Source organism: Nelumbo nucifera, chromosome 3 (assembly GCF_055504915.1).
Source record: "Nelumbo nucifera cultivar China Antique chromosome 3, China Antique-T2T, whole genome shotgun sequence".
Lineage (NCBI taxonomy): Eukaryota > Viridiplantae > Streptophyta > Magnoliopsida > Proteales > Nelumbonaceae > Nelumbo > Nelumbo nucifera.
The window spans coordinates 19,267,630-19,393,210 of NC_142651.1; the positions used below are offsets into that span (position 1 = coordinate 19,267,630).

At 39.4% G+C, this 125,581-nt stretch overlaps 10 protein-coding genes and 3 pseudogenes across 16 annotated transcripts in view; 11 read left to right on the forward strand and 2 right to left on the reverse strand.

Annotated features, from left to right (window-relative positions):
• The window catches only part of LOC104600165 (GDSL esterase/lipase 7-like), a 3,000-nt gene extending 168 nt beyond the window's left edge, over positions 1-2,832 (forward strand). The window contains exons 1-5 of the mRNA XM_010263008.2: positions 1-205; positions 312-433; positions 534-782; positions 2,076-2,328; positions 2,448-2,832. The exon at positions 1-205 is cut by the window's left edge and continues 168 nt beyond it. Of these exons, the coding sequence (XP_010261310.1) occupies positions 1-205; positions 312-433; positions 534-782; positions 2,076-2,328; positions 2,448-2,659 (1,041 nt within the window). The 3' untranslated portion in view covers positions 2,660-2,832. The remainder of the gene's footprint in view (positions 206-311; positions 434-533; positions 783-2,075; positions 2,329-2,447) is intronic.
• Positions 2,833-7,822: 4,990 nt separating this feature from the next.
• On the forward strand, positions 7,823-15,213 carry LOC104603224 (GDSL esterase/lipase 7-like). Its single transcript, XM_010267202.1, has 6 exons — positions 7,823-7,959; positions 11,555-11,742; positions 11,850-11,971; positions 12,072-12,320; positions 14,675-14,927; positions 15,080-15,213. Exons 1-6 carry the CDS (start codon positions 7,823-7,825, stop codon positions 15,211-15,213), a joined length of 1,083 nt encoding a protein of 360 aa, XP_010265504.1.
• Positions 15,214-25,007: 9,794 nt separating this feature from the next.
• On the forward strand, positions 25,008-27,310 carry LOC104600175 (flavonol 3-O-glucosyltransferase UGT89B1 pseudogene; annotated as a pseudogene). Its single transcript, XR_016084683.1, has one exon. The product of XR_016084683.1 is annotated as a flavonol 3-O-glucosyltransferase UGT89B1 pseudogene (transcript).
• Positions 27,311-36,937: 9,627 nt separating this feature from the next.
• On the forward strand, positions 36,938-39,363 carry LOC104603234 (GDSL esterase/lipase 7-like). The gene is made up of 5 exons (XM_010267213.2): positions 36,938-37,275; positions 37,401-37,522; positions 37,629-37,874; positions 38,654-38,906; positions 39,052-39,363. The coding sequence occupies exons 1-5, from the start codon at positions 37,023-37,025 to the stop codon at positions 39,261-39,263; spliced, it is 1,086 nt and encodes a 361-aa protein (XP_010265515.2). The 5' UTR covers positions 36,938-37,022; the 3' UTR covers positions 39,264-39,363.
• A 7,340-nt stretch (positions 39,364-46,703) lies between these two features.
• On the forward strand, positions 46,704-48,724 carry LOC104600185 (UDP-glycosyltransferase 89B2 pseudogene; annotated as a pseudogene). The gene has a single exon (XR_016084684.1). The product of XR_016084684.1 is annotated as a UDP-glycosyltransferase 89B2 pseudogene (transcript).
• Positions 48,725-51,154: 2,430 nt separating this feature from the next.
• Positions 51,155-53,056, forward strand: LOC104600188 (UDP-glycosyltransferase 89B2). The gene has a single exon (XM_010263022.3). It carries the CDS (start codon positions 51,340-51,342, stop codon positions 52,810-52,812), a length of 1,473 nt encoding a protein of 490 aa, XP_010261324.1. The 5' UTR covers positions 51,155-51,339; the 3' UTR covers positions 52,813-53,056.
• A 5,874-nt stretch (positions 53,057-58,930) lies between these two features.
• LOC104600197 (UDP-glycosyltransferase 89B2 pseudogene) lies at positions 58,931-62,069 on the forward strand (annotated as a pseudogene). Its single transcript, XR_016084686.1, has one exon. The product of XR_016084686.1 is annotated as a UDP-glycosyltransferase 89B2 pseudogene (transcript).
• A 1,844-nt stretch (positions 62,070-63,913) lies between these two features.
• On the reverse strand, positions 63,914-67,100 carry LOC104600208 (uncharacterized). The gene is made up of 5 exons (XM_010263044.2): positions 65,746-67,100; positions 65,566-65,639; positions 65,339-65,468; positions 64,709-64,776; positions 63,914-64,582 (listed from the first exon to the last, which is right to left on the reverse strand). Exons 1-5 carry the CDS (start codon positions 65,831-65,833, stop codon positions 64,244-64,246), a joined length of 699 nt encoding a protein of 232 aa, XP_010261346.1. The 5' UTR covers positions 65,834-67,100; the 3' UTR covers positions 63,914-64,243.
• Positions 67,101-74,135: 7,035 nt separating this feature from the next.
• Positions 74,136-81,953, forward strand: LOC104603243 (GDSL esterase/lipase 7-like). Its single transcript, XM_010267223.2, has 5 exons — positions 74,136-74,352; positions 75,177-75,304; positions 75,606-75,839; positions 81,390-81,642; positions 81,679-81,953. Exons 1-5 carry the CDS (start codon positions 74,136-74,138, stop codon positions 81,897-81,899), a joined length of 1,053 nt encoding a protein of 350 aa, XP_010265525.1. The 3' UTR covers positions 81,900-81,953.
• A 155-nt stretch (positions 81,954-82,108) lies between these two features.
• GLIP7 (GDSL-motif lipase 7) lies at positions 82,109-85,730 on the forward strand. Of its 2 annotated transcripts, none has more exons than XM_088902257.1 (5): positions 82,109-82,932; positions 83,125-83,252; positions 83,616-83,864; positions 84,246-84,498; positions 84,721-85,730. In XM_088902257.1, exons 1-5 carry the CDS (start codon positions 82,677-82,679, stop codon positions 84,939-84,941), a joined length of 1,107 nt encoding a protein of 368 aa, XP_088758383.1. In that variant the 5' UTR covers positions 82,109-82,676; the 3' UTR covers positions 84,942-85,730. The 2 variants fall into 2 exon arrangements, with proteins under 2 accessions (XP_088758383.1, XP_010261380.1); XM_010263078.2 differs by having other exon boundaries at positions 82,210-82,935.
• Positions 85,731-85,975: 245 nt separating this feature from the next.
• On the reverse strand, positions 85,976-88,998 carry LOC104600216 (Galactose oxidase/kelch repeat superfamily protein). Of its 3 annotated transcripts, none has more exons than XR_016084685.1 (2): positions 86,181-88,998; positions 85,976-86,022 (listed from the first exon to the last, which is right to left on the reverse strand). XR_016084685.1 is itself a non-coding variant. In XM_010263066.3 (2 exons), the coding sequence occupies exon 2, from the start codon at positions 87,986-87,988 to the stop codon at positions 86,669-86,671; it is 1,320 nt and encodes a 439-aa protein (XP_010261368.1). In that variant the 5' UTR covers positions 87,989-88,222; positions 88,344-88,998; the 3' UTR covers positions 85,976-86,668. The 3 variants fall into 3 exon arrangements, 2 of the variants coding, with proteins under 2 accessions (XP_010261368.1, XP_010261359.1); XM_010263066.3 differs by having other exon boundaries at positions 85,976-88,222; positions 88,344-88,998; XM_010263057.3 differs by having other exon boundaries at positions 85,976-88,222; positions 88,313-88,998.
• Positions 88,999-105,331: 16,333 nt separating this feature from the next.
• LOC104600233 (uncharacterized) lies at positions 105,332-109,839 on the forward strand. The gene is made up of 6 exons (XM_010263090.3): positions 105,332-106,024; positions 106,309-106,345; positions 106,454-106,690; positions 106,810-106,857; positions 108,780-109,225; positions 109,366-109,839. Exons 1-6 carry the CDS (start codon positions 105,723-105,725, stop codon positions 109,436-109,438), a joined length of 1,143 nt encoding a protein of 380 aa, XP_010261392.1. The 5' UTR covers positions 105,332-105,722; the 3' UTR covers positions 109,439-109,839.
• An 8,728-nt stretch (positions 109,840-118,567) lies between these two features.
• Positions 118,568-124,791, forward strand: LOC104600243 (heat shock protein 90-5, chloroplastic-like). The gene is made up of 19 exons (XM_010263100.3): positions 118,568-119,072; positions 119,507-119,580; positions 119,920-120,045; positions 120,123-120,216; positions 120,355-120,438; positions 120,570-120,713; positions 120,798-120,914; positions 121,007-121,051; positions 121,153-121,227; positions 121,389-121,493; positions 121,577-121,717; positions 121,840-121,932; positions 122,161-122,238; positions 122,321-122,575; positions 123,008-123,110; positions 123,242-123,416; positions 123,517-123,622; positions 124,193-124,282; positions 124,394-124,791. The coding sequence occupies exons 1-19, from the start codon at positions 118,803-118,805 to the stop codon at positions 124,598-124,600; spliced, it is 2,382 nt and encodes a 793-aa protein (XP_010261402.1). The 5' UTR covers positions 118,568-118,802; the 3' UTR covers positions 124,601-124,791.
• The last annotated feature ends 790 nt before the right edge of the window (positions 124,792-125,581 follow it).

Genomic DNA, 125,581 nt, shown 5'->3' on the forward strand with positions numbered 1-125,581 from the left:
ACTATTTTCTTTCATGCGTTGGTAGTTAAAGCAGAAAATCCTCTGGCACCAGCTTTGTACGTGTTCGGAGACTCTCTTCTCGACAGTGGCAACAATAATCTTCTACCAACGATTGCCAAAGCGAATTACCTGCCATATGGGATAGACTTCGCCAGTGGGGTCACGGGGAGATTCACCAATGGCAAAACAGTCGCAGATTACATTGGTGAGTCATGGTGTCAAATGTGAAACATTGAAATTAACCCAAAACTAATTTGTTTCTGGGTGCTGTGTATTCATCTCAATGCTACTTGTTATATATTCTTCCACAGCTGAACAACTTGGGCTACCATTTGCTCCTCCAGCCTTGAGCCAGTTCAAGTCTGATATCATAACTGGCCGGAATTATGCGTCTGGATCATGTGGCATTCTCCCGGAGACTGGAAGCCAATTTGTAAGGAATTGATAATGTCTACTGCTATTCATTAGATATTAATGGCTTCTTTCTCAGTTACTTTTGTTTTCTCCAGTTTGGACTAATGGGTTTTGTGCAGGGTAAGTGCCTCAACCTAGATGATCAGATCGACTTGTTCCAAAAGACTATAGAGATGGAGCTGCAACCACACTTGGGCAGTTCCAAGGAGCTGTCAGACTACCTTTCCAAGTCCATCTTTGTTATCGCTATTGGAAACAATGACTACATCTCCAACTACCTTGAACCTAATCTTTTTAATACCAGCGAAACGTACACTCCTCAAGCATTTGCTCAACTACTCGGAGGCAGATTTTCTCAAGGCATGGAGGTAAATATTCACCATTCACTCTTCAATGTCCGGCCAGTTTCCTAAAGCACATTGTTTTCTTTATATCTTCATACATCCCTCCTGCAATTTGAACTCTGAACCTGAGTAGTAATCATATCTAATACAACCAGAATACGTAGCATAAATCATATCTAATACACACGATGCAGAATTCTTAATTCCAGCCCCCTAGTTCTAGCCCTCTCCCCCCTATAAACCACATCCTGCCCGTGAATTTGACATCAATTCACAGTCAGGATGCATTTCCGCTGTACTTTGGGACTATAAAATTTTGATCTGGGCTGATTGGTCATTCTCCCTAAATCATTTTAACCATCTCAATATCAGCATGTTAAAACAATTAAGCTACAATATGTGCGCTCATTTTTTATTTTAACCGCTGATATATCGATCGAGACCGAATCTAATAGGCACATCAAAGTAAGCACGTTAAATGAGCACTTGATAAATATTTTGACAACTATCAAAATCGGATATTAATCTTTTTCAAGGGTGGGGTGAGAGTATTTTAAGCGACAGGTAGGCAAGCCTTTAATTGATGTATGTTAAATTGTTAATGACCCATCTTGATATTAGATGAAGTTACGTCTTGGTAGGATCAGAACAATAAATTTAGGCCCCGTTCCTTTTCATTTGGTGGATTTACAATGAAACCCTATGGGTCATGGATTTATTTCCATTCGAACTTGTGAAAGGTTTACTGGTTCCTGATTTTCATGGTCTGACCATCCAGCCGGTTCAATTTTGGGTCTTATTACACTGCAATCTGTGCAATGAAGGGGCGTTCTTTTTTGGGATTTTGAGAGGGGAGAAAGTTGGTCAATGGGATTTTGGTTCCTATTGACCACCAATCCCATGTTCCTTTTTCATATCTATGTGAGGATCAGGGAAAGTTTATTTTCTTGGGTATCACTTACTAAATAACTTTCACATTTTGGGGGGAAAGTTGCCAATACTTGAATGAGACAAAAAGACCCTTTTTAATAATGAATTTTTATGGCTAAAATGGTCATTGTCTTATTTACGTGGGAAATAAAAGAACATAGATAAAAACACTTACCTGGGTAAGTATTTCTCTGAAAATACTTACCCAAATAATTATATTTACCTGAATAAATAATTTACAGAAAAACGAACGGGGCCGAAAAGATAAATCAAATGAGTATCTTAGGATCATATTTATTTATGAATGTTAAATATTGGAATCTTAATGGCAATAACAACAACATATGGTACACTTATCCTTTGATTTATTGAGAAATAAATGGACAGAGGCTTTACAAATTGGGGGCCAGGAAGATTCTAGTGTTTGAGATTGGTACGATTGGGTGCATGCCAACATTTGCAAGGAAACAACAACACGAAGGACCATGTGTTGAAGAACTAAACCAGCTTGTATCACTTTTCAATGATGGGCTTCCTACAATGCTGAAACAATTGACAACTTCGCTTCAAGGCTCCACCTTTACAGTGGGACAAAGTTCGAAGCTTGGATATGAAATGATCACAAATCCTTCAAGATATGGTGAGCTAGCATTGATCAGAACTAATTCCACCCTGAATAATCCCTTCCAGGCCTCCTATATTTACAACAAATTTAAGGATTTACTTTACATTAATTGTGGATTATATTTTCTTCATCAGGGCTGACAGATGTAACAGACCCATGCTGCATTGCGGGGAGCGATGGAACTTGGCCCTGCGTTCCAGGTTTTGTTTCGTGCTTCGACGTGCGCAAACATGCCTTCTGGGATGCTTTTCACCTCACTGAAATTATATATTCAACAATCGGGACCCGTTGCTTTAATGATTCTTCTGTCTGTTCTCCAACCATCCAGCAGCTCGTGCAAGTTTGAAATGCAACAATTAAAGGAGGATTCCTCCTCTCTTTCTCTTCTATCTATCTTTCTATATATATATATATATTTGCTTTTAACTATTCTATTTATCTGATCTACCGGTGTTCTGATCGAAACCTGTGGAACCAACGTTGGCAAATTGATTATATATATATTGAGTCATTTTTTCACTTGCTGCTCTTATAGATCTAATGGTATGAAAGGACCATCTGTTCGCAAATTGCTATTTTATTGTTAGTTCACACCCTGCATAGTTTTGAAAATCGAAATGGACTGATTGATCTGGGAACTGGTTATGGTTCTGGGTTTGGTTTTGGACCCCAAAATTGTCTGATCGGGGTTTGAATCATTTGACTCGGGAATGTGTGGTCAAAGTGATTCTGTTTTTGATTGGTTTTTAAAACCATAGTTCATAAGTACAGAGAATGCTCATCTCTTTTTTGTTTGACTAGTAGCATGTATGTGCATTTGTATGTGACAGTATCTCTATGACAAAACTATTTATAATCCATGAGCAGTTTTTGAATGGTTATAAGTGGACAGTTTCTGAATAGTTATAAGTGGATAATTTCTGAAGTGAGAGTAAAGAACATATATGCCCTCTTTTATACCCATTGTATACTTAGACAAGGGGTAGAAAATGTCCAATAAAAATTTCAGAAAAAAAGGAGCGTTCTAATAGATTTGCTATGTGACTGGGCTACACAACTGGGGTTAGTGGTTAGCCCTCCCCTAAACCACCAACATCCCTAATACGGGTTCTCCCATTAGCTGATGAATCAAAAGGCCCAACCCACTAGCTCTACTACTTAGAGCCCAAGCGATCGTTGCATGAGGACCTTTATTTTCTTATTTTCTTTATGACAGTTATGAGGTATCCAATCATTGAGTGATGGCCAATGATTGCTAGTAGTGACATGGCAGTAGCCCACAGTGATTGTAACGGCAAGGATAGCCTATATATAAGCCTTGCATATGAGAATAATACACAAATATTTTGTCAATTTTCTCTAATAACTCTTGAGCCTTCTAGGGTTTCTCTTGAGAGGTTTTATCAAGCACCATAGCTTGGAGGCAGGAAGCACTCTTCTCATCACTAGGAAGAGTTAGATACCGGATTGGTATAATAGCCTAGCGATCTAGGTGAGGAAAGATGGAGGACCTAGAATGTTGGGTTAGCAACATGGAGAGAAGTCACGAGTTTCTCTAGAAGACTCTGAATGAAATCATAAGCAGACTTGAGGCAAGGCTGACGTTGGAGGGAACTTGGCAGTGGCTAGGAGTAGGAGGGTTGCAGCAAAGGAGGGAGAACTCAACTCATGAAATTGGAGTTTAGATACAATCTCTATCCAGATTGAAGGTGGAATTACCAAAATTTGATGGAACTAATATGGATAGTTGGGTTGATGTTGTCAGCGCACAATTTTTGCTTGATTCCTTCACCATACCTCTTTGTACTCTACTCTTAGACCCCAAAACTTAGAAACACAATTAGATCAAATTAAGACTTTACAAAGCCAAAAATCCCTCTTTTGACACAATTCACAAGACAAATGAAAACCTCAAGATCAACATCGACGCCCAATCGAATATAATCTACAGACTTAGGAAACTATAAATTAGTCACACATTCACTAGTCATCATGCCAACTTCCTTTCTCATGGCCCAAATCCAATGCATCCATTGCCTCAAGATTATTAGGACACAATTAATTAGCGAATCCCACTAAAGTCTACAATGATCAACCTTGAAAGCCCTAAAATTCCATTATGAGGGCCCTGATTTAGAAAACCTATATTAACCTCTTTTAAATCAGAACCGTCTACTTGACTCCTCACATTAATCTGTGCCTATCCGCTAAATTTCATTCTAAAACTCCCCCGTTTAACACACCATCAAGCTTAGATCATATTTCAACAAATATCATCGATTAGAGCTTATCATCCACCATCCCAACTTCATTTAACCGGTCATACCTCACCACTGTGTTTAGAGACACAAAAAACCCCAGCACATCAAATTTCATAACTAAACTTCTCCATTTAACCGTTAAAAAATGAGATTCCATTTCAGACAATCTCGTTAACAAATAAATCATTGACCTAAACCAAACCTCTGATCAAAGATTCATCACTTCCATCAGATTTAGGATGTTAAAAAATGCTTACCCACCAAATTTCATCCCAAAATTCCCCCGTTTGACCCTTTATCAAATAAAGACTCTATTTCAGCAAAGCCTATTAATCTAAAGTTCTCAGCCATAGATCTCTATCATCATGACCCTATTTGGACAATCAAACCTCAGCATTGTTTTTAGAGACTCAAAAAACTGGCACATCAATTTCCACGTCCTAATTCACCTATTTGACCGTTAAACTAGGAATATGTCATTTCGACGTGCCAGATCGAATTGCCACCTCATCTGTCCAAACTTGAAACCTCAAAAGGGAGATAGCTGATGTCAAACCCATTCTTGACTTGTTCAAACACTTGGACCAATGAAATTGAGCCTAATAGACCCAAAAAGCCTAAAAACCTAAAGATACTCCCACTTAAAATTGAGAAAAGACAACATCATATTTAAAAGTTCATTAAATTTATATTTTCTGCCATGACAACCCCAAATACGAGACTGCCATGACAGGCACGCCCCAAGCTCCCATTAGACGCACAAAACCCATGAAAACCACTCCTAAATTGAAGAAAACCTTTCACCAAAGAGGAAGGCTTGATCGAACACCATTTTCTTTGAAAAATCTTTACCTATGTTACTATTTATGTAAAAAAATCTCTATCGAATCCCAAACACTATAGTTGAATGAGTTTCAAACCTCTTCCTCTCCCTTCATCTATAAATACAGACCCAACTCAAGCTATAGAGAGGGGAGAAAACTAGAGGGGAGGAGAGAACACTAGAAAGAGAGAGATCTAAAAGAGAAGAAGAGAAAAATGACAATTTTCCCAACCTCTGTAATGTCTCCATTTTACTTGAAATCCCAAAGTCCTTGAAGATCAAACTTCAAATCCGCCCATCTGTTTTCAACTGCAAAATTTGAAACCAAAAGTGCTCAATCCATCCCAATATATCATTCACACTTCTTTGAACTTGTTCCCACTGTTGGGAAACTCCCGTCAAGATTGTACACGAGAGGTAAGTCTCTCATTCCATCATTTTTTCTAAGTTTGAATTCGTAAATCTCTGTTTTTAGCTTAGTTCTAGGTTGCTTGAGGTCCAAAAACCATGGGAAACTTGCATCCCCGGTTTCATCCAGGTTGAGAAAAAGAAGAAGAGATGCGAGGGTCTTAGGTAAATCAGTACCTAAGACCCGATAACATCACCTCAAATCAATTATGGATAAGGTTGGAAGCATTTTTGCCTGATTTTTGGAGCTCTAAGCAACCATTTTTATTGGCGTTTTGTTAGATGTAGAGCCTATCCAACTCCCGTATTGGGCTGCTATAGCAACTTGGAGAAAAGGGTGCCTAACACTTTCCCTCTCCCAATCCTTAAGATCTAAAATCTCTCGGTTAGGTGCATTTCCTAGCAAAGAACAGAATCACTATCAAAGCAAGCAAATCGATTCAGATCTAAGAATGATGGCCCATTTTCTTTAAAAAATATGGATGGCGATTCCATTTCTTTGAGTTGACTATGAACTTTCTAGAACTTCTAAATGTTGATCCATTAGTACTTCGAGCTTCAAGAAGTACTGACAAAGCAGAGGTTGATGGTGGCGAGTGTGGAGTTTGAAGGAAGGGCAATGAAGTGGTTCTACTGGCTTAAGGATTACTGGCCAACACTGACATGGGACCAATTCGTAGAGGCAGTGGATAGTCGGTTCAACAGGCCCTAAGGAGGTAACCATACGGGAAGGCTGACAAAGCTAGTTTGAACCACAACAGTACAAGACTATTTGGATACTTTCCAACGCTCGTCGATCTGGGTGAAGGGGTGGTCAGAGGAGCATTTCGTGGCTAGCCTTAATCTAGAGCTGCGTGCAAGGGTAGGAAAGTTGGAACCTCCTATGGTGACCAGGGCCATTCGGTTAGCATTATTAGACGAAGATGAATGGAATGCCTAGAGGTAGCTGACTCGGCTAGACTTATAAGGAGCGCATGGCCAAGGGCTTGTGCTACAACTACGATGAGGTGTATCATCCCCAACATAAGTGCAAGATCCATTTTTTTTTTTTTTGAATTGTTGGACTTCCCACTGGAGGACAAAGATAATTAGTAGGAAGAAGAAACAACACTAGAGATCTCACTACAAGCGCTCTTGGGTACCACACCATCGCATGCTATGCGATTAGTTGGTAGAATTCTAAACCACCCCTTGGTTATATTAATTGACAATGGGTCTACTCATAATTTTTTGGACCCAAGAGTGGATGAGAAGACCCAAATATACCCAACTGAGAACACATCTTTTGAGGTTATGGTGGCTAGTGGAGAGAAGTTGTAGGGAACTAGTAAATGTACCAAGGTTCCCCTTTCCATTTGAGGGACCACGATCACCCCAGATTTCTATTTGCTACCCACACTTTGGGTCCAATAGTGTGGGACTTCTCCACCCTATGCCTTAAATATTCAAACCATAAGGGTGAATGTACTTTCAGGGGATTGAGAGACAGGGAGGCCAAAATAATAGACCCAACCAAGACCTTGAAGCCTTTGGGTAAAGTCTATCAAGCTTACTTGATCCAACTACTAAGTTGTACTGAGATTGTTCAAGACCAACCTGACCCAACAATTTAAGCCATTGTGGAGGAAATTAAGGGAGTGCCTGAGAAGCCCATTGCGCTGGCCCCATCCAAAATTATGGCCATGAAATTCCATTATTAGAGGAAGGCAGACTCATCAATGTCAGACCATATAGGTACCCACAATACCAAAAGAAGGAAATTAAAGTATTAGTGAAAAAGAAAGATGGGGGATGGATGATGTGTGTAGATAGTATGAGATAGATTTCTAATGCCTATTGTTTGATGAACTTCATGAAGCTTTCATTCTTCCTATGTTGGTCCTCAGGTCCAGTTTTCATCAGATCTAGATTAAAGCAAGGGATGAACACAAAATGGCATTTAGGACCCATAAGGCTCATTATGAATTCTTAGTTATGCAGTTTGGAGTGACAAACGCTCCCCCTTTTTTAGGCATTAATGAATGATATATTCAAGGAACATTTGTGTAAATACATATTGGTGTTCTTTGACGATATACTGGTATATAGCAATAACCTTGAAGAGCATGTGGATCATTTGAGAACATTTCTAAAGATACTAAGCTTCCATCAATTGTATGTGAAAAGGAGTAAATGCGAATTTTCCATGAAGGCTTAGTTTGGCAAGAGTATAAATACAAATATGTACGGTACAAATATATACAAAATACAAGGTTTTGCACTCTACATATTTGTATTTGTATTCTTTCCAAACTGAGCTGAAGTAGATTTAGTGCATGTTGAACTGTTTTTGGCCCAAAAACTATTAAAGGGCTGTGTGGGTTTCTGGGCCTAATAGGATATTATAGGAAGTTCATAAAGGGGTGTGGAGATATAGTACATCTTTTGACCCAATTATTGAAAAAAGGCAAGATGGAGTGGAATGAATTAGCAGAAACGACATTCAAATGACTCAAGAAGGCCATGACTACAACTCCAGTGCTTGCCTTCCCGGATTTCTCATAGCCATTTGTAGTGGAGATAGTACATGCATTGTGGCTGCCTTCTTCAAAGGTGGAAAGCCCATTGCTTACTTTAGAAAGGCCCTCCAAGGTAAGAACATACATTCTTCAACATATGATAAAAAATTGCTTGTTATCTTAGCTATACAAAAATGGCATCCATATCTTTAGGGGAGCAACTTCTAGATCAGAACTGACCACTGAAGCCTTGGATTCGTAGCAGAAGTTAGACACTTCTATCCAATAGAGACTTATGGGAAATTGGTGGGCTATGATTTCGAAATCTGCTATAGACGAGGAAGAGAGAATATCACTTCTGACTCTCTGTCCATAAAGGAACACATGGAGTTGTTGGTAATTATTAGACCTTTGAGTGAGAATTCTGAGGAGGATTTATATATAGAAGGAATTTTAAAACCAACAACTAATATCGTTGTTGGTAATAACATATTGGTGGATTCGAAAATGCATGGATACACCGATAATAATAATAATAAAAAAAAAAGCCTTTGGGGTTTTAAAACTTTGGAGGCTTATAAGGCTTTGTTTGGTTTGTGGGAATAAGGGTCTGCAATCGGAATTGGAATGAGTTATTCCGATTTCAATTATTTGGTTGAGTGGAATCAGAATCTTATTCCCCCATATGAGAGAATGGCCATTTCTTACCTATTCCTTGGGAATGAAATCTCATTTTTGTCTAAATCAAATAGACTATGAAAATAAACCATTTCAATTCCGATTCTGGCTATGAATTAAATGGACCCTAAATGGTTTTAAATCCAGCAAAATGCATATTTTTTAATACAACTTTTATAGCCTTCTCAACCTTGCAACATGATCGCATAAAAAAGGCTCATTGGATGTCACTCCGGATCTTCTACCCACAAAATCTTCCCACGTTCCTATCCACAAGATGCTATACCACCGTATATATATTGGGGACATTTCTCCGTGAATGACAAAGTGATATGTCCAATGCGAATTCACATCTGCGCCCCACAACATCCCACAGTACATTCCCGCCGTGCATTGGGAATATCTCTCGATGATAGTATCAGTCCTGATGATGTCATCATCGGGAGATGTTCCCAATACACAGCGGGGATGTGCTGTGGGACACTGTGGGGTGCAGATCTGAACTCGTCCAATGCATGCCTGTAATGTCCATTGATTGTGGGTAGGAGAGCCGAGTTCCATTGATTGTAAGTATGTCGTAACAGTTATATAAGTAATGATGATGATGACCGATTTCGAGCTGAGATGTCAAGGCAGAGTATGTGTAGGAGCGTTGCTGGAGTTGTGAACCATGATACAATTACTTAGGGGGTGTTTTACAACATGAACGTTTTTGCTTTCATTTATTTTTTGAATCACCACATCAATAAAAAATGAAAAATATATTCTTGAACTCTGTTTTTGTTTTCAAAGGAAAAAAACGGGTTGGTTTTGTTTTAAAAAACAATACATATTTTTTAAACCAACAAAACAATGGGTTTTTAAGCAAAAATAAATTTTTATATAATTCATGGAATATGATATTAAATAATCAAATGAAAATATGTTTTTAAAACCAAATTCATGAACATGTTTTTAGTTTCAGTTTTGAAAAAACACACACAATTAAGAACATGTTTTTGTATTTTTGTTTTAAGAAATAATCTATTTTCAAACTAAATGGTTTTAATTTCTTTTTAGAACCGGCAACAAGAAAAAATAATTCATGTTATAGAACGTCCCCTTAGTGGTAGAGTTAAAAGGTCATTCTGATCCAACTCATCATGGATTCTGGAAATTGTTAGCACCCGAATGGAGAATCTGGCTGGTTGGACCGGTGGATAAACCATGGACGTTGCTCAATGCAGGATGTCAAATGCAAGTACCGAGCTGGTGCCTGCCTGCCTGATGGGGAGAAAGTGACGGCCTCTGGCCTTACGCGCACTTATTAGCTACTGAGAGTCTGAGACAACAAAAGCATTTGGTTGGGCGCCAACAAATTAAATAATAAAGTTTGATAATTTATATTTAGTAAGATACATAAAAAGAAAGATATAGGTGCTGTTTGACAAGTGTTTTTAGGAAGATGTTTAAAGATGTAGGATCGCTTGATAAGTATCCTAATCTACCATCATCTATATATAGAGATGTTAAATAGAAAGACCATTTTGAGCGTTTTAGGATATAGGTCTATTATGGTTTCCTGTTATTTGTTGCCAAAAAGAGAAACAAAAAATTTTGATTTTCCGAGCTTTGAAAAGCCCAAAACCCTACCAGAAGAATTGCCAACACCTCCATATTCAACAGCAAATCTTGCAAAATGGCAACCGACAACAGAGGCTATCTAATGTTGGGTAACTGTATCCTTGTCCTTGTGCAATTGAAGGCGTTCACTTGAGTTTCTTTCCTTAGTAGGATCAAACAAGATCTTTGGTGAATCGCCCAATTCAATACTTGCCCAAACAGGAACAGGCAATGGTGAAATTTCCTTTCTTTACATGGGCGAGATTTGGTCAATCCATGCAGTATAAGCTGGGTTGACGATCTGATTATCACCTTATTCTGCTTCTGATCAGTTGAGGAATTTAATTAGATGGGCATGAGGTCTTGCAAGGCTGCTGGAACGAACTGAGCAGTCCAAAAGGATATAGTTATCCTTGGTCAGCTTTATTGATATCAGATCGATTAAACCGTTGATTTAAACCAAAGATGGAGCCGTGGTTGCGTTGCTGTTGCAGATGATTCATGTGTAGTCAAGCCTTGTGTCGTTGACGACGCCATTAATAAGGAAGGAGATGCCTTGAGAGATAAAGAGAGAAAAAACGGTAGCCTGAACTTGAAACATAAATGATTGGAGAATAATTCGGAGTCTGAATATCTCATGTCATTTGATGTGTTCGTGTGAGTATTTATATACAGATATTGTGTTTTGATTACAAAATTTGTAAACAACAAGACAAATCAGTTGTCTTGGTAGCCATAGCAGTGAAAACTGAATTCTATTGGTTGAGTTCATTCAATCGTCCAACTAAAATAGTTAATTACCCATAACCAGTGAAAACTGAATTCTCTTTGTTTGAATCAGAGAATATTGTTGATTCGTTCCTGTAACGCCCATCTTGTCCCAGGTCAGAGGTATTACAGTGGGGTGAACAGAAAATCTTTTAATTAAAACCCCCCAAAACTAAACTTCCTGCAACTAATTTACTTCACAGGCTGCAACTCCTGCTGGAAAGAATTCTGGCACCAGCATTGTACGTATTTGGAGACTCTCTGCTTGACAGTGGCAACAATAATCTTCTACCAACAATTGCCAAAGCCAATTATCTTCCATATGGGATAGACTTCGCCGGTGGGGTCACGGGGAGATTCACAAATGGCAAAACAATCTCAGATTACATTGGTAAGTCATGGTATCAAACGTAAAACATTGAAAATAGCCCACAACTATCAGAATATTTTCTTCTGCTGTATTCATCTCAATGCTACTTGTTATATATTCTTCCACAGCTGAACAACTTGGGCTATCATTTTCTCCTCCATCCTTGAGCCTGTTCAAGTCTGATACCATAACTGGCCGGAATTATGCGTCGGGATCATGTGGCATTCTCCCGGAGAGTGGAAGCCTATTCGTAAGGAATCATGTCTAGCTACTACTAGTCATTAGATATTAATGGCTTCTCTCTCAGTTACTTTTGTTTTCTCCAGTTTGGACAAATGGGTTTTGTGCAGGGTAAGTGCCTCAACCTAGATGATCAGATCGACTTGTTCCAAAAGACTATAGAGATGGAACTGCAACCACACTTGGGCAGCTCTGTAGAGCTTTCAGACCACCTTTCCAAGTCCATCTTTGTTATCTGTATTGGAAACAACGACTACATCTCCAACTACCTTGAACCTAATCTTTTGAATACCAGCAAAACGTACACTCCTCAAGCATTTGCTCAACTACTCGGAGGCAGATTTTCTCAAGGCATGGAGGTAAATATTCATCATTCACTGTTCAGTGTCCACATTCCTAAGTAGACACTTAGGGTCTTTTTGATTGTTGAGAAAGGAATGAGAAAAGGGAATATTCCCGAATTATTCTTCTTTTTTTGTGTTTGTTTACCGGTAAACAGTGTTTTGCGATGAGAAACAAGAGGGATACGGGATCCCAAAATTAAGTGAGCGGGGTCGCACCAGAACAATGCGACCCCGGTGAGAAAAGAAAACGCTAAGAAAATGCAAGCTGAGCAATCTAATACAAGGTGGGATGTGGTGTAAAATAGATTCCAATTGGACGAAGAAAAAAGGCATTCCCTCACTAAGGTGGTGTCCTTTGCCTTTAGGCGGCCGAGAAACATCAAAAGAGGAGGAAAAGGGGCGAAATCCAAGATCGGAACTCGAGAGTCCAAATTCCGAATAGAAGGAAGCGACAAGAAATGGAACAGAAGGGCGGTCGTCATCGTTTTTGATCAATCGATATTCGAGTAACGAGATGGTGGCGATCTCACTGTACAAAGGGAACCTGCACAGGGTTCCCGACGTCCCTCAGCGGTGGCTCATGCCAATCCCTCGCATTTCCCTCAAAGATTTCAGGATTCTCCTCCGCAAATGGGAGAAAGCTCTGTCTCGCATCTCCAGCACCACCGCCCCCACTAGCTCAAATCCCAACCCTAACCCTAATTTCAATCAAGAGGAAGGCGTTGGAGACAATGGCTGTTCCAAACAAAATGGGAGAAAGCTCTGTCTCGCTTCTGAGCCCCAATACCAGCCAACCATCGCCAGGAATTCTGAAGATGCGCCATCCCAGCATGGAACAGTTGAACACGCCAAAGATCATAGTGAAGCAGACTGCGGTCCTCGTGTTGAGCAATCTAAAGAACTCGGTGGCTCTATTGGCATTGAAAAACCATTTCAGGGGATACCCGACGCTGACGCCAACGACGAATCCGACGATCTCTACCTCATGACGGTTAATTTCATGTCTCAATGGTTGTCGGCTATCTCAGGACAGTTGAAATCTCTAGCAATTTCGGATTTCTGGATTCAATCTTGCTGGCGACGATCCGAAGTCCTGTCTCTGATTGTTGGCGACAATCAACTCAAAAAAAATTTCTCGCAAAACAAACACTAGAAAGTGGATTTTATCACAAAAATTTTCTCAGCAAACAAACATATTATAACTAACTGAGAAAATAAATTTTCCTTTTCTCATCCCATCCTTTCTCAGTCCAATTTTCTCAGCAATCAAACACATGCCCAGTATTCACATTGTTTTCTTTATATATATATATAACCTTCAATTTGAACTCTAAACCTGAGTAGTAATCCTAATACAACCAGAATACGTAGCATAAAAATCATTTTGACCATTTTTCTTTTCAAGTGTCACAAGGGAATTCTGAGCGGATGTAAACTCTTAAAGATGGGGTGGGAAATATAAGCCACTTTTGCTACGATAGCCCTGCTCTGGAGTCTGAAATAACAACATCAAAGCCTTTGATGTATGATCTTGAATTAGAAAAACTTATTAAGGCCATGATTCTCGGTTTTAACCCTTTATCAAGACACTATCGTAGCAACAGAAAACTCTTCTAGCAGGTAGCAGAGGAGTTGGAATTATAATCTACTTTACTCTGAATTACATTACGATATATCATACATCAGTTCCTCTGTTCCTGTACGTGTGGGGTCTATGTATCATCTGGTTGACGTGGTGTTTCATGATCCATGCACTTTTTTAGGGAAATTGGATTATTATATTATACGGCCTATCGTGGAGTTTATATTGGCTTTACCAGCTCAACCAAATAAGCACCTTTATTTCTCCATTATGGCACTAAAAGGATGTAATTATTTGAGTGGGTGGTTCAGACTTAAATTAAAACTCCAATGAGATCCATTTTTTTTATGCTGCTTCCAAAGACCCAGAAACTCTTTGCTTAATTAAGAATCGGGGTTTAAAAATAAGCCAGTTCTAAACCAAATTGAGAGGTTTGGTTAAGAGATATGGTTCAAGTTTTAACAGATTGTGGCACATCCATCTGGTTTTGATGGTTTTTTGTTGCAAGATGTGGATGGTTCATTCTCATAGGATTTTCAATGGAACAATATGGCCAGACTGAGAAATAGATCACTGGTTCCTAATATTCATGGTCCAACCGGCCGGACGGTTCGATTTGGGTTTTACTACACTGCAAACTGTGCAATGAAAAGATAAGTCGAATGGGTATCTTAAAATTAGGATCATATAATTGATTTATGAATGTTAAATATTGGAAACTTGACGGCAATAACAGCAATATGCATGGTACATTTATCCTTTGATTTATTGACAAATAAATGGACAGAGTCTTTACAAATTGGGGACCAGGAAGTTTCTAGTGTTTGAGATTGGTACGATTGGGTGCATGCCAATATTTACAAGGACACTACAACACGAAGGACCATGTGTTGAAGAACTAAATCAGCTTGTATCACTTTTCAACGATGGGCTTCCTGCAATGCTGAAACAACTGACAACTTCGCTCCAAGGCTCCACCTTTGCAGTGGGACATGGTTCGAAACTTGGATATGATATGATCACAAATCCTTCAAAATATGGTGAGCATTGATATCAGAACTAATTGTACCTTAAATTAATAATCCCTGCTATATATATATATATATATATATATATATATTCTCTGATATATACCTAGCTACTGCTCAACGAATATAAGGTTTTACTTGCATCTGTGGATTTTCTTCATCAGGGCTAACAGATGCAACAGACCCATGCTGCATTGCGGGGAACGGTGGAACTTTGAGCTGCATTCCAGGTTCAATTTCGTGCTTCGACGTGGACAAACATGCCTTCTGGTTCAACCATCGGGACCCGTTGCTTTAATGATTCTTCTGCTCACCAACCATCCAGCAGCTCGTGCAAGTTTGAAAAGCAACAATAAGGGACGATCCCCCCCCCATAGCTATATATATTGAGTCATTTTTTCACATGATGCTCTTATAGAGTGGTATGTGAAGACCATCTGTTGGCAATTTGGTATTTTACTGTGTGGGCTGGAAATGCATAAATATAATCTGAAATTCTTAACAATCTCGATATGCAGCCAAAGAATCCGAGTTGAGCAGTTTTGGATGCCGAAGGTATATGATGAGGGTGGATTTGGCCCTCTAGTGAAATTGTGACACCTGGCACCTCATGCAAACCAAGTGCAGCCTTTTGACGACTGGGCAGTTCGGGCAGCTCGGTACAGCTCAGGCAGCTCGGCACCTTACAGGTAGCTCGGCATAGGCAGCTGGCCACAGGCAGCTGGCCACTCCGTAGGTAGCCTGGAGTCTTACGAAGAGCTCGCCACTTAGGGGCAGCTCGGCGTATCGCAGGAAGATCTCCTGCCTGACAACTGTACCTGACTGATCCGGAGACCTGCGCCCACGTCTCTTGCTAGGCGGCGCCATGCCTGCCAATCCTGAGAGCTGTCCCTTGACTGGCAGAGCCGTACTCTGTAACAGCCGCTTGCACCTGCCACCTCAGCTCTGAGAGTAACGGCTGCGGCAGAGAGACAGAGGCAGTTACGCCTGATTTGACAGGACACCACTATATAAGGACTCCGACCCCCAAAGACAAGGGGGAGAGAATGAAGAAATGGAGGTAATCCTTGCTCTCTAGCTCTCTCATTTCTCTCCAAGCTCCCTACAATCAGAATGCTAACTTAGGCATCGGAGAGTCCCTACCGGGAAAATACCCCCGGGAGAGGATGAAGAAATGGAGGTAATCCTTGCTCTCTAGCTCTCTCATTTCTCTCCAAGCTCCCTACAATCAGAATGCTAACTTAGGCATCGGAGAGTCCCCGCCGGGAAAATACTCCCGGGAGAGGATGAAGAATTTGAGGTAATCCTTGCTCTCTAGCTCTCTCATTTCTCTCCAAGCTCCCTACAATCAAAATGCTAACTTAGGCATTAGAGAGTCCCCGCCGGGAAAATACCCCCGAGTCCTCTGATTCAGTTCTTGCAGGTCCCTCAGCTCCCGCCGCCTACAAAGGAGAGGAGATCACTTCATGCAGAGGGCAGTCGGGTTGCGCTACACCAGGGAGCTTCACCATCCCCTGAGTTACAGGCCGCCTAGGAGCAGGTCAGATGACGAGTCCACCAAGGTAGTTCACCATTAGGGAGCTCGTCACCAAGTAGCTCACCACCAGGGAGCTCGTCACCAAGTAGCTCTCCACCAAGGAGCTCGTCACCAGGTAGCTCTCCACCAGGGAGCTCATCACCAGGTAGCTCGCCACCAGGGAGTTCGCCACCAAGTAGCTCATCACCAGGCAGTTTGCCACTAGGGAGCTCCACCATCATCTGAGTCATAAGCCACCTGGAAGCAAGTCAAGTGACGAGGTACTTATCTAAAAAATTGATACATCTGAAAAAATTGGTACGTGATCAGAAACGGTTACATCAGTATAATAATAGGGTCCACAGTCCAGTCCACTAAATAAGATGGGGAACCAAATAGTCAAAACATAACACATTCTCTAAGTGGATTACAAGAGATAAAAAGTGTTGACATTGAAATTGGCCATGACGGAGGAGATTGGAAGTTGCTTGAGTAGGGTGTCATTTCAATTTAGAGTGTCACCTCCATTTGACACCTCGTATGCTAAGGGACACCTGCAACTAGAAGAGAACTCAGAAGCCTCGAGGTGATATCACCCCAAGGGTGTGGATTCTGACGATTAAGTCAATAATGATAAGGGAAGAGAAGGTGAGCTAGTGAGCTTGGTGAGATGATTTGGAGAGATCAATGAGAGACTTGAAGAGCTCCGTGGGAGAGATTAGATGTGAGACATATGCTGAGGTGTCTGGTGTGTCTTGTGCATAGTAGCGTAATGCCACGTTATGTTGTGTCCGAATGAATGAGGAGTTCACCTATTTATAAGAGAGGGGGCTTCATCTAAGAAATGACACATCTCTCAAACATGACTGGAGCTCGGTCCACTAGTCGCACCCTTGGTTGACATGTTACATGCATGTTGTATGCACGTGGTAGGCAGTAGGCTTACATGGAATATGTTAACGTTGATGTTCTGATTAGCTTGGCCACATGTTATGAGCTGGTGCCAGTCAGCTCAATAAGATTAGTCAGCTCCTCTAGGTTAGGTCAGTTTGGTCAATTAACAACTTCGCCCCTTGCATGTTGCCACTTGGCGGTTTCTGATTGCCCCCCTCCCCACTTTCAAGGATGAGGTAGCGTACAGATTGGTACGTCCGAAGGAAGTACCAGTTTGTCTACTTGTGTCTCCAAGCCGATAGGTTAGCTTTGTCTCGTGTTCGATTGAGTTAGCATGGTTTGGCCACTGCCACAAGTCACTTTTACCATATCTTTGGCTTAGCAAGGAAATTTACTAGTTGAGGTGATGAAATGTTCTTTTTGCTTAGGTTCCCATAGATGACACCATTTTATTGGCGTTGAAATTGGCTACGATGGTTGAGATGGAAAGTTGCTAAAGTAGGGTGTCATCTCAGTTCGGCACCTTGGTCGGTAAGGGAGATTTACAACCAAAAGAAACGTCAGAGGCCCCGATGAAATATCTCAATGGAGTGGACTCCGATGGTTAAATCAATAGTGCGAAGGGAAGAGAAGGTGAGATGGAGAGCTTAGTGAGATGAGGTGAGAGCTCGGTGAGAGAGTTGGAGAGATGAGATGTGAGACGTGTGCCTAGGTGTCCGACGTGTCTAGTGCACAATAGCGTAATGTCGTGTTATGTTGTGTCCAAATGAATGTTGGGCTCATCTATTTATAAGAGAGGAGCTTGACCACGTGTTGCTTGTACATATTATGAGCCAGTGCTAGGTCATCTTGGCCAAGTCAGCTTACCCTAGGTGAGCATGGTCAATTAACAATTTTGCCCCAAACATGTTGCCACTTGGCGGTTTCTGACTAGTGGTCGGTATTGGGTGTATCAAATTTCATCACATGAAATTGAGAACCAGATGAATTGTGGATTTCAACAGGTAATGTCTTGTAGAAAACACGCCTTATTTTATTTTTTCCATTTGCTTTTAATACTAAGAGGAATAACATGCGTGTAGAATGTTCTGAATTGTGGGATCCATTGACCACTAATATAAATTCTTTTTTTAACCCCAAAATTTACTTTGGGTGTAGGAAGGGAGAACATAGCCTATCTTTACCAGACCCATGGATAATTAACAAGATTTCTCACTATACCTCTCAAGGTAACCCCAATAAAAAATCAAGACAAAAAGAGTCATGCATTACATTGTGCTGCCCAAAACATTATGCCCAACAAGGAAATACAAGTCCCATTCATGAGGAGAGAAACCCAACATGGCTAGCTAAACCAACAAGGGACTTTACTAGCAAGCCAAATGGCACGTTCATATAGAAAATGTTAAGCTTGGCTAGGCTCTAAAGGTTCAAGTTTTGGGGGACGTGGAGAGAAAAATGGAGACAACGTTAACTCATTGTATCACAGCACTAAATCAAAATTGAATTGATTTAAGACAAAGAAAAAGGTATTCTTCTAAATAATATGATTAAAGTTATATGATACAATTTTATATCTAAGTATCGCGCATGCATATTGATTGTAATCTTTTTTTCCATATATATTATTAAAATATGTATTTTATATAAAATTTGTGACTATCTCAACCTTAATTTTATTGTGCTAAAATATTTGTAGGATTTATAGGAGTTTTTATAATGTATCTAAGTGTATTCATATCTTTGCACCCATCCATATATTTCTAAAGTGTACCTATATTTGTGTGGGTAAGATACTCCATATTAGATACCATTATTTTGAACTTTGCACTTGGTTTGGTGTGGAAGATCCATTTTATCACATGAAGGCATCAATTTATGAAAGGCTTGTGGACTTACAAGGATGCTATAAGCCTCTAAACCTTGCCTTTCCACCAACTGAGATTGATGGTGGCTTAGTTGGTGGGATCATTTGCTAGTTGTAGTGGTGATTCAGGATGAATTGGGATCTGCTCCTCATAGCCACATTATAAATACAAGTATGGGAGATGTTCCTAAAGTGTAGTTAGTACATGCTGTGAGGTCGGTGTGAGGAGTGCTCTTTGAGGAGTAGATCCAGACTTAAATTTTGTTACCACCAAGTTTGGGGGCTTATGGGTAGACTTGCTCATGGGCCAGGTCAAATCAAGTTCAAGTAGGGATGGATGTTCATCAAACTGATGAAACTACCCAATTCGACCCAGGTTGGTTGGTTTTCTAATTATTTTGGTCGGTTTCAGTTCAGTTCTTATGCTAACTTGAGAGGTTGGGTTGGTTTTAGTTTGGCCATTTGTAAACTAACCAAAACTGATCCGACCCAATCATAGATACATATTAATATTTTATGTTTTAAATTTATACTTTTTAATATGAAAAAGTGGGAAAATTCCCATATTTCCTAGTTTAAAGTATTTTATATTGTAGTTTTTTTAATTTCTGTTTTTAATAATACCATTACAATTGTTTAAATTTAAATTTAATTTTTAAATTTAAATATTTTAAAATGACCGACCAAACCAATACAACCAAAGTTGGCTAGTTTTCACCACTGGTTGGTCGATTTTGGATGACCAACTCTCTAACCTAACCAGGTCAGTTTGATTGGATAAACAGTTCGGAACCAAACTGGACCGACCTCTAAACACTCCTAAGTTTAGGTCAGGTTTTGACTTGACCATCGGTCCTAGGTCTTGGTTATAAATCTAACCATCATATAAAGCTTGAAGCTTGGCCTAGAAATTATTAGGGAAGAAGATTTTTTACTTAACAACACTAATTTAATTATGTTAAACAACCTCAAAACCCAAAAACACAAAAAGCTCTCACTATATATTGTTGGGAAATGAGAAGGGGAACAAAGAATTTATTATATAAAATATATATTTTTATCATATTATGTGGCCTAGCCGAAGCCCACAGGCCTAAAATCATGCCCAAACCCGACAAAGAATGGGCTGGGCTAGGCTGACCTATTGGGCTGCCCCACCCATGAACAGGTCTAGTTAAGGATGTGGGAGGTGGGCTACCCCGTTGTTTAACCTGCCTTTTTGAGAGCCTCTTTTCTACTCTACCAAAAAGGGTAAATTACAAATTACTTCCTACTTTGTACTTTGAGGGTAGAAATAATTACCTCCCTGAACTTTCATTTGCAACAAAGACCCTCTTGAACTTTCAGATTTTAACAAAGACCCCTCTCTATTCAGAGGTTGCTTGGGATCGGTGTGTTTCACGACTGTTCCGTTTTTGCTGATGTGTTTTTTAAGAAAATGTTTTTGTAATAATTAGCTTTGGGATTTGAGAAAGGAAGGGTTTCTTGAAATGCTAAATTTTCGTTTCTTGAATCGCCTTAGTGATCCTAAATCACCTTAGTGACATGGTGCATTGGAATTTGAAAAAGCTGATCACTTTTTGAGATGTCAAACATAGAGGTGTAAATCGTGCCATGCCACCCGTGGCCCAACACGACCTAGCCCGGCACGATGGTTTGGGCCGTGTCGCCCGCAACCCACTTGCCAGCACAGCCTAGCCCACGGCCTGGCCCAGCACGACTCATACATATTATTTATATATTTATATATTTATATATATAATATAAATTATAATTATATAATAATATATAGTATATAATATATTAATAAAATAAACAATTGTTTTCAATTTTATTATACTAATTTATTTAATTATTGTATATATAAGCAATTGTATACATCAAAATTCATATAAAATTAAACTTTTAATTTTTTTCATTTTTAAATAGGCAAAAATAGATTGGGCCCGGTCCATGGCCCGACTTGGCCCATGGACCAGCTTGGCCCGCTGTCACGGGGGTAGTTCTACAGCAGAAGAAACCCGTGCGGTGTCCTGGCCAAGGCAGGACAGGACAAGCCTTTATGCGCTTAGAGGCAAGGAGTTGCCCGATGGGATGGCTCCACCAAAGTCAGTAGCACTGGATCATGACCTCAAGTCCAATGGCCGGGGCACTCTCCTGGCTCAGACCGGTCCATGGGAGGCACCACTTACGTGCTAAAGGGGGACAACCATCATGGAAGGCGACCATGCGCCGAAGAGGTGACTTGGCACCGTTATGAAGGGTCTCCTGTATGCCGATGATGACAGGCACCTGTGTGCCAAGATGATAGGCAACCGCTTGGGCCGGAACACACCCGTGTGCTAAGGGCAACGGGATAGCTCAATCAACTTGGGCAAGGGGCTGGCGAAGTGAAGGGACATGCTTGAGCTAGGCCCGCACGCCAAGCCTCCCTTGAGTATCGGTAGCGCAGTGCCGGTCCAACACTGTCCCCATGAGCAAGTGTGCTCCCATGAGGAACCCTGGTAGCCATGCTAGCCGTTAACCAGGGCCGCCCCGCAAGGGGATGAAGGTCTAGGAGTGCCAAGGTTAGGCACCCAAGGAGGTCGACCACCCCTCCTCAAAGAGTACGTTAAGCTTTTGGTGGTCTGCCTGAAGATGACATCAGTTCTCCCAAAAATCTTACAGGCGAAAATGACGGGCATGTCCCTAACGTAAGCCTGCCAAGCGTAGGCAAGGCTAAGCCTGCTTTGAACCATAACAGGCTCCCCCACTCAATTCATTGTCGTCCTCGACAATGACTCCTTCCGTGAATGGGCGTTTGAGTCCCGTGCCATCCACTCTTCAGCCAGTTCGGGGCTCGCCTGGCCAACCCGGGTCTTGCCTGTATTGGTGTCCATTTATGGGGACGGAACCATTTCACCATGCCAGCCTGTCTGGACTTCACCCCCAGTGTCGAGGTTACTCAAACCGCGCAATGGCTATGCCGTTGAATGTGAAAAAAGGGCCCTCGAAGAAATGTGTGTGGTGCTTCGCGGAGGTCCGCCCCATGTATCATCTTACCTCAAGGCTCAACCGTCTTCTTGGTAGCTTTTCAGTGATGCTACCGAACACGTTGATAGGTCTACTCCTGCTGTTGGCGATGGATGCTGGGTGTACCCTTTCACCATGCTGGCCTGCGGTCTTCACCTTGCCCTGCGCGGGTTACTCAAACCTAGACATGGCTTATGCTCTCACGGCCCTCGAAACTACGCTTCACCTCGCTGGTTCGGGCTACATGTTTGCTCCGAGGGGGCCCCACGCTGCTGCCTCAAGGAGATCTGACCGCTTCAAACACGAGTGTGGCAACTTTTACCCATGAGTTGCCGAACATGCACTCGCCTTGTGATAAGCTTCTGCTACTGCAAGTGTTCAACCTGAAAACTGAGCATGTCCACCTGAAACTTTGCCGGTGTAGGGCCGCCATGCTCCAACGGCTAGCGTAACCGCTTTCCTAACAAGACCCACGCATCTGCCCCCGCATGAGTACAACAACCAATGCGTCTGCACCCGCAAGGGAAGCTGTTTTAGGGTCATTGGAATGGGAACGCGAACATTGAATGGCCTCTTGATAGGCCTGATAAACAATCTGCTCGGGCAGTGTACCCACATTCCTATCAAGGCTCACGCGTCTGCCACCGCATGAGGACAACGACCATCGCGTCTGCAACCGCGAGGGAAGCTGTTTTAATGTCATTGGAATGGGGACACGAACTATGAAATGGCCTCTTGCCAGGCCTGATCTGAATTCTGCTCGATCCTGGGTGGAGGTGACTAGGGACCGCACTCCACAAAATGCTGCTTGTCGAAATGACTGCTTCAACTGGCTCTGGGCTAATCTGCTGAAAACCAACTGCTGTTGCAATTAGCCAACTTGCTCTGATACCAACTGCCACGGGGGTAGTTCTACAGCGGAAGAAACCCGTGCGGCGTCTTGGCCAAGGCAGGACAGGACAAGCCTTTATGCGCTTAAAGGCAAGGAGTTGCCCGATGGGATGGCTCCACCAAAGTCAGTAGCACTGGATAATGACCTCAAGTCCAATGGCCGGGGCACTCTCCTGGCTCAGACCGGTCCATGAGAGGCACCACTTACGTGCTAAAGGGGGACAACCATCATGGAAGGCGACCATGCGCCGAAGAGGTGACTTGGCACCGTTGTGAAGGGTCTCCTGTATGCCGATGATGACAGGCACCTGTGTGCCAAGATGATAGGCAACCGCTTGGGCCAGAACACACCCGTGCGCTAAGGGCAACAGGATAGCTCAATCATCTTGGGCAAGGGGCTGGCGAAGTGAAGGGACATGCTTGAGCCAGGCCCGCATGCCAAGCCTCCCTTGAGTATCGGTAGCGCAGTGCCGGTCCAACACTGTCCCCATGAGCAAGTGTGCTCCCATGAGGAACCCTGGTAGCCATGCTAGCCGTTAACCAGGGCCGCCCCGCAAGGGGATGAAGGTCTAGGAGTGCCAAGGTTAGGCACCCAAGGAGGTCGACCACCCCTTCTCAAAGAGTACGTTAAGCTTTTGGTGGTTTGCCTGAAGATGACATCAGTTCTCCCAAAAATCTTACAGGCGAAAATGATGGGCATGTCCCTAACGTAAGCCTGCCAAGCGTAGGCAAGGCTAAGCCTGCTTTGAACCGTAACACCGCGGCACGACACGGGACCGCACGGGCTTGGGCCGTGTCGAGCTGACCCCCCCAAGTTATCCCAAGGGAGGGCAACACGACCTGTTTTACATAGTTCTCATTATAAATATATTATAATATTAAGCCAAATCACTTTAAATGTCTAGTCAGCTTATATCCCTTTTTTTTTGTATTTCTCAAAAAAAAACAAAAAACAAATGAAACGAATCACTTGTAAATCGGGACCCACTTATGAAAAAGAACGGTCGTGAAACACACCGGTCCCAAACGTCCTCTAAGTTAGTGATGAAAGAAGTTAATTTACCAAAATACCCATTCGAGAAACTTCTATAAAATTGAAATTGCAACAAGAAACAAGAAACAAGAAACTTATATAAAATCATGGAATTGCAACAAACACAATATGCAAATAATTTTATCAAGCAAATCAATAACAAATGAAAATTGAAAAATGCTAAAAAATCGATGAAAAAAGGGTAATTTGGAAAATTAGAATAGTTTAAACAATCACATGGAAAATTAATGGAATGCTAACATAGGAATCCTTAAAAGTTTAGGGGGTAATTGCCACTACAGTGTAATAATATGTGCTTTATCAAAAAACAAATGTAGGGATATTATCTAAAACTCATCATAAATCTTTTTAAATTTCTCCTAAATTTACCATGTTTTCAAAATATCCAAAGAGTCTCCTATAATTGAGTTTTATTGTCCAAAACTTACCTTTTGTTAAGATTTCCATTAAATCACCATTAGTGACCATTAATAGAATTTGTCCATGTAAGCATATAAGTATTTTACATGACCAAACTACCTTCGAATGACCAATCAAATTTATCAAATGATTTTGTGACAAAATTACCGCTGACCCGCACCCAGGTCCACACTAGGCCCACAAAATTTAGAGTTGGGCCTAGGCCTGAACTTCAAGTTGGGCCTAAGTCTCTTTTTTTGGTAGAAATGTTGGGCGTAGGCTTGAAGTAATTTTGTCATAAAAATATTTTATAAGGTTGACCAACCATTTTAGGGATAATTTGGTTATGTAAAATACCTAAATGCTTACATGGACATCATTGTTATATTGGTTTTGGGCCTTGTACATTTACAATTTTGTAATTTATTCGGATAAGTACACTTATTCATGTAAATGGTTTCTAAGTAACATTTTGGATAATTTCATTTATTCATGTTCTTTTTATTTTTAGATAAATAATACAATTTTTATAATTTTTTTCTATAAGATAAATAAAATTTTACCTAAATAAATAAAACTCTCTTTACCGTAGTGAATTTTAAATAATATATCCCAAAAAATTATAAGATTCCATTTCACATATTGTTTCTTTCTACACGTGAAACTTCTCGCACACATTCCCGATTCGGTTCTACGAGGATCAAATCCGAATTCCAATATATGTGGCCGAACCGCCGAAGTCGAATAAGATGACCCGCTAGGAGCTAGTCGATAAGTTTGTGAGGCTGTCAACATCTAGCACCTACCATAGCACGAGACGGGAGATGTTCCAAATGCATAGTAAAGGATGTGCAAGTAAGGCGCCAGATTTGAGAGCAGATCCGGTCTCCCATAGCACCATTTGCTTTGCGCTAAAAAAAATCGAGGCCTTTGATTTGAGCCCCGATTTATTGCTGTGGCCCCGTCAAGATGTCAATAAATCAAGGGCTACAGGACAAGGTGGAGGCGTGGAGCGGCTGAAGCCACACCAATAAATCAAAGGCTCTGATTTATTATGAGTCAATGCCCAAGTCCTACAGCCTACAGGACAACTGGACAATAATTATTTTCCCTCTTTCTGTTCTTTACGCCCCTCTCTTTCTCTCCACCGACAAGATGTCGACGAATCCCTCCGGGAGTGGAGCACACATATTAGTATTTCCTTTTCCTGCGCAGGGTCACATGCTACCGCTTTTGGATCTCACCCACCAGTTGGCCATTCGTAGCTTAACCATCACCATACTCGTCACACCCAACAACCTCCCCTTTCTACATCCTCTTCTCTCCAAACACCCATCCATCCAAACCCTCGTCTTCCCTTTCCCCCATCACCCATCTCTTCCCCCCGGCGTCGAGAACGTCAAGGACATCGGAAACCGCGGCAATACTCACATCATAAGCGCCCTTTCTGCACTTTCCGATCCCATCACCCAGTGGTTCAACACTCACCCTTCCCCACCCGTAGCCATCCTCTCTGATTTCTTCCTCGGTTGGACCCAGCACCTCGCTTGTCGCCTGGGTGTACCCCGGATTGCCTTCTACTCCTCCGGCGCATTTTTAGCCTCCATTCTCGACGTTCTCTGCCCGAAGCTCGGAACTATATATCCCTCCTCATCTCCCATCTCCTTCCCCAGCCTCCCACATTCCCCTTCCTTTCCTTACAACCACCTTCCCTCTATAATCCGTCTCTACAGGGAATCGGATCCCCACTGGCAGATCGTCAAGGATGGCATGATCGCAAATTCCTCGAGCTGGGGTTGCATTTTGAACACGTTCGATGCGCTGGAGGGCGTACATCTAGATCACCTGAAGAAGGCAATGGGTCACCACCGTGTTTGGGGTGTGGGCCCTCTGGTTATGATGGAGGGTGCTGGTGCTGGACCTGACGAACGAGGTGGGCCCAGTTCGGTGTCACTTGCTGATGTGCTGGAATGGCTCGACCGTTGCCCGAACGAGTCCGTGCTTTACGTTTGTTTTGGTAGTCAGGTGCTGCTGCCGAAACGACAGCTGGAGGTTTTGGGAGCCGGGTTAGAACGAAGTGGGGTCAGATTTATTTGGACCGTTAAGATGACGATGCCGGGGCAGGAAGCAGACGATCGCGAGGTTATCCTTAAGGAGATCGAAGATCGGGTGGCGGAGAGAGGTTTGATTATAAGGGGATGGGCCCCACAAGTCCCAATACTGAACCATCGAGCCATGGGCGGGTTCCTGACTCACTGCGGGTGGAACTCGGTGATGGAAGGGATTACGGCAGGGGTGCTGTTGCTAACCTGGCCGAGAGAAGCTGACCAGTTCGTGAATGCCAAGTTGATGGTTGAGGACATGGGTGCGGCAGTGAGGGTGGTCCATGAGGTGGGCATTGATGCCGTCCCTGACCCGGATCGACTCGCTAAAATCATATCCGATTCATTGAGCGTGAACCGGCCCGAGAGAGTCCGAGCTAGGGAGCTGTGCTCCGAGGCTTTTGCTGCAGTCAAGGAAGGTGGGAGCTCTTCAAGAGCGTTGGATGGGTTAATGGAGGAATTACGTCAACTTCAGCGGAGGACTACAGGCCTCAGCTAGTGCTTCTGGTATTAATATCAGAGAGGTAGAAGGAATAAATTAGTTAGGAATTATTTTGGGTGGTGAACGACATGGTGTATGAGTGATCGTTTTCTGTTTTTTGCTGTATGACCATATATATGGTCTTTGTCTATCTAGAAAGGGAACCAGATTGATCGTTATTTCAGAAGTGGTAAGCATTATACCACACTGGTATAGTGGTATATTCAATAAAAATTCTCAGGCCGGCCCAACCCATGAGAAATTTTATTGAATGAAAGATAAAAATTGTGTGAGTTTCATTGTTCACTCAGGAGTCAGGCCGGAGGTATTCTTCCTTCGTTGTGTTGTGCGATGAGACAACCTACGCCTTCATGGTTTGATGCAATGTATAGTAGGAATTCTCTTAGGGCCTGTTTTATCTGTTCGAAGGCCTTTTTATGGTTGATAGTTTAAATTAAAGAAACAACAAGAAGAATAGAGAAAATAGATATGAGGGGAGTCGACTTCAGTGTATTGGAGCACTGAAGTTAATGGTATTTATAAGCTTCAATGAAGTGTACAAGATAACAATATTGTGGATGAGCAGCAAGGTAGGTAACACCAAGATTGTCACACCATATTGTGGGCTTGGAGACTGGAAACCCTAGATTGGTCAAAAGAGACTGAATCCACAAGACTTCAGTTACAGTATTGGCGAGATACCAAAATTCAGATTTTGTACTGGAGAGAGCCACAGTATGTAGCTTCTTAGAGCTCCAACTTATGAGGTGGCAACCCAAATAGATTGCAAAGCCACCCATAAACCGGCGATCATCTGGACAGCTTGCCCAGTCAACATCCGTGAAGGCATTCAGCAGAAGGGAAGTAGAGGATGAAGCAAAATGCATGCTACGATCTAGAGTTCCCTTAAAATAATGCAAGATGCATTTGACAGCAAACCAATGTTCATCAGTCGGGGTTTGAAGAAACTGACAGACCTTGTTAACTGAGAAGGAGATATCCGACCTAGTGAGGGTGATGTACTGCAGTGCACCAACTATACTCTGGTACTCAGATGGATTTAAGAGAGGTGTGCCAGACGTCCTGCTTAGCCGAGTAGATGCTGCCAGTGGAGAGCTACAGGGTTTTGCTCCGTCAAGTTTGGTACGATGCAACAAATCTAGAATGTACTGTTTCTACGAGAGATCAAGACAATTAGAGGTCCATTGCGCCTCGATCCCAAGAAAATAATGCAATGTGCCAAGGTCCTTGACAGGAAACACTACAAAGATCTGCTGAAGTAGAGAGAAAATAACAAACGGAGAATTGCCAGTAACAATGATATCATTGACATACACCAAGGTGTACACAATAATAGACTTATTCTTGTAAACAAATAAGGAAGGTCAGCCATAGAATTGTGAAAACCCAATTGAAGAAGAGTGGAAGTCAGACTAGAGTACCAAGCACGAGGGGCCTACTTGAGCCCATACAAGGCCTTCTTCAATTTGTAGACATAATCTGGGTAGTTAGGGTGTTCGAACCCCTTGGGTTGTCGAACATAGATGTCCTCTGCTATAAGACCATGGAGAAAGGTATTGTTGATGTCTAGTTACCGAACATATCACCGATGAGTAGTAGCAAGAGCTAAAATGGTATGAACTGTGACGAGTTTGACTACCGGATTAAAGGTATCAATGAAATAGACACCAGGTACTTGATGAAAACCTTGGGCAACAAGTCTGGCCTTGTACCACTCCAGAGAACCATCTGATTTCCTCTTACTTTTATATACCCATTTAGTACTAACTACGTTCATGGAATGATGATAAGGCACAAGATCCCATGTTTGATTCCTCAAAAGAGCATCAAACTCTAGTTGCATAGTCGATCTCCATTGGGGAGATTTGGCTGCTTCTTTATAGGAGTGGGGCTTGTCGAAAGAGATTGAGTTGAGTAAAGCGTCTGAATTGGGATATCGTGTGGTTAGATGAGATCGAGCAGGTAGAGTGCCATCTATAGAATGTGTAGTCATGGAATGTTGTCGGGTGGGTGGTGGTACAGCTGGTGTGTGAACCAACAAGTCCTCCATCGTACGAAAGTGGGGCTGCCTATGGACAGAAGCTTGGATGGGAGAAGAGTTCTCAACTAAATTGGAAGTGGTGTTTTCAGGTAATGGTGCTGCAGTTGGTGGCGGAACTGAAGGAGGAGATACCTGTTGGGGAGATGTCGGAATATGTGAAGGTACATGTAGATAGAATCCCGGTTGATCTGTACTAGTGGATGATGGAGCTGGAGGAATTCTAGGAAATAATCCTTCATCGAATACCACATGGCGGGCAATGAATTCTCGACCCGTCGATGGGTGAAGGCATTTGTACCCTTTATGAGAGTGACTATAGCCAAGAAAGATGTACTACAAAGAGCGATACTGAAATTTGTGGGCATTGTATGGTTGTAGGAGAGGATAACAAGCGCATCCGAAACACCGTAGCATAGAATAGTCAAGGTTTTTCTAAAACAACATCTGAAAAGGAGATGAATCTTGCAAAGTGGGAGACGGAAGCCGATTAATCAAGTATACGACTGTCTCAGCTGCATCAGCCTAGAAGCAGAAGGGGAGCTTGGAGGTAGCCAGTAGAGCGAGAGTGGATTCAATTATGCGGTGATGCTTTCTCTCAACTATGCCATTTTGCTCATGTGTGTGCGGACAGGACACCCAATGAGAGATACCCTGTGAATCAAGATAGAAGAGAGCTTACGATACTCCCCTCCCCAATCAGATTGAAAAACAAGAATTTTGCTATTGAAAAACAATTCAACATGTCGCTTGAATTTTAAAAAGACCTAAAAAACACAAGATTTTTGTGCTAAGGGATATATCCAAGAGAATTTGGAATAATCATAAAAAATAACACATAATAAGAATACCCTTTATTAGACTTAATTGGGGAAGGACCCCACACATCAGAAAAAATTAATTCCAATGGACTCTGAGACCTAAACGAAGACAAAGGCAAAGACAATCGACGACTCTTACCCATTTGACAAGATTCACAAACAAACAAACTAGAATTTTGACCAGTATACGGTAGACCATACTAAGAGATGACTTGTTGGATGGTATGAAGTGTTGCATGACCAAGACGCTGATGCCAACCTTGAAGGTTTGTCCATTCACCAACAAGAGCAGACGGTGCAATTGTCGAGTTGTGTGAAATGGTTGTTGTTGATGGGAAGCAATACAACCCTCCTCTTCTGACTCCTTGAAGTAAGATTTTCCTCGTATAATCCTTCACAAAACAACAGTCATGGTAAAACTTAAAAAATATATTGTTGTCCTTTGTAAACTTGCTAACAGACAATAAATTTTTGTAGATTGCAAGAATGTGACATATATCGTTCAATGTGAAAGCATGTTGGTTACAAAGAAGAGATGAAGAACCAGTGTGTTTTATTTCCAAACCTTGTCCGCTACCCATTTGACCTGATCTGAAACCCAGATATTCTGACCGATTTTGGATGTTATCGACACCGAATGTTATATGATGTGTTGCGCCATAATCCGGATACCATGTTGGATCAAATGAAGAGTTACCATTGTTGTAGGAAGGCGCAGTAAGATTATTGTAGGCAGCGGGTTCATAATTTTGATCATTGTTATTGGCGAAATTATATTTTGCCTTCCTGCAGGTGAATGCACCATGTCCTGGTTTGTTGCAGACCTGACAGATAATCGGAGGTGCCTTACCTCGTCCACCATTAAAGAGTTGATTCTGGTTGTGATTATGTTGTGGATTAAAGTTTTGAAAATTTTGTTGTTGACCTCTCCCTCGACCTTTACCGTGGCCGTACATATTTTGAGATTGTTTTTTCTAATTTTGGAAACTTGTATTATTTTCCGGTTTCACTCCAGCTACATTAGCAGCCGATGAAGTACCCAAGTCGGACAAGATGAGTCATTGCTCTTCGACCCAACTCTCATGGTTCAGAAGAGAGCTAATAATATCATGCACACCAAGGGTATGCTCATCTAGCCTATGGGTTATAGTAGTCACAATAGATTCATATTCATTCCCTAACCCAGCTAGATTATACAAAACCAAATCAGATTTACGAACAGGTTTAGCAACAATAGACAAACTGTCTGCTATGGATTTTGCTTTTTGAATGTAAGCAGAAATAGATAGATACCCCTTCTTTAAACTGTGCAACTGCTTCCTAAGTTGTAGAATACAAGATCTAGCATGGGTTGAATAAGAAGTAGCAAGAGAGCACCATGTCTTTGTCGAAGTCGAAAATTCTACAACTTGGGCCATGACGCCCTCAGTAAGAGAAGAGATTAACCACCTCAGACCAAGTTGATCAGTATCATACCATTTGACATATTTTGGATTCAATATACACCCTTTGCTTGTTGGATCAGGTATCATCTCTAGTGGAGGTTGCTTTTTCCCTTCAACAAGATCCATCAGATGGTGATGTCAAAGTATAGGAAGAAACTGCATACGCCACAATAGGTAGTTGTCATTGCCTAGCTTGATGGGGAGATAGTGCATCACATTCTAAAGAGAGGGAATCAAAGATGTCGATTCTGAAATATTCGAACCAGCATCCACATTGGTTCGGCTGCCATTACTTCCTTGAGAGAAATCCTTTGGTTCTGATACCAAGTTTAAACTAAAGAAACAACAAGAAGAATAGAGAAAATAGATATGAGGGGAATCGACTTTAGTGTGTTGGAGCATTGAAGTTAATGGTATTTATGAACTTCAATGAAGAGTTTGGATCATACAGTGACGTACAAGATAACAATAGAAAACTAGATAGAGTACAAGATGGATCATCTTGATCCTAAGTTATAGTCCTTATCCTTATCTTTCTCAAAGTCCATATTGGTTTGGAGTTTTGTATCTGTTAGGATAATCTCCAAGATGATTATCTCCAATATTGATGATTGTTCGAATCGCATGACTAGGGTACTTGGTTGCTCATCTAATTTCACTTTTTTGAGCAAAGATTCATGATCAAGATCATCTTGCTTTTATTGCATTCAAAAGGAGGTGGTGGGGGTGAAGATGGATCATCTATCACGCATGCATGCACTAATTTCCAAGTCTAGTGTAAGCGCCCCTCTTGGGCTCGTGGTAGGTGTGTTGCCTTCTATCTACTCCATATGCTTCCTACCACGACTTCTGCTATTGCGGGGAAGGTTTGTGTTGTTGAGAGGTTAGAGCTGCGACAATTCTCGTTTTCCTTTCCGCACACCTCCATAGCTGGTCGAAGTTGGCTAGCTTAACGTTATCTATCCTGATTCAGTAGGCAGGTTGCACCCCTCAGATATATTATTCCACGAAGTCTTTCTCCATGGTGTGTTCGTCGAACATGATGAACCATTTGGTCATGGTGAGACGTCACACTAGTGTGAGCCATTTGGACAAATGTTTCTTGGCCAGCTCCTCCCACGAGTCTAGAATTTGGCATCAGACTCACAAATCAAGAGTGCGTTGGCCTAGTCAGGGACTGAGAGTTCTTGGACATTAAGGTTCTAAGAGAGGATGAAGGGACCCAGAGAATCTTCAAACATGCTCTTGAGGGCTCCTTTTTTGCCCATTGTATAGGGGCCATTGCTGGGGTCTTGCTCTGGCTAGCCTCTATCAAGGTTTGGACATATTCATGGAGCTCAGTCTTGCTCATAGGTGCTTTAGGAGTGTGGTACCTCCCATTTTCCATGACTATTAGGGCTAGCATGGAAAAGTGGGAGGTCTAGCCCGTATTCCTCATCGAGAAGGCAGAATTATGGATATTGTAGGCCTAGGGTTTGGGTACAATGGCTTGAAGATGGACGACGGGTCGGGTGGATTAGCCAACTTGGGTGAATGGTGCGATTTCCGATGCTACTTAGGGGTGATCATGGGTTGGGCCGGGCTTTGCACTTATGATAAGGGCTATAGCTTAGGCCCGGGCCTGGCTCGACCTGGGGTTTCGGGCCTGAAACATAAGCCCTAGCCCTAGTCTATATGGGTTTGGGCCGGGTCGGGCCTGATTTCGGGCCAATGTCTCTCATATATAAAACATTAAAGATCTATATATTAAATGACATAACATGCATATAAATTTATTTTATACATTACATAATATAAAATATTACATATAATATAAATTATACATGTCATGTTATAATATTTATATATAAAATAACATGTATACATATGTATACATTATACACAAAATGTGCAAGTTTAAATATATGTGGGCCGGGCTTGAAGTATTAAGACCAAGCCCGGCTCTAAAATTGCGAGCCTGATGTGGGCCCGGTCCTGGGCTGTGCCTAAACACAAAACCCAAGCCCAAGCTCGGAATTTCCAGGCCGGGCTGAAATGATCACCCCTAGTGCTACTGTTTGTGGTTGAGACATTGGAGTTGTAGCATCTCCTTCATCTTTGCTTGCTCCAATTGGTCAATGCAATCGAACTTTTGGAGAGGCACCTACATTGACATTAGATTAATTAGGGCAAAATACAAAAGCTTCCCTTGTGGTTTCTAACAATTATAACCTCCACAATAATTTCATTGTAATAAATATCTTCTCTCAACTTTTAAGAAATTCGACAAAAACCTTACTTTCGTCATTGACCTAGATAGAAAGTGTTAGTTGATGCATAACTTTTTAAAATACTGATTTTACCCTTTTATTACTATCCCAAATGGAAAATGTCACTAACCACCCGTGCGACAAAAGCATTAGCGCCACCACTTCTGCCAAGATCAAGGTAGGTCTTTGCCTTTTTCCTTCTCATTGGCTTGGCCAGGCTTTACTCAGACCTAGATATGTTTCTTCCTCGCCGGACCAGCAGGAAAACCCAAACACTTCCTCGTTGGCTTGTCTCAGCCCAAAAAGAAAAAACTTGCCTGTCGTCTCTCGGCCATTATAAATGCCATCAATGTCTGCAAGCTTCCTCTAGAACTCCTTTGCCGAGAGAACAAATCTACATCCTCATTTCCTCTGTCTCGTCCATACTATCCTATTTCTCTTTGCATTTACTTTATTCTCCTGGGTTGAGTAAATACGGGTAACAAATCATCAGGGTTTGCGATGAAGTGAGAAAAGCTCAGCACAGGAAGGAGTTTTCGATGAGGTTGCAATAGAAGAAAACAAACTTGTCAAATGTACTTCTTTGTTTCCATAAATTAAATACAAGAAAGTTTTAGATATCTATAAGTGACGGAGAGGCAGGTTAGTTGCAATCTTAAATCGTGTACAACTGTCTTGCCAGGTCTGCATATTTTAGTTTTAATTGTCTAACCGCCGTATGTCCTTGCTAACAATGGGAACTGATGTCTCACCCAACGGCTAACTAGTTGAATCCGTACTCACCCACACTTGATTACAACAACACTGAGAAGGAGAGAAATATGTGGAACACGGACTCTGCAAGTTCCTCTATATGCGTCTACCTGAGGTCATGCCCACCATAAATAGTTTCTTCTCTTCTACAGACTAAATAGGCTAAAGCAGTAAAGCACAAACACAATTTGAGAGTTCATATCAATCAATTTCCATTTTTATTGACTTAAAAGTAATAGCCATGTATTATTATTACTTTTCCAACTCTAAAAGATAATGGAGTAACTTAGTTCCATATTTCAATTTTTAAACATATGCCATGATCCTTTGTTCTCCTCGCTCTCTCTCTCTACAAATAACTCTTGCCTATCTATTAGATGTGTAATATTCATATTTAGAACTCTCTTTTATGTGATAACTTAGAAGAAAGAAATAAGAGGTTGCACTAGCGTCACTTGGCAAAACTAACATGATAAATTCGTTGTTTGAAATCCAAAAGCGCTTCAATTTTTCCTATATTATCAACGTTTCAGAACCACACTGCTACAACCTCAAAGGCCAAAAGAGCATTGGTGAAGGGAAGCACATTTCTATGATCAAAGTACCCAAACTTCAATTCCATATTGCCATGATTAGCTCTGATGAAGCTTTAGTATATATTTGGCATTGATGCTGCAGATTGCTGCTGATGTGTGGGTTGGAAGTACCGTTTTCTCAGAAAATGGTGTCTTTTTTTTTGTTTGAAAATGTTGCTGCTAGGTAGGACATTTCCTAGAGCAACAACGACACCTTCTATTTGGTACCAGTGCTTCATATTTGTTTTCAGCATTGATACTTATTATAGGAAGTCCACATCACTGCCACATCATGTCCTCGTTGGCAACAATGAGTTCCAATATGAGAAAACGTCAAATTCGGCGTTGCTCTAAACCACGCCTTTTTGATTTCCAAGGCATGTCTTGGAGCACCGTTTTTATGGAAAACGGTTCCAAACATATTGACGTTTCCTAAAGCACCATTTTTTTTGTTACATGGCGCTGATGTATTCCCGTTTTCTGGAGCAACAACATCAATGCCAAACAAACGCTTAGTTAAGGAAGACGCTAAAACTGCAACTATGCCTTCAAAGTCCAAACCATATAATTCTTTCTTAGCCACTATCTCAATTCCTCTGAACACTAAAGAGAATTTTGAATGGCAACACCTAGATAAGCAATTTCCTAGGATCCAAACAGTTTATGCAACTACATCAGAATCATTGTTTGGTAAGTATCGGCCTCTTTGTTTCTCATACAAGTTTTAGGTTTGAAGTCAAGAATAAAGACAATGCTTTTGTTATAACTTTGCCATGTGATCTCTAATAAGAGACAGAGAGCCATCTTCTAGTTTGGTATTGATTACAATGACTAACTGGCCAATTCCCGTTGACTTTATCAATTACCATCAGAGCCCTAATCGCCTTTTTTAAGTTCCAAATAAAATACGAAGCAAAATTACTGATTAGCAGTTAGCCCTGAAGAAAGCACTCGCTAACAGATTAAACGGAGGTGATGCCAAATGGATTGAAGATTCTGAAATTCTAAAAGTGCAGATGTGTGGCATCAATGATAAAAGTATTCCAATACACCTTTTGGATGGCAGTTGTTTGGGCTCAAGTGGGAGAAAGAATTCGTTCAAATGAAAATGAACAAATTCAGTTGAGGATCCCCTCTTATGAGAGTGGTTTGATGGCCATAGTTGTAGCTAGACCTATTCATGGGCTGGACTTCAGGCATGACTTTACACTCTGTCGGGTTCGGGCTTCGGGTTGGGCCCATTCAAATTTTGGCAAAAGCCCAGCGAGAGACCGGCCCATGAACAGGTCTAATTGTAACTAGCTAGTGCTTATTCGTTAGCAGAAATGAGGGAAATTGGGAAATGTTGGTCAGAGCAAATATGGTATTTTATGATTTCTTTAAATGATGTCCTAGGGTAATTTTGTAAATATATATGTTTTCCGTCTACGTCAATAACGGAAGGGAGGTTTTTCTTCACAAAAATTCAAGGGATGTATTTATTTCGACGAAACTATAGGGCAGGTTGTTATGATTGTCGAAACTTTAGGGGAGGTTTATGAAGAAGGAGATATACCTTGAGAAACCAAGAGATAAGAAAATAACGGTGGCCTGACTTGATACTATAAATGATTGGAGAATAATTCGGAGTCGGAAAATCTCATGTCAGTTGATGTGTTGGTGTGAGTATTTATATACAGATTGTGTTTTGATTACAAAATTTGAAAACAAGACCAAAACAGTTATCAGTCTTGACTTGATTTGTAACTGCTGGATCTTCCATTGGTTGAGTTCGTTTGATGGTCCAACTAAAACAGTTAATTACCATAACCAGTGAAAACTAAATTCTATTTGTCTGAATCTGAGAGTATTGATTCGTACCTGTAACGTCCAACTTGACCCAGGTCAGAGGAGTTAGTGTGGAGTGAACAGAAAATCTTTTAAAATATAAACTTCCTGCAAATCATTTGTCATTTCCTTCACAGTCTGCAACTCCTGCTGGAAAGAATTATGAGCAGAATGAGAAGGTCTCCAAATTCCCTCGTTTTCATTTGTTTCACTATTTTCTCCCATGCCTTGGTAGCCAGAGCAGACAATCCTCTGGCACCAGCATTGTACGTGTTTGGAGACTCTCTACTTGACAGTGGCAACAATAATTTTCTACCAACAATTGCCAAAGCGAATTACCTGCCATATGGGGTAGACTTCGCCGGTGGGGTCACGGGGAGATTCACCAATGGCAAAACAGTCGCAGATTACATTGGTGAGTCATGGTGTCAATATGTAAAACATTGAAATTAACCCAAAACAAATTTGTTTCTGGGTTGCAGAATTTTCTTCTGCTGTATTAATTAATCTCAATCCTACTTGTTGTATATTCTTCCACAGCTGAACAACTTGGGCTACCATACGCTCCTCCATCCATGAGCCTGTTAAAGTCTGGTACTATAACTGGCCGGAATTATGCGTCTGGATCATGTGGCATTCTCCCATTGACTGGAAGCGAATTCGTAAGGAATCATATCTACTACTAGTCATTAGATATATACATTAAGTGCTTCTCGATCTCTCGGTTTCTTTTGTTTTCTCCAGTTTGGACTAATGGGTTTTGTGCAGGGTAAGTGCCTCAACCTAGATGATCAGATCAACTTGTTCCAAAAGACTATAGAGATGGAGCTGCAACCACACTTGGGCAGCTCCAAAGACCTTTCAGACTACCTTTCCAATTCCATCTTTGTTATCAATATTGGAAACAATGACTACGGCGGCTACCTTGTATCTTATGTTTCTAAAACCAATTTAATGTACACTCCTCAAGCATTTGCTCAACTACTCAAAGACGGACTTTCTCAACGCTTGGAGGTAAATATTCACCATTCACTGTTCAGTGTCCACTTTCCTAAAGCACACTGTTTTCTTTTTATCTGTATATATATATATATCCAACCTTCAATTTGAACTCTGAACCTGAGTAGTAACTAATCCTATATAGTACAGCCAGAATACGTAGCATAAGTCATTTTAACCATTTTTAATTTCTGTTGAGGTGTCACAAGGGAATCCTGAACGGATTGGATGCATGCAAACTCTTGGCGGTGGGGGTGGGCAAGAGCCACGCCTTTTGCTACGATAGCCCTGCTCTCTGAAATAACAACATCAAAGCCTTTGATGCATAAGATGACCCCATCTTGAATTAGCCAAACTTAAGGCCATGACCAGGACACTGTGGAAGCAAGGGATATGGTTCAAGTTTGAACAGATCGTGGCCCGCCCATGTCTGGTTTTCACTTTTTTTTTGGTTGCAAGATGTGGATGGTTCATGGTTGATTTCTCATAGGATGGCTCGCCCAAATGGGTCATGGTTTTTATTGCCATTCAGTTCAAACTCGTGAAAGGTTACTGGTTCCTGATTTCATGGTCTGACCACCCGGCCGGTTCGATTTTGGGTCTTACTACACAGTTTACAGTGCAATCTGTGCAATGAAAAGATAATTCAAATGGGTATCTTAATTAGGATCATATTGATTTATGAATGTTAAATATTGGAATCTTGATGGCAATAACAAGTAGAGCAATAATAGCATATATATATGCATGGTACATTTATCCTTTGACTTATTGAGAAATATATAAATGGACAGACTCTTTACAAGTTGGGGGCCAGGAAGTTTCTAGTGTTCGAGATTGCTCCGATTGGGTGCATGCCAATATTTACAAGAATAGTACCACACGAAGGACCGTGTGTTGAAGAACTAAATCAGGTTGTATCAGTTTTCAATGATGGGCTTCCTGCAATGCTGAAACAATTGACTACTTCGCTCCAAGGCTCCACCTTTGCAGTGGGATATGGTTCGAAGCTTGGACATGATATGATCACAAATCCTTCAAAATATGGTGAGCATTGATATCAGAACTAATTCTTCAATTCGTACCCTTGAATAATCCGATCCCTACTATAAATATATATATATCTCTGCTAACTAACTACTGCTCAACAAATTTAAGGATTTACTTAACATCTGCGGATTTTCTTTATCAGGGCTAGGAGATACAACAGACCCATGCTGCATTGCGGCGAACAATGGAGCTTGGACCTGCATTCCAGGTTTCGTTTCGTGCTCCGACAGTGGCAAACATGCCTTCTGGGATGGTATGCACCTCACTGAAGCTATATATTCAACCACCGGCACCCGTTGCTTTAATGATTCTTCTGTCTGCTCTCCAACCATCCAGCAGCTCGTACAAGTTTGAAAAGCAACAATGAAGGACTCTCTCTCTCTCTCTCTCTCTCTTCTGTTTTTCTGTTTTGGTTTTAAATTTTTCCATCTATCTGATCGAAACCTGTGGAACCGACGTTGGCAAATTGCTATATATTGAGCCATTTTTTCACATGATGCTCTGTTTTGGTTTTAAATTGCAAGGACCATCTGTTGGCAAATTGCTTTTTTTTTTTTTTTTGAGTGAGGCTGGAAATGCATAAAAATAATCTTAAACTCTTACCAATCTCGATATGCAGCCAAAGCACCCGAGTGGAGCAGTTTTGGATGTCAATGGTATAACAATAGGGCCCACAGTCCACCAAATAAGATGGAGAATCAAATAGTCAAAACATAAGAAAATTAAACGAAGACATTCTCTATGGTATTAATAAGTTGATTACAAGAGATAAATAAAGACATATCATCACGTAAAATTGAAAACCAAAGATGAATTGTGGATTGATGATGCTCACCAACTCAATAGGTGAAGTCTTGTAGAAAACACCTTATTTTCTTTTTCTTTTTTCCCTTACTCTTTCTACTAAGAGGAAATAGTGAAAGAAGATAAAAGAAATAGTGAAGTGTGGGATCCACTGGCCACTAATATAAATTCTTTATCAACCCCAAAATTTACTCTGGGTGGAGGAGGGGAGGACGAGTCATGCATTAGATTGGGCTGCCCAAAACATTTCATGCCCAACAAGGAAATACATGTCCCATTAATGGAGGAGAGAAGCCCAACATGGCTAAAGCGACGAGAGACTTTACTCGCAAGCCAAATGGCACATTCATACCGAAAATGCTAAGCTTGGCTTGGCTAAGGTTCCAAATATTCAAGTTTTGGAGTATGTGGAGACGAAAATGGAGACAACCTGATTCCTCATTGTATCATAACACTAAATCAAAATTGAATTGATTTAAGACAAAAAAAAAAAACGGTGGTCTTCTACAAATAATGTTGTATGATACAATTTTATATAATGTGTCTTGAGTCTTAATTGATGCATTAGCAATAAAGTTGTATGATATCTAAGTATCCCGTCACATTGACTATAATGTATCTTTCTATATATATTATTAAAATATGCATTTTCAACATTGACTATAATTTTATTGTGTTAAGATATATGTAGGATTTGTAGGAGTTTTCAAAATGTATCTAGCTATGTAAATATCTTTTCACCTCATCCATACATTTTCAAAGTGTACCTATTATATCTGTATGGGTAAGATACTCGATATTGTGTACCTTTATTTTGAACTTTACCACACGAAGGCATTGATCAAGAATTTTACCTTCAAACATATGATGAAAGAAGCCAACAACCTAGCTGACTTGTTGGGTGAGGTTGGAGGACTTAGAAGGATGCTCTAAGCCTTTAACCCTTGCGTTTCCACCAACATAGACTGATGGTAGAGTAGTTGTTGGGATCTTTGACTAGTTGTAGTGGAGATCCGGGATCAAATTTTGTTGCCACCAAGGCTGGGGGTTATGGGTAGGCTTCTTCATGGGTCAGGCCAAATCAAGTTTAGGTCAGGCTTTGCCTCTATATTAATAGAATATGTTCAGACTTGGGCCTCAGCTTGGCCCGGCCATTGGGCATATAACTTAATCCTAAGCTCAACCATCTTATAAAGCCTGAAGCCTGATGTAGAAATTGGGCAAAAGAAGATTTTTATTTATGTTTTTACTTAACAACATTGATTTAATTATATTAAACCACCTGAAAACCCAAAAATACTGAAAGATCTTACTATTGCTTGGGAAAAGAGAAGAAGAACAAGATTTATTATATATAATATATATTTTTATCATATTATGGGGACTAGCCTATGCTCATGGGCCTAAAACCATGTCTAAGCCCAACAAAGAATGGATTAAGCTAGTCTGACCCATTGGGCTACTTAGCCCATAACCATGTCTAGTTATGGATGTGGGAGATGGGCTACCACTCTTATTTAACCTACCTTTTTGAGATCCTCTTTTATACTCTAGAAAAAAGGTAAATTATATATTACTTACTAGTTGTAGGGCCCTATGCGAAGCACGGGAAACGCTGCTATCCAATACGATGATAGAGGGATTAAAATTGAAGCAAAAGAGCAATGTAAGTATCGTTTTTGTTAGGAGAAATTGAAGCAAAAGGAGTCTTGTGACATTTCCAATTGGGTTGTTCTGGTTCAAGTCCAATTCAATTATTATTTTTGGGATATATGAGCTTTGTTAATTGTAATTAATTATTAATAAAGTTAAAGATTTTATTAATATTTTAAAACTTCTTAAATTTTAAGATTTGAATTTATATTTATTAACTAATTAAATTTATATTTTATTAATGTAATTATTTATAATAAAATTTATTTTAAATTATTAAAAGTAATTTATTTTTACCCAAATTATAATTTTTTAGAATATTATAATTTTATTAAGTGGATTTTGTTACTGTAAAGTTTTATTACTTAATTTTGAATTTTACTAATGAATTTGTAAATTACTAATTATAATAAAATTATTTGAAACCTACAAAGGATACAGTTTATCTCACAGCTCATTGTATAGACTCATGAAGCAAAAAAAAAAAAAAGAAAGAAATAGAAAAAAAAACAAAAACTGAAACTTGCAGCCATATACCAAATGGATAATTGAGTATTGTACAATAAATGAAGTTACATTTAAATTAATTAAGTTATTATGTAATTTTTCTTTGCTTAATTTAAAATTTGTCTTCCAAGTGTTTATTGAGTTTAATACTTCTATATATAACTACAACAAACAAAAAGAAGATATTGCTTGACAAAGGACTCATCTATTCCCTTCACCACCACCATGCTTTGGACCTTTTGAGTCTTCGCCACCAACTTATCCTTCTTCTCATCTTTAATTTGTCTACTTCACATGATGCAAACATATAAAAACGATAATATTTGGCATTCATAATCAATAAAAACATATGTTACATGATAAAAAATATAAATTAAAAAAAAAAAGAGTTTCAATGACTTACTTGACAATGATGGCACAAAGCTTAAGGTAGACAAAAAAAACTATATGGAAAAAAAATCATTTAAATAATATATTTAATATTCATTAATGTGTATAAAATGCATGTTATGCATATTAATTTGTTGACAATTTTGTGTATTATCGTATATTTTATTACAAGTATATGCATTTTCTTCAAAATATCTATAATATTCAAAAGATTCTATATTTGATTGGAAATTTATGCATTTTTGACAAATTCTATCCAAATGTTTATGATATCATTAACCTTAAGTAAATATCAATAATTTTCATTAATTATTAACTCTAAATTATTTTTATGAGCATCCACTAATAATTATTCTTCTAATTATCATTAATGATAAGTAAATAAACAATTAATGATAATTATTTGAGTAATAATTTGCATAGATAAGAAACAAATCACGTTCAAAGAAGCTTCAAAGAAAAGAACCAAAGCCGAAATAAACAGGAAGAACAAAACTCTTCACTTAATACTTAAGAAAAAAATCTACAAAACACCCCTAGTTTCGCCCTAGCTACTCTAGACTTTTTTGCACCCTTATGCCTCATACAAGGAAATTTCCTAATATAACAAAACACTCTTTGTTATAATCCTACTAAATCTCTTCGAAAAAAGAATTATAATTGAATATAAAATTAGAAATCTCACTGTAACGCTAACTTGGTAAATACAAACTAAGATAGGAATTGGAGCTAACTTGGTAAAAAAAAAAAAACTAAAATAAAAATTGGAACTTACTTGGTAAACATGAACTAAGATAGAAATTCCACGATGATGTTATTTCATTAAATATTTATTAAGTTGGGTTGGTGGCATCATGTTTGCTTCTTACATGTCTTATAGTGATTTCCAACTCTCGTAGAACTTATTAGCCTCCTTTTGTACTGCATCAATAATTTTATTAATGTTTGGGAAGCTTCCACCTTTGTTATGGTAGTGAATTGAAAGGTAGGGTGATGTGTCTATAGGTTAAGAGCCCGATGATGTGGCAAAATGAGGAGCCTAGCCTGGGTAGTGTGAAGGCAAACCTATATTGAACTAGATTTCTTGTGTTTATTTTTTATTATTTTAAAATTAAATTTAAATTCAGTATAATATAAGTGTAATTAATTTTAACAATTATTATTGTTAAAATAAAAAATTAGTAACTTATTTTGAATTTTCCATTATGTTAATCATTTTAAAATTGAAATTAAATTTTATCACTTTATAATTATAAATTTATTATAATTAATTATTAAATTTTATAATAACAACATGGAAATATTATTGATGAATTATAATAATATTTTTAATTAATAACTATATTTTATTACTTATTTTTTCTTATTTTCTTATTTATTTTTTCTCTTTTTTGTATTTTAGATATTTTTTACTCATCTTATTTCAATGTTTAAGTTTTTTAAGTTAAACTATTTTGAAAAAAAATGACTTAAACATTAATATTTTAATACATTGATGAAAAACTAAATGTATGTATTTAGAAGGTAGAGAAAGATAGAGATAGGAATATATAGAGAGACATATATAGGGGATGGGAAAAAGGTTTTACAATGGGATGCTTTGTTGTGAGATAGATTAGGAAATGTTTTAGGAGGGGGAGGTAGCTTAGGAGAAATTTTAGGAGAGGAGATTATTTAAGTTATCAAGAATGTCTGCGGAAGAGAAAGTCCCTCATTGGTTGTTCAAAAAATGACATTGAATAAAAAACTAAAAATCCAAAAAATATGAAAATTCCTAGACTTTCTTCTTTTAGTATATATATATATATATATATATATATATATATCGAGATCAAGAGAGAGATGGGAGATGGGAGATGGGCTACCACCATTGTGTAGCCCTATGAAACAAAAAAAAAAAAGTAGAGAAGGGTAATTGCTAATATAGAATAAAAATCTATACTTTATCAACAAACAAAAAAAAGTAAGATTCTATTTCACTAATTATTATAATTCTTAATTTTTTAAATATCAAATAAAAAATATTTTTTACATATAATTTTTTTTTTACAAAACATTTTTCTCAAGTCGAGCTCGAGCTTATGAGATTTTGACTCAAGCTCGAGGCTCGTACTACCTTGGCGAACCAAGCTCAAATAGCTCTCGGCTTGAATCCACCCCTAAAATGGGTCACGTAAACCCCACTTACCATCCTGATATCCTCTCAAAAGCATTGGAGGTCAATCTATGCCAAATGAATCAGACTAATTAGAAAGGGGAATTGAATGTATGTCAAATTTTGCACTGCTAGTATGATTTTGTAACCACCGTCTACTACCGTTCGCACTTATCCAACCTTTGGGATATGACAAATGGGTCATATAAACCACACTTATCATCCCGATATCTTTTCGGAAGCATTAGAGGTGAATCAATGATAGAGGAATCAGATTAAGTGGAACAGAGAATTAGATGTACATCAAAATTTTGCACGACTAATATGATTTTGTGGGCATCATCCGCCAATGTCCGTGCATATCCCCTCGTGAGGTTGTGACAAAAGATTCACGTAAACCCTGCATACCATCTCGATATACTCTTGGAAGCATTGGAGGTGTAGCAATGGTAGAAGGATCTGGTTAAGTGGATAGGGGAATTGGGTATATTATGTTGCACCATTGATCTAATTTTATGAGCATTTTTCGCCACCATCCACACGTATCCCACCATGGGGTTGTAATGGTCATGTAAATCCCACCTACCATCCCGACATTTTCTCAGAAGCATTGGAGGTGAATTCATGTTAGATGAATTATATTAAATGGAAAGAGGAACTGGATGTATGTCGAGTTTTGCATCACTAGTTTGATACCATCCGTTGTCGTCCACAATTATCTTACTAGTTTGATACCATCTTGATATCATATTAGAAGCACTAGAGGTGAATCCATGGTAGAACTAGATTAAGTTAAAAGGGGAACTAGATATATATCCAAAATTTGCACCGCTAATATGATTTTAAGAGTGTCGTGTGCATTATCCAATTGTGGGATTGTGACAAACAAGTCACATAAATACCACTTACCATCTGGATATTCTTTGGGAAGCATTGAAGGTGAATCCATAGTAGAGGAATTTGATTAAGTGGAAAAGGAATTAGATGTACGCCAAAATTTGCACTACTAATTTAATTTTGTATGCATTGTCTGCCGCCATCCGTGTATTCCGCTATGAGGTTGCATTGCTAGTTTGATTTTGCACTGCTAGATGCATGTAAAGTTTTATACGGGAATCTGATTATGTAAAACAAAGATATATTAAGAATATACAATGGGCGAACACCACTTGGTTGAATAACCAAATTCATTTCATTGATGACTAAATGCACAATCCACGCCAAATTTCAAATACTTCGATTCCAAGTTACAACAGCTCATACTTATATGCTTGTTGTCCATTTAGGCCCGATGCAGAAGACACATCAAAGGAAGGAAGGGATATTTCTCTGCTTTCGTCAGTTTGTGCTGGTGAAGAGGGTCAAAGGCGCTACATTGTAGGTTTTCTAGCAAAGACGTTCAGGTTGTTGGACGGAGGTGAAAAACGAAGGTGGGAGTGAATGGGGGAAGAGGAAAGGGAAATTAACGCTCGTTTGTGAAATGGTCATTTTGTGTATTTCAGAATATGGGTGAGGTGGCATTTCAAAATATGGATGACATGACATTTCTATATGTAGTGGAATGGGGATATTTCAAGTCTTGTACACTACTTTCGACGATAAATATTTATTTTTATGGGTGCCTAATGCGTAAATTTGCCTGGATTCTGTAATGGATCGTTGTCTACAACGAGGTTTCAGTACTATGATGGACAAAAGAACAAACAAGATGTTCCATGTGCGTTGGCTTTATCTGAAAGGCTAGGTTGCTGTGTTATATATAGCTTCTTCTGATTCAAATATTTACTCTTTTAAGCTATTCCTAACATTTAATATTGGTGTAAAACCATGCTGCCAATGTTTACGATGATTACTTTAGATAGGTTGTTAGAACCTGGGGCTCAAAAATTTGTTCCCAAAACCTCTTAATTCAAAGCTGCAGAGCCCAAAGCCATCCATAGAAAGACAATTCATCCGCAAACATGTAGTTGGGTTTGTGGATTTCGTAGAGTAAGCACAATTTAAGGAAGTAGATGATGAATAGAATGATAATTTTGACATTTTCAAAAATTTATAATCACACAAGATGCCACAGGATATACGGCTGGTTAATGGTTAATACCAAATTGACACATTTGGAAGTTTAACTACTGGATTTAGCATGTATTGAAGTTTGGGGACCAAAGTTTGATTAATCCCAAAATAGAGGGTATTAATCTGCAATTTTCTTTTTTTTTTCGAGAGCATATAGATTGTATCGTAACGGGTAACAAGTGGATGAATCCATAAAATCAAAATGAGAGGGGGTAAAGATAGTATAATTTGGAATTCTTTATTTTAAGGGCCTATCTCTTTTGCATTTAAAAATAGCGTGTTCCATACAGTATTTTCAGAGATAAGTCTGAATGCCAAATGCAAACTAACAAGACCAATACAGTAAATGTTTATGAGAGGTCATTGTCGAATAAACGTGGACGACTCTGGATCCCCTGCCCACCTCTACCCTAAACAATTGGGGTAAACGTGGGCAGAGTTTGTGTGGGCAGGAAATCCGGACTCGAACTTGTTATCCGCCTCCCAATTTCAGCGATTTACAATTTGCTTTCTTATTAATAGTTACTACAGTCGCATTTGGGAGGGTTGTTGCGATTGTTGGTAGCAGATCAACAGCCAACAGATCCGGTGTAGTTTATAACAGAGTTCGAATCTGCTTCCACGGCGCTCAGCCGACATGTCAAACTCCGGCAACAGTGGTGGTAATGGCAATAGTGTACACGTACTGGTCTTCCCTTTCCCAGCGCAGGGTCACATGTTGCCGCTGCTCGATCTCACCCACCAACTTGCCCTCCACAGCAGCTTAGCCATCACCATACTCGTAACGCCCAAAAACAAAACCCTACTAACACCTCTTCTCTCTAAACACCCTTCCATCCAGACCCTCATCTTGCCTTTCCCCAATCACCCCTCAATACCCCTTGGTGTGGAGAATGTCAAGGACCTTTCAGCCCAAGCTTTCGTTCCTATGATTTGCGCTTTGGGCCAACTTTATGACCCTCTTCTTCGCTGGTTTCAGTCTCATCCCTCACCCCCTGCTGCCATCATTTCCGATTTCTTTCTGGGCTGGACCAACCACCTCGCCTGCCATATCGGCATCCCTCGTATCGTCTTTTCTCCTTCCGGCCTGGCGACTTTGTCACTCTCGAATTCCATGTGGCGAGACCTTCCCAAGATAGACGATCCCAACGACCCCAATTTCCCCATTTCCTTTCCCAAAGTTCCCAACTCTCCCACATTTCTCTGGTGGCAGGTCTCCACTGTCTATCGCAGGTATGTTGAGGGACACCCAGATTCGGAATTCATAAGAGATAACTTTCTTGCCAATATTGCCAGTTGGGGAATAGTTTTCAACTCCTTCTTCGAGTTAGAGAGCGTGTACTTTACTCACATGAGGAAGGATTTAGGACACCACCGGGTTTGGGCTGTAGGGCCTCTGCTTCCTCCAGGTGATGATCCAACAACCGAGAGGGGTGGGTCCAGCTCCGTGGCTGCCGGCGACGTGATCTCTTGGTTGGACAGGTGTAGAGATAATTCGGTGGTCTATATTTGCTTTGGAAGTCAGGCGGTGTTGACAAACAAGCAGATGGAGGCGGTGGCGGCCGGTCTTGAGCAAAGTGGGTCTGAGTTCGTTTGGTGTATCAAGGAGGCTACCACGATGCAGGCGGCGGGAGAATATGGGGTTATTCCGTCAGGGTTTGAAGAACGTGTGGGAGGGAGGGGACTTGTGATAAGAGGTTGGGCTCCTCAGGTGTTGATACTGAGGCACCGGGCCGTCGGCGCATTCTTGACTCACTGTGGGTGGAACTCGGTGCTGGAGGCACTCGTCGCGGGTGTGCCGATGCTTGCCTGGCCGATGGGAGCAGACCAATTTATAAATGCAAGGCTGTTGGTGGAGGAAATTGGGGTGGCCGTGAAGGTCTGCGAGGGTCCTGAGACGGTTCCAAATCCGACAGAGTTGGCTAAATCCATTAACGAATCGGTGGGCGAAGAACGGGCCGAGAGGGTGCAAGCGAGAGCGACGGAGCTGCGTAAGGCAGCGCTAGAAGCAACCAAGGGAGGTGGAACTTCATCCAACGACTTGGAAGGATTGGTGAATTATTTATGTGCACTTCAATTTTAACACGATTAGAATATTCTATAATAGACTGCTGGATTCCATTGAGTGTGGTAGACGACAGAGAACAGGACGTGTGAATTTAAGTTTTTTATTGTTTTCCGAGAGATTGTAAATGGTGAATGAGTACTCATTTTGGACAACTAGAATTTAGCACTTTGTTCTGGGTCAACTGGTTACCTACTCGCCTACTCCTACGGGAATTATACAACGGCCATTTTTGACGCCAGTATTGCAATACAACGTGGGGTTGGTGATTATTAGTTGGGATCTGCTGTTTATAAGGAGTAGATCCAAACTCGGTGATTAGTACATTCGGACCACATATTTAGAGTTATTAGGGTATTATCGTTATTGTTTTTATCGTGTGCGAACAACAACTCGATTAAGGACCAACGGCACCACATCAATGCTATCGTAGGAAAAAAATGGTGTTTTAGGAAACTGCTATATGTTTGGAATCATTTTTTTCATAAAAAAAATGGTGTTTTATGTCACGCCTTGAAAGTCGGAAAAACATGACTTAGAGTTAACACCAAATTAAGCATTTTTTAGAGTTACAATGACAACAGGGTAATGATATGACATTGGATAATGGGTAGAAGTGCAGAAAATGTTTTTTGAAGCATTAGTACCAAACAAAAAAATTGTTATTGCTCTCAGAAACGTCCTACTTGACAGCAATGATTCCAAACAAAAAAAAAGACAGAAAACAGTACTTCTAACCCACACATCAGCAGCACCGTTTTCTCATAAAACAGTGCTGCAACTACAACATCAATGCCAAACAAATACATAATCAACCCAAAACCCAAAACCTTAGGGGCAGAAACAACAATCATTCCAAACACAACCTAAATACAAATTATTAATGGATTGAACGTGATCGGTGAAATAAAGAACTGGCCCGCTCAGTTGCTCGTTGTAACTCTTGTTCTCTCTAGCTCTAAAGCTCTTCAGCTTGCTTGGCTACAACTAGCGTTGGAATGCTCCTCCTCTTTCACAGTTTCACCTACTGATTTAGGCATTGGAACGCTCCTCTTAGGGAATCACCTCAAGGCCTCTAATTGTTGTGCTTGCATGTCATTAAATCCACATCATAGTCCAACTCATCAAGACATTATTTGTTACTCGTCCACTTCACTTTGGACACCATTATTACCCTACTTCTAGGGGGTGTTCATGATTCGGTTAATCGAATTATGGCATTTTTTTGTAAATCGAACCGGTGGTACCGTTTTTTCCAATTCTCTAAACCAAAACTGAACTGGTACCACCGTTTAATCGGTCTACCGGTTTTGGTTTTTGCTCGTTTCAGTTCTTTGATTTTTTTGTTTTCTATATTTATAATATATATTATACAAATATATGTATAATATTATATAATAAATAATAAATGACATATAATATATTATAAATATTTGAAAAATATATAATATATTTATAAATAGATCATTATAAATATAATATAAGTATATATTTATATATAATACATAAAAAATATGTGACATATTAAAAATAGATATAAAAATATATATACCAGTCGGTTTGGTTAACCGTTGGGTTTTTTGTAGGTTAACCGAAAACCGAACTGATCCTTCGATTTTTCAAAAAACTCGATCCGAAACCAAACCGATGGATTTGATTCAGTTTTTCGGGTTTTTATAGACACCCCTACCTACTTCTTCTAAGAAATTTCTGAAACCTCCCTTGAACTTTTTAATATTGATGCAGCTACTCCTCCTTCACTACCTTGAGCTGATGGAAGCATGAATACCAAAATACCCCCAACTTTGATCATTTGAATGATAAGTTGGCTTTTAAATTTGTCCTTCCCTATTACACTCTCCATAAAATTCATAAAATTTATGTTTTTTTCTATAATTTTTGTTTAGTTTGCTAAACATATTTGAATCTTTTTATGAATTTATGATTTTTTTTTACATTTTTTACTTTTTATTGAAGTATGTATTTTGTTATATTTTTTTATCTTTTTCTTTGTTTTTGCAAATTTTGCAAAAATTTTATCATTTTATGTATTTTTTGCAATTCTAATTTTCTATTTGATTGATCCGATGCATCAATGACCACGAAACTCTGTAGAATATTTATTTTTTTTTTTTTCAAACACCCTAACACGTCTGAAGAGAACATTGTACCATCGTTTCGACTGAAGAGAAAACTATCGCTGCTATCTACTGTTCTCCAGTTCGTTGATGCCAATAAGACGGCTATCAACCCTAAGACCCTCTATATTTCCGTTTTCTTTTGGTAAGCTAGTTCATATTGACATTTTTTTTTTTTATATTTTTGCATATCCATTACTTCTTCCTGCAAGTCTCCCCTGTTCATAAACCATCTATTGTCTTCTTCCTGCCATTGACCCTAAGACGGATCTACTTGTTCTCCCGTCTATTGGACCATTAGATACCAAATCATCCATAACGCCCTTCAAAACAGCAAAAGACGAGGAAACGTTTATCTTTGTGAAATTAGAAAGTGATTTGGGCTATTTCGTAAAACACCAACATAAAGCCCAAACCAAACAACAATAAAAGAAAAAGTTTAGAATAGCATTTATCATAAAGGTTTTTTGTTTAGTGACGGTGCTATTAATATAAAGCATAAAGTTGGGTATGAACGATGTCAGTCAGAACTCAGAACTCAGAACTCAGGAGGTATAAGGGGGAGGTTCAGCAATTTACCCTAGCTAGTTTCTTCTGCTTTTCACAAGAGAATCACTTTCTGATCAAGGAAATCAATCTGAAGATATGTCGAACGCCGGCGTCGGCGTCGGCCGCGGCCGTACCCACATATTGGTATTCCCTTACCCTGCGCAGGGGCACTTGATACCTCTTCTCGATCTCACCGACCAGCTTGTCCGTCGGGATTTAACCGTCACCATATTGGTTACCCCAAAAAACGTCCCCATTTTGAACTCTCTTCTGTCCAGACATCCTTCTACTTCCATCCAAACTCTGGTCTTACCTTTCCCGTCTCATCCGTCTTTACCCCTTGGCGTAGAGAACATGAAGGACGCCCCAGAGGGCTCCTTCCGTCCTATGATGCTCACCTTGAATAAACTTTATCATCCTATCCTCCACTGGTTCCACTCTCATCCTTCACCCCCTGTTGCCATCATCTCCGATTTCTTTCTGGGGTGGACTCACCATCTAGCCTGTCAGCTCGGCATCCCTCGCATCGTCTTCTATACTTCCGGGGCTGTCAACTTATCAGTGACCAATTTCCTGTGGCGTGACCTACCCAAGAGAGATGACCCCAACGATCCCAATTTCCCCTTTTCATTCCCCAAAGTTCCAAACTCCCCGATATACCCCTGGTGGCAGCTTACCCCCATCTATCGCAGCTATGTTCAGGGCGACCCAGATTCAGAATTCATAAGAGATGGCTTTCTAGCCAACTTGGCCAGTTGGGGAATCGTTTTCAATTCGTTCAACGAGTTAGAGGGCGTCTACTTGAATCACATCAGAGAGGAGTTAGGCCACCATCGGATTTGGGCGGTGGGGCCTCTGCTCCCTCCCGATGACGATCCATCGAGCGAAAGGGGTGGATCCAACTCCGTTGGAGCCGGCGACGTGATGAGTTGGCTGGATAAATGTGAGGATCATACCGTGGTTTACGTGTGCTTTGGGAGTCAAGTGGTGTTGAGTAATGAGCAGATGGAGGCACTGGCCGCTGCGCTGGAGATAAGCAGGTGTCGGTTCGTGTGGTGTGTGAAGGAGGCAAGCGGCGGCAGCACGGCGTCCACGGGGGGAGCTTCCGGTGTTGTTCCGTCAGGGTTTGAGGAGCGTGTGGGAGGGAGGGGGTTGGTGATAAGGGGGTGGGCGCCACAGGTGTTGATACTGAGGCATCGGGCTGTAGGAGCGTTCTTGACTCACTGCGGGTGGAACTCGGTGCTTGAGGCACTGGTTGCGGGTGTGCCGATGCTTGCGTGGCCCATGGGCGCCGATCAATTTATTAACGCAAGGCTACTGGTGGAGGAAAAGGGGATGGCTGTGAAGCTCTGCGAGGGTAGGCAGGTCACCCCAAATTCTACGGAGTTGGCTAAAACCATTGCCGAGTCAGTGGGTGATCAGGCCAAGAGTATGCGAGTGAGAGCAATGGAGACTCGTCAGGCAGCGCTACATGCAATCAAGCAAGGGGGTACTTCGTTCAAGGATTTAGACGAATTGGTAAATGAATTGAATGGATTAAAATTTAATATAAAATCGAGAGCCAAGTGACAAGTTGAATTTTTACTGTTGTATTAGTCCGACGATTAGAATTTTATGCAAAATAATATTATGTTGTATCCCATACATTACATTACATATATGGCTTTGTCCCAGGCCTTGGGTCCTCCTGCTTGAGAGTTGAGACTAGGCCGGGTTGGGTTTAAACCCACCGAACCAAGTTAGCCCGTTGTAACAAATAAACCCCCCCAAACATAAGAAAGTAAGATATCCATATGCATTTCTCATCAACCAATTAAGGGGTGTTTGTAATGCTGTTAGCAGTTGACCGGTTATTAATTCAATTGTCTGACATCAGGATTTTCTGTTACATTGATAATGGAGACATAACGAAAGGGGTGTACTTGCAACGTTATAATAATGGTTTTAGACTACTGACCTGCCACTGGTCCGACGTTATAATAAGGGCTTTAGCCACTACAGTTATCTATTATTTATTTCAACAAATATTATATGCTCCAATAAGGTTGATAATAACAGGCAATTACCTCGTAAATTATAAATTAGAAAATTTTTACACCCCTATGCACTATGTGTTAGCAACTTTGAGCTGCAAATTGGTTTGAATGTGGTGTTTTTAAGTCATTGGTTCAAGTTTTTATTGATTTTAAAAATATTAATTGAAGTGATCATGATATATAATATTAAATGCATTATTGATTTATTTTGTTAACAATATATTATATTTTGATGATTTTTATTTCATTTATTATTTGAATCCCACATTTAGAATAACTAAGAAGCTTTTATGGAAGTGATATTTTTTTCCTGTTCTTATGCAATACGTATGTAATTGACCATAATACATAATACATTGATCTACTTCGTTGATTGCTCTTAGTTTTTGTATTTGAAGTGGGAATTCAATTTCTCGTTACTGGTGTAATGTAAGTTATGGCAATGCTCCTAGAATAGTAGCCCTACACACCTCCACTCCAAGACTTTCCATGACGAATCAAACATCTCATGGAAGAACTCTGCTCCAATCTCCTCCGTTGTAGCTCTGAATGAAGCTTCAATTGCATTCCCCTGAATTGCTCCAAGATGCAGCTTGTTACATACCCCAACAATCAAAACCTTAGTTGGGTTCTTGGGTTAAGCAGAGCAGATCAAAAGCTTCACTTTTGCACCTTTCTCCTATAGAGCATCTATCAAGAAATAACAGAATTTGGTCAAGGTTTGTGGATATCCCAACAGCTTTGTGTCGTCAGTAGCATCTTCAAGCTTCAACTACCTGAATTTTCTGCAACTCAATATGGAACCACTATTCACTATGGCAGCACTTCCTTGTCTTAGGATGGCTCTCTATATCATAATCACATCCTACATATTCATTCTTAGCTTATTAGAGTATATCCAACTGTTATATTCCTGTATATCTAGGACTCCATCCACAGGATAACAATTATCCTTCGGAGTTAAGATAATTGTTATCCTACTGAGATGACAACTGGTTTTATGTTGTCTCTTGAATGTTATCTAGAACTCTATCTATTTTGTACAGTTCCTCCATTATAAATACAATGCAAGGCCAATGGCCAATTCACTGCGCCCAAATATTTCTTGGTCTTTCTTTACTTTGAGTTAGTATTAGAGCCTTGCCGATCCCATGGCTTCCAACAACTTCAGTTCTGCCTCCCAGCAATCGTCAGGTGCGTTAGCCCCTAGGAATGTGGTAGGTTCAAATTCGGTTCCCCACAGTGGGATCCATTATCTCCCTATCAAGCTCACCAACGACAACTACTTGCTTTGGAAGGCACAGCTGCTGCCGGTTCTCTACATCAATTGTTTAATGGGGTCGTAGATGGTTTTATTGTTGCACCTCCTCAGTATATACCAGATCTAACAAACGGAGGTCAGATGATTCTCAATTCAGAAAACGTCGAATGGTTTGAGAATGATCAACTAGTTATGTCCTGGATCATTGCGTCGCTCACGGAGAACGTGTTTGCCCAAGTTGTAGGACATCGATCATCCTGTGGTGTATGGAACGCTCTAGCCAATTCTTTTGCAAACTATTCACGATCCAGGCTGATGCAATACATAAGGCAGCTTCAAAGTCTCAAAAAGGGAGGTATGCCTATTTCCGAATATGTCAGTAAAGCTAAATCCATAGCAGATAGTCTTGCAGTTGTAGTTGAACCAGTAAAAATGAGTGATTTAATTATGTATATATTAGTCGGATTAGGGTCCGAATATGAGTCTGTTGTTATTACCATTACTAACAGGTCCGACATAGAGGACCTCGATATTGATGATACTTTAGGCATTCTTCTTGGCCATGAAGGCTGGTTAGAACAGAATACTACCATGGTTGGTTCACCCCCTACGGCCAATATGGCCAATTTTAAAAATAAAAATCAGAATAATAATCAATACTCTTCTTCTGGGAATACCCGCAGGACAGGCAGGGGGCATGGTTCTTCAGATAACCGCCCAAAAAATGGTGGCAGAGGGTGTGGTAATACAATTGTTTGTCAACTATGCAATAAGCTCGGGCATGGTGTGATTAAATGTCGCCAGCGGTATGATCTCAATTACAAGAATGAAAAAGCAAAACTGGCAGCCTACAACAATAATATTGCTCCTCCGTCTCAGTTTTCCTTCGATCCAACCTGGTACCCGGATAGTGGCGCAACACATCACATGACGCCAGATGTCAACAATCTGCAAACTCGGTTTGAATATGGTGGGTCAGATCAAGTCAAAGTCGGTAACAGTTTAGGCTTGGAAGTTAAGAATGTTGGTTCTTCAATTTTACATATTGCTACTCGCCATTTTTCTTTAAATAATATTTTTCAATTTTACATATTGCTCGAGATAACAAATTGTTCTTTGAGTTTCATGGTGATTATTTTCTTGTGAAGGATTATACGGGGAACATCATGCTGCGATGAACCAGTAGAGATGGGTTGCATCGGTTTCCGAGCGAGGTGAATCATACAAGTCAACCTTCTGCATTGATCAGTGAGATTGCTTCTGTTGATGATTGGCACAAACGTCTTGGGCATCCAACAATGCGAGTAGTCAAGCAAGTTGTCACCCAGTTCGGTCTTCCTTATGAATGTCATTTTAGTATCAGCTCTAATTTATCTTGTGAGTCCTATCAAGTCAGTAAGAGTCATAGGTTACCTCTCCCCTCATCCTCTTTAGTTGTTTCTCGTCCTCTAGATTTAATTTTTTCAGATGTATGGGGACCAGCCCCAATTTTATCAAATGCAAGGTTTCGATACTATGTAATTTTCGTTGATGCTTTTAGTAGATTTTCATGGTTATTTCCATTGCACTGGAAATTAGATGTGTTTGATGCCTTTTTTATCTTTTAAGCGTCATGTTGAAAATTTATTTGAGACCAAAATCAAGGCTCTACAATCGGACTGCGGTGGAGAATATCACAAACTATCTTCTTACTTGGACTCTATTGGCATTACTCATTGACTCGCTTACCCTCATACACATGAATAGAACGGTTGTGCTGAACGGAAACATCGTCATGTCACTAAAGCAACCCTGTCTCTTCTGGCTTCCTTGTTGCTCCCCTTCTCCTTCTGGGCAGATGCTTCCCTTACAACAATTTATCTGATTAACCAGCTTCCCACTGCCACTCTGAAGCACAAATCCCCATATGAGGTTCTCTTTGGCTCTCCTCCAGATTACAGGTTCCTCAAAATTTTTGGACGTGCTTGTTATCCTCGGCTTCGGTCGTACAATCGCCACAAGTTTGATTTTTGTTCCCAACAATGCAATTTTCTTGGCTACAACAACAAAAATAAGGGGTATCACTATTTACACCTTGCGACTGGTAAGGAGTACATCTCCAGACATGTTCTCTTCGATGAGCAGAAGTTCCCAGGGTATTTTGTGATTGCTCCCACTGAATCCATCTCCCCTACTGGGGTATATCTACAACCGCCGCTGTCACCTCCAGCTCCTTCTCCGGAATCATAAGTTTCTGACTCACTGCTATAGAGAGATTCAGATCCACCATCTCATCAGTTTCCAACTCACTACCCATCCCATACAGGATATTCTTGTTGCATCAGTCCCTGTTGCTTCTCAGCCTTCTAGTCAGCACCCAATGGTGACTCATTCGATGGATGGGTCTCTCCCACCTCGTTCTCAGCTCAAAACCAGGTATCCTTTACCACAATCTTTGTAAGTTCATTCTGGTGATGACACTTCAGAACCCTCCAGGTATTCACAAGCAGTTAAATCTACTCATTGGCATGATGCCATGACTAAAGAGTTTAATGCATTGGTTTCTAATGGTACTTGGAGTCTTGTTCCCTATTCCTCTGACATGAATGTGGTTGGGAGCAAGTGGGTCTATAAAATCAAACGGAAGGCAGATGGTATCATTGACAGGTACAAGGTGCATTTGGTAGCACAGGGTTTTACTCAGATTCCTGGGGTTGATTTTACAACTACTTTCAGCCCGGTTGTCAAACCCGTAACCATTCGTACCATTCTCTCTCTTGCTGTAATGTATCGATGGTGTATACATCAGATTGACTTTGATAATGCTTTCTTCAATGGGGTACTTCGTGAGGATATCTACATTAGACAGCCTAAGGGTTTTGAAGATCCTACCAAACCAGCCCAGGTGTGCAAGCTGCACAAAGCTCTTTACAGCTTCTTTAGGCTCTGCGAGCTTGGTATGCCCATCTCACTCATCAGTTGGCACAGATGGGTTTTTGAACATCTATAGCTGACACTTCTCTGTTTGTGTTTTGCTCTAAACATGTTACTCTGTATCTCCTTATCTATGTGGATGATGTCTTATTGATTGGGAACTCCCAAAGTCCTATTCATAACTGCATTCAAGAGCTCTCTCGGCATTTCTCTCTTAAGGATCTGGGCCTTGCTGCTTTCTTTCTTGGGATTTAGCTTCTTTGGCATTCTAATGGGGTTCTTCTTAGTCAACGTCAGTCTATTACTGATCTGCTACATCGTTCTCACGTGGGTGCTGCTAAACCGATTTCCTCTCCTATGGTTGTTCATCCCAAGCTTACTCGTCATGATGACTCCCCTCTTCCTGATCCTACTAATGTTCATTGGGTAGCTGTGAAACGCATCTTGCGTTATCTCAAGGACACCATAATGCATGGTCTATACATCTCTCGGACGTCGTCTGCCTCTCTTACACTTCATGTGTTTTCAGATGCTGACTGAGCAGGCTGTCCGGATGACTGACGATCCACCGGCGGATTTGCTATTTATTTAGGGCCTAATCTTATTGCCTGGAGCTCCCGCAAACAGGCCACAGTAGCACGCTCCAGCACCGAGTTCGATTTTCGTGCTTGTGCTACATCTACTACTGAAGTGTTGTGGATTTCCTCTCTTCTTCGAGATCTTGGCATCACTCTCTCTGAAACACCTACTATTTGGTGTGATAACATCAGTGCCACTTACCTTGCTGCCAACCTTGTGTTTCGTGCTCGGACTCGGCATGTTGAGGTTGATTTTCACTTTCTCTGGGATCTTGTGCTTGCAAAACGGCTTACTGTGTGGTTCATCTCTTCCAAAGATCAGGTTGTTGACACTCTCACCAAGCCCCTTGCCGGTGATCAGTTTCACTTCTTACGGGACAAACTCCATGTTCATGATGAGCATGGAGTTTGAGGGGGCGTCATAGAGTATATCCAGTTGTTACACTCCTGTATATCTAGGACTCCATCCATAGGATAACAATTATCCTTCCTACTGAGATGAGAACTGGTTTTGTGTTATCTCTTGAATGTTATCTAGGAAGATAGAATCCTCTCTTTGTACAGTTCCTCCATTATAAATACAATGCAAGGCCAATGGTCAATTCACTCCGCCCAAATATTTCTTGGTCTTTCTTTACTTTGAGTTAGCTTGTCAAGATTACTCAAGGACAAAGCATCATAGGCTACACCAAACTGTTTAGAAGCATAGGAGCCATTAGATTTCCAAGGTTCGAATGCTGTTTTGAAATAAAGCTTCTGTTTCGTGCAGGATTCTCCTGTCTTCAACTATATAAACATCTTTTCATTAAACCAATTAAGTTTGTACACATTACTCACACATTCAACTACCTGCATTTTGCATCCATTCCATTTGTATTTACTTCACCGCGTATTAGTTCTAAGAAGGAACCAAGTTTATTGAGAAGGTAAAAACGAAAAAGTACTTCTGGATTTATGCAAATACATCAATCTAGAAGCTGCATCTGCATAGCCTATTCACTTCTAACCATGACATAACAAGCAATTTTCTCATTACAACGGATACCAAATGACCGCACAGTAGCTTTAGAGAAAACTGGAGTTTCACCATTGAGTTGCTCCAAATCCTTAGCTGCTCTAGTAAGGCAATCAGTACTCTCACCGACAGAAATGTTAAGAACAAGTTTTTACACCTTAATCTCTTGATCGGATTGAACAGCTTCTTTTTCGATGCCATCTTGCTTACTCTGGCCCTCTCCCCTGCGGGTGGTAGCATATCGTATCATCTGGTGTTGTGCTTTGTCAGATCTGATAAACACAGTTGGTGAGCATCAAGAATAAGAGAGGTGCACCGTTGCTGCAACTCCTCTATTCTCGTCGTAGAAGACGCTGAACAGAGGCCCTATGGCGGAGGAAGATGGAAGGGAAGAGGGGAGAAAGTAACAGATGGAGGCAGTGAGAGGACCGAGAGAAATCAAAAGAAGGGGTTCTTATCACCTATCGCTCTGCTCTTCGTCTCAAAGTTGAGGACTATGAAAAATTCACAAGAAAGGTATTTTAGAAATTTAAAAAAAAAATATTAATCACGTAATATCACATATAAAGGGAGTGCGACAGAAAGTTAAAAGATAGGGAAGATTTTCAACAATTATTGAAAAGATAGAAATACTTTAAAGATAAGAATACTTTAAGATAAATATATAAATAACTCAATTAGCTAAACGATAAGGATAATTTAAAAAATTTACCCTTAATTTTTCGATAAACAAAGCGCTGCATCCCACGGTTCCCGACTAATACGATTATTAACCAATCCGTTTGTCAGGTATTACTAATTTACATTTACAACTCGAGATTGTCAACGTGAACGAAGCTAGCACATGCGCGGCCTGGCCTGCGTATTAAATAGAGAATCAAACAGCAATTATGCATAAGCACACTAGCTACTTGGTACAGTCAAAGCGGCTCATGTCGATGTTTTGAATTCAAATTCTTTACGTGGCAGTGTTTTCATCCCCTACTTTCATGGAGGAACCAAAGTGTGACTTGTCTTCCTGTTTCACCATGAGATAAGAGGTCAATGTCAATCCACCCTGGAGGTCAGAAGGCTCAGGCTTGCCTTCCAAGAAAAACCAAACCCAAAAAAAAAAAAAAAAAAAAAAAAATTCAAAATTTGATCGATTGGAGCGAGTAATAATTCTCAAGATCAGCCCTCAACCATACATGCCAAGGCGGTGAACATTAATTCCTCCTGTCAGAACCCCTTTATATATCAAGGCGGGGAACAGAACCTCTGATCTGGAGGTGTTTTTTCTTTCTTTTTTTTTTGTCCCTGAAAAAGGAGAAACCTGAATACAGTCTGAAAGATAAATATGTTAGACTCCGCTGGTTGTGGTGGTGCTCACATACTGATCTTCCCTTACCCTGCGCAGGGACACATGTTACCGCTACTAGATTTTACGCATCAACTCGCAGCTCGGGGCTTAACCATCACCATACTGGTGACACCCAAGAACGTCCCCATACTAAGCCCTCTTCTTTCTAAATACCCTTCCATCCAAACCCTGGTCTTACCTCTTCCGCCTCATCCCTCTATACCCGCTGGCGTCGAGAACGTCAAGGACCTTCCATTCACCTCCTTCACTGCTCTGTACTGCGCTTTGGGGAAGCTTTACGATCCTATTCTCCACTGGTTCCGGTCTCAACCCTCACCCCCCGTCGCAATCATCTCCGATTTCTTTTTAGGGTGGACCCACCACCTTGCCTGCCAGCTCGGTATCCCTCGCATCGTCTTCTCTCCTTCCTCCGCTGCGGCCATCTCGCTGATGCATTTGCTCTGGCGCGACCTTCCTACGAGAGAAAATCCCAACGATCCTAATTTTCCCATAACGTTCTCAAAAGCTCCGAATTCCCCGACCTATCCCTGGTGGCAGCTCAGTCCTATCTTCCGCAGCTATGTTCAGGGAGAGCCGGAGATGGATTTTATAAGGGATTCTATTCTCGCCAACTTAGCGAGTTGGGGAATAGTTTTCAACTCGTTTAAAGATTTAGATGGCGTGTATCTGATGAACTACGTGAGGGAGGAGTTGGGACCCCACCGCGTTTGGGCGGTGGGGCCCCTGCTCCCTCCTGATGACAATCCATCGATCGAGAGGGGTGGATCCAACTCGGTTGCAGCCGGCGACGTGATGAGTTGGCTGGATAGATTTGAGGATCATACCGTGGTTTACGTGTGCTTTGGGAGTCAAGTCGTGTTGAGTAATGAGCAGATGGAGGCACTGGCCGCTGCGCTGGAGGTAAGCGGGTGTCGGTTCGTGTGGTGTGTGAAGGAGGCCAGCGGCGGCAGCACGGCGTTCACGGGAGGAGCTTCCGGTGTTGTTCCGTCAGGGTTTGAGGAGCGTGTGGGGGGAAGGGGGTTGGTGATTAGGGGGTGGGCGCCACAGGTGTTGATACTGAGGCATCGGGCTGTAGGCGCGTTCTTGACTCACTGCGGGTGGAACTCGGTGCTTGAGGCACTGGTTGCGGGTGTGCCGATGCTTGCGTGGCCCATGGGCGCCGATCAATTTATTAACGCAAGGCTACTGGTGGAGGAAAAGGGGATGGCTGTGAAGCTCTGCGAGGGTAGGCAGGTCACCCCAAATTCTACGGAGTTGGCTAAAGCCATTGCCGAGTCAGTGGGTGCTCATGGGCCCAAGACCAAGAGTGTGAGAGTGAGAGCAATGGAGACTCGTCAGGCAGCGCTACATGCAATCAATCCAGGGGGTACTTCGTTCAAGGATTTGGACCAGTTGGTAAATGATTTAAATGGGTTAAAATTGAGGGCAAAGTGACAATCAAGAAAAAATCGTGATCGTGGGCCGGGCCGGCCATATTTTCAGGGTCTCCATGTGAAACTTTCAGTTTACAACAATGTTGTTCGGTATTTGGAATCGGAAGCTTTTAAATGGTTACCGCTCACACTTATTTATTATGTTTCCTTTCATGTTAAGCTTGTATTTTACACTTTTTTTAGTTTTTTTTTTCACTCATAATAATAAGGGGTTAAATATTTAAATGCCCATTTACTTTTTGGTAAATTATTTATTGGGTAAACACACTTACCTAGGTAAGAGTTTTTTAAGAAAGACTTATTCGGATAAGTGCATTTGTTCATATTCTTTTATTTCTCCATATAAATAAGATAATAACAATCTTAATCATAAATATTTCATTATTAAAAGGGGCATTTTTATCTTATTTAGTATTGACAAATTTTCCTTAAATGAAAAAGTTAATTTAATTATCTAACAGATGAATATATAAATTTCATTGATTCTCATATAAATTTAAAAATTAAATATAGATTTTTTAATCAATTAGAATCAAAGTTACATTGATTAACTTTTTTCCTCTCAAAATCAAAAAAAAAAACCCAAGAAAGTATCTTAATGCTTAATAAAAAGCCCCCAAAAAGCATCTCTATGGTTAGTAAGGGACAAAAGACAAAACACCTATTGAGAGGCTTGTGCTCAAATCAGTCACAGTTTCACAAAAGACAAAAGAAGACAGGGATTGCGGTGTCAGTTTGAAGAGATTCTTGTACATAAGGAAGGAGAAGCCCTATTAGAATCTCTACCATCACACCCTTTGTTTATTTTAGGAGGTGATTTGACAAAAGAAAACATCGGTTGGGTTGTCGATTTGAACACACTTTTGTAAACAGAAACGCTTCGGGATATGGGTAGTTTCACTGAGTGAGAGAGTTAGAGACAAAGTTTTATTAAAATAATCTCACAAAACTATGCAGGTGCCCAAACAATGATGCAGCGCTTTTTTTCATTAAAATAATCTTACAAGAATTCTCTTCTGTTAGGTCGGGTTTTGGGCTTTTTATTAGGGCCGGGCTTGGGCCTAACAAAATCTTGTTTATGAAGAGTAAAAATCCGGCCCGGTCGGCCCATGAACCTGTCTAATGATAGGTATTAGTTGACATATTTTAAAAGTTCAGATGCTAAATTATGGCATTTTAAAGTTTAGAGACCAAAATAACACTATGCCCAAAGTATAAGATACTAATTGGGAATTTTTCCCATATTTTACTCTTTAATCGTTGATAAAGAAATCGAAAGAGCTAAATTAGTCTTTTTCTTATACACATTTCTTAGGGTAATTTATTGATTATTTTTTTTTTCTTTGTTTTGTTTCTCTAGGATTTGTGATTCTGGACTAATGTAGATGTGCTGTTTTTAGGCTGAAGGTAGTATGAACGCTGAAGCTTTGAAGAGGTTCGTTGAAAGAGAAGGAAAAATGTGTGGTGTTGAAGGTGGGAGAAGGAATGCTCATTGTATGGTCGTAATAGGGAGGCGTTGATGGAGTTGGACAACAAAGCTAATGAAAGGGCCAAGGAGGCTGAAATAAACGTCCTTGAAATGGAGGATTAATTGAGGAGAGTTGCAACGGAGTTACAATTATACAAACAAAATTAAATACGTTCTCCCGAGCTGATTGGAGAAAATCTTTAGAGGTTGAGGATACACTAGATTAATTCTAGTTTCTAGATACTAGCTAGAGAGATGGCAAGTGATTTTTAATCCGTAAGATCGACCACAGAAAAGATTATAAGTTATGTAACAACATTACATAACGTTACATGCGAATAGATTGTAATGGTAATATTAACAAGATAAGATGATATCCCCAAATTAAATGGTACAGCCAAAATGGGCATTTTCCTACCTACAAGTTTTGACCATTTTGACCAAATAAGATACTCTGTTGCAAGTAGTGCCACAACTTACTCTGATGACGATGATGTTAGGAATGGCAACATGACGGGTGGGGGGGACCATATTTTCCGAATTTGAAACAAACTCCCCTTCCTGATCCTATGTTACGCCTTTGCTTCATGAATATATCTCACAGTTGATAAAAGAATCATGCATAAATCAATCCTGCTTCTGTGACCATGCGTTGATCAAGAAACATTTTGATACATATCAAAGATGCCTGGGTAACAGATAGTAGAGTAGGAGCACAATACTTCCCATCTTTCACAGAAGTAACTAATTTCATTAAAACAAGGGTTACTAAAGGCATGTCAATTTACAGTTTTTCTACTATTTCCTTCCTACCCTACCCTATATGATGGATGTTTGGCTTCAAAAATTGGATCAAAAGGGAGGGCCTTCTCTCTTCCTAATTCCTTTAATTTTGGGGGAGGGGGGACAAAATTGTACTTAAACCTAAGCTACCAGCTATGGTTTCAAAGGCACATTGTTGTTGATTGGCGGCTTTCGACGAGGGCTTGCTCTGTAATCCTTATGCAGCAAATTCACCATCTCGTTAGTGGCCTCAAGAAGTTGTTGGTTTTCACTCTTCTCAAACGGATTATGGAATTCTAGAATGCCTAATAATCTTCTAGACCTTGATGAACATTTCAAGCTGTCACAAGTTGAAATAGCATCAGAGCCTTGGGGCCTCATGAATTGGCTGCAGGTAGCAGAGTATGGGAGCTTAATTGGTCCACTCCCTTGAATTTCCTTGCTGTCAGAATTCAATGCCTTTGGCTTTGGCTTTGGCATGCTTCTGTCATTCTGGAAATTTGAGATGAGAAAGCCATCCAGTGTCAGTTTGTGGGACAATGAACAATGGAACAATATAATATATATATATATATACGAAAAACTGTCTCAAATCCTTTAGAGAGAGAGAGAGAGGACCTTATCACTCATCTTCCTTGGCAGCAGTGTTCCAATGGACTTCTTTGAATAAACATTCTCATCTCCTCCTGCATCCAACCAAATCAAATATTCAAATTGAAACTCCTCCTCCCCCCCAAAACTTAATTATATCATACAACTCGATCGGTTGGATGAGTGTCTAAACAACCCCTCAGGCTACAAAATCAAAACTCAGTCATCTTATTTATGTCCAACGCAATTTTCGAAACAAAAGGAGATGGTATCCATTAAATTTAAAACATATATAGGAACTTTGGGCCACTTGGTATAATAAATTCTTTAAACATCAAAGTCTTATTACGTAAATACAACTATACAAGTATGAAGATGTTTTCCACTTGTTTTTCCCTAGAACATAGGTAGATACAAATTAAAGAAAGAAAGGCAAAACTGGAGCTACTTTAATTTGATGCGCTTCACTGCTATATGTTTCTCAGTTATTCTTAGGTGGGTGGGATTTGGGGAAACGATAATCAGCACTAAAAGCTATAAAATCAACTACTTTGACGTTGACACTTAGGAGACTTCTATCCTTCAATTTACATTCTACATTCAACAACTCTCCCTCCCCTTCATAGTCATCAAATTTTCCATGAGAACAGGCTGCACCTGAAATCTTTGGACTCTTTCCCTCTGAAGATTCCTTTCCCATCATCAGGACACTACCGGCTGCAACTTTTCTTCCTCCAAGCCTATTGCTTCTTGCGTTAGTCTCAGCAGGCACCCCATCAAAAAGTTCCTGTTAATATGTTTGATTTAGGGGGCAAAAACACTCTTAATGGGTAACAAAATGGTATAAGAAAACAACAATATTAATGGAATAAAAATTAAGCTACCCTGTCAACAGACACTTTACTCAATTCACTCTCTGCAAGCCCGTTTGCACCGACGACCACCTCTGTCCTCATAGCTACAAATTAAGGAAAGGCCAAGAGTTAGTCGCACCTTGATCATGTACAGAAATTAAAACTCAGTTTTCTACTGAAATCAATTAAGAAAGTCGTATGTATACCTACCTTGGTGGTTTTGTGCAACAGAGACCCTTTGGGCAAGAACAGTGAGGAGAAGCCCTACTACTGAGCGTGTAAACATTGTAAGCGCCATCCTTCTCTTCCTTGGTATGTTTGTTTAATTTCTTGTCAACAACAAAAGAGAAGAAAGAAGGAAGACAGAAGCTGGCTTTATAGAGAGGCCAAAGTCCAATCCCAAGTCAAAGCTAGCTAGGGTTGGAATATCTCTTTTATCTATCTTTTTCTTTCAAATAAAAAATAAAAAAGTTTCTCACTTTCTCCTGTCTACATATGTAGAAAACAACAGCGTTCAAAGCTTGAAAAGTTGAACGTGGTTTTCTGGGTTGGCTTCAGAGTTTGAGAAGGGAGGCGTAAGATAGCGTGGAATGGAAGATACGGGTGTTTTGCGCTTGTCTGCTGCCATGCATGCAGGAGGAGAGTGATTTACCACTCATTAAAACCTAGGGTTTCTATATTGGTGATTGAAGACTCTAGTCCCCAAATTTGGCGTTTTGTATAATTAGTATCATGAGCTGCGGAAAGCAAGTTTCAAGAGCAATGCCAGAACACAACTTTGTCTCCGGCACACATTCATATGGTAGTGCAGGCTACCTAACTCAGCTAATCTTAGCTTAACTTGTTCTAAGTAAGTATGAAGCTAAAATAACGATTTCGAACCAAGTCTAACTCATAAGGGGTTGTTTGAATTAACTCGGCTTCTTCCTTGACTACATTAAGTGCCTCTGTTCTCTGTTTAAAAGGGAATAATAAAAAAAGAACACAAGTTAAATTATGGTTTCAGTACATTGTTGAGATTAACATCACATCACATTAGCTTCTAATATCTAGAGAAGTCGAAAATTATATTGAGCTCAACTATGGACTCATTTCTTAATTTATATGGCATATTTAACTTGATTAGTAAATGAGGTTTCTCATTGAATGTTGATTAGAAAATATGGTCAAGTGTCGTCTTTTCTCAGTTTAGATGCAAGGGAGACTGAGTCAGAGATTCGACATACAGCTCAAATATGACAACAAAATAAAGAATGTGAAAAAACCAGCTACTCATCATCCCTTGGATACTCTTCAAACATGGTTCACAACTGCAGAATCTTTTTATTTTAAAATGAGTAAACAAGAGAGCTCAACACTCCACCCCCTCCCCCTTTCAAGAGACTGGTCCTCTTTCTAAGGACATCAAAGGTATATATAGGTGAACACCCATCATGTCCTTTCAAGCTTCTCACTAAAATATCTTGCAATATTTGTCATTTGTCTTTGGTAGTTTTATCAAGTCCTGATCAATCTCTCTTTGTTCTTTAATCCTTTTGGTAATAATCAGTCAACCTCTTGAAACACTGCTTGCATTTTCGACATTGAAAAGAACTCAAACAAATTTGCAGGTATTGTTTGGATAGAGTATATATATGAGATAGCTCCCCAAAAGAGTATAGGAGATAATCAACCTCTTTAATCTTTCCCTCACATTTCTATTTCTCTTTTATTTTCTAAACCAAACACAGCTTTATTGACTAAAGTGGAAAGATAAGCTCCCACTTAATCGAAAAAAGGAGCCTAGGTATTGTTTGGAAAGAGTATAGGAGAAAGCTCCCCAAAAGCATGAGTTCAGAAATATCCTACTTCCCAGTTCCCATCCCGAAGAACAAATTAACTTAGTAGATTAATGAGCCTATTATTTTATTGGTAATTTATAGCCGGTGAGTAGTCCCCAAGAAGGCATGAGCATCAAATTAAGAGTTGGAAGGAACATGGGCAAGTGGTTACTGCATAGAATTGCTAACCCATCATCATTAACAATAAATACACAGTAAAGAAAGGCTATATTTATGGGCGTGCCTTCCTGTGAAAAACATTAATTTCTATCTGAATAGAAAATTGTGCCATGTGGCAAGCAAAAGTAGGCAGCTAGTCACATGCATCATGTGCCACATGTTTTGCCACGTGTTACAACGTGTTATGTGGAGATTTGATCCACGTCTTGGAATGAGCAAACCACCGATTGTTGCCGTGTATTACGTGTCACAAACTGGTTGTAACATGTTGCCTCCACCCTGTAATGTTAAAGAGATCTATTCTCGGAACTCGGAATAGAGAGACAGTCCTGCAAATATTGGATTCGATTCCAATTGGATAAATCCTAAATCCAAATTAGTATTCAAATTTTCAAATGGGAAAAGAGCTAGATAGGATCATAGAACTTAAATATTATTTGTCATTAAAAAATTAAATCAACGATGATCAGAAAAAAAATATATTATTAATGAAAAGAGCTAGAAATGAATTTATTATTGTAAATTGTGAACTAAATAATTTTTAAAAGTAATTTATAAGAGATTCTGAACGCATGACTCTTGACTAAACAAAACATTCAAACCAACTTTACTGACATTAGTATATTAATTTTATGTATCAATGTATGTAAATGAGATCCTATCAGATAATACAAAGGTGCATATCTCTATTTCATCCGATCATAAAACAGATTAATTAAATCTGAGCACCTTAATTGAATCGAATTAGAATTGGAAGACAGTCAAACGGATAATAGAGATCTGGACTCACACATTGCATTTCACAGGTTCATGTAACGTTTTCTTATTGGGCCGGGTTGTTCAATTGGTGGAACATGGCTTTGTGCTTCGGTGATTTGGATGGCTTTGGTGGGTGGCGTTCCCAAAACCCAAGATATATAGCAAACAATAGGAGGATGGGGTTGAATATAGCTAGCTTGAGCTTGATCAGTTTGGAGTTTGGACTAGTGTAGATTAATCCATGTGACTAATGGAAAGCTTCCTTCCTTAATTGTGTATGGCTGACTGGCCTGCCACTCTAACCCCATCTCGACTTTAGGGCCGGGTTGGGCCAGGCCAGACATAGAGAATCCTTTGTGTACCTGCTCGGTCAACTTGGCATTTTCTAGGCTCTGATTGAATTGCAGGTTAAGTTGGATTTACTGGTTATTATTTATCCCAACATTATATACATAGCTTAAGGGTTACAGAGTTTTACAGGTCACATTGGATCAAGTTGCAGGCTCAGAAAGCAAAGGCAGCGCTTTGGGGTTCTTGTGAGAGCCAGTAAATCCGAAGGCCGTTCTTGGACCAAAATCTCACGCCTCTATCTCTCAGTTTTTAATTGAATTTGAATTTGATCCATTTTTTATTGGATCAAAGATGGATCCATCCACCCCCTAGTCATTGTACCTGTCTTCATTTACGAAATTGCATATAAATGCCTAAACAGGCTTTTTAAAAGTCATAAGGAGATTGCCACGTGGAATGTTCCTAAGTTGTTTATTAGACTTCCTATACCACTAAGACATGTTTGGAGGTGCTTTTTGTCCTAAACAGGCTTTTTAAAAGTCATTTTTTGAAATGGGCTTCTTTCGAAAAAGCACGTTTTTAGCATTTGACTGGCCATTATTTATTTATTTATTTATTATTTGTTCAAAGTGCTTATTGCAAACATGAGAAGCTAAATGGATATTTTTTCTACATTTTCAATTGGGCTTTTCTGATGAAAATGACCATTATTTCAAGCTTTTTCACTGAACAAGTACCAAAAAAATAAGGTTTTTTTCACTGAATGATCTTCTCGCTAGCTTTTGAATTCTCCAACGTAAATTTATAGCACAAAAAACCCCATAAGAGAAAGGCTCCTAGACATGGCCAAAATTATACAAATGGCTTTGTTTACCCAATGACCCTATTTAGACAGTGAGATGTTATAAGACCAGCGTGCTTTAGACTCCGGTGCCATTTGATAAGTTTCTTTAGAAAGATTTTTCAGCAGCTTACATGTATAAATAAAAGACGTATTGAGCTTTTATAGTCTTTTCTTTAAAAATAAGGAAAATTTTCTGATTAGTACGCTATATTTTTGGTCTAGTGCCATTTTGGTCTCTAAATTTTAAAGCGCGACAATCTAATACTTCAACTTTTAAAATGTGCCAATTTAGTACCTATCATTAGCAGTTCTTCAATTATCTATATCACATGATGAAATGTAAAACTTTCAAAATGTCAAAACTACCCTTAAAAAAGATTGTTCATCGGCCTCTACCTTGAGACTGAAATAGTGCTCCATGACCTAAATCAGATCTTGAAGAGTGTCTGCTTGAGAGAGAGAGAGATGAAGAGTGCTTGTGACCAATCAGTTTCCGCAAGCCCACCTCTTGTTGCCCAATCATCTACATTCCATAGGCTGTCGTACACCCTCATGGGTTGCTTGTTGGGGAAGCAATGCCAAAGATAGAACTGTTGAGGAAGAAGATGATGAACAGTGTTTTAATTTTGAGAAGGCATTTGGATGGTTGATAAAGAAAATTAGATGACACTCGAAGGGCATTTGTGTCTTTTCACGTGCCACTTAATAGCTGGTTAACAACAAGTACTAGGTTGGCATGTTTTGAAAATTAGAATACTGAATTGTGTCACGTTTTAAAGTTCAGGGACCAAAGTGGCACTAGGCCCAAAGTACAAGGTACTAATCCAGAATTTTCCCTAAAAATACAGGCCGTTTAGTAAACAATTTGGTTTATTGGGCTTTTAAAAACACATTTAAAGATTATTTATTGCATAAAAAGACTATGAAGCTTCATTTGAGACTTCCCAAATTTTAGCATTTAAAGTATTTGAAATGACACAAATACTTTTGTAGTTTCTTTGTCAACTATCCAAACATTGATAAAAAAACAGTCCCAAATCCTTGCATATTCTATTCATGAAAGTTGGGATCAGCAGAATGCCCACTGAGATTGACCCCAAACTTTTTTGAATAAAAGAGGCAAGGATTTGGGACTATTCATTTTTTGTCAACGTTTGGATGATTGATAAAGATGATTATATAACACTCAAAGGACATTTGTGTCTTTTCAAATACTACTTATTGACTGATTAACGGCAGGTATTGGATTGACACATTTTGAAAGTTTGAATACTAAATTATCACATTTTAAAGTTTAGGGACCAAAGTGGCACTAAGCCCACATTACAAAATACTAATCGACAATTTTCCCATTAAACTATTATATAGGATGAGGTAGATAACAGCTTGAACTTAAGTTTTGATAATTATTATTATTTTTTCATAATGAAATAAAAAATAGTGAAGGCTGAAGGTTGATTTAGTTCTTAAAAATGGTTAATCAGCTTCTATTAATATATTAAATTACGGGTTTCTGTTAGGTTTTAACCATTGAAACTTCCAAGCCAATCGTGTCAGTAAATGGAGAAACATAAAGAAATACAGCATTTTGCTGATAACCGAGAAACTTTCAATGTCCATTGAAATAGAAGCTATTCTGCGTCGATGCTCAGTGCTCTTATACAATTTGTCTTACAAACATAAAATTAAATAATACAGCTGATCAGTAAACGGTGGGGAATAATGTGCCCATCAAATGGGGTCTTACAACGGCCGAAGGGGCAATAAACTTACTAATTAAGTGAAAATATCATGTCTAATGAATCAATATACTCTATGCCAAATTTTAAAGGTGTCTTTTGGTTCACACAGGAATAGGGCTTTGGAATTGAAATTAGAATGGATCCTTTTAATTTTAACTGTTTGGTTGGACAAAATTGAAACTTCATTTTCATTCTTGGGGGAATGACATTCTTCCATTCGAGGGAATAGCCATTCTCTGCCCCTCGGGAATGAGAATTCATTTTAGCTTATTCCAATTCCAATCTTAATTTATGTTTGAATCAAACAAGCAGAAGGAATAGATCATTCTAATTCTAATTCAAATGAATTTTGATTCCATTTCCAATTCCAATTTTGAATGCAAATGGACCCTAAGAATAGGAAAGCCATTAAGTTGCACATGAAAATAAGTAAATGTGTATACGTGTGCATTCCTAAAAAAAAAATGAGCCAATAATATGGGACTTTATTAAGAAGGCAGAAAATTTGTACCATGATTTATTTGTGTGGCTCTCTCCAATTACACCTTCATTTCATCGGTCATCTATGAAGAGGAAAGAGAGGAGGTGATGGGTCCTCTCACCACAAAGCTTATGAATTCAAATCAGCCCCCCACAACGTCCCACAGCACATTCCCATCGTGTATTGAGAACATCTCTCGATGATAATACCAGGAATGATGATGCCATCGTCAGGAGATGTTCCCAATACACAGTGGAGATGTACTGTGGGATGTTGTGGGGGGCTGATTTGGTCTCCAAAGCTCACATGGACCTCCTTTTCTTCTCATTTTCTTGTACATGTAGTTATTTTTTTATAGGGAAAATTCCCGATTAATACCCAGTACTTTGGGCCTAATGCCACTTGGGTCCCCCAAACTTTAAAATGCGATAATTTTGTACCCAAACTTTTAAAACGTGACAATCCAATACTTGCCGTTAACTAGTTGTTAACCAGCTGTTAAGTGGCATTTGAAAAGACACAAATGCCCTTCAAGTGTAATTTAATTTTCTCTATCAACCATCTAAATGCTGACAAAAAATTAACAGTCTCAAATCCTTGCCTTTTCCATTCAAGAAAGTTGGGGCCACGTTTGAGTGCATTCCGGTGACCCCAATTGTCTTGAATAAAAAAGGCAAAGATTTGAGACTGTTAATTTTTTGTCTATGGTTGGATGGTTGATAAAGAAAATTAGATGGCACTCAAAGGGCATTTGTGTCTTTTTAAAATGCCGCTTAACGGCTGGTTAACAGCTAGTTAATAGTAGATATTGGATTTTCATGTTTTGAAAGTTCAGGGCGCATTTTAAAGTTCAGAACCAAAGTAGCACTAGGCCCAAAATACAAGGTACTAATCAGGAATTTTCCCTTATTTTAAAATTAAATTATCAAAAATATAAGAAGTTAGAATAAAAAAGACTTCTTGGATCTTAATTAATTATCTATGATAAAACCCACCGTATCACTCTTAACCCTTTTTGACCACAGCTTGAACCCAAACTGATGCCATAACCTTGTCAAGAGGAAAGAGGGAAAGTGAAGGGTCCCATCACCTTAGAGCTCACAAGTGCCCCTACTCCTCTCATTTTTGGCACATGAAGTTACCTATTTTTAACTTAACTTATTAAAAATACAAGAAGTCAAAATAAAAATAAACCTAGGTTTTGACCCCAGCTTGAACCCAAACTGATGCCACTTAATGGCTTGTTGGTGACTGTTTAGAATAATCTAGAATTTGGGACTGTTCATTTTACTGTCAATGTTTGGATGGTTGATAAAGAGAATTAGATGGCATTCTTAGGGCATTTTTGACTTTTCAAATGTCACTTAACGGCTGATTAACGGACTGGTTAACAGCAGATACTGGATTGCCACGTTTTGAAAGTTCAAATACTAGATTATTACATTTTAAAAGTTCGGATACTGATGGATTGTCACACTTTAAAATTTAGGTACCAAATTATCACATTTTACAACCATGAAAACACCCATAGCTAAAACCAGTATTGTTATTCTCGACTCAGCTCTGAACGCAATTATATCTGATTTGGATGTTAGAAATTAAAACCATTAATAATTGAATTGAATGCATATCTAACCTCATCCAATCTGATGAATAAAAATAAAAAATTCCTAAAACTTTTTAATTTCTTTCTGTCATTTTAAACTCGATCAATAAGATGAATCCAATTACAATTACAACCTAGGGAATGTTTGTTGGTTAATATTTTATCGGTTAATCAAACGGTATTTCATTCTCACAATTAACCAAGACTCGGAAACGTCACTGGGTCACCGAATCATTTGTTCAATATCTAGTCTGGTCAGTCTGATTACCTAAAACTAAATCATCTTTTATCTAAGCCTTAGCCTTATATGGGTTTGGCTACAAGAATCCTGTCTATGAGATATAAATTATTAATTACCAAAAAAATAAGATATAAATGAAACCATCAAGGTCGAGGTTTAATGCAAGGCAAAAAAGTGCAGTAGTGACATCCTTAGCCTGTTTCCCTATATATGCACACAACAGTTTTGTTGGCCGAGAGAGAGGTGTTAGGAATGATTAATTAGTTTTGGGCCGCATGCATTGATTCATCATCCCCTAGCTCTATACTAATTACTCCCAGTCAATATTCTGGGTAACGGCTTCATGAATTCATGTATGAACACCAAGTATACATTTTTCTGCAGGCCAAAATAATTACAAGTCAGAATGATATGGAAAAACTAATTTAGGAGAGTAAAAACGTGAAAGCCTACATTAATTTCTGTAGCTGCAACTGGGAAGGTAATTACGAGGCATTATAAGCTAGCAAGAAGCTGAATGTCTAGTATTCCAATCTCCAAAGAAGCACTTGCAATTGATCACATCGCAAGATAGCTATTAGCTTAGCTCTGGAGAAAGCTTCACAGCTACTGCTGCGTTGTGTAGTATTATTGCTTATGCTATTACATCCTGCTGGGTTGTTTCTTGTTGTCATTGCCAGAGCCCAGCAAGACAGTGCTCACGCACCAGCTATCTTTGGCGATTCCTTGGTGGATGTTGGAAATAACAACTATATTCCCTCCACAGCGCTAGCAAACTACACGCCTTATGGGATTGATTTTGGTTTTCCTACCGGTCGCTTCTGCAATGGCTTCACTGTCGTCGATTATGGCGGTATATCTCTATATATATACATATGCTTCATCCCTTAATTTATACTCTCTTGTATGCATGAATTACCACACTTTTATTGAGCTCATTTCACTTTACCTCAGCCACTCTACTCTTATAAACTAAGGCCCCATTTGATTCACGGGAATAGCTAGGGGTTTGGAATCAGAATCGGGATGAGCTATCCCGATTCCAATTGTTTGGTTGAGCAGAATCAAAATCTCATCCCCATTCCTGCTGCAATGGTGTTCCCCTCGGCCCTCCCCATTTGAGAGAATGGCCATTTCCAGCCCCTCCCTTGGAATGAAATTCCATTCCTCTCTGAACCAATTAAAGGATTTTGATTCTAATTCCAACTGTGAACTAAATGGACCCTAAGATATTATTGTTTGGCATTGATGCATTTTTCTGCACTTGAATTTGCATTCCTCATCTGCCACAAAACAAACAAGATAGTGTACAATGGGCTTCAAAATCCAATCAGAGAAATAAACACGTTAGCAGTCAATACTGTTAATATAATGATCCCAAAGAGCATCTATTTAGTTTGTATCTAGTTGGTTCTAATGGTGACTGGTGAGTCTGGATCTCCTTATACCATGAACACTTTGACCAATGGAAAATCCATCAAACCCAGTCGAATTTTGATGAATTTTAGTGTACGTAGGAGATATCTGGAGTACTTCGTACGTAGTGGCATGACACAATTTATACACACCATGAAGTCATGAACCATGTCAATTAACCAGATTGGTTCATTCTCTGATTTATATATATTCATCATGCATGGTCTCATACTCTCATTACTTCTGCACTCTGAATTGAAGCACGCTTACTGGGGCTACCACTCATACCACCATGTTTGAGTCCAACGTCGAAAGGAGCAAATATTACCAAAGGACTAAACTATGCATCTAAAGCTGCTGGCATCCTCGATGAAACTGGCAAGAATTATGTAATTCTCGTCACCCTTGTATTCAATACTTGATTTGGATATATCTTATCTTGTATTAGATCTGAGATACAGTTTATTTCTCGTTTTCCTTTGGAGATGAAAAGATATATATATATATATAGCTAGCTAGCCTAGCCTGTGTCCTTCTTCTGGAGAATCAAATGAACCATTCTGGTATTAAAGGATCCATTAATTGATATTAATATCAAGAGAGCTAATATATCTCTGATAAGCTTTCATTCCTTGGTTCAAGGATCAGTTCTTGCTTCTTTAATTTCTCCCATATCTGTTACGTTTGTAGGGGGCAAGAATATCGATGAATGAACAGATACGGTTGTTCGAGAACACTGTGAAGGAGGACTTACCACCTCTGTTCGAAAGCCCCAAGGCCCTCCATAGTTATCTAGAAAAATCCATCGGAAGCAATGACTACATCAATAATTATCTTATGCCCCATATCTATACAAGTAGCAGGATCTACAATGCTGAAGCATCTGCTGATCACCTCATTCGGAATTTTTCTCAACAATTAATTGTAAGTCCCTAATTAAAATGTCTTTCTAGCAAATTTGTTTCATGAAATGAATTCAAAACTGAACAAGAAAACTTAAATTTGGTCCGAGTGAAGGGAATCAGCCAGCTGGTTACATTACAGCCCCAACGTTTGGGGCTTTAGTACCCGTTTGGGAGGGCTTTACACAGCAGATTCTGGCTTTGCAGTGTGGATTCCACACGGAAAGCTTGGAAGTTATGTTTGGTGAAAAAACCCATTAAACCTCGACATGATTTCATTCTACTAAGAATTAAGAAAATGATTTTTCAATAAAGCTAATTTTAGTAACTTCTTCAAAACTACTCGGTGATAGCAGCTAGGAATGGCAATTTTCCCCTATTTCCCCGATCCCCATGGGGATCTGCCCTGAATGGGGCAGGGATGGGGATGAATTTCCCCCCATGGGAGCGGGGATGGGTAAATTTTCATCCCCATTAGCGGGGACGAGGAGAGCACTCCCCGCCCCGTGGGATCCCCAATAATATATATATATGTAATCATACATTTATATATTAGTATTTTTAAAAATATGGTTGAATATGTTTGAATCTTTTCTAATTAGATCGTAAATTTTAATTATTTTATTTTTATGTTTTTAAATAAAATAATAAAACAAAAACAAAATGGTTAACATTATAAAAATCATAGGGAATGGGATCCTCGTGGGGATGGAGATGAGAATAACCTTGTCCCCGTTAGCAGGGACGGGGATGGAGAGAGGCTCCCCGTCCCCGCCCTGCCCCGCCCCATTGCCATTCCTAATAGCAGCTCCATAAAAATGAAGCCCTTACAAACGTAGGGGTGATCGCCAAAAACCAAAAAATCTAAAAATTAAACCCAACTGAAAAATCCTGTTAATCAAACCAAACCATGCAACTGGTACATATGTATTTGTATTATCTTATATTATTATTTTTTGCCCCAAAATTTACTTCAGATGGAGGGGTGGCCCCCTTAGAATTTATAATTGAAATTCAATTGAAATAAAACAGGGGAGGACGTAACCCACCTTGCCCCATATTATATATTTATATATTTAAAGCATATTATATATGTTATATATATATTAAATACAAATACATATACATTATATATAATACATGATATATTATTTATAATATAATATATTGCATATATTTCTAGTAGTTATATTATATAATTGTATATTTATTTATAACATATATCATATATCCAAAAAACAAAAAACCAAAGAACCAAATGGTCAAAAACTGAACTGATCAATAAGTTAACCGATTGATTTTAGTTCCGTTTCAATTTTGAAAAACCAGTAATACCAATTCGGTTCGAAAAAAGTACCATACGTAAGCATTCTTACGCAAACAGCCCCTTAGTTACAATTATTAAAACCCGAAATAGAAGACCGGTTTAACAAGATTTCACAGCAAGTTCAAAAAGAGAAACACGGGCACAACGCAAAAGCAGTAAGCTTTAGGGGAGGTCTGCTGGCCGGGAGCGCCAGGTGGGTTGAAGAACTCTACCCATACCTACCTACAATACAATACAGCCGTGGGTTAGAGATATCTCCGCATGAATGATAAGATATCCTTAATGCACCTGTGAGTAGATCTCGTTGCCTATCATACATGGCCCCAGTTGATAAGTTTAGATTTCCTATCTACAACAACTCTACTTACATTTATCCACGTAACATTGCAGTTACATATAGAAAATATCTCATCCTCTTATATGTTATTATGCGCAGCGAGATGTTTCCAATACACAAGAGTAGTGTTTTGTGCATAGGCATAGGTAAAATTCTTATGAATAGAAAATGTGAACATCCAAATGAAACGGATTGTGATTGAGAAATTAGAGAACTATCGAGAATAATGTGCTATACCGTTTGTCATAACCTTGAGCGTGAATCACATGACCTCAATATATTGCTGTAGGCATTAAGGCGGTGTTTGGAACCGCGTAAATCTTGTGGAAGGGACCGTCAGTCCCGTCCACACCCTAATATAGCGTTGATAGGTCCCTTCTACACCCCAATTTCTCATCCACGGTAAAATCTTGTGGTTAGGGACCATCCACACTTGATTTTTGATCCCCTACTTCACACTTTTCCTGAAAGTGTACCATTGTTTCACATTTTAATATTTTTGTCAATAAAATATTAATTATTTTACTTAATTTTTAATTTTTTTTAATTTTAATGTCTTATCAATAAAATATATTTTCTAAATTTTTAATTATTTTACTATTGTTTTTATAAAAAAAATAATATTTATTGGTTAATGTTAATTCATTGATGCATTTTTCAATATATTTATCATATAAAATGCAAAAATTATATATTTATGATTAACTGTGTAGATCAAGGTTTTCAAATCTCCGTTGACTCGGATGGTCGGGCCGTTCAACTCGGGAACCGTCCAGGCAAGTGGTTCCGTTTTACCCCAAACCCGGTTTTTGGCCAAAAACCGTTGAAAAAGTCAACAACCCGTTGACTTGAGCGATCAAACTGTCAACCCGTTCAACTGTTTTTTACTTTTAATTATTTTTTTATTTTTTTTAATTTATTTGTCTGAACGGGCCATCCAATCAAATTGGACAGTCGGACCGTTGACCCGGAAACCAATGGCCAGAACGGTTCCATTTCCGGGTTGTTTTTTAAAATGTTGGTGTAAATCATTCATAAATGTATATGAGATATATAGAATCAAAAAGTATGGTGTCCACACCACACCTACAGAACACCACTGTGGGTGTGGACTGGTCCAATCCATACAATTTATCCACAGTTCAGAACAGTTGTGGACTGTGGTGTGGTGTGGATTGGACCCTGCCATAGGGTGTGGTTTCTCATCCACATTACAGGCACCCCCTAAATCAATTCATTTTGATTGTATATGTGGAAGTACTACCACCCCAACTGTACTTTGGGCCTAAAAATTCTGACCCTAGGCTAACGGAGCTATAAACATTCAAAATAACAAAAACCCCCACTTTATACACCAATGTCCGCACGTGAATTGGCATCAATTCCAAACTGGCACCCACTCCAACTGTACTTTGGGCCTAAAAATTCTGACCCTAGGCTGAACCGTCATTCTCCCTTAACATTATTGATGTCTATTGCAATTAACATTAGGTTGTGTTTGGTTTCAAGGGAAAAGTAGGAAAAGAAAAGAAAAAGTAAGAAATCCTTTACAAACTTTGTATAGATTTTCCTATCTTTTCATTCTTTTCCCTACCTTTTCCTTCAAACCAAACATAACCTTAAATGAAATGTCATAAACGGCTGCACTCCTTGCGACCCACTAAAACATTGAATGCCAGCTGAGTGGTGGCTTGATTGACAAGTAAACTGGGTTGGTTCCGGTGAGATGCCGTTACAAGTCTCATTATTGGTTCTTAATATCTTTGAAAAGAATTATTAATATTCTAGAAAATTGTACCATACCAAGGAAATTTGAAATAAGGTCCCAAGGGCAAAAGAGAGCAATTTAATATCAAAAAATAAAATAAAACATTGAATTGGGAGAATTTGGATCTCCTACAAACAAAACACTTTCCAACTCCCCCACTATAATGTAACACTGCAATCTCATACATGGCAGATACCACTTATCAGTCTTATCATGAGATGTGTGGTGTCGGATCATATTGAATAGGGTGTTGGAACTGTTTTAGTGACAGGAGATCTACTTATAATTGGTATTTCTTATTAAAAAACAAAACTGTCCCAACATTATTTCAACAGTGGTCTGTCCGTATATCTTGGACCCGTTATAAATGAGATGTTCTAAGGTGTTGGAACGGTCTTTTGTTGGGAGTAGCGCTGTTCATAACAATGCCTAACCCGACTAAACCGATCAACTCGGACCGATCCAACCTAAGTCGGCCGGGTTTTTATTAGTACCGGTCGGTTTCGGGTTAGGCAAATATATAAATTGATATATCGGGTCGGTTTGTTTTCTTGTGTGAAAACCGAAACCAACCCGACCCGAACCGAACTAGTCTTCTACTAGTTTCCTACTTAACCATAACTACTCTTCTACTAGAACTAAAAGGCCCATTAAGCAATCTATCATAGTTTCTAACTTTCTATAATCTTTCATACCAAATAGGCAACCCTTTAGGCAGTTACAATTAGAATTCAATTAGGTGTCATTTTGTACAGGAACAAAACCGAAACCGATTCAAACCGACCAGGTCGGTTTGGCCTATCAATAGATCGATTTCGGTTTCCACCTCAGGTAACCCGACCAAGTTGGGTCGGTTGGGAAAACCCCAATAACCCGACCCATGAACACCCCTAGTTGGGAGGAAATCGGGTTTCTCAAACAATGTCATGTCATTGATGCAAATTAAAAAGCAATTAACGTGATGTTTCAAATTTATTTTCTATTGCTAGCCTGTTAGCGTTTCATTATGGTTGCAAGGGAGTGCTGCGACAGACAGTGACAGGAGATGATCCTCCCGTTATAAATCTCTTGCACTTGCATTAAAAAAAATGTTTGTCATTTTTGTTTTGCCATAAGTCTCAATTTTGCAAAGAGTACAAATACAAATATAAATATGTACATACAAAATACAAGGTTTTGCACTCTTGTATTTGTATTCTTTCCAAATTTAGCCTTAGGGGTTTCCTCGTGTATAATTTTACGGGTGTTTTCTCTTGTCCTTATATTTGTGCCATACATATTTGTATTTGCACTCTTCTTAAACTGAGCCTTGGGCTAGGTTTGAAAGTGATGTAAAACGTTATCAATTTTAAAGCTTACATCAGATTGGTTTTGTTGGCATTTGGGTGGAGTGCCAATTAAAATTGATGTAAAATTTCATTCGCAGTTCATATCTATCAGCGTTTGAACGAGTAGAATTTTATATCGTAAATCAGTGTAAAACCTCATCTAAAGTAAAATAAAGTTTTATATTGATTATCGATGTAAATACTAATCAATAAAATTGATGTAAAATATCACATTTTTCAAAACTCAACAGTCAGAACCATTTTAAGGTTAACATCGAATTTTACATCTATGAGGTTTTACACTGCTTCCAAAAGCAGCCTTGAGCTGTATTTGAAAACAGTGCAAACATATTTGTACTCTTACCAAAGGCAGCCTTAGGGTTGGCACTTTATTCTAGCATGAAAATGCAGACTTGATTTGATTTTACATTGATAAATTTAATCAAAGGTATTTGGTGATACTGGGTAGAAACACCAATGGCTAAATAAGTATTTTTATCCATAAGATCCAATTTGGCTTATTTATTGCTTAATACTTTCAACCATCTCCGAGAGTCTGAGACTTGCATTGGTGGAATGGAAGCTACATCCATTAATTACAAGTCAGTTTAGTATTCCCCCACTGCATCTGGGATCAATGCTCTCTGCAGTATGCAGTTAGCTTTAATTAAGACACTCTTTCTCCCGGCCCTCATCTCCTCAGGGACGCGCAGACCAGCAGGTCATGAATCATGATGCAGTGAGTCAGTGACAGTGGGGTTGCTCTCTCTCTCTCTCTCTCTCTCGCCCTGCCTGTGTGTGTGAATTTGCAGAAACTGTACAACTTGGGGGCCAGGAAGATGGTGTTGACTGAAATTGGGACGCTTGGATGCATACCCAATCAGCTATCCATGGCAAACGCTGACAACGGTTGCGTGGAGAGGGTCAACAACCTGGGCATTTTGTTCAACGATCGTCTCGCCCAGCTCACCAAAACACTCAATTCCACCCTCCCTGGTTCATTTTTCGTCTATCAGAGCGTATACCAAACCTTCTATGATATGGTGATCCACCCTTCTAACTACGGTCATTACCTCTCACCTCCAACTTCATTGTTTGCAGGGTTCTTTGTGGCAAACGCTGCTTGTTGTGGGAACGGGAGGTATGGAGGAGAGGTGACCTGCCTCCCCTCACAAATCCCTTGCTCCGACAGAAGCCAATATCTGTTCTGGGATGCGTTCCATCCAACCCAAGCTGTCAATGACATTATAGCGAACAGGTGCTATAGTCAGAACGCTACCGACTGTTCCCCTATCAGCATCTATCAGCTTGCTCAGATATAGCTCATTTAAATGGGCAAAAAATTAATAATAAATGCTTCGAGTTCCAAATTTCAAATCATGTCTCCATTTCCCTCGCTTGGCTCATTAGATTGAAACAATAAGGTTCGCTCAGATGTGGGTCTATGCTGAACAAAAATAAGAGGGAAGAAAACATTCTTGAAGGGCAAGTTCTTTCGCTTCAAAAGAAAATGGAAGGATGGATTGAGTTTGAATAATCCAAACCAGTCGAACCAGCAGATTAGAGTGCCTTAACAATATAGGACTCGCTGCCCTGCCCCCATTTTTCGAGTGTTGATCTATAAAAATTTTTGGTGAGTTAACATCACAGTTTAATGGCTTCATTGCTTGGCATCACCAGATCTGTTACATCTTTCCCTTTCCGGTTCTGGGTCGCTCTTTATTAGTTTATTTATTCTTTATCCAAGTAAACTAATGAAATCTCTACGTCGAATTGCCATCGTCCTCCGTCCAAAACCTGCAAACTCTGGATTCTGAAATTCAAACTACATCCCAGAAGCTTACTTTGGGAACCCCTGCTTCAAAGCATTTACACCAGTAAGGAAAATATGATACCGATCAAAAAACAAAGTGCGGAAAATATGAAGTACGCGCGCTTTTCCAAGACTACCACATGGTAAAATTGATAGCAACTTCTAACAACCCCCACCTGGCTAGCTGGTCCAGGAACATGACTAGAAGGTGCAACAAGTGTGAACACTTGGCTCAGCTCAGAGAAGCTCTTTGCAGCAAACCCTAAGGGAAGCCCGGACAGGGAAGATGGAGAAAGGAGTTTTAGTTCTTGTACCATTTCTCAGATCTCTGTCTCTAGTGCTATTTGGGTTTGCTGTTCTTGCCGTCCGAAGCCAAGATAGCCCACTTACACCAGCCATGTTCATCTTTGGAGATTCATTGAACGATGGTGGCAACAATAACTATATACCCAGCATTGCACGAGCAGATTACTTGCCTTACGGGATTGATTTTGGTTTCCCAACTGGTCGGTTCTGCAACGGCCTCACCGTCGTCGATTATGGTGGTAATATCACATGTTAATACAACACTTCAGCATGTTGTGTCTCCAAGAACATCGAGAGCTTCATATTCCAAATCTAATTTGACCATCCAATTTTTTTTTCCCTTTTCGTTTTTATTGTTGCTTCATAGTTCATACCCATCGAATCACTCACTGTGTCTCTCTTATCTGATTAATTTCTATTAATTTTAGCTCGGTTATTGGGCTTACCGCTTATACCACCATATTTAAGTCCACTATCAAAAGGAATGAACATCTTGAAAGGAGTCAACTATGCATCGGCAGCGGCTGGAATCCTCGACGAAAGCGGCAAGAATTATGTATATATCCCTACCCTTTGCTCAGTTTCTTTAGTAAATCCGAAAACATACTGGGTCTTTGTTTTTTCTTCTTATTTCTTCTTTCCTTTACATAGTACTTTTCAGAGGATATCAAAATAATGCAAGTTCAGTGCTTCCCAAAGAGTTACTTTTGGAGAATCCAGGAAGGAAATTTTCATCTTTATAAAATGTGATTACTGATTACTGTAGCAGTAATTAACCCAGATTATAAGGCCTCAAATTTGACTGATTTGTTACAAGATATTAGAAGTATTTGAGCAATTTCATTTCAAATATCAAGCACAGGAAGATTTGTACAGGGGCCATATCATTTTAACTTTTGTTTTTTTCATTGATTTGAAGGGAGCACGAATAACCTTTGATGGACAGATAGCATTATTTGAGAAGACTGTGAAGCACGACTTACCGCCATTGTTCCAGAGCCTCGAGGCCCTATCCAGGTACCTTGCAAAATCAGTTTTCATCGTCACAATCGGTAGCAATGACTACATCAACAATTACCTCAACCCCACCATCTCCAACAGTAGCCAAATCTACAGCGGAGAAGAATTTGCAGATCTCCTCATCAGGGCCTTATCTCAACAACTAACGGTAATCACCAACTATAAAACTCTGTGATCAATGCCCTTTGCTGAAAATATAATCTCAAAAAACCCATCAATGGCGGTGCATCAGGCCTTTGCAAAAGAATCAGTTTTAAGCCCGCAATTAAAATCACGGTAACAAAAGAAGAAAAAAATAGAGAGACTTTGTTATCGAAACCCAACAGAGCCTCTATTACCACCCGCTAATGAATGCTAGAGATTCTCTTAGAGACCACCACAAGTCCACAATATCACCATGCCAAAGGCAAAGATGAAAACTTCTGCTATGAAGACTAGCTTTTAGATTATATTTGTCAGCGTCCTCTTGCTAAATCATAACCCCAAAGATCATAATTGTGTCTGACGATAGTGGTTTCACTGTCCGCAGAAATTGTATGGTTTGGGCGCCAGGAAGATGGTTCTGGGGGGAGTTGGCCCAATTGGATGCATACCCGATCAACTATCCAAAGGAAATGGCAAGAATGGTTGCATTCAGCGGATCAACGACTTGGCAGTTTTATTCAATGATCGTCTCATGCGGCTAGCAAGCAGCCTCAATTCCACCCTTCCAGGCTCATTCTTTGTATATCATAACATATTTGACGTTTTCTATGACATGGTCATCAACCCTAATGAATACGGTTAGTACCCATTGCCATTCATTTTTTTTTAAAAGGACTCTTGCAAAGAGGTGTTTCAAGGCTTTGAGAATCTCATTAGACATGTAGGCTAGAAACATAGAACTCTTATTCATAGCTTTTCTAGTAAACATAAATGAAAACTTTCTTGTGTTCTTGAATTCCATTTGGGCTAGATCTTGATTACCTTTCTTCATATTTCTAAGTTGCCACCTCATGTTGCAGAGTTTACTGTACCAAACAAAGCCTGCTGTGGGAATGGGAGGTATGGAGGGGCTCTGACTTGCCTTCCTCTACAGCTGCCATGCTCGAGTAGAAACCAGTACATTTTCTGGGATTCCTTCCACCCAACCCAAGCTGTCAATGCCATTGTTGCCAACAGGGGCTACAGCAAGTCTGCAACTGATTGCTACCCAATCAGCGTCTACCAGCTGGCACAGATATAAAAAATGAAATGTGGAGAAACAAGCAACTACTGTATATGCAATGACAGAATGACTGATTGGAAATTGGAATACAGGATAACAAGATTGTGCATCATATTTTCCATCCACCCAATCTATTTTCTTAAAGCTGCGTTTGCTTGGTTCCTGTTAGTTTTTGCTGAAAAAAAAAACAGAGGTACTGATCAGAAGTACCTTAATGCTAAAAAAAACACTTGGCAAGTCATTGCTTCTTCAGGCCAACCATCTTTACTATATAATGCTAATATCTGCCTTGGCCTCGTATCCAGACAACCATCCAAAAACTCTAGTCTATTTATTTTCTTATTGCCACTACCTCCCCTCTCTCCTCTTGTACGTGGCATTCAACTAGTCCTAAGTAAAGCAATGGCAATGCAATTCTAGCTGGACCATCAACAGTAGAAGCCACCAGAACAACTCAATGTGTTAAATATGGCAAAAGCAACCCCCTTCCCTGAAAAATATGGAAGTTTACTTAATTCATTACTTTTTGTTTGTTAATGAAAATCAAATTCAAGCTTCTAGGACAAGATCATCCTATTACATCCCCAAAGAGAATATATTTAAATTGGCCTCTGGAAGCAACCAGTACCAATAAATATAATTCTTTATCTTGTACAATAGTTAGCCTTCTTGGTTCATTTCATGATATCCTTTTCCTCCAACTGTTTCTGCATGGTAATTTATATTCTTCATATTGGAGTTCAATGATGTCAGTTTGTGCGTGTGTGTACTAATTTGGGGTTAGTCCATCTATGACACAATGTATGTCCCTTTGACTAGGTGCAGAACACCTCTGTATTCGACCAGAAGCATTCAACTAGTTGGCAGACTTGGATTGGCAACAAAGGTCCAAAATTCATTCTTCTAGACTGAGAATCAGCAATGAAGCACTAGAATTCTGAGGAAGAAATATTTGGTCTAGGTGTATGAAGACCTTACCACTACATTAACAATAGCAATTCGAACATCAACAACCATATAGACATTTGAATGGAACAGGCGAACAGCCCAACTTTCAGCAATCACCTAGTAGCCATTTACTGATACTTGCTCAAGAATACTACACCATAAAAAGCAAGTCAAAGAAATCAAAAAAGAATGGAAGATAAAGTAAAAATAAAGCAACAAGAGTATGCCATTTAGACTTCTCTTGCAATCAAATTGCAGCAACAAATTGATAACAAAGGGAAGTACCAGACTCTAGAAAGAGCCACTTACATGTGTTGAATATTTTTAGACAGTATATATGAATTTTAGAAAATCCAAAACTTTCTTGTATTCATTTCTGGACCTCCCTATCCATGATGCCTTCATCTGACATGTTTACTCCTTGACCAAGAATCTAACTAGTGAAGCAATGAAGTCATGTCAACGACCAAGCCTTTATCCCAATTTCATTGGTAATTTAAAAGCAAACCATGGAGTTAAGACTTGTTTCTCTAAGATGGAGCAGTTGATGCTAAATTCCTGAATGTGGTGCTCTCTTAGGATGATGAAAACAATATGCTAAGATAGAAAGGCAACTGGATACCATTTTGCAGCCAGTTAAGTAAGAAAAACGGAAATCTAACTCATGGATGGATGGATAAATGTGCAGAGACAGGGAGGGGGCAGAGATTGAGGAAAAAAAGGTGAAGCAAATGATGATAAACCATGAAACTCTCTCCAACAATTGGAAGGCATTGCCACAAAGTGCACTGCCCTTCTCAGTGGATGGAAGCATCAAATCTTGGCTCATAGAAACAGACCTGGCTGTTGTAGGACTGAAGAGCACAACCAGCAATCCAAGACCATACTTTCTTATCTACATCATAAAGAAGACCTTTCCCTTGATTCCATGATGTAAAACAGATCAAATTATCCTGTCCAAAGCATTCGAACCTCTCCGCTGATAATCTCAAAAGTGCCCTAAAATACTTTGGGGGCATCCTACTTATCTCCACCCACATAATCTTCGTATGATCCAACTCCCAAATTCTCATACTCTGTAGAGTACTATAAAGTCCTATCCTTCCAACCAGAAACAATCGCTTTTGTGTGCCAGCTACCAAATATCCATCCAACAAGGAACGAGGGAACTTAGCTGGTATATGTTCCCAGCACCCTGTGTCTAGGCGATACATCATCAAACCAAGTGGAGAAAGGGTCTCCAGGTAAAGCCTTGAGTCACAGAACGCCATCTTAGAGGAGCAAAGATTAACGGCAGGCATTATCTGATGAACTGACCAAGTGTTAAGCTTGGAATCATAGACCTCAGTGGGTAGTGTCTTGTCACCATAAATATCACTTGTGGCAATCACTTTGAACGATCTATCTGTCCGGTTGGCAACCATGATCATTTGCCTTTGCTGGTTATAATGCATACTGGGCAACGTCCTCCAAGCTTGGGTGAGGGGGTTGCAGACCAATGTCTTAAAAGTTAACCCATCTAATCCGGAGAAGCAAACAAGACCCCCAGAAGAACCAACTAGCCAGAATGCCCACTGTGGTAAGAATGTCAATGGGATTTTATACCATGTTTTCAACGGCAAGCTGAAGACGGAGCACTGAGGGATCTGCGAGTTGTTCCAGAATGTGAGAAGACAGGGCCCATGCGATGGCACTTCTGAATGGAACTTAAGAAAGCTACTATCTTGGAGAATCGAATTCCACCGTTTACACACGGACCGGAGTCGGAAGATCATGAATGGGGGAACCCTAGCTAGAATTTCATTGAGCAGGTCTTCCGGTAACATTGCCCATATATTGTCTTCCATCTGAACATCAGGATGGACAGGTTTAGCAAATGTGGCAGCAGTTTCTTCGTCGAAGCCGCGTGGCTTGGTCTTGACCACCTTCTGCCTAGAAGGGCTTGTATTCCTCGATCCAGCTCTGCCAGAAGGGCTAGTGTTCCTCGACCTAGGTGCCCCCAAAGGTGAAACTGCCTTAGAACAACTGTCATCTTCCTGGTAAACGTCATTTCTGGACAATGAGGACCCTAATTCTCCAGCTCCAGATTCAGAAACCCCTCCTCCATCTCCGCTCATTGTTTCAGAAACCAAATACAATCTGAGCTCCCAGTTACAATGATAGTTTTGATAAATTGAACACCCAAATCTAAACCCTAATTCACATGTTATGACACCCGAAATCTCCCATGCAATCAGGCATTTTCTTCCACCAAAATGGAAGCCCAAAGATCCTAAACCCTAAAATCCGTAACTTGGCAATGAGAAGCGCAGCTCAGATCAAAAGAAATACTTCTTCAAGAGATCCAATTACTGAGTCAAAACGATCAAGAAAAGTCGAAACTTTAATGCACAGAAAAAAAAAGGGTAAAGAAAACCAAAATTCCAGGATCAAAAGGGTACCTTCGATTCGATTCTCAACACAAGCACTTACCCCTCTTCAGCCTCTGTTACCCTGAGGAACAAACGCCGTTCAGAATTGTCCAGGCACGTAAAGGAAGAAGGAAGCCACCCAACACCAACACCAACAGGCCAACAGGCCAACCCCTCTCTGTCTCTATCTCTAGTCGGTGCACAGAAGACAGAAGTCCCTCCCCTCGCTGAGCCTCTGGCCCTTTCTGTGTCTGCTGTATTGCCAATGTGAATTTTTTATTATCGCTAGTGAGAAATCTGATTATTTTATGGGGGAAACGGCGCGTAAAATATGTGAAGCGGCTCAAACAGTCAAACGATGCGCTCTCTCTCTCTATCTCATTTGGAACCCACAGCCACGCCCACGCTGGCATGCATCACCGTACATGAAGATCATTTTCTATACCATATTATATATGATTTTCCCAACTCTACCAACAAGTCTGAACTCTCTCGTTGATTTGAAGCTCCAGCCCACCAATCAAACAGGGCGAAGATTGAGGAATTGTTTGGCAGTTGGCAACTCGGCAGCATGCCACGACAATGATCTTCATGGCCAAAACTCAAAAGGCGCCCCTCCACCTCCACCTCCACCTTCGGATATGGATCACAGTGCTTGTCAAATGGTAGGTGCCTGCACTTTTTCAACCCCATCAAGATTCCGGAGTTGTTGTTTTTCTATGGAAGTTGTTGCGGAATGTACTACAAGTGAAGAAAAAGAAAAAGATGGAAGCAAGAGAGAGAGGCCCATTATTCCAATCGGTGGATTGTCTCCTATCACATCATATACTGCAATTTGCTTCTCGGGTCCTGCCTGCACCCTTTTTTTGGCTTGGCCGATGAGAAATCAGAAATGGGCTACAAAAAGGTATTGGGAATTAGAATGCAACCATAAACAGGCAACCTACATAGAGCTGTCAATACTGAGTCGGGTCTACTTGATAGATAGATTACAACTGACCAAACTGATTACATGGTTCATGATGATTCTATTTATTGTTTGTGTCCAAATTAATAATTGGATTAGAATTGATTATATAGTTAATAATATATAAACGCTTATTATTTTCTCAACATATATATATATAAGCACTTTACTATTTTTGTTGAAGCTATATTATCATAAACCAAGTTGATCAGACTGGATTATCATTGATTCAATTCTGGGTCTAGAACTGATTAGTTATTGGTTCGGAACCGGAGGTGAAGGGTCAGTTGGATTCAAAGTTGGGTTGGGATGGAAAATACCAAACCTATGTATTAAAACTGGGTTTGCCTGGCAGGGCCTCGGAAAACCAGACCTAACCCAACCCATCAATCTGGATGTTGGACTGGCTCGAAAAAAGACCATTAGGTTGCCAAATGCCGATCGAGCCTCTAATCAACTCTATCTGAACGATGCCGCGCGTCCTCTACCTGACTACGCTCGCTCTGTTACTGGGTCCGGACTCCGGAGTCTGAGCAGAATTCATGATGATGATACATACAGTGTGATTATATTCATTCACTTGTTAAAGCCATATTTTTACGAGGCTGCTCATCCACCCGATCGTACTTACAGCATGAGGGGTTGGTTCACTGAACCGCCTTGACAAGGCTGCATGCCCCTACGCTGTTCACAATTCCTCAGGCCACACTGTCACAGTAGGCAATGGGCCAGACCCAACAAATTAAAGAGCATCACAGCTGATAGTAGCTGGGCAAAGCCAAGCCCAACAAGACAACTGTCCCCGTTTAAATGAGCTGGAAATTTTGACAACTTGTTAACCTCCTGGATAAGGAGATGCAATCTAGAGTCATAGTAACCTGCCTCGTGCTGCACTCCTAGAGAATCAGATCCCACTAATGAAGCTGTGTCCCATTTAATATATTGAAATGTCAAAAATTAGCTTCACCAAGCCGAGCCATTGCACTTATGCTTTCATGGTACTTATTCTCACAGTGAAGATAACATTTTATAAAAGTTAAAGAATGCTCTGATCTCTGAATTAAGTTCATCTGATATTTCTGATTTCCATGCTGCATTTTAGTGCATTAGAATATGCTGTAGCCTGTAGGTCAGGCTGAATATTTTGTCCTGGAACAGAAGACGACCTGTACGTAGATTGGTCCGAGTCCTCAATAGTTTGGTAGCTATTCCCTTATTCCATGGACCCACCATTAAATTGGCCCAACTTTAACAGATCAGTAGAGACTAGAGACAAAAAAAAAAAAAAAATGGAGTACTATTGCATTTAATTGGACAGTAAAATCCTGATTAAGAAGCTCGATCTACAACTACAAACAATGCCTAGAACATATGGTTGAAGATCTGACTCTGCTCATTTACTTGTATGGTGGTGAGGTGTTCATTGTTTGTTTTTAATTGGTTGTACTGGGATGGTGTTTCACTTTCAGAAAGGAAGCATCAGTGTTGATTGGTATACTACTTCAGTGGTATTTCACTTTTAAAGTAGGTGCCTGATGGTGCTAGTGCAGTGATTGTACTTGAGTGTTGATGAATGTGAATGGGGTTCCACAGAAACTTACAGATTGCTTTTATACTTTGTAATAGAGGGTGCTAGGCTACAGGAATCCCACTTTTTCAAACCAGTTTAAGTTTAAATAGTGCAGTTCTGCCAGGGTTTCAGCATTGGCATGCAGATTCCCATTTCAGAGAGGGGATTACAGTAACCATTCTAGCTTCATATTGTACTGGTTGATCGCATTCTGAAATAAAACCATATTTTGCAAATTGCAAGTGAACCTCTCAATAAGGTTCAATTTGAACAAGTTCTGCTTGATGGTAGGATTGGATCGGATATGCCTTAATTCATTAATATTCTGATTCAAACCAGATATTATCCACTGATTCAGATTGGGCTTGGATTTTCATATTATTAATAAATGAAAATAAAATAATTAAAATATTATATGTAAGTAATAGAAAGAGCTAGAAATTAATGGCTTTGATATTGTCTAGGGGACTTTATTAGGGTCCATTCCATTTTTAATAAATTTGGCATATCCCCAGTGATGACAAAGGATCATTATGTGTTTCTATGAGACTTGAAACCTTTGATTCTTTGGCAAATATAAGAACTTGGGGTGGATCCATATTTGGATCAAATTCAAATGCAAAAAAATCGATACCATTTACAGCCTACTTAATTAAAAGGTTAAAATAACCCTTGGGGTTTGGCTAGAGGGTGATTCTTAAAATGTCATGAACTCATGGTTTGTCTGATTCAAATAATTCTCCATCAAACACAGTGGTGCCTGTTACAGACCTTCAAAGGCCAATTCACCATATATGATTAATTTCACTTTTGTTTATCTGTGTCCCAAGTCACAATTTTGCTGGACCAGGGCGCTAATGTCCATCACGAGGGCATGCAGTTCCTAAATGATCCCAAATGAGTATGTCTTGATGATATACAGTCACTGAAAGGCTTGCTGAGTGCTGGTTTACATCAATTCAATCTGTAATATTAAATAATACCAAGAGTTGAAACCATAATTTAAAGTAGGTTCTTAGCTCAAATTATGTTCAAGTCGGAAGCAACAAGCAAGCAATTGAAATAATATTCCAAACCTGGTCCATATCTAAATTCATGGCTTTGGTCTAATTAATCATAATGTGTGTTATGGGCCCGAGCGTAGGATCGCGTCACGGGTTGCTCTATCGCAGGAACCTCAGATCTTTCCTTGCCCTTGGCCTTGCGTTCAAACCCTATTTTGATTATCTCAGGGGTGATTTGTCCAAGAGATCACCGAACTCTCCTTTACTCTCTTTCTTGACTGAATATTCGATATATTCATTCAATAATAGCGTTTCCTTAAATAGGAGATTACAAGAGGAGGGTTCCTTGCTGGATTCGGCTAGGTTAGTCCTAAACGGACTCAAAACTCCTACTTCTAATTAGACTACTTACTTTTAATGGTACTACAATTCCTTCTAAGAATAGGGGATAAGATAAGGGAGAATGGGATAAGGGATAAGGGATAAGGCGCGTTCTCTTGTCGTGTCCGGATAAGGGTGGGCCCACCCTATGAGCTGTCGTGTGGGCCCCACTCTGCTGCTGCTGGTGTGCGTGTGCGCGGCTCATGGTGCCGCTGCCGTGCGGTGCCTGTTGTGTGCGCGCTGCTGCCTCAACTGCTGCCGTGTGGTGCGGGTGCTCATAACATCACTCCCCTCCTGGACTACGAGCTTGTCCTCAAGCTCGAGGTCTGGATAAGCGTTGTGGAGGTCGGTCCAGGGAATCCAGGTCGCCTCTGCTGGGGGTAGTCCCTCCCATTCGACTAAAACCTCGAATGTGCCTTGATGGATGCGGGACCGGATGAGGGCACGAGGCTGGAGGATAGGTCTGCCCTCCTGCAAAGGGGGTAGGGGAGGCACATGGTCGGGAGGAGTGCCAACATAAAGCTTTAAGAGGGATACATGGAAGATGTCATGGATCCTGCTGTGCTCCGGGAGCTCGAGTTGATAAGCTACCTTTCCTATCTTCCTTAGAATCTTGAAGGGCCCGTAGAATTTGGGGGCCAACTTAGGGGGCCCCCGGTGCCTGAGGGACAACTGCCTGTATGTTCGGAGTTTCAGCCAAACGTACTGCCCTAGTTCGAAGGTGACTTTGCGGTGCTGCTGATCGTAGGCGTGTTTCATATGTGCCTGCGCCTGCTGTAAGCGCAAGGAGACTTCGACCAGGAGGGCATCGCGAGCTTGGAGGCTGTGGTCCACTTCTTCCAGCCGCGTTGAGCCCGGCTCGTAGGACAGAAGGCATGGAGGATCTCGACCGTACACAACTCTAAAGGGAGTCATTCCAAGGGAGGAGTGATAGGATGTATTGTAGCAGTATTCAGCCCATGGGAGGTACTCCTCCTAGCGGCGCGGCTGGTCACCCACAAAGCAGCGAAGGTACATCTCAATTGTCCGGTTCACCACCTCTGTTTGGCCGTCTGACTGTGTGGATGGTAGGCTGAGGAGAAGGCGAGGGTCGTGCCTTGTAATCTAAAGAGCTCCTTCCAGAATGTGCTTGTGAAGATCAGGTCCCGGTCACTGACGATGGACTCGGGGAGTCCATGTAGGCGAAAAATGTGGGTGAAGAAGGTATGGGCGACCGAGACTGTGGTATAAGGATGGGATAAAGGGAGGAAGTGAGCATATTTGGAGAACCGGTCCACTACCACGAACAGGACTGACTTCCCCCCGACTTTGGGCAGCCCTTCAATGAAATCCATGGCAATATCGGCCCATATCTGCGTTGGGAGGGAGAGGGGTTGGAGCAGGTCTGCGGGGTGCAGATTTTCCCATTTTTTCTATTGGCACACTGCACAGTTCTGGATAAAGTCCCGTACCGAGACCCTCATAGCTTGCTAGTGGAAGTCAGCATGAATGCGATGCAGCGTTTTTTGAATGCCCTCGTGTGTCGAGTGGTGTATGCTAGCGATGATGGAGGGGATGAGGGGGCAATCGGCAGGTAGGTAGATCTTCTTTTTGTAAAATACCAGCCCATCGTGGAGAGACCAGTTCGGGTTAGCAGACCCCGACTGTATTTGTTGGACTAGGTTGTTCCATTCTGATGACTGTGGCAGTGTGTTCCGAATGTCTTCTAGTAGGGTGGCTCGTGGTTGGGAGATCGCATGGAGGAGCATACTATCTTCTTCTTGTCGGGACAGGGCATCTGCTGCACGGTTCAAGGATCCTGCCTTATAGTCCACTCGGAAGTCGAACCCCAGAAGCTTGCTGACCCAATGTTGCTGTAGGGAGGTGGTCAGTCGTTGTTCCAGCAAGTATTTGAGGCTATAGTGGTCTGTGTTTGACGACAAAGGGTCTGCCCCACAAGTACGGCCTCCAGTGTTTACTGCCTTGGCTAGGCCAATGAGCTCGCGTTCATAGGCGGGTAATTTGAGATGGCGGTCAACTAGCTTGCGGCTGAAAAGGCTATCGGGTGCCCTTGCTATTGAAGGATGGCTCCTATGCCTGTGCCGGAAGCATCACACTCGACTGTGAACTCGAGATCAAAGTTCGGTAGCTGGAGGACTGGTGTGGAAGAGAGGGCTTCCCTTAGGCCTACAAAGGCTGCATCGGCTGTGCTATCCCAGTGGAAGGCATTTTTCTTGAGCAGGTTGGTAAGCGGGGCTGCTAACAGGCCGTAATTTTGTACGAACTTTCGGTAGTACCTTGTTAGCCCTAGGAACCCACGGAGGGCCTTGGTGGATTGTGGTCGGGGCTAGTCATTAATGGCCTGAATCTTGGAGCTGTCCACAGTTACACCTTGCCCGCTGATTACATGTCCAAGGTAAAGTACTTGGTGTTCCCCAAAGGAACACTTGGATCTTTTAAGTAAGAGTCAGTGCTGCTTTAGGAGCTCAAGCACGACCCACAGGTGTTGAATGTGTTCCACCCACGTCTTGCTATAGACCAAGAAGTCGTCGAAGAAGACCAGTACATATTTACGGAGGTGGGAGTGGAAGACTTCATTCATCAGGGTCTGGAATGTGGAAGGGGTGTTGTAGAGGCCGAATGGCATAACTAGGAACTCGAAATGGCCATGATGCGTCCTGAATGCTGTCTTTTCAACATCTGCAGAAGACATCCTGACCTGGAAATAGCCTGACCTGAGGTCTAATTTCGAGAAGAATTGTGCATCGTGGAGTTCGTCCAATGATTCATCTACGATGGGGATCGGGAACTTATCCTTGATAGTTCGGCTGTTGAGTTCACTATAGTCTACACAAAATCTCCAAGTCCCATCCTGTTTGGGTACCAACAGAACTGGGGAGGAAAAAGGGGAGTGGCTGGGCCGAATGATCCCCTGTTGTAGCATATCTGCGCATTGCTTCTCTAACTCATCTTTCTGTCGGTGGGGGTAGCGATAGGGCCGAACCACGACCGGGTCTGACCCTACAATTAGAGGGATCCGGTGGTCGCAGGCTCTAGGAGGTGGGAGGCCCTTGGATTCTTGGAAAACGGCTGAGTAATCGGTGAGAAGTCTCTCCACATCCGTTGTGCGCAAATTCTCCCCCTGGAGTGCATGCAGTTGTGTCTTGGTCCTTGTCCGGGTTCCCTGCCAAGTAACCGGTTTTCCATCTAAGTGGAAGGTCATGGTCAGGGCAGCGAAGTCCCACAGGATTGGGCCTAGCGTGATCAGCCATTTGACGCCTAGGACGATGTCAAATTCGTCCAAGGACAGTACAAATAAATCTGCTCGGAAGGATTCTTTTTCAACCTGAATTCTGGTGTTCTTGCAGATACCAGGGCTGTGGACTCTTTCCTCGTTCGCCACGGCTACCTATAGTTATGGCCTGACTTCCATGGGCAACTCTAACTTGTGGGCCACCTTATTGCTGATGAAATTGTGGGTGCTTCCAGAGTCTACTAGAATGCGCATGGGTTTCCCCGTCACTAGTGCCCTTAGTTGCATCGTCTAGGAGGTTCTAATCCCTATGATTGCGTGAAGTGAGATCTCGAGTTCAGTTGGTGACGGCTCTTCCTCATCCTCTTCAGTCTCATCTACTAGAAGGCAGAATAGTTTCTTGCATCTATGCCCTGCGGAGTATAGATCATCGCAATTGAAGCACTGCCCCTTCGTGCGTCGTTTTGCCATCTCGGCTCGGGACAGACGCCGGATGGGGGGTGACACCCTGCTGCTCCCTGTCTGTGATACTGATCTGGAGGGGTTACCGGTGTGGGTCCTCTGCTCCCTGTTGGGCGCAGGGGTAGACACTCCCACAGGCCTTGATGGTGCCTAAGTCGTGGTTGGCCGTCTAATGCTAAAGGGTCCCTGAGTAAGCTGCATCTTTCGTTCAAAGGCGCGGGCGAGGTTCATTGCCATAACCAGATTTGGGGGGTGTTGCATCTCTACGTCTACCCTTAAGGGTTCTATCAGCCCTGCTGTGAACATGTCCACTTGCTGGTCTGGTCTAACCGTGGCTGCTCTGGCAAGCAAGGTTTGGAACTGGCGTTGATATTCAGCCATGGTTCCCATTTGCTTGAGATTGATTAGCTCACCCAACGGGTTGCTCGTCATCGGGGGTCCAAACCTGAGGAGGCAATAGGACCTGAACTTTTCCCAGCTGAGCCCGGGTTCTTGCTCCACGCGGTAGAACCAGAGTTGTGCCTCTTCCGTAAGGTGGAAGGCTGCCAGGCTGACCTTGTCTCTGTCATCTATGCGCTGGTTGTGGAAGAACTGCTCGCAGCGGTACAACCAACCTAATGGGTCTCCGGTGCCGTCGTAAGATGGAAATTCAAGCTGGCTATACTTGGGGACAACTGCAGTCATCGGTGTTGTGGCTTGATGTTCGTTGGCTGATTCTGTCCCGTCCGTGTGGCGACTGCTGGTAGAGGCTAGTCCCTCTGAGTTCTTTTCTTTGCTGGAGAGGAATGCTTCTAAGAGGCAACGCAGCTCCCGAACGTCATCTTTGACCTCTCGGACCTCCATACTGGTTTCTGCGAGCCTATGCTCCAGTTCATGGACTCTGAAAGACAGCGGCTCCTGTTCCCCCATGACGGTTGGCTCTGATACCAAGATGTTATGGACCCAAGCATAGGATCGCGTCACGGGTCGCTCCACCGCAGGAACCTCAGATCTTTCCTTGCCCTTGGCCTTGCGTACATGCCCTATTTTGACTATCTCAGGGGTGATTTGTCCAAAAGATCACCGAACTCTCCTTTACTCTCTTTCTTGACTGAATATTCGATATCTTCATTCAATAATAGCGTCTCCTTAAATAGGAGATTACAAGAGGAGGGTTCCTTGTTGGATTCGGCTAGGTTAGTCCTAAACGGACTCAAAACTCCTACTTCTAATTAGACTACTTACTTTTAATGGTACTACAATTCCTTCTAAGAATAGGGGATAAGATAAGGGAGAATGGGATAAGGGATAAGGGATAAGGCGCGTTCTCTTGTCGTGTCCGGATAAGGGTGGGCTCACCCTATGAGCTGTCATGTGGGCCCCGCTCTGCTGCTGCTGCCGGTGTGCGTGCACGCGGCTCATGGTGCCGCCGCCGCGCGGTGCTACGCACGGCTCATGGTGCCGCTGCCGTGCAGTGCCTGTCGTGTGCGCGCTGCTGCCTCAACTGCTGCCGTGTGGTGCGGGTGCTCATAACAATGTGGAAACCATGAAAAGCAACTGAGACTGAGAGATCGGATTCTACCTAAGAATAGTATAGATGGATGCAAGGTTCTAAATAGGGCGTATCGGCCTATATTGATGTTTTCTTTTTATGTTTTATATATTTTTCTCAAAATCGGTTCAGAGGGATCGGTTTAAGTCCCAGCTACCCTCTGAACCATGGCCTGAGAGGTATCGACTGATAGATAACGATATTTTGAACCTTGGATGGATGTGTGGTGGGGTTTGCCCGTTAGGGCATCTTTGCAAGACCCTCACGCCACCTCTATTCCCAAATGAGTAATCTAGTGATCTAACATTTTACGTTTTTTGCTACGGTTTGTGGATACAAACATCTATGGACTATTTATCTTTCTTTTTCCATCTTCCAAATGTTTGGTACAGGTCTTGAAATTGATTCTTGCTAACCCCATCTTTTCTACCCTCGGAAATAATGGAAGGAAGCCATGTCCACTACCAATTAAACCATCACTCCAGACAGAGAGGAAAGTATTGTCTTGGCCTTAGTATAAGCACTATTATAGCAGTATCCGTGTTGGAGTTCAAATCAGCCCCCCACAACGCTCCATACCACATCCCCGCCATGTATTGGGAACATCTCCTGATGATGATACCAAGAATGATGATATCATCATCAGGAGATATTCCTAATAATACATGATGGGGATGTGGTGTGGGATGTTGTGGGGGACAGTCTTGTGGGAGGTTGATTTGGTCTCTCCCTATTAGAACTTTCAGGAATTACTGTCCAAATGTTTCTCATTTGTGTTCTGAATAAGAAAAACAGTTGTGAAATTTTTCATACAAATTTTATATAATATATGAGTAGTACGATAGGATTTTCAGACAATATGCCTGTAAATGATGTAGCAGGGAGAATAAGAGAACACCATCTTCTTAAAAAGAAAAACACAACTTTGAATCGAAAAGGGGAGAAGAAACTGAGAAATTTTACTCAAGTCCTCTACTTCCCCAAAATAGTAAAATTATTAGAAACGGTAAACCTTCTAATTGGACTTTTTAACCTCTCTAAAACCACGTGGAAGGCTTTCTAAACAAGTTCCAATTCAGAATATGTTAAAACAATAATATAAAACTTACTATAAAAGAAAAGCTTTTAGAATAACCCACTTTAAAAGCCAAAGTAATGGAATTTGTGGTCTTGACATATTATATGTGGAAAACAGAAACTCTAATTAACTTTAAATGGGGTAAAATACAAAAACGTTCTTTGAAATTTTTGACAATCATAAAAACCTCTCCTATGGTTTTATTTTAATAAATACCTCCCCTGAACCTTTTAGAAACTCGACAAAAATCTCCTTTCTGTCACTGTCCCAGACGAAAAACGTTAGACTGATACATCAGTTTTTTTTCAAATACCCATTCTACCCTTTTATAAATTATTTTACATACAAAATTACTGAAATAACTCCATTTTAACTTAAAAATAAACATATTTCAGTAATTTTGTATGTAAAATTATTAAAATGATCATTAAAAGAGGTTTTTGTTGAGTTAAAATGGGGTTATTTCAATAATTTTGTATGTAAAATAATTTATAAAAGAGTAAAATGGGTATTTTGAAAAAAACCAATGCATCAATCTAATGTTTTCCGTTTGGATAGTGACGGAACGGAGGTTTGTCGAGTTTCTGAAAAGTTCAAATGAGGTATTTGTTAAAATGAAACTATAGAGGAGGTTTTTATAATTGTCAGAAATTTCAGGTGAGGTTTTTGTATTTTACCCTAAAAGTTATAGCCATTTGAAATTTTATTATCCCTTTTAGCCTCTTTTCTTCTTCTTTAGATCATAAGCTTCTAGAAACTTTTCAGCAACTTGTTCTACATCAGTAAAGAACACCTAAGCATCCATTTGGTTCACAGTCAGAATCAGAACCTAAATCCAAATCCTTTAAAATCAGAAATGAAATTATTTATTTCCATAGTATGTTTGATTCAGACAGAAATTGGAATGGGAATTGGAATCAGCTTGAATAGAATTTAGTTCCCAATGGAAGGGGAGGAAATGGCCATTCCCTCAAATCGGAAAATGCTATTTTACTAGAAATGAAAATGGGATTCTAATTCTATCCAACCAAACAGTTAAAATCAAAATAGGCCATTTTAATTCTGATTTCAAACCCTATTACTACAAACCAAGATCGAATCCCACATTCTTCAAGGTTGAGGGGTTTGGTGAAGAGATTGCCTAATTTAAGCATTTTGAGGGAACGAAACCTGCTTTGTAAGTTGTAAGAGATAGATCAATATAATGTCATTGGTAGCCCATCCCTCTCCCTTTAACATCCCAACCCTGGTGGCAGCAGGATATATTTGATCCCAAGTCTCAGTTGATGGATCGCATTCATATTATTAAGGAATTAACAATAAAAAACTGTTTTCAGCAAGTAATGCATGTCGCTTGTGACACTAACAAGCACATAAAGAAATTAAGAATGAGCCAATTTATACCTAGACATGGTGGGGTTACGGACAATTGTTTTCGGAATCCATTTTGGACCGTCAGCCCAAAATCGCTTCCTCTGGTCAATCCGGCCTGGCCGCAAAAGAAAAAGAAAAAAAAAACTCAATTGCAATATTTTTAGTGGTCATAATTAAATAAGGCAATCATGGGGTTTTGAATTATGATGCAACAATTTGACTGGATATGTCGGTGCAAATCGAGTATACCCGTACCCGGATTTAATCTAATTATAATTGAATTAGAATCGGACAAATCGGGATCCAGTTAAATCAATTAAACTCTGCTTATGGGCATAATTGATCTTGATGTGGATGGTTCCCCAGTAACTACTTTACCATGTATCTCACAGCTTTTCTTATGAAGGTTAATAATGAAAAAAGAAAGTGATAAAAAGGCTTTGACTCTACATAGAAAAGGCTGGAATGTCGCTTTTTTAAGTATAGATAAAATTAGATAGTATATTTTATCATATTGAAGTGAGTTTAAGTTCAATCCAACTAAAGGGGTATGGGATAGGTGTGGTGGTGGTGTGAGTGGTCTAAGCTCTTAAATTGGGGAAATCAGGGTTTTAGAGAGACTAAGTATCAATTTGAGAAGATACTAGGGAATGGGGGAAGATAAGGATGTTGGAAGTTCCCTCCAAAGGGAAAGGATCCCTTATTTAGGTCCAGTTTGCTTTTGTTTATTGGGTAACTGAGTTTACCTTGGTTAGTGTTTTTTGGGCAAAGTTATTTATTTAAGTAACTTCGGTGCCAGCATTTGAGTGCATTTTCATTTACCCAATTAAAAGGAGAAAAGTAGGAGGGAATTAGTATTTTCAGTGGGTGAATAAGTAATTTACCCATCCTTTAGGAAGGTATTGATTATCCGAATAATTAATTCTTCCCAAAAAATTCTTTTACGTGTAAGAACGTGGGGATTATGGTCAATTACCCAATTAACCAACTTACACCCTACGAGATACCGGCAAATGAACATGGCCTAAGCAGAAAGAAAATTTTCAAAACATTACCTAGCCAATTAGAGCTTAGACCCTTAGATTGATTGGGTAGGGACATGCATTAGGTTGTAAAGTGGGGACCAACTGAGATTGTTGTTATCTCCTCCTCACAATCCCACCACTTCTCGCTCATAAGAGGCCCTAATGGATCAATGCATGTTGTACAGGAATTGCATGTCTCGTGCCTATAAGCTTTATGAATTCTGCGGTTCACAATAGCAATGTACAAGTCCATCCTCTTACAAGGTGTTTTACTTGTGAATCAGCAATTTTTGAGGTTTAGGCTGTATTTGGTTGCAATGCAAATAAATTTGTACTGATGCAAAACCATGGCAGTGCAAATGATCTGAGTGTATATTCTGATCTATTTTTGTTTTAAATTTTAGCTTATTTTGTTTGAAAGCAGTATAAATGAAATAAATTAAAACATGAAGCAGAATAAAGTAAATTCTAAAATTAAATTAAATAAGAATTTGCATTTTTTACATTTGTACTAATGCAAATAAATTTGCACGGCAAATTTATCACCTCCTTAGGGAAATGTCCATTTAATCTAAAATATATATATATATATATATATATTTAATTAAAATAATGCTGATGTGGGTATTAGGGAGCTTTTCATTGAACCATTACAGTTTTGATTTCCTTGTTCTTCTTCTTTCGAGTAATTGAGATCATATTTGGATTTTGTGTATTCAATGAGTGCTTTATTTTTGGCATCCTCTGTGATGTTAGTGGTAATTTTTTCTTTAATTTTGAAACTTACGAGGATGGGTGTGATTCAGAAGAACCTGTTAAAAACAGTTTGTAAGAATTAATGAGTTCTCCTATTCCTTGCAATAGATCAAGACAAAAGTACTGCAATGAAATAAGGCCTCTATTAGATTTGCAAAGCTTATAACAACTAGCAAGAATGACTTTTCATATACTTGCAAGGGTTCAAGACAAAAAGCATGGAATGAGAACCTCCATTTGTGAACTGTAAAGGTGGGTGGTAGGAATGACTTTTATATAACTCGAAAGAACATCTGGACAAAAACGCTTCAATGGGGTGAGACCAAGATTGTGATTTTTGAAAAGCCATGACTTATAAAGCTGGGATGTTGAAAGAAGTGAGAAGAAAGGATGGGAGGTAGGTAGAGAATGGGCCATGGATCTCCATGAAACTTGAAAAGCTAGCTGCCAAGAAAGAAAGATTTGAGGTCCACTCCACTTTAGGCTTTTCAGCCCTAACAATCGATGAAGATTGCTGTGCATTGAAAACCCATTCACCCAAAGTCAAAATTAGTGGCACTCCATTGCTACAAATGGAGTGTTCCCCTTCATCTCAACCCCATCATCATCCACTTTGCAGCATACGAAAGTCTCCTTTTGGCATTGCTTTGTCCATTTAGATGCTTTAATTACTTCCCACTTAAGTACTTAACCCTTAAGGGATCAGTGACCTAAGACCAAACCAGAGGCAACACTGGGTCTGGTCAATTTGGAGTAACTGGGTCCATGATCACATGTATATGTGTGATAGATTGACAATTCTTAGGGAGAATGACTAATCAGACCAGATCAAAATTTTATAGCCCCATAGTACAGGAGGAATGCATCCTGACCGTGAATTGATGACAAATTCATGGGCAGGATGTGATTTATAGGGGAGAAGAGGTCTAGAAGTAGGGGGGGCTGAAATTCAGAATCTGTATCAGGTGTTTCCGTACTTTTCCGCAATTCTTAAGGCCCAAAAACGTTGGGGAGGGCCCACCCAAGCATTTGCTTCTATCTACCATACCATGTAGAATTGTAGAGATTGTGAAAGGGACTTGGCGTGTCTATAATTGAAGTGTGATGCTACAGCTGTTGTGTTCGAATTTAAACAGAGGATAAGATGTGGACCACATTATATGTTTACAGAAGGTCAAAATGGAAGGGCTTCGTTAAGCAAATGGACCCAATGGGCCAGGACTCATCTAACACTCGCTATCAAATTAAGAAGGCAAAAAATATTCCTTGTCTGTGCCCCATTTTGGAGCTGACTTGAAGCATATTTTTCTGCAAGGCGAAGGGGTGGTTTGGTGGATCCATCCATCCAAACGAACCCTCTAGAACAACGACATGTTGTCGATTTCAAAACCATTAGACCATTAAATTTTGAGTAGTGAATATTGATGTGAAATGAAGGCTAACCTGTGCGACTGCGAATCATTCATTGGTTCCATAATTCGGACAACAAAAGAAATGGTGAGAGCTGGTGCCTGGTGGTGATCAGTTGAGAATGCTCTCATGTATTTTGGTTGGAATTTTCTAGCCAATGAAGAACCAACACTTGCAGTGCCATTTCGATGAAAACTATGATAGGTATGATTTTGTTTTTTCAAAACAAAAAATACTGCCACGTCAACGAAATTGCCAGGTGGCAAATATTAACGTGAATGAACTTGCAACAAGGGAAGAGATTGAAGGGGAGACAGGTGGGCCCTTGTCTTACTGGCGTCTGAGATTCCACGTGCGGCAATCCTGACAAGCAGGACTGGGACTCCACGCCTGCATCATCTGAAAAGTGAAAACCCAGATTATAGTGGAAGGTAGGCGTGGTACCAAGCAGGCCTGTGTTACCAGTGGATACCATTGCCTTTTCCCACGCCAAAATAAAGATAATTTAGTGAAAATTTCCGATTAGTATCCTCTATTTTAGGTTTGGTGTCATTTTGGCCCCAGAATTTTAAAATGTGATAATTCAGTATCCAAATTTTTAAAACGTGATAATATAGTATCTGTCATTAACTAACTGTTAATTAATCATTAAGTGGCATTTGAAATAGGCACAAATACCCTTAAGGTGTTATTATTTTTTTTTATCAATCATCTAAATGTTGACAAAAAAATAACAATCTCAAATCAAGAAAGTTGGGGTCACGTTTGAGTGGGTATTATGGTGACCCTGACTTTTTTTAATAGAAAAGGCAAAAATTTGAGACTATTAATTTTTTGTCAATGTTTGGATGGTTGATAAAGAAAATTAGATGACACTCAAAGGGCATTTGTGTCTTTTTCAAATGCCACTTAATGACTGGTTAGCAGTAGGGGTGAGCAAAAAAAACCAAAAAACTGAATTGATCGAAACTGAACCAAAAAATCGGTTAATCGAATCGGTCGGTTCGATTTCGGTTCGGTGTTTTTAAAAAGCTAAAGGTTAACCGAACCGACCGATATACATGTTTTTTGATATATTTTCTATATATTTATGTATATTATATATTTTATATATTATAAATTAATAAATATGCATTATATATAAATATGTATATTTATAATATATTATTTATTATTTATTATTTATTATTTAAAATATACTATTTTATATATATTTATAAATTTTTATTATATATTTTTATAATAAGTATTATAAAGTCAACAAAACCGAAAAACCGATGAACCAAACCATTGGTTAACCGACTGGTTTCGGTTTGGTTCTGGTTACCGGTACTACCGGTTCGATTCACAAAAAAGGCCCACGGTTCGGGTAACCCCTAGTCATGGTTCAAAGTATCGATACGATATGCCCGATACGGGGCGTATCTTTTTTAATAATAAAAAGCATGCTAAAAGCTTCCCAAAAAACCAAAATGTGAAAAAAAAAACTAAAAAAAATAAAGTTTCGGCCATTTCTAAGTACCGATACAATACAATCGAAACTCATATCGTATCGATACTTTAAACCTTGGCCCAACTAATTAATAATAGGTAGATTATCATGTTTTAAAAGTTTGGATACTAAATGATCATATTTTAAAGTTTGGAATCAAAGTGACACTAAGCCCGAAGTAAAGGTACTAATCGAGAATTTACCCCCTTTTTTCTCTCTCCTCACCGATTCAAATAATACACGAGTGAAGAGGGAAAGAATTCAGCAAAATTGAGTGTTCCCTGTCCCCCATTTTAAGGGCTGTCCCTGTCCTTGTAAGTTGTAACGTAACGGACCGGATTCCAACTCCCATCCGTTCTCGTTTTTAGTTTTTACAAGAAGGAAAATCCTTAAGCAATAAACAAAACAAATTATAGGACAGAAATGACTCTTGATCTGGCCACATGGCAAATTAAAAGCGTTGGCTTAAAATATAAGCCATGACTTCCACTTTCCACGTCAGACTGATACATGGCCCCAGGCGTATGGAGCTGATGTGGGGCATAGTAATTAACTCAGTGTTTCGAGTGCAACTGTAGACGATTTGAACACGCTGGCGACCCAATCATTACTCTTGTAGTTGTAGTTATAGTTAGAAACCCAGAAACGGGACGGGACTGTAGTACTGTAGTACTGTACAAGGAGTGGGGAGAGAGGGCGTAATTCTTCGGAAACCATCGAATAAAGCGATTGTCCGCTTTATAATTGTACCACACGTGCCACTTCCCTTTCGACGCCGGAAATCCCTCCAAATTACACACCGTAACGTAGCTTCTCTCTACTCTCCTCTTCTCTTTTTCTTATTTTCCAATTCATTTCCTTTTCCTGTGCTTCCTCCGTTTTCCTCTGTTCTATCACCCCTTCTCTCGGCACCCCAAAACCAACACAGATCCAAAACTACGCCAAAACCCTAGATTCGTTCGTTCCGACTTCTCCTACTCCTGACCCAAAAGCCCTGAGCCCTCAACTTCACTCTCTACTGCAATCCCCATCTCCTGTTCTTTCTCTCCCTCTTGTTCGATGCAGAAAGTAAGATTCCGACGCTGTTTTCACCCTCCGATCTGATCCAAACTAGAAAAGATCCCATTTTTTACCTTCTTTTTTGTATTTTAACTGGAAATGGGTGCCATAACGTCGTCAATGGCGGCGAAGTTTGCCTTCTTCCCGCCGAATCCTCCGTCGTATAAGCTCGTCGTCGATGAACATGCCGGGAAATTGATGATTTCGGACGTTCCGCAACGAGAAAACGTTGATGTATTGAAACTCTGTACAAAGAGAGGAAACGAGATAATTGCGATGTATGTGAAGAACCCGTCGGCATCTCTGACCTTGTTGTACTCTCATGGCAACGCTGCCGATTTAGGGCAGATGTATGAGCTCTTTACGGAGCTTAGTCTTCATCTGCGTGTAAACTTGATGGGGTTAGTACTGATTTCACATGTAGAAAATTCGGAACATTAGTTCAAATTTTTCTTAACGTTATAACTGATTTGAAAAAAAAAAAAAAAACTACCATCTTTTGAGTTATAGCTTAACTAGACTTTTCGATTATTACGGGAATTTCTTGTTTTGACATAATAAAGAGGATGGACATGGACTTATAAGCAGTGTGAGATGTAGGAGACCTGTGAATTTAGATTCTCTGCGATGTGTCCCATTTGAAGAGCTCTCGGGAAGAAAACTTGATCTTTTATATAATTTGCAGGTACGATTATTCTGGGTATGGGCAGTCTTCTGGAAAGGTATGATATTTATATCATGAATTGTGGGGAAAGTAAAAGAATTTCTGGTTTTGCTTTCTTTTCTCTGGGTAGAAATGGCTGATTTATAATGCTTATGCCTACTGGTAGCCAAGCGAGCAGAACACCTATGCCGATCTAGAGGCTGCTTATGGATGTCTTGAAGAGAAATATGGAGCCAAGGAGGAAGACATTATCTTATATGGTCAGTCAGTCGGTAGTGGCCCTACTGTGGATTTGGCGGCCCGTTTGCCTCGGCTGAGAGCAGTGATTCTCCACAGTCCGATCATGTCTGGCCTTAGAGTCATGTATCCAGTGAAAAGAACATACTGGTTTGACATATATAAGGTTTCATTTTCTTTTTAAAAATATTTTGAATCTTTATTTTTCTATATCATTTGAATTTATATTATATTTAATGAATCTCCATTGATGAGCATCCAAATTGTTATTTCATCTCTCTGCAGAATATTGATAAAATTCCTTTGGTTAACTGCCCAGTTCTCATAATCCATGTGAGTAATTCTCCTCCAACTTTTATATAATTTGGTTTCTTTTTGTTTCTAATGTTTGTTACAGCTAGCTTGGCATGTAAATATGATACAATTTTGGTACCGAAAGTAATAGGTTTAGCTAGGAACTTCAACAATTTTCAACGTTTGCATTTGGGATTGATTAGCATAGTTTGAAATTTTGTAACTCTACATTTAGGTCCAGTACCCAAAAACGCTTGAAATTGGGGTGCCAGTTTCAGACTTCGAATCCATTGGGGGTGGGGTTGCCATTTGAATTCCTCATAGTTCAGTATGGTGTGGAATTCAATTTCATTTCTGCCCTGAATAGACTGAATTCCATGTGAATGTAACTACAGCCTATGCTAGTAAATGGTTAAATATTATTATTGGTGTTTATTCATTTATTGTTCTCTTTTTTAAGGTGTTTTGAGTCATGAACTTATATCCTATTAAATCTGTTTGATGTCATGGCATAATCAAAACTTTTATGTCATTTATCCCATTTGTAATGGTCCCCTGCAAACATATAAAATACAAACTGCTCTATCAGTTTTACATCTCTTGCATGGGTTGTGTGCATGTAGTGCTAGATCTTGACAAACTATTGATTCTAAATGCCACTTGAATGCCCTTATCCAAGTAAAAATTTGCTTTTAAGAAGTAAAATGGTGTAGACCCCAACTTATATGCAAGAGGATGGAGGTAGGGATGGCAATTTTCCCCATCCCCGATGGGGTTGGGGATGGGGATTGTTTTGATGGGGTGGGGACGGGGATTAATGGGAATCCCCAGTCGGGGCCGGGGATGGGGGATTGAGGTCTCCACCCCACCCTGACCCCGATTATATATATATATGTTATTTATATTAAACATATATTATTCATATTATATATATATATATATATATATATATATCAAAACATATTTAAAACATTATTTATAATTTAAAATTTTTTTATTTTAAGTAAATTTATTTTTCAAAAAATACTATTATCTTAAAAAATTTTGGGGATTTGGGTCCCCGCGGGGAACCCATCCTCGTCAGGGATCGAGGATGGAGGACAAATTTTATCCCTAGCAAGGATTGGGGACGGGGATGGGGGTTAATTTCAGAGTCGGGGGCGGGGATGGGGAATATGATCCCCGCCCCGTTGCCATTCCTAGATGAAGGTAGGAGGAGGGTTATTTGATGGAGAGTGAGATAGGAAGCTAGATGATGTGGTTCCCACTTTATTTGAGAGAGGTGGTACAAATTTTGCATCAGCTCTTGAGATGCAAAATTTGCACTGCCAACAAATGCAAATGAGACAAAAATACAAATTTTGTATCAGGTAAGAGTGCATCATATTTACAAACAAATGGATGCAAAACTGAATTGGGTACAAAATTTGTTTCTGGTTTAGATTTGCATTGCAAAGAAACAGAGCCTTATGCTCAGTTTGGAAGGAGTACAAATGCAAATATGTACAGTGCAAATACATATAAAATAATACAAAATACAAGGTTTTGCACTCTACATATTTGTATTTGTACTCCTTCCAAACTGAGCCTTAATGCTTTGAGGTTTAAGGTTAAAAACAGCAGTTGAGGGTGCCACTTGGATCTTTATTTCTGGATGTTCAATCCTGATTGGTCTATTATGAGTCTAAAGCTTTATTTTGTAATGAAATTAATTCCTTCCTTGAAATGGAACAACTCGACTTATAGAGCTTTAAATGCATTTATGACTTAACAATGTGATGTAAATCCTGAGGAAATTTGATGGATGTGAACGACTTTGTAGCAGGTAAGTAGGACATATATTATACACGTGCTCCATGAACTTAATATATGGTTTAGTGCAAGTATCAAAGGATTCTTTTTGTGAGTTAGAATGTGCTCTCACTTGTCAAGCCATTTTACCTGGTTATTGGTGCATGCAGGGAACTGCAGATGAAGTTGTAGATTGCTCCCATGGTAAACAGCTTTGGGAGCTTTGTAAGTTGAAGTATGAACCACTATGGCTTAAAGGAGGGAACCACTGTAACCTGGAACTTTACCCAGAGTACTTAAGGCATCTCAAGAAGTTCATACTAGCCATTGAGAAAACGCCGCATCTCAGCAATGGATGTCAACAAAGCATAGATCAGTCAGAGGCTCCTCGGAGCAGTATGGACCACAGAGAGAAGTCCAGACCAAGCATAGACCAGAGAGAGAAGCCTAGGTCCAGTGTTGACCAAAGAGAGAAGTCTAGACCAAGCATAGATCGGAGAGAAAAGTCAAGAATCAGCACAGATAGGAGAGAAAAATCAAGAAAGAGCGTGGATCGCCCTGATAAGGCAAGGAACAGCATTGACCAGCCAGAGAAAGCAAGAAACAGCATTGATCGGTTGGACAAAACTTGGATTGGCTAAGAGTGTCTTCCTATTTTTTTTTTTTTCTTTTTCCTTTCTTTAAATCTATTGTGGCCTATATGACTTACAATGTACATATATAAATATCTGGTTGTCTTGACTGTTGGAATGGCAGCTTTGGAGATGTGATGAGATCGGTCAGACTGTGCAATATCCATTGTTTCAAGCACACAGCATCAGGGATCTGAGGAATCAAAGGTTAGTGCTTGAAATCAGGTTGTATCTCCGTGTTCCTTTTTTCTTATTTGATTGGTCAAGTGGGATGCTTGGGTGATAGCAACAGCCGCTCTATCTCTCTTTCTTCCATGTGCTAGAGAAATAATAGGCAGGTTTTGTATTTCAATTTATCATTTGTCCATAGTAATAAATCTAAGCAGACATCTACGTTTATCAATGTGCTTCTATGAACTCATTAGTACCATAGCATAAATTTCCTAGCCCAGACTGCAGGAGAGAAACAGTTATACTTTGAAAAAGGGGGAGTGATTTGAGCACACCCAATTTTCTGTATAATGGGCAAATCCCCAATCATCATTGGTCAAAAGTACATTTTTTTAAAGAAGAAAAATTCCATGTTTTGACTTACCATCACCAACAGTGATTTCTTTGTCCATGTTTTGAGTTTTTAGTTTTGACTAGGGATGTGCCCCATTTAGTAATGAGATTTACCCAAATCAGTCCTATTGAAGCGGAAGGAAAACTTGGACAAAGTTAATTTGGGGTAGGGTTTTATTTGAGGCTCGACAAATTAGTACACCTATTTATTCATCAATTGTGCTGTTGATGTCTGGGGAGTGATTCCCAATATCATCTCTAATAATCTAAAGAACATAGAATAATATTTAACCTTCAGAGTTCAGATATTTTTTTGTTATTTTTTTATTTTTGGTTTTAGACTTTTATGGGAGTGATTTGGGCAATTCCTTTTTAATGAATGGGGAATACTCCTGGTCATCACATTGATTTCTTTGATAACCTGGCAGTGATTTCTTTGTGTTTTGTAGGGATGTACCCATTTATATCAAATATTGGGAAGAGCCCTAACCACTTCCCTTTTGTTGATATCAAATATATGTTTCTTTGGTGAGGATTCTTTTTTATTGGTTGATCGTAGTTCACTTCACTATTATGAGGTTGGGAGTTTTTAGGACCTGATTCATTGCCTGTTTCTGTTTGGGATGCTATACGTCGTGGGCTGGCCTCAAAATGTATATTGATGCCCAAGACAACCAATTCAAAGTTGGGCCTTGATCCCCCTGGACATATGGTAATCTACCAATGAGGGTATACTGTTAACTCAACACACGTTCCTTTTTCTGGGTTTTTTAGGGCCTCATGTCCGGGTTAGTAGTGCAATTGGGTTTTAATGTTTTTGCACCAGCGTTGGGTCACTCGAATCAACCAACCATACCTTCCTTTCTCACCCCAAAAAACTAGGATAAAACGCAGTAGATTAAGCCAGGCCATTTTTGTTTCATTGATCGTCTTTGCTCAAATTCTGGAGTAAGAAATGTCAGAATTAGCGAAATGAAGGATATTCCCCGCATTTTGCTGTAGTGAAATTGGGCTTGAGTTGCTTGATTTTTTTGAGTCCGGCTTCAGTCAGAGCAAAGCCTGTTCGAACAACCTTTACAGCCTTGCATTGGGAGGGAATATCTCCCTAGTTATGTGCTTTATTTCATGGGTAGAGATATTCCCAATGCAAGGTTACAAGAGGCTGTTGGAACAGTGTGAGCATGGGCTTGCTCTGACTGAAGCCAAACTCGACTTTTCATAGCATGTACCAGAAAAGAATGACTTTTCTAGTACTACGAACTTTGTTGTTTTTTTGCCCTGAGCGCATATGGATATGATGAACCAAACAGGTCATGTGTACCTCTTGCCCAATACAAGGGAAGAATAGGATTCAGTGAAGCCCACGGCAGCAAAGCAAACATGGCCCAAATATCTTGTTTGCCTTGGGATCTTATGGGCAGCTTGATATTTCAATTTCCAAATGCCAACCGTCTTGTCCCACCTAGTGGAGTATGCACTGCATATTATACTTTCACCCCAGAGTTGGCATTGCAAAAGGAATAAGAGGTGGAGAAAGAGTAGGGTGCACGTCAGACCCACTATTCATTTCACGGTGAGCCTGTGGTTCCATGGGTTTGATTCTGTGCCTCTTATTTTGGAGGGATGCCATCACTGAGTTTATGTTTGGTTTCGTTGACGTTTACAAAGATGTCATTTATTGCTTTAAATGCTTATCTACATTATTTTACTTCAAAACATCTTTTTGTTTTTTTTTTTATTTGATTGGGCATCACTTTTAAACATTTTTTGTTTTCCACTTCATATTAACACCCATAAAAGCATGCCGTATCAGCATTTTGTTTCAAGGAATGCAGGGATTTTAGGGGAAACAAAAATTTAACGTTTCTCCAAGTGCCTCATGCACAAAAATCAAAGCATTTCAGTTTCTTAGTGTTAATTTGATAAATGGTGAAACCAAATAATGGTTTCATATGCAATAAATGTCAATGCCTATGTGGTGCGCTGATGTGGCAGCGTTTATTGAAAAACTGCCTATGTAACCAAACATCACCTGAATCATCAGCCATAAAATGCAATTTGGATTTCACTCCATGAGACATTTTTGTAACCTCTTTTGGCTATGTTATACTTAAATCAACCTAGGGCGTAGGCATTGTTGTCTGTGAGAAAATGTCAAGCAACGGCCTATTAACATTGCCGCACCATTTGCTGATCATTGTCGTTGTTCTATTCCATGTCAAGCTGAAGCGTCCATAGGGGGCAATAAGTTGAAGTGACGATTTCACTTAAAAGATATGTTAATTAAATGGAGATCGGATCTGTTCCTCACACCTAACGCCTCACAGGCACTTCACACACATCCTACCATGCATTGGAAACATTTTCTGCCCTTATTAATTATTTTTCACATGTAATGTTCGGAATGCATGGTGGATGTGCATATGAGATGCCCATTTCTGAGGAGCAGATCCAGTCTCAATTAAATTGAGCTCGCATCAGCGCCCCACACAATGAAATGGGGACACCTGTCCTCTCGCATGAACTCCATCATTATGCGTGTGAAGCTAATGGAGACCCCATCCTGCTCAACCCTCTCTATTGACTCGACTTCGGAGTTTGGAGTATCCATATGACCATTCTAATTGGAACCCACTTCCTTCTCCGGTGCCGACATTTGTTACGGCAGTCACATTGTCTGAAGGTAAATACACTTTTTGTATGGAAGGCGGGAAGAGAGAAAAAAAAACCTCATGTTCGCTGGAGATGTATTTGGCAATACAGAACATTTTGACGGGAAAAACACGAATAAAAAATAGAGTAGAGGAAAAAGGAAAAAAAACTGCATTTGTTTAATGTTTCCGGTGACTGGTGATAAAAAAGCCCTTCCCTGGAGATGTATTTGGCAATACAGAACATTTTGACGGGAAAAACACGAATAAAAAATAGAGTAGAGGGAAAAGGAAAAAAAACTGCATTTGTTTAATGTTTCCGGTGACTGGTGATAAAAAAGCCCTTCCTCCCTTGTCTGTTTTGTTTTTGCAGTGAAAAAAATAAGAAGAATAATATAGGAGTGGTAGTTAGACAGAGATGAAAGAGACAGAGAGTCGATTACCTTCCGATGGTGTGATTGCTGGAATGCTGGTGCCGGAGAAGAAGTGGATTCCGATTTAGGATGGAGACTGAATGATGGTGAACAGGGGTATCCCGGATCTTCTGTTCACGAGAATTCTGCCCACATTTATCTCAGCCATACACAGAGAACATCTCATCCTCTGCATAGTATTATAAGGGGAGATATTCCCAATTCACAGGGGATAGTGTATTGTGGATAGACATGGGCAGAGTTCTCGTGGGCAGGAGATCTGGAGTCTCCAAAGAGATGGTCGAGCGGGAATGGGGTCCCCATTAGCTCCGCTGCTCCGCAAGTGTAATAATGGAGTTCATGCAGGGGACAGTCCCGTTTCATTGTATGGGGCGCTGATTAACAATTTCTGACCATTTAAATAAATCTTATAAACAAACTTTTTAAGCAGATAGCAAACATAACACCTTTCCTGTGAGATCGGTTTTTCATTTAGGCTTAGTTTGGAAAGAGTACAAATACAAATATCTAGAGTGTAAAACCTCATATTTTATATGTATTTACAGTGTACATATTTGTATTTATACTATTTTCAAATTGGAACGAATACAAGTACATATTTATATAGTATAAATACATACAAAATAATAGAAAATACAAGATTTTGCACTTTACATATTTATACTTTATACTCCTTTCAAATAGAACCTTAGACTTAATTTGAAGAGAATGCAAACGCAAATATGTACGTATAAATACATACAAAAAATATAAGATTTTGCACTTTACATATTTATATTTGTATTCCTCACAAACTGAACCTTGAGTGGCAAAGGATACTGAATATGGAGCCCAAGAGTGATGAATCCATCATGTGGAAAGCATCTTTGGACACGCCCGCTCTGTGCAACAAAGAAGAGAAGAGGAAACCATAAAAGAGATGCTGCTGTTCTGTGCGCGATATGGCTGTATTAATTTGGTTTAGATCGAACCTTGGTCCGACTTTCCGTAGAGATACCAATTTATCCCTTTAACAGGTTTTTATCAATTGACTCAAACAAAGTTCATCTGATTTCTTTATGTTCTTAATTTGCCATATTTGCATGGTTTATTGAAAAATAAAAGGAACATCTGTGTATTAAACGGTCTGATTCCTAATCCATATTACCCATAATCCATTCGATGGATGGGTTTATTTATCAGATGGAGATGGAGGAGGCAGCACAGCAGTTGGACAAGGGTGAGCAATAAACTGGAGCGCCACTCTCCATAGTTTGACGCCATTTATTTGAACATCTCACCTTAAATCTCCTTGAATGGCCTGTCGTCGCAACTCGCAAGGTTTAGACTTTAGAGATTGATTGATACGTGTACACGAATAAGTTGTGATATTTTGAATCTTGACCTAATCCAAATTCCAAATTTATGTGTGGAGAGAGAATATACTGATAGTAGGGACCCGTGTGATGCATGGGAAAATTTGAAAGATTTAATAATTTTATTTTTTATTCAATGTTGATTTATAAAAAAATAATTATTGTTAATTGAATATGAATAAATATTTTTTAATAAATTTATTTTATTAATAATTTGCAGTAATTTTAATAACTTTTTTATTCTTTTTAAATAAAATTTTGATTAACTTTAAATAAGTAAAAATAATTATAAAAATTAATATTTTTATTAATTCCACTAATAATTAACAATTATATAGGAATGACAACGGGGTGGGTTTAGGGCAAGACACCCCATCCCTTTCCCTGCCCCATAGTCAAGACACTCTATTCCATCTCCACCTCGTCCCCAATGTCATGCGGGTTCAGGACAAAGTAACAACTTTTCAATATTAGGTGAGTTCAGGGGCAAGGCACCCTACTCCTCATTAAGGATGGAGAATCCTCAAATTTCCCTACCTCATCCCTAGTATTGAGCAGGTTTAAGTAGAGGTGTAAATTGGGTTGTGTTAGGTCGGCACGACACAACCCGCATGTGCCCCGCACAAAGTGCGAGTCATGTCGTGTTGGCCCACAAGGCGTCTCGAGCCGTGCCTCCCTCCTCTAGGATAGTTTGGGGGTTAGTTTGACACGGCCCACATGGGCCCATGCCGTGTCGTGGGTCAGGCTAGTCCATGGGTTGGGCCTTAGGCCAGGCCATGCTGCAAACCAAACCAAGCTCAAGGCAAGGCACACACTCCCCATCCAAGGTTTTTTTTAACCATTTTGGGGTAGAACGGTTCGACTATTCAGTCCGAATGGATGACTCGCTTTGACAAAAAAATAAAAATAGAAAAAAAAGGCCAAAAACTATTGCCTAGGTTGACGGTTCGATCACCCAGGTCGGCGATTTGCTAACCAAATAAATGGTTTTTTGACAAAAAGCGGTTTTGAGGTGAAACGGTGTCTAGTTCCCAATTTTCCTGGTCTAATCATCTGGTTTGATCCAATTTTGAAAACACTACCCCTGTCAACCCAATATTCAATTTGATGATAGAAATAATCGAATGGATATATTGAGTAACAACCACATGGTAAATTTCTAAAAGTATACTAAATTGTTTTTAATATTCAAAAATATAATTTTATGAAAAATTTGGAAATTTTATTGTACTTTTGTAATTCTAAAAATTTATTCAAATTTTTATTAAATAATTTATTTTCCTTTTAAATGGTTTAGTTACAGAATTATGCTAATTTATCTTATAATTTCTAATATAAACTAACCAACAATTTCCTTTTTCCAATATTATACTAATTTATCTTAATAATTTGTGTAATTATTTGTTCAAATTATAGTTTTCCATTTCCTATAGTCCTTTATCTTTAATAATTTTCAATAATTTGCAATAAAAATTACATAATTTTTAATGGATTTCCAAAATCTATCAAATGTAATAAACTTTTCTAAAATTTCCAAAATATTCTAATAAATTTCAATAATTATTTAACGCATTTTAAATAAATTTCAAATAATTATTTAATGCAGCAAGGAGAGGAATGGTGATCGGGACCCGTGCCATGCACGGGCGTTAAGCGAAACTTACATAAGAGTATATAATTGTTTTATATTTTAACTTTTTAATAAACAATCCGATCAAACTCAACTCGAGTTGGTCGGTTTTCTAGTATTTCAGATCGGCTTTGGTTTAATAAATATATATTAATATTTTATATTTTAAATTTAATTTTTTAATACAAAAAATAGGAAAATTCCTATATTCTTAGTCTAAAATATTTTATATCATAGATTTAATTTTTGTAATTTTTTTTAATAATGTCATTGTCATTTATGAAATTTAAAGTTTAAATCTTTTGAACAAACAAACTAAACCAAAAATAGACCCAAATCGATACAACCCGAGTTGGTGGGTTTTCAGTAATGGTCAATCGGTTTTGAGTGACAAACTATGGACTGAACCAATCATTAAACACTCCTAATTTCAACTAAATTTATAGTCTAATCTATAATAAATAACAATAGTTTAATCTCTAATAATTATTGAAAATTTATAGCAAATGTACACAATCATTGAAAATAAGTTTATAATGAAAATATAATAGATATATAATAATTACAAAAATATAATAAATACTGAAAATATACTAAATTAGTCAATAAATAGTGCAATCTCATATAATAAGTATTGATTATAAATTATAAAAAATATATAATTATTAAAACTAAATTTATAACAGAAATACAATAAATACGACAAATTAAATTTCAAAAGTTAAATGATAGTTTTTTAATCTCCAATAATTATTGGTAATTTTCTATTAAATAACAAAATAAAATAGATTTATAAATAATTATTGAAATCATAATTATAAAAAATAAATAAATAATTAGTGAAAATAAAATAAATATTAATTATAGTATATATAAATATATAATGAATATACACTGTTATTGTAAAATTATTACTAATAAATATAATTTTGTTGGTCGTTATTTTCTGTAATTATTAATTGATATAAGTGAAGTTAGCTATTGACAATATTATTTAGTTATTGAAATAATATTGTTATTTAAATTCTTAAAATATTAATTATTTATTGAATTTAATAATCCATAAAATATAATCGTACTATTATTACATAATTCGTTATTAATTTTGTAAAATATTAAATTATTATTAATATGAATATTATGAATTCTATTATAATTATTTATCTACTTTTAAGATTTTTTTAATTTATTACATAATTTCGTTATTTTAACTATTTAAAATTTTGTCATGTTAAATATTTTGTTATTTAAATATTTAAATAATATGTAAAATATTTAAAAATATTCATTATTTGAATTTTATTTATTTTAATGTTATTACGTAATATTAAATATTTTGTTATATTATTTAGCTATTTTTAATGTTTTTTATTTAAGATTTTTAGTTATTGAAATATTTTATAATGTTTTATTTTTTAATGTTATATTTTTATTATTTGTATAAAATTTAAATTGAATAATTCGTAAAATTATAGTTTGTATTGTTACTACATAATTTCATGATGAATTTTGTAAAAATATTGAATTATTAATAATATGAATATTTTTAAATCTATTATTTTTTTTTTGTGTTTTGAATAAATATTTTAAATTTAGTATATAATTTTATTATAACATTTAAATAGTTCTGAATTTTTTAAATTGAAACTTTCTTTAGATAGATATTGATAAAAAGTGGGGGAGAGGATAAATAGGAATTAGAGATAGTTTATGAGAGAATCTCTCTATAAATTAGAAATAATTCAAGAGATAAATAGGAGTTAGAGATAATTTAGGAGATAAATAGGAATTAGAGACAATTTAGAATGAAGTGGGGGGAAAGTGGTGCCACTTGACTAAACATTATAAAAGCAAATCACTCTTTCTTTATGGTTGTTAGAAATAATTAAGCATATGTGATTTCCTTATTGATTTAATGGGTAATTATATGGAATTAAAAAATAAAAAATTAAAAAAAAAACAGAAAATTAGGAAAGAGGATTTCCTGCAAGGAGAACTATGCTGATATGGCAGAACCAGTTTTAATCTCTCTCTCTGTCCAAATTCAAAATTCCAAATCCAAACTGTTAAGTATTGGCCTTTGCTCTTATGACAAGTTGAACTGTGCAATTTCATGTCTCAATGCTCACATTTAACTCTATGAAATATGATTTTTAAAACCAGACTGGACCGAATGGTCAGATGGGAAAACCAAGAACTGATTAGGTGAACGATTTCGTTTCACAGCACCCTTAACCGCAATGCGAGAAGAGGGTGCAGGTCATCCATCGTCCGTATATAAATGGTCATTAATTTGCGGGTTTAAACATGTTATCATTGTGGAAAGATCCAAGGTGTTGTAGCCCGAGCAACGTTTGTGTGTACAGGTACGGGCCCATTGATATATGGATCATGAAGAATTAAGAATCCAATCCTCTTAACACTGGATCAGACCATATTAGTCGGACTCGGACCATGCAGTACAAACAATCCCAACCCGAACTCTTGTGGGAATACCGAATATCTTGCAGGCACCGGATATTTTTATAGTGCCCCAAAGTTCATGCAAATTATCTTCTTGAACGGTTATACCCTCTATTCCAAATTCCAACGAGTCGATTACGATCAACGGATCAACTATGCAATTTATTTTTCTTTCTTTTTTTTTAATATAATTTTCGTTGATATAAAGTCTTGGGATATTGTGGCTGCTGACATGGCGGCATCTACGCCTTACAAAAGTAAAACCCCAAACGAAAAGGAAATGGTTCGTTGGTTTCTTCTGGAACCATCTCCTCCCCTTAAACCCTGCACAGCGGGTTTTACTTTCTTGCTCTCTAGCCTCGTTAGAGTTTTGAGTTCCAGCCAATAAGAAACCAGTAAGGGAGTAATTGTTTATCTGTTTAGGGCTTTTATCTGCATTCCTCTGCAAGCTTCTTTAGAGTCCAATGGCACCCGTCCTAAGCAGGAGCTTGGCTTCAGCTTCTGTTGCCTCTCTTCCTTCGTCATCATCATTTTCGGTGAAGAACCACAATAAAGTTTCGAATTTCAGAACTTCTTTTATACCCCGGAACGCTTTGAGACATGGATTTCCTGCTTGTGGATTGAAATGGAAGCTCGATAGGAAAAACAATCGATTGGCTGTCCGCTGCGAGGCGGCCGTCGCTGAGAAAGAAGCCGAGGACGCCTCTGCTGAGAAGTTCGAGTACCAGGCGGAGGTTGGTTTTCTATGTGCATCTTTGGTTTATACTGTTTCGGGTAGCTTCTGATACTAAAATCGAATTGAAGTGTTTGGAATTGAAGTCCAATGCATCATCTCATTTCTCGTTATGTAGATACTGATTAGATATCTGACTATGTAATGGATTAATAAGCACATATTTCTTTTTGGAAAACATGTTCTTTTTTGAATATTTCACCAAACATTTGAATTGTCATTTATGGACAAGGTTATCGCTTCTTCATCTTCCCCAATTGAAGATATGGATTTCTAACCATTATTAGCATGTCTGGGTGTTTTATGCTATCATTCTCTGCTACTTTTTATGCTGCTGCCATTTTTTTTTTTTTTAATTTTTATGTACATCTTTATATATAGTATGTGGATTATCATCTCATGGCTTCTGAAAATTCGAGTATCAACTAAATGCAGGTCAGTCGACTATTGGACTTGATAGTTCATAGTTTATACAGTCACAAGGAAGTGTTCCTTCGGGAGCTTGTGAGGTGGGTCTCTTCGACATGTCTTTCTATTATCTTGTCTCACTCCGGTCATGCATCTGTGTTTTATTTTAATTTTGTTTCTTAGCTTCCTCTCTTAGCATTTATTCACTTATTTGAGAAGATAGACACTGGTTTAAATGTATACTCTGAGGGAGTCCATTTGGGAGGGGAGGGTTCTCATTCTTTTAGTTTTGGGATCGAAGTTAATTGTCTCCTCTGCTCAACATGATTGTTGATTAGTTCTTATTTCTAACTCACTCTTGAAATTGTTATATAAAATATTTTTCAATAACTTTTTTAAATGCTCCTCTTTTATGACTGCTTTATGTTCTGCAATTTCAGCAATGCAAGTGATGCTCTAGATAAGTTGAGATTCTTGAGCGTGACCGAACCTTCTCTTCTAAGTGATGCTGGTGAACTGGAGATACGCATAAAACCTGACCCAGACAATGGGACCATCACCATAACGTATGGTTACTCCGGCCATTTTCTTTTCTTGCTTATGAGTGGGATGTGCTGCTTAAATTTTTTCCTTGAACTTGCAGAGATACTGGTATTGGGATGACCAAAGAGGAGCTCGTTGACTGTCTTGGAACTATTGCTCAAAGTGGAACCTCAAAATTCTTGAAGGCTCTTAAGGTGTTTCTTCCCTCCTGTAATTCCATGTGATTTATGTTCTTGAAGGATGGCACATTTCCCTTTTCAAAAATAAAAAAAAAGATGGCCCATTTCTATTTGGACTTTGGAGTTGCTCATTGTTTTTTTTCCTATGAGTAGGAGAATAAAGATGTTGGAGCAGACAATGGCTTGATTGGTCAGTTTGGTGTTGGGTTCTATTCTGCATTTCTTGTTGCTGAGAAGGTACATTTTGATCCTTAAGAGGCTAGATTTATGTGGTTCCACCAAACACTTGAGATTGATTATCATGCATCTAGAGATTTCATATATATTTTCACTGTGATGTTTCCTTATTAATGTCATTTCTGTTTCAGGTGGTTGTGTCTACAAAGAGCCCAAGGTCAGATAAGCAGTATGTCTGGGAGGCAGTAGCAGACAGTAGCTCATATGTGATTAAGGAAGAGACTGATCCTGAAAAATTTCTACGTCGTGGAACACAAATCACCCTTTATTTAAGGGTATCTTTCTTGTTATTCTGTTCTCTTCATGGTACTTGGGTGTCTCATATAAGCCCCTAAGTTTTGGCCGCTTTCATCTTGCAGCCAGATGATAAGTATGAATTCTCTGAGCCAAGCAGGATACAAGGTCTGGTGAAGAATTACTCTCAGTTTGTTTCCTTCCCCATTTACACATGGCAAGAAAAATCAAGAACTGTTGAGGTAAGGGCATCTTTTTTGTTTACAGAAACAATATTATCAACACTCACTCCCAAACAAAAAATGGTTTTAATTGGACAGTGACTTCTTTATAGGTAGAAGAGGAAGAAGCAAAGGAGGGAGAAGAAGCAAAGCCTGAGGTAATTTTTCGAGGATCCTATTAATGGGAAATTGGGAATTATGGTTTGTCAGATTCTTTTAGACTTTAAATATCCAAGCCAATTGCTTTACTTCTTTCCAGGGTGAGAAGAAGAAGAAAACTGTAACTGAGAAATACTGGGATTGGGAATTAGCCAATGAAACAAAACCCATATGGGTAAGTCAAAATCATTTCTAGTTATTATTCAATTAGTAGCAAAGTATGTCTCCTTATTGACCTGTTAATTGTAACTGGCTTTCCTATGTATCACTTGATTGGCTTCTTTGTGTCATGTTTATGGATAGCTTATGTTTTTTCTTTTAATTTATTTGTTTTAGATGCGGAACCCAAAGGAAGTTGAGAAAGATGAATACCATGAGTTCTACAAGAAGACATTTAATGAGTTCTTGGACCCACTTGCATACACCCACTTCACTACTGAGGTATACAACTTTCCTTTTCTTGGGTATCACATTGGTTATTTTTCTAGGTTGAGATTTCTAACCTCAGTGTGACAATTGAGTAGGGTGAGGTGGAATTTAGAAGCGTACTTTACATTCCTGGAATGGCTCCTCTTAACAACGAGGACGTAATAAACCCCAAGACAAAGAATATCCGACTGTATGTGAAACGTGTATTCATTTCAGATGATTTTGATGGTGAGCTGGTAAGCATTATTTTACAGTGTTGCTATGGATAAAAGTACCCTCTGCTTCATGTGTTTCAGAGTCTCTTTGGTCATAATTATACAATGTTTCAGAGGATTAACTGATCTTGAATCTCATGTAGTTTCCACGGTACTTGAGCTTTGTAAAAGGTGTGGTGGATTCGGATGACCTGCCTCTCAATGTTTCTCGAGAGATACTTCAAGAAAGTCGAATAGTAAGTGAAAACTTGTTTTGTTTCTCATTAACAGGAGTGGTCCTAGGTTATTCTGTATTTAATAAAATAACTGGAGCTCCTCTTCACTGTTAAATGGATAAATGGTTCTCCATATGGAAAAGTACACATGTGTGTTTTCTAAACTCAAGGGATCAAAATAGCTTTTAGCTCTTGTAGATGCTATTTCACAGACATTTACTGTGCTATTCTTCAAATTTATACTGGCAGGTAAGGATCATGAGAAAGAGACTTGTTAGGAAAACATTTGATATGATTCAGGAGATATCTGAAAGTGAGAACAAAGAGGTAAGACAAAGCTCACTTGTAATCTTTAGATTTTGCATATGAAAATTGTGTTTAAATAATTCTATTATTTAACTTTTTGCAGGATTATAGGAAATTCTGGGAGAACTTTGGAAAGTTTCTTAAGTTGGGATGCATTGAGGACTCAGGCAACCATAAGCGCTTCACACCCTTGCTGCGGTTCTACTCCTCCAAAAGTGAAGAAGAACTTACTAGCTTAGATAACTATGTTGAGAACATGGGTGAGAACCAAAAGGCTATCTATTACTTGGCAACAGACAGTTTGAAAAGTGCAAAAACTGCCCCCTTTTTGGAAAAGCTGGTCCAAAAGGATATTGAGGTATGTGCCTATTATATCTTTGATGACACTTTACACAAATAAAAGAGAATGTCTAATAACCCAATTCCAACAGTAAACTCAAGTGTGATTTCTAACTCCATGGTTTAAGTATGGAGTTCAAAGATAGTCAAATAGCAAACAAGACAACAGAGCAAGTTTAGTAACTAATCTATGTAAAATCAGCTTAAAAGTATGCTTCTGTCTGATATTGGTAAGGACAATTTTTTTAGATTGGAAATTCAGTATAAAATGAACTAAAAGCCACTTCTATGAAAAAATGATATTAATCATGGCTTTTTGATAAGTAAAGGAAAAGCAAAAAATAAGGAAGATGAAAAGAAATACAAAAAAAAATATAGATTTCTTAAAAGGCTTTTCACTGCATCCTATTGTAAGACAGTTTTCTTTCTAACATGATTTCCTCTCTTTTAGGTTCTATATCTAATAGAGCCTATTGATGAAGTTGCCATCCAGAACCTGCAGACCTACAAAGAAAAGAAATTTGTTGACATCAGCAAGGAAGATTTAGAGCTAGGTAAATATTCATTGTAATTTCTAATCTGGTTAACTTGGATAGTTTCTCATGATGGCTTGACTTGCATCTGTTTCATGACTTCATCTATTCACACTCTTGGGTACTTGGTCATAACATAAATGTGAAATCAGGTGATGAAGACGAGGTCAAAGAAAGAGGAAAAAAGCAAGAATACAATCTTCTTTGTGATTGGATAAAACAACAGCTCGGCGACAAGGTGGCTAAAGTGCAAGTTTCTAAGCGTCTTAGCTCATCCCCGTGTGTACTTGTTTCTGGCAAATTTGGGTGGTCTGCTAATATGGAAAGGTAGATCATGCTTATTTCAGAACATTTTTGGTCCAACTAGTGCAAAGAATCTCTCTTTCTTCGTGAATATTTTAACTGAGATGACACGTTTTCTTTGAAGGCTTATGAAAGCACAGACTCTTGGAGACACTTCTACCTTGGAGTTCATGAGGGGACGAAGAATATTGGAGGTCAATCCAGATCATCCCATAATCAAAGATCTAAATGTGAGATCCGAATCTTCTATTCATACTTAATACTTGATGCCTGTTTTGTGAATGGTATTTGCTCATCTGAAAGTTCTCGTAAGATTCATATAGAGGGTGTACTGTGCATGAAAAGATTCCTCGGACCTCAGCCAAACATAGATTTTGGTCCAAGCTACTGAAAGCCATTTGCAGTCACTAATGACATAATTTGGATGGGAGGTCATCTCATCTGATTTTAGTGCACGAAAATTTTCTTTCAAATTATGGGATTGGATCTGGTAATTGGTTTTTCATTTTTCTTGTCAATAATATGAACTCACCCAGCTATGATGGAGTCAAACTGAAGACTATAATTGTCAAATTGATAAGATAGAAGAAAACATTTGCAAATATATAACAGGATGAACTAAGAAGATAATAGTCTTAGTTTAGCTTGAGGTTTAAAAGATGCTATTATCAACAACTATGTATTTAACTGTTCAATTAGTTTTATTTTCCTTCTGGTCATAGAATTAATGCTGGGATACCTATTATTTCTTCTGACCAAATTGAAGGGTTAGCAACATCTAAATTGCTGTTAAATTGCAGGCTGCATGCAAGAACGCTCCTGATAGTACTGAAGCCAAGAGAGCTGTTGACCTTTTGTATAATACAGCCTTGATTTCCAGCGGATTCTCTGTAAGCACTGTATTACTATCTTTGCAATGTGTTAATGATATAATATTTTGTTGCATGAGTAGCTTTAATCTCTTGTCTAAACTTTTTCGTTTTCCCAATTGAATGGCACAGCCTGAAAGTCCTGCTGAGTTGGGGAACAAGATATATGAAATGATGGCAATTGCCCTTGGTGGAAGATGGGGGAGATTGGAATCGGAAGAGAGAGAGACAGAAGCAGATACCGAGGTTGAATCCGATTCAGGTGATGCTGAAACCTCGGGGACAGAAGTGGTTGAACCATCAGAAGTGAGGGCGGAAAGCGATCCTTGGAAGGATTGATGTTCCTTTTGTTTTTGGTAGAGCTTCCACAATTGTTAGCTTTTATAGGTACGGCTTAGTGGATAAGAGGTTGAGAGAGCGGATAGATAAAATGCTATAACCTATAAGCTGTGATATATGTTTCCTGAGAAACGCATTTTAATCTTTAGTAAGAGGAATGATATTGAATCGTACTGCAATTTTTGGGACCACCACCATCCTGTTCAGCTACTTGTGCAATTCTTTTTTTTTTTTCTTTTCTTTTCTTTGTTTTTTTTTTTTTTTAGGCCAGGAGGGAGGGTTGGGGTAAAGGTTTTAATTTCCTATATGTGCTTAAATGCGTCCGACGCCAAGAATGAAGAACCAAAAGCCATTTGCATCCTCAGGTTTGAGAATGAGACCACCTAGCAAATTCTGAAGTGGTTGCAGGTTGCCGCTTGCAGGACATGTGTTGGGCTCTCCTCTCAACAAAAACTGTCCCAACATCATCTGTGTCGGCAGGAGACTGGAACAGTTTTTCGTTGGAAGTCCCGGACTTGCAGTACATGTAATGATAATGTATTACATTTACATACATGCCTTGGTTGTTTTCCCAACCATCGGGGCGTCTCACAACGTCCCACAGTACATCAGCCGTGTATTGGGAACATCTCCCAATGATGATATCATTATTGTTTCTGGTACTATCATCGGAAGATGTTCTTGATACATGGTGGGGATGTGCTGTGGGACATTGTGGGATGCCCCCTTGTGGGGCGCAGATCTGAACACTCTAATGTGACCTGTATCCAGTCATCTCATATAATTTGCACTGATATAAAATCATGATAATGCAATGATTCATGTTGGGAGCAAATCTAAACTCTATTGTGAGATGTGCAGACATATGATCTTGAAAGAGTCTTGGCCTGGGATAACTTTTGTTGTTGAGAGGTGATCCCGATTCCACTCGGTCACCCAAATCTAGTTTCTCTTTATATCTCTTGCTACTTTATCTTGTTT

Excerpts from the sequence above, each read along its gene's own strand:
- LOC104600243 (XM_010263100.3), top strand. The coding sequence starts at position 118,803 with ATGGCACCCGTCCTAAGCAGGAGCTTGGCTTCAGCTTCTGTTGCCTCT. Across the intron at positions 120,217-120,354 it reads AATTCTTGAAGGCTCTTAAG|GAGAATAAAGATGTTGGAGC; the intron begins GTGTTTCTTCCC and ends TCCTATGAGTAG. Across the intron at positions 121,228-121,388 it reads ATGAAACAAAACCCATATGG|ATGCGGAACCCAAAGGAAGT; the intron begins GTAAGTCAAAAT and ends TATTTGTTTTAG.
- LOC104603224 (XM_010267202.1), top strand. The coding sequence starts at position 7,823 with ATGAATGATATATTCAAGGAACATTTGTGTAAATACATATTGGTGTTC. Across the intron at positions 7,960-11,554 it reads ATACTAAGCTTCCATCAATT|GCTGCAACTCCTGCTGGAAA; the intron begins GTATGTGAAAAG and ends TTTACTTCACAG. Across the intron at positions 11,743-11,849 it reads AACAATCTCAGATTACATTG|CTGAACAACTTGGGCTATCA; the intron begins GTAAGTCATGGT and ends ATTCTTCCACAG.
- LOC104603234 (XM_010267213.2), top strand. The coding sequence starts at position 37,023 with ATGAGCAGAATGAGAAGGTCTCCAAATTCCCTCGTTTTCATTTGTTTC. Across the intron at positions 37,276-37,400 it reads AACAGTCGCAGATTACATTG|CTGAACAACTTGGGCTACCA; the intron begins GTGAGTCATGGT and ends ATTCTTCCACAG. Across the intron at positions 37,875-38,653 it reads GACTTTCTCAACGCTTGGAG|ACTCTTTACAAGTTGGGGGC; the intron begins GTAAATATTCAC and ends ATAAATGGACAG.
- LOC104600233 (XM_010263090.3), top strand. The coding sequence starts at position 105,723 with ATGGGTGCCATAACGTCGTCAATGGCGGCGAAGTTTGCCTTCTTCCCG. Across the intron at positions 106,025-106,308 it reads CTGCGTGTAAACTTGATGGG|GTACGATTATTCTGGGTATG; the intron begins GTTAGTACTGAT and ends TATAATTTGCAG. Across the intron at positions 106,858-108,779 it reads GCCCAGTTCTCATAATCCAT|GGAACTGCAGATGAAGTTGT; the intron begins GTGAGTAATTCT and ends TGGTGCATGCAG.
- LOC104600188 (XM_010263022.3), top strand. The coding sequence starts at position 51,340 with ATGTCGAACGCCGGCGTCGGCGTCGGCCGCGGCCGTACCCACATATTG.
- GLIP7 (XM_010263078.2), top strand. The coding sequence starts at position 82,677 with ATGGAGAAAGGAGTTTTAGTTCTTGTACCATTTCTCAGATCTCTGTCT. Across the intron at positions 83,253-83,615 it reads ACGAAAGCGGCAAGAATTAT|GGAGCACGAATAACCTTTGA; the intron begins GTATATATCCCT and ends ATTGATTTGAAG. Across the intron at positions 84,499-84,720 it reads CATCAACCCTAATGAATACG|AGTTTACTGTACCAAACAAA; the intron begins GTTAGTACCCAT and ends CTCATGTTGCAG.
- LOC104603243 (XM_010267223.2), top strand. The coding sequence starts at position 74,136 with ATGCTATTACATCCTGCTGGGTTGTTTCTTGTTGTCATTGCCAGAGCC. Across the intron at positions 75,305-75,605 it reads ATGAAACTGGCAAGAATTAT|GGGGCAAGAATATCGATGAA; the intron begins GTAATTCTCGTC and ends TTACGTTTGTAG. Across the intron at positions 75,840-81,389 it reads ATTTTTCTCAACAATTAATT|AAACTGTACAACTTGGGGGC; the intron begins GTAAGTCCCTAA and ends GTGAATTTGCAG.
- LOC104600208 (XM_010263044.2), bottom strand. The coding sequence starts at position 65,833 with ATGGCGCTTACAATGTTTACACGCTCAGTAGTAGGGCTTCTCCTCACT. Across the intron at positions 65,469-65,565 it reads GTAAAGTGTCTGTTGACAGG|GAACTTTTTGATGGGGTGCC; the intron begins GTAGCTTAATTT and ends ACATATTAACAG. Across the intron at positions 64,583-64,708 it reads CAAGGAAGATGAGTGATAAG|AATGACAGAAGCATGCCAAA; the intron begins GTCCTCTCTCTC and ends TCAAATTTCCAG.
- LOC104600216 (XM_010263066.3), bottom strand. The coding sequence starts at position 87,988 with ATGAGCGGAGATGGAGGAGGGGTTTCTGAATCTGGAGCTGGAGAATTA.